This window comes from Spea bombifrons, chromosome 1, assembly GCF_027358695.1.
Source record: "Spea bombifrons isolate aSpeBom1 chromosome 1, aSpeBom1.2.pri, whole genome shotgun sequence".
NCBI classification, from domain to species: Eukaryota; Metazoa; Chordata; class Amphibia; order Anura; family Pelobatidae; genus Spea; species Spea bombifrons.
This window is the reverse complement of record NC_071087.1, coordinates 47856326-47996502: the sequence shown is the minus strand read 5'-3', so window position 1 is coordinate 47996502 and position 140177 is coordinate 47856326. Positions and strand designations below refer to the sequence as shown.

General features: G+C 40.2%; 4 protein-coding genes and 1 long non-coding RNA gene across 7 annotated transcripts in view; 1 reads left to right on the top strand and 4 right to left on the bottom strand.

Annotated features, from left to right (window-relative positions):
- The window catches only part of CISD2 (CDGSH iron sulfur domain 2), a 4851-nt gene extending 296 nt beyond the window's left edge, over positions 1–4555 (top strand). Inside the window, exons 2-3 of the mRNA XM_053461559.1 lie at positions 3228–3442; positions 3829–4555. Of these exons, the coding sequence (XP_053317534.1) occupies positions 3228–3442; positions 3829–3918 (305 nt within the window). The 3' untranslated portion in view covers positions 3919–4555. The remainder of the gene's footprint in view (positions 1–3227; positions 3443–3828) is intronic.
- Positions 4556–18934: 14379 nt separating this feature from the next.
- On the bottom strand, positions 18935–47663 carry SLC9B2 (solute carrier family 9 member B2). Of its 2 annotated transcripts, none has more exons than XM_053461541.1 (12): positions 47374–47663; positions 42456–42588; positions 41153–41330; positions 40441–40611; positions 36798–36940; positions 36402–36529; positions 33936–34111; positions 28134–28240; positions 22509–22658; positions 21467–21575; positions 20145–20281; positions 18935–19313 (listed from the first exon to the last, which is right to left on the bottom strand). In XM_053461541.1, exons 2-12 carry the CDS (start codon positions 42576–42578, stop codon positions 19092–19094), a joined length of 1644 nt encoding a protein of 547 aa, XP_053317516.1. In that variant the 5' UTR covers positions 42579–42588; positions 47374–47663; the 3' UTR covers positions 18935–19091. The 2 variants fall into 2 exon arrangements, with proteins under 2 accessions (XP_053317516.1, XP_053317518.1); XM_053461543.1 differs by lacking the exon at positions 47374–47663 and adding an exon at positions 41707–41816 and having other exon boundaries at positions 42456–42586.
- LOC128486898 (uncharacterized) lies at positions 23732–24058 on the bottom strand. Its single transcript, XR_008353175.1, has 2 exons — positions 23901–24058; positions 23732–23857 (listed from the first exon to the last, which is right to left on the bottom strand). It is a non-coding gene; the product is annotated as an uncharacterized LOC128486898 (long non-coding RNA).
- A 4035-nt stretch (positions 47664–51698) lies between the features above and the next one.
- Positions 51699–59755, bottom strand: BDH2 (3-hydroxybutyrate dehydrogenase 2). 2 transcript variants are annotated; one of them, XM_053461554.1, is made up of 10 exons: positions 59681–59755; positions 58301–58379; positions 57121–57199; positions 55867–55963; positions 55269–55377; positions 54506–54566; positions 53618–53731; positions 52885–52943; positions 52699–52791; positions 51699–52028 (listed from the first exon to the last, which is right to left on the bottom strand). In XM_053461554.1, exons 2-10 carry the CDS (start codon positions 58370–58372, stop codon positions 51975–51977), a joined length of 738 nt encoding a protein of 245 aa, XP_053317529.1. In that variant the 5' UTR covers positions 58373–58379; positions 59681–59755; the 3' UTR covers positions 51699–51974. The 2 variants fall into 2 exon arrangements, with proteins under 2 accessions (XP_053317529.1, XP_053317528.1); XM_053461553.1 differs by having other exon boundaries at positions 59685–59714.
- A 9211-nt stretch (positions 59756–68966) lies between these two features.
- On the bottom strand, positions 68967–102563 carry CENPE (centromere protein E). Its single transcript, XM_053461542.1, has 56 exons — positions 102430–102563; positions 102199–102284; positions 100524–100613; positions 100267–100385; positions 99940–100059; positions 99201–99282; positions 98996–99063; positions 98838–98912; positions 98093–98144; positions 97915–98002; positions 97282–97411; positions 96525–96650; positions 96074–96229; positions 95771–95930; positions 95088–95250; positions 93388–93898; positions 92747–92806; positions 92495–92662; positions 91008–91091; positions 90330–90449; positions 90056–90190; positions 89473–89650; positions 89162–89316; positions 88671–88985; positions 88336–88584; positions 87724–88038; positions 87310–87453; positions 85816–86055; positions 85424–85576; positions 85190–85339; positions 84924–85085; positions 84121–84411; positions 83791–83926; positions 83554–83681; positions 83223–83465; positions 81260–81577; positions 80936–81088; positions 80358–80663; positions 79352–79672; positions 78967–79215; positions 78281–78595; positions 77444–77548; positions 77080–77352; positions 76174–76488; positions 75933–76097; positions 75260–75424; positions 74667–74882; positions 74358–74582; positions 73945–74154; positions 73465–73665; positions 72868–73071; positions 72630–72742; positions 71914–72011; positions 71589–71751; positions 71002–71501; positions 68967–69326 (listed from the first exon to the last, which is right to left on the bottom strand). Exons 1-56 carry the CDS (start codon positions 102483–102485, stop codon positions 69232–69234), a joined length of 10218 nt encoding a protein of 3405 aa, XP_053317517.1. The 5' UTR covers positions 102486–102563; the 3' UTR covers positions 68967–69231.
- Positions 102564–140177: the final 37614 nt, after the last annotated feature.

Genomic DNA, 140177 nt, shown 5'->3' with positions numbered 1-140177 from the left:
TGTAGTTTTCTGCGGCCGTGCAGGGAGGTATGTCCGGTGCCGTGTTACACAGACCGAGTTACATCTAGATATCTCCACCAGACATGTAACGGAAACATGGTAGCGATTGCCCTGGAAGACCTAAGTACGGTATTATCTCCATACGGTGGTGAGGGCCACAGGCTTCCTTCTTGGAACGCCAGCCCCTCACACAGGTGGCCAATTGTCCCGCCAGAACTGAAAATCTCACAGGTTCTGTAGCATTATATTAATATTCCCCTGTCCTTCTGTCTCATTCCCTCTGAACAACCCAATAGATTGTAAGTTTATAGGGTTAGGGCCCCATTCTCTTTCTCTATCTATATGTCTCAATGTGTCTTGTTGCACATTATTTTTTGTTACTTATTGTAACAGCACTTCATAATTTGCAGGGGGGCATATAAATTAATGTAATTCGTTGGGTTTTAGTTCGTCAGTTAAACATTTTTGATAACAATAACTAATAGGGACAGTTTACTGCCCTAATAATATTTATTAACTTAAATATGCAACATTGACATAATTTAATCTTTGGTAGGTACACTAAAACACAAAAAGAGGGCTAACGGTTAAATGTTCAAGCTGGAGTCTTTATGGTGTAAAATGCCCCATGTCATGAAGGGGTTAACTGCGGTAATGTACAAAGTGGCACAGCAATAAATTGTGTGTTTTAGGTCGTATCGGCCCAATAGGCATCCTTTAACTGCAGGCTGCTGGGGTAATATATCAGAATAAAAGCATGACTGGGGAAGAAAAAAAGAAGAAAAAAAAAAAAGCTCGCTCCTAGATCCAAAGCAAATTGGTCAACGCCATCTGTGTAGGACAGCAGTGACAGAATGTAAAATCTGCCTAAAGTGTGACTCTTCAAGTAAATGTCTGTGGAGATTTGATTTATGTACTGTTGTGTGTTTGCAGATTCCCTTATTATTAGGAAGCAGAGGACTTTCTGTAAATTGTGCGTTTTCTAATTTCACGGGGAGGAATAATCATGCAGATCCTGAGAATGGGAAATTAGAACGGCAGCTCCAATGGTATACGTATAAGGTAGTTTGTAATCCGTATATAAGCGGACTGTCAAATGGAGAATTCTGGAAAGTGACAGATTCATATTTTCTCAAGCTTCAAATCTGTCAGGGCAAGGATGTCTTGTAGAAGGAAGTCATTTTTTGTGTCTACATGCAGTCTTGCCCAAATGTGACCCTACTCTGTGCAGCTGTATAGAGGGATGGGACCCCCTACTCTGTGCAGCTGTATAGAGGGATGGGACCCCCTACTCTGTGCAGCTGTATAGAGGGATGGGACCCCCTACTCTGTGCAGCTGTATAGAGGGATGGGACCCCCTACTCTGTGCAGCTGTATAGAGGGATGCGACCCCCTACTCTGTGCAGCTGTATAGGGGGATGCGACCCCCTACTCTGTGCAGCTGTATAGGGGGATGCGACCCCCTACTCTGTGCAGCTGTATAGGGGGATGCGACCCCCTACTCTGTGCAGCTGTATAGGGGGATGCGACCCCCTACTCTGTGCAGCTGTTTAGAGGGATGCGGTCCCCTACTCTGTGCAGCTGTATACAGGGATGCGACCCCTACTCTGCAGCTGTATAGAGAGATGCGACCCCCGACCCCTACACTGTGCAGCTGTATATAGGGATGGGACCCCTTACTCTGTGCAGCTGTATAGAGGGATGGGACCCCCTACTCTGTGCAGCTGTATAGGGGGATGCGACCCCCTACTCTGTGAAGCTGTATAGGGGGATGCGACCCCCTACTCTGTGAAGCTGTATAGGGGATGCGACCCCCCTACTCTGTGAAGCTGTATAGGGGGATGCGATCCCCTACTCTGTGCAGCTGTATACAGGGATGCGACCCCTACTCTGTGCAGCTGTATAGAGGGATGCGACCCCCGACCCCTACTCTGTGCAGCTGTATATAGGGATGCGACCCCCTACACTGTGCAGCTGTATATAGGGATGCGACCCCCCTACTCTGTGCAGCTGTTTGGAGGGATGCGCCCCCCCTTCTCTGTGCAGCTGTTTGGAGGGATGCGACACCCCCCCTTACTCTGTGCAGCTGTATAGCACGACCTGCAATCCCCAGATGTGTGCATGACAAGGTCCCCTGCAGGTCAGTATTCTTCCTCTACTGACCCCTTGCCATGTCTCTTAACATTAAGAAAGTCATTACTCCAGAGGCTGGATGAAGGAAAACTATTCACTGACTATTTTATTCTGTTTAAAACACTGTTTAATTCTTTTTTGTGTATACTGTAAGTTATTGGGTATAATACACACAATTTTCTTCATTCTCAGGAGTCCTGAAAGTGTGGGGGCCGTGTTATACCGAAGTTTAAAAAAACAAAACAAAAATGTACCCGATTGCAACACTTTCAGTGCTTCGTTCCTCACGTCTGAGATTTTATGGTACAATATTCTATCTTTCACAAGACTCACCAAAAGTACAAAAAGAAAGTAATCATCGAGTCTTGGGGAGAAGTATTTTAAATTAATTAATCTGGAGGACCTCTACTGTTCTATGCATTTCTCCATTCTGACAACCTGTCAACAACTTTTTACTTTTTGCTCTGACAAAACATTAATTGTTCTCTCTAGCATGCAAAGCTGATAGATATTAGCAGCTCCGGCTTTCACACGTAGAAACAACACAAACGCTTTTTAAAAAGCTTTTTTTTCTTGTTTCTGTGGCAACAACTTCTCCAATCTGTGACCATGTGACAAGCGTCCCTTGAAAAATTACAAATGAGGCAAACTTCGATGTGATCAGAGTATTCTTTACGGGGAGGGTTGGGCATTCAGCAGAACTAGGGACTATGTTTCTGGCGCTGTAGTTACACAATTTTTTTAATTATACAGAGCAAGGCCCAGACGTTTGCTCCAGAAGTTGCCCAACGCCTTTCCCGCATCTCCCATTTCTCCATTAGGTTGAGTCATCTACTGATAAACTTGGTCTGCTCTCAGAGTTCTGTCATCCTAGTCCGAGCAATCCCCCCACTTGCCATGGGCCCCCAAATAGATTGTATGTGTGTTTTATGTTTATTTTTGTCTGTTGTGCCACAGAACTCACTAAAAATAATACGATTCCAGAAAATGTCTGTACATACTGATTGCATACTTATGAACAATGCTTAGATGTTAAGAGAAGGGAAATTAGCATTGCTGATACACTGAATCCTAATTAAATCTTTTTCTTTAAGTTTCAGAATGGTTGCGACTATTGCCGTTCCTTGGTGTCATGGCACTGCTTGGATACCTTGCAATTCGACCGTTCCTGACAAAAAAGAAGAAACAAAAAGACAGCTTGATTAACCTGAAAATTCAAAAAGAGAACCCAAAGGTGGTGAATGAGATAAATATAGAGGATCTGCATCTTGCTAAAGCTGCCTACTGTCGATGCTGGCGATCTAAAACTGTAAGTAGTTTATAACCTTTGAAGCCAACATTCCCAGACACCAGCCAGCAATTAGTCGTTCAAAAGATAGACTGTCATTTGCAGTTAGGAGCTTGAGGGGAATGGAACAGGTGACTAGTGACTGCCTGGCATGCATGGATTGACTTTGTGCATAACATTAGGGTTTCTTCGTTAAATGTAGAGTTGGTAGGAGAGTTTACAGGAGGGCTGTGAAGTTTGACTTTGCTCTCAACCCCTTGACTTTGCTATACATTATGAAGGCACGTGTTCAGTAAACCTTGGCTCTTGTGAAGAGCTTGGCTGACCCTGCACATGTATGATGAAGTTTTCAGTTATTCCGTTATGTCATGAAACTAAAATCATACATATTTTTTCTTTTTCTTAAGTTCCCAGTTTGTGATGGCTCTCATAACAAGCACAACGAGGTTGTGGGGGACAACGTGGGACCATTGATTTTAAAGAAGAAAGAAGTCTAATGCATCTCAAGTGGATTCATCTTAGAACCAGTGTTCCTGGCCATTGTGCAACACCAAGCTTGAATCAGTAGTGGTAGCACGTGTCCGGGCTTGGATGTTAATCACGAATGCAGGTCCTTGGTACATGTAAATGGCCTATTGGTACAATGAAAATACATTGTTGCGAAAAGTTTTTGTTTATCTCCAGTGTTACTCTATACCTGTGCCTTGATATGAGATGGTGGATCCCATCTTTGTTTGAATATTGCTGTCCCAGACCCCTAGTTTTATGTTTTTGAATTTGTATTGCTAGACCCTCACAGCTTTTGCCATAGTAGTAATTCATCTTGAACTAAAAGATGCCTCCTTTTCTCGACTCTGTGATATATTGTTCCATACGATGGGAACTAAGAACTAGAGACTTTATCTTTTTTAACACCTGTGTGTATTTTATGTATGTTTGCCAGGATTTCAGTGTCGCAAAGACTTGCATATAAAGTGTTCATATTCTTGATATACTGGTGAGAGATACAGGAACCAAATGATAAATGGACCAAGGACATCCGGGAACTTCTATATGGCAATGCTTTATAGGTTACTGATTAAAAAGAATATAGTATACATATTTGGAAATATTAAGTAAAGCTTTTTGATCTAATTCCCAATTTCGTTCTTTTATTTTTATAAACATACACAGATTTAGCGATTTCAGCGTAACTGCTCTTTATACAAAAATACAACTGTTCCCCGCAGGCTTCATAAAGTTTATGAAGAGAATGTACATTAAAGGTTTTACTTTTTTTGTTTACCCGCACATTTTATTCATAATTGCAAGTAATGTTGAGTAAACATGCCCACCTTCTGCATCATTAAGTGGTGTTACGCAGTAGCCTGGTCACCATCGTTTAGTGCTCCCATGGATTTAGCATTTTTGAATTTTTATGGGCCAGTATATAGTCAACTCTTATGCATCCCTCAACCTGGAATAATTACACTATCACTTATGTAAATAAAGTGTTAATATATTAAGACACACTTTTTATAATTGCCTTTTTATAATGCTGCTTTTTATGAGTAAAATTAAAAATGGTGATTAAAATGATTAACTGGCTAGGGGGCGTGTCCTGGAGCTCGACCAAGATGGCCGCAAGTTAAGTTGCTCCTGACTCACCCGCCGAGATTAACAGCTTTTCACAGCGATTCCGGACATTTTTTGGATCCCTTCTCGGCAGACAACGATGCCTAAACATCCCCCAAAAGATACATCGGCCGCGGTTGCTTCTTACTTTCGGAAGAAGGATTCCGCTCCACCACGTGCTTCCTGCGGCCCGGACCCTGGGGATGATGACTTAGACGCTCCCTGCACTAAAAAAGACATTGCAGAACTTACCGATCTTCTTCGTGCAGTTAAGCAGGACCTCCATCGTGACATCAAAGATGGTTTGGCGACCCTGACGTCGGAGGTACGAGATCTGCAGTCCCGCACTGCCGTACTCGAGCAACACCGTGTGGTGATGGCCGAGGAGCAACAGGCCTCTAGAGCGGACTGGGAAGGTACCCTGGCTAAATACCGGAGCCTACAGGAACAGGTTGAAGACCTGGACAACCGTTCGCGGCGTTGCAACATCAGGGTACGTAATGTGCCCGAAACGGCTCCCTTGCCTGACTTTATAGAAAGATACTTTCGCCTTCTACTACCTGAGGCCTCGGCCGAGGACCTCCATCTTGACAGGGTTCACCGGGCTCTTCGGCCTCGTCCTGCGCCGTCGGATAACCCGCGAGATATCATTTTAAAATGCCATCGTTACACAACCAAAGAAGCTATCTTTCGTGCGGTTCGCAATGTTTCGCCATCCTTAGATGGTATCACACCTCACCTCTACGCGGATGTTGCTCCATCTACGCTGCAGAAACGGAAAGTTCTCAAACCCATTACTGAGCTCCTTCGCTCTAACGGAATTAAATATCGATGGGGTTTCCCGTTCCGCCTTATTGCTTTCCACGGCTCCACTCAACATGTACTCCGGGACCCCTCAGATGGTCCGGACTTCCTGAAACACCTGGGTCTCTCGGTCACCCGCGAAGTTCTCCACCTGCAAACCCTGATGGATCCGCGTTCTCACCCCGGTCGGGCTACCTCACCCTTGCCACTGCTGGATGCGACTTCAGGGGATGTCGACAGCGCTGATGATCCTGCTCCTCCACTACTTTCTCAAAGGGACTGAGTGATGTTGCTCCTTACAGTCTATTCTGCTTCTTGGAGTTATATTGGCTTGTTACCCCTGTTGGGTCTCCTGTAGGGGTGCATATTGTTCCTGTGGGGTCTGCCGATCGCTCATGTTTTTTTTTTATTTATTTATTTTTCTTCTTATTATTATTATTATTTTTTTTTTTTTTTTTTTTTTTTTTTTTTTAATATGCCATACTATTTTGCTTTGACTTATGTCGTGGCACTCATGCCCCAAGAGGGGATGTCATAGAGGGGGGAGATGTACTCAGCGCACACGCTACACGCTGTTGCTTCCCGAGCTGTCGGCCCCACTCCACCCCTGTTCTCTCCTGCAGATCGCTTGCTATTATTGCGGGCAATCTTCTGGGGTCCTCTATTGTTGCTCCTGTGGGCTCCGCTATGGGTATACCAACCACTGCCCCACGCACTCACACTTACACAATATTGTTTTTTTTTTTTTTTTTGGCGGGGGGTCCATCCACGCTTCATACGGTCCCTGGTTCTTTTTGTCGTCGCCGTGCGTCCCTTGCCCCCTAGGGACCCGTGTCCCTTCGTCATACTGTGTCTGCTATTCGCACACACCTCCTTAGGAGGTGCAAAGGAGACCAAACATTAACAACGCATATGCCACCACACCACCATCCCCGGGGTTTTTTTTTTTTTTTTTTTTTTTTTTTTTTCCCTATATATATATATATACACTCATTCGCGATAGACCAAACATTAACAACGCATATGCCACCACACCACCATCCCCGGGGGTTTTTTTTTTTTTTTTTCCTATATATATATATACACTCATTCGCGATATGCTACACAAGTTGCTCTGCCTGATTTACTATACTGGTTATCATGTTGTTCTCTTCGTTTGTTCTCGGCGGGGGGTCCCATCTGGTCTCCCAGGTCCCCCTATAGCGCAGACCCACCGATATCGGTGGGAGTACTGCTCTTCGTTTCTGATCTCACATTATAAGCATTCCCATCTCCCTCCTGGGATTTGGGTGCTTATCCCGCGACTCATACGGTTCGCCCATATTTGTCGCCTTTGTTCTGAGATCGTCACCTGTCGCGCCTCGGTTGGTTCCCGTGGGCGGATCCCGCTCTCTTGTCCCTGTGATTTTAGTTCCCTACATTTTCCACTTTTTTCCTACTCACTCTTTCCCCTCGGTTCTTGAGGGCCTCTCTTGGACTCTTTCTTTCCCCCCTCCCCTCTTCCACCCCCCTTTTTTTTTTTTTTTTTTTTTTTTTACTTTTTCTTCTCTCATTTTGTATTTTTTTTTTGCAGGGGCCTCTCGTGACTTCTGCTTGACCTCGAATTACTCCTTTGTGGGGCTGGATGGCTGCGCTGGGGGCTTCTGGGGGGTCCGCACTTAAGGTAATCACTCACAACACACATGGCCTCAACTCTCCGCACAAACGTCTTAAAGCTATCAAAAACTATGTTGCACTTCGTGCGGATGTGGTCTTCTTGCAGGAGACCCACTTTAAACATGATCACGCTCCCAAATATTGGGGTAAACATTTCCTTCAACACTTTCATGCCACTCACCCCACAAAGCATAATGGGGTCACGATTCTCCTACACAAACGCCTAGACTTTCACCTCACTAGCTTGACCAAGGATCCGGTGGGTAGATACATCCGACTGTGCGGCACTTTGTCTGGTCGGGATGTATGCTTTCTTAATGTTTATGCACCCTCTCCCAACCTCTCGGGCTTCTATTCCCAGTTGGAAGCTCTGATTGATGTTCCCAGGTCTACTGGCCTGATTGTGGGAGGGGACTTTAACGCCACTCCTGACCCGTACTTGGACAGGTCGGACTTCCGTAGCACCACGACACCTCGGTCCTCCTATAAACCTCTTCAACTTTTCCTAAGACGCATGCATTTGTTTGATACCTGGCGCACGCTCCATCCCAGGGATAGGGATTACTCCTTCTACTCTAACCCACACAATAGCTACTCCCGTATTGATCATGTCTTTATCTCACAACCTCTGCTACCCTCTCTGCTGTCATCTCGCATCCACGAGATCACTTGGTCTGATCACGGGATAGTCGAGTGCTTATTTTCTGGCCTTTCTCCGCGACCCCCAACATGCACTTGGAAATTGAATGAATCCTTGTTGGTAGACCCGGTCATAGCTACCTCTGTGGCTGAGGCCCTGGAGGAATATTTCACCTTGAACTCCTCCCCTGAACTGGCTGTTGGGATGTTGTGGCAAGCGCATAAAGCCGTTATCCGTGGCACCCTCATTAAGTTAGCTTCCCGTAAGAAACGTGAGAGGCTCCGTCAGGAGCGCCTTTTACGAGCCGAGATACGCGACCTCGAACGCACACATAAATCTACGGGAGACCCCCAGGCCCTTCGCTCTCTGGTCATCAAGAAGGGCGAGCTCAATCTGATTCTATCGGCTGAGGTTTTGAAGGCCCTTAACTGGACGAACCAAAAATTTTTTGACAAGGGAAATAAACCTGATACCATGCTGGCGAGACGTCTCCGCCTCGCCACGAAGTCCCATGCTATTAGACATATTCACACCTCCTCCGGAAATACGTCCTCCCATCCTGATGTCATTTGTCAACAATTTACTAACTACTATACCTCCCTTTATGACGGTCATAAAACCTCTCATACGCCGCATGTTGTCCAGTGTACGCAGGAGTTCCTGAGGAATTCCCGGTTGCCGACCCTCTCTCCGGATGAGGTTCTATCGTTGTCCGCGGAGGTTACTCAAGAGGAGGTTGACTTGGCGCTCAGCACCATGAAAGGCGCCAAGGCACCCGGCCTTGACGGATTCACGGCATCTTACTATAAGCGGTATAAGCATATTTTGTCCCCTCATTTGACCACGTTATTTAATAGTTTTTTATCTGGCTCTCAGATTCCTGCTGAGATGCTTTCAGCCAAGATAGTTGTGATTCCTAAGGAAGGGAAGGACGCTTCCTTTTGCTCTAATTACCGTCCCATTTCCCTCATTAATGTGGACATTAAACTGTACGCCAAGGTTTTGGCGTTGCGCCTTGCCCCCTGTTTACCACGATTGATCCATCCTGACCAGGTGGGATTTGTGCTGGGTAGGGAGGCCCCTGACAACATTCGACGCACCCTGGGTGTCGTCCATGCTTCCCGGTTGGCCCGATCTCCAGCACTACTGCTCTCACTTGACGCAGAGAAGGCGTTCGATCGGGTTGATTGGGAATATCTGTGGGCGACGCTCGGGGCCTTTGGCTTTACTGGGGGTATATTGTCGGCTCTGCGAGGTCTCTATTCCTCCCCTAACGCAGTAGTGGACACCGGGGGGACCATGTCCTCTCCGTTCTCCATACGGAACGGTACGCGCCAGGGTTGTCCCCTCTCTCCCCTTTTATTTGCCCTCTGCATCGAACCGCTGGCTGCTTCTATTCGTTTGCATCCAGACATTAAGGGAGTGCAGGTGGGGGATTCCCAATACAAAGTTAGCCTCTTCGCTGACGATGTACTTCTTTCCATCACGTCCCCCCTGGTGTCTCTGCCCAACTTGTACGCCCTCCTCTCCCGCTTTTCAGACATATCGGGCTATAAGATTAATGCTTCAAAGTGTGAGGCGCTGAACATTTCTCTCCCGTCACATACTGTTAAACTATTAGACCTCAACTTTGATTTTAAGTGGCAACCCCACCGCCTCTGCTATTTGGGGGTCTTTTTAACTGCTCACCGCTCAGATCTATATGCCGCTAATTACCTTCCGTTGCTACAACGTTTAAAGGCTGACCTTCGTAGATGGATGCCCTATAACATATCTCTTCTTGGTAGGGTCTATAGTGTTAAGATGTCTCTCCTTCCTAAAATACTTTACCTTTTCCGCTCGCTCCCGGTCCCTTTGGTGTCCCGAGACCTGGACCTTTTCCAGGCGGAGATTTTCCGCTTTGTCTGGAGGGGGGCTAGACCAAGATGGAGAAGATCCCACCTTTATCGATCTCGAGCGTCGGGGGGCTTGGGGGTACCTCATTTGTTGTCTTATTTTCATGCTGCCCAATTAGCTCAGCTTACGCTGGTCCATCTCGGTGCCTTGGCCCCGAGGTGGGTCCCCCTTGAGGAAGCCATGTGTCACTTGCCGGACGTCTCGGAGGTCTGCTGGCTAGGAGGGGACGTACGTCCGAGCTGTTCAGGTAGCCCCACGTTGTCCTTTTCTCTCGCGTTATGGGATCGCCTCAAGATGCGGTATTCCTTGCTCCACACGCCGTCTGTTCTCACTCCTTTGTTTCGTAACCCGGCTTTCCCCGCCGGTTTGTCATGTGCGTCCTTCCTCTGGTGGCGATCTTGTGGTATAACTAAAGCTGGTCACATGTATCACAAGGGCAGTTTGCACACTCTACACACACTCACTACCGCCTTACAGATGCCCCCTACCGAAGCTTTTCATTTTCTCCAACTCCGTTCTTTCTTGACAGCGCTCAAGTTTCCCCGCACTTTGACACCTCTGTCTCCGTTTGAACGTTTGTGCTGGACGGGGGGGAGACAGCCGGGTGCGATCTCTCGGCTTTATACTCACCTTATTGCCTGCGCGTATTCTGATTCCCCTCCCCACTGTCGGCTGTGGGAGCGTGACCTGGAAGTCTCACTGACTCAGTCAGACTGGACGGAAATCTATGCTAACACTTTTTCGCTTACAGCTAACACTCTTATTAAAGAAGGTGCATTCAAGGTGGTTGGCAGGTGGTATCTTCACCCTTCCCGGATTGCCCAGATTTTCCCGGGTTCCAGCGATGGTTGCACGAGAGGTTGTGGAGAGAGGGGCTCCTATTTCCACATGTGGTGGACGTGTCCCCTAGTTACAGATCTGTGGTCATGGGTCTTCGACCTTCTTAGTGAGGTCGTTGGTGCTCGAATAGACCGGTGCCCTCTGACAGCCCTGCTTAATAAGAATCATCCTAACCCCCAACTCCCCTTACACACTCATCGGCTTATTCACAGAGTTTGTGCGGCGGCGAGACTCTCCCTAGCTAAAAACTGGAATACATGCATCCCTTCCCACACACAACTTTTGGCCAAAATTTGGCATATTATGCACATGGAAAAACTCACCGCATACATACATGACACTTCTGAGCGTTTTTTGAGGGTGTGGACCCCCTGGATGTCTTCTGCTTATGCCGATGGCTCTACAGGTAGGATGGCCGCTTTGTGAAATATTTCCGCGGCTAGTTGGCTCCGTTTCCATATCAATATATATACTTATTTTTTTTATTATTATTATATATATAACCTTTTTTTTTTTTTTTTTTTTTTTTTTTATCCCCCTTCCCTCTTCCTTTTTCTTTTCTTTTCTTGTCTTTTTCTCTTTCATGCCATCTCCCCTGTCTATCTTATACTACGGGTGGATTGGCCACTAGTCTTAGTGGCTGGTACTACTGTGTGGTCCTGCGGCCCCCGCCCCTGCGGTGGGCTTCCCAGCCACCTGCGCCGCCCCTATCCCACTGCTAGCCTCTTGGAGGCCTCGCCCACTAATACCAGGGATCTTGGCCCACGGGACCCCTTCTTCCTTATTGAGGTCTCTGTTCCTTAGGTGGTTTCTGCCTGTGCCGCCTTGTTTGTATTACCAGTATGGCTCGAGTGTCAACTATGTTCCCCTGTCGAGACCTATGTTTTCCACCTTTGCTCACTCGACTATTCTGGGACACATGGCCCATTTGGGCTTCTAATTCTGGTATTGTTTCTGCCGCATTTTGATTCCACATGTTTTATGCAGCAATTAATTCTCCATTGAAAAAATGAAAAAGACGCCAGGACACGGTCCTTGTTTTGTAATGCTTTATTTACATTTGTTTTGTCACATGCTGTGTCTGGCTGTCAATAAAAAAATTTCTTGAATCGTAAAAAAAATGATTAACTGGCTAAATTGGCTTTTTTTCACAAAATTTTTTTTGTAATTTTAGACAAAAAAAAACTACCAAGTAGACTTTGGAAGTGAGAGCTGCCTGAATTATATATCGGAAATGAAATATAATTTCTAGATTAGCTGATAGGATGGACGGTCCCCCCTTTTTATTTGGCAATCCCTGCAGCCATTGATAAAGGTCACCTCCTTCTCATGTCAGGAAGTTTAAGCACTTAGATATTTTTGGATAGAGATTAGTGGTATTCGTAAGTAGACAAGAGGAAACTAAAATGGGTCTGTGTTTAAAGTTAATATTTTGTACGTGTAGACTATGTAATAGAATGCCAGTTACCTAAATAAATATGCTGGAATCCCATAAAAGTTTGCCCTTTATAAATATACTGTACTAGCTAAATTGCTACAAATGTACTCATCAAAAGATAGTTGCAATTTGCATTCCTGCTAGGTCATACTGTACAGGCATACCCCGCTTTAATGACCTTCATTTCAGTTCAAGGACATTCATGATTAAGAATAAAGCATAACCATTCCCTTTGCCCCACGTCACTTGGTCTTCATGTATTGTGTAGGGCTGCAACTAATCGATTAGTTGGCAGATTATTTTTTCGTTTAATCGATTAAATTTTGTTTATATTAACGTGTCAATTAACCCTTTTATCTCTATCACAATGGCATTTCTCTTACTGCCTTCCAATTTTACTGACATAATAGTAAAAGCTACGAAAACCCAAACACAATATTTTTCAAACTAGGTTTTAATTCCTAAACAAGTTTTATTAGTAAATATGAATTCACATGTAAGCTATTTTTTCATATTTAATAAAAACTATGGTTGAGAAAAATGCATTTCTTGTTTTTATTTCCCAACCTGCCCCCCAGTAATGCACATCTGCCCCTAGATATGCTTTAAACCCCCCTATATGCCACTCTGCCTCCCTGATATACCTTATACCGATATGCATTATACCCCTATTTGCCACTGTGCCCCCTGATATGCCCTATACCTCCCTGATATGCCACTCCGCCCCCCCCCAGATATGCCTTATACCTCCTTATATGCCCCTGACCAGAGCCGGCCTTAGGTGTTCAGGCACCCAGTGCAGACTAGTTCTCTGGCACCCCCCTCGACAAAAAAGAAAGGGAATAAATCTAGTTTTAATTGCCGTATTTGCTCGATTATAAGACGATCCCGATTATAAGACGACCCCCCAAAATCTAAATATTAATTTAGGAAAAAACCAAAAAGCCTGAATATGAGACTACCCTATAGGAAAAAAAGTTTTACTAGTACATATTAATTCATGTAAACAATATTGTCATATTTAATAAAAGCTATGATTGAGAAAAATATATATTTTTTTTATTTCCTTTTATTTGCCAACCTGCCCCCCAGTTATGCACATCTGCCCCCAGGGTTGCCACTCTGCCCCCAGAAATGCCTTATACCCCCTATATGCCACTCTGCCCCATGATGTGCCTTTTAATCCCCTATATGCCAGAGTGGCATATAGGGGGTTAAAAGGCATATCATGGGGCAGAGTGGCATATAGGGGGGTTAAAAGGCATTTCTGGAGGTATATATATATATATAGATAGATAGATAGATAGATAGATAGATAGATAGATATAGATATATATAACTGCTAACAGCAATCACACTCCTATCAAGCTAAGGTACATGCTGGAACCTGGGGATGATACAGCCTCCCTATGCCATGCTACCACCACCCCCCTTACACATCCATACTAACACACACTCATTCACAAACATTTAAATACTCATTCATTCCATTAATCACACATACTCAAAAACCCTCCCCCACCCCCTTACCTGAACTGCAGATCTCTCACTCGAAGACTTCTGCAGGGGCCCGGCTGTGCGAGCAACTTCTCTGGCCCCGCCCCCAGAGGAAGGAGGGGGGAGGCAGAGTTATGTGACACTCTTCTAGCTTCCTGTTCTCCTGCTGCTCGCGACCAAAGCCCGGTAAGCAGCATGGCCCCAGCGGACATTTTGAGGTCTGATTAGAAGACGACCTCGATTATAAGACGAGGGGTATTTTTCAGAAAAAAACCTCGTCTTATAATCGAGCAAATACGGTAAGTGCAAACAAGCACAATAATATATAACTGGAAACACTGGTAACAATATTGTACCTTAAATATAGGAAAAAAGACATCTTACAGTGCAATCTTTGTATCGAAAACATTTCCCATTAAATATTGAAAAAATTGGACCCTAGGCAATTATTTTCATTTGTACCCCCTCCACACACCCTAGCATGCAATCACTCCCTCCACTCTCACACCAAAAAAAATTGCCACACTGACTGCACATTAGGGGAAGACTGTGAGAGGTAGTGCAGTCTTCCCTCCTGACTCTACTGTGACTTTGAAAGGTCCTCTCTCCTGGACTCATTTTGTCCCCTCATTCACTAAGCCACACCTCTTTTCCTTCCTCTCTGTAGTTCAGGTATAGATCAAATAAACAACACATGTAAACAATACTTGCGTGTATAGCATTGCAGGTATAGTCCAACAGATTAACACACAAACCCTGCTTTGCAGGTATAGATCAACTAGGGATCACATGCAAACTCAGCCCTGAATGTATAGATCAAATAAACACATTGAAACAGCACTGCAGGTATAGATCAACTAAATAAGATCAAAATAAAAACTAATTAAGACAAACCCTGTATTTGCAGTTATACATAAATAATGTATGGAAACATAGCATAGCAGATATAGATCAACAGAATAACTGGAACTCACATTTAAACTTTGCATTAAATGTATAGATCAAAAAACAAAATTACAGGCATAGAGCACAGGTTGCACACCCCAAAGCCAGCCCTGATGTCCACATAGAACTTGACCAGCACCCAGATTACACACACAAATTACAGCCCAGCCTGTGCCATCTTTGTCCCATAAACACCCTACCTGAGCCATCTTCGTCCTATAAACACCTTGCCTGTGTCATCTTTGTCCCATAAACACCCTGCCTGTGCCATCTTTGTCCCATAAACACCCTGCCTGTGCCATCTTTGTCCCCAAAGCTCAAACACCCTGCTTGTGCCATCTTTGCCTTCAAATCACTTAAACATCTATCATACGCACAAAACACTTATACAGTCACTCCTTCAATCTGTCATTTACACAATTCATTTACACAATTATTCATTCTCTTACTCATTCACACAAATCATTTACACATATTCATTAATGTATTCTCACCATTCGTCCACACATTAATTTATTCTCTCTTATTCACACAATTTATCCACATTTATACTCTCACTCATTCACGCGATTCATCCACACTGTGACATTCATGTAGGATTGGTGGTGGAAGGGAGGTATGTTTCTCCTAGATTCCTTTCCTATGTGAAGTAACACCAGAGTCTTCCACCTGCTAGGTGATTATTTTAGGTGAATGAGAGGGCGGATATAAAAGGGAAGCCAGGAGGGCAGGTAGCTCTCTGGCTGAGGACACAGAAAGTTGGCAGAGAGAAGCTCTCCAGCTGGTAGTGAGGGACATCCCTTGTATAGTAAGTGCCGGACAGGCAAGGTATTTCTTTTGTTGCTGTGTTGTTATATTTCTTTTGTCTTTGCAACCTTTCTAATAAACCTGACCCTGTGTCAGATAGCAAGAATTTACTGCTCTTTGCCTGGTTTGAATGAAGATGGGCACTTGTCCCTTGACCTCAGCGAGGGGTGATCCCAGACCTATCTCACAACACATTAATTCATTCATTATCTTCCTCATTCACACAATTCATACAGACATTAATTTATTTATTATCTCACGCTTTTACACAATTCATCCACACATTAATTCATTTATTCTCTCACACATTCACAAAATTCATCCACATACCAATTCATTCATCCTCACACATTCACACAAGTAATCCACACATAAATTCATTAATTCTCTTACTCATTCTCAATCTTTTTTCAAGATTCTTACAACCTCCCTTTCTTACTATCTACCCCCTCTCCTCCTTCTTACTATTTACCCCTCCCCCTTTTTACTATCAACCTCCTCTCCCCCTTCATACTATCTACTCCCCTTCTCACTATCTACCCCCTTCTTACTATCAACCCCCTCCTCTTACTATCAACCCCTCTCCCCCTTCTTACTATCTACCCCCTCCTTACTATCTACCCCCCCCTTGCAGTTCACGTACCCTGGGGAAGTCCTGTGGTGGGAACGCGAGGCATGTCTCTCTGTCCTGCCGCAGCGTGCGCAGCTTCACTGCTGAGCGTCGGAATAAGGCCGGCCCTGCCCCTGACACACCACTCTGCCCCCACATACTCCCTGGTGTCTAGTGGGGGCACCCGGTGAACCTCCGCTGCTGGCTGGTACTTTCGCTAGAGCTCCTATGACGCACGGGAAGGTCATGTGACGCCGGTGCTCCACCATAGAAGCCCTGCGGAAGTGAAGGGCAGTAGTGGAGGTTCACCGGGTGCCCCCACTAGACACCAGGGAGTATGGTGGGGGCAGAGTGGTGTTTCAGGGACATATAGGGAGGTATAAGGCATATCTGGGGGGGCAGAGTGGCATATCTGCCCTCCACTTTCACCAGTGCTTCTATGATCGAACACCGGAAAGTCATCCAGGTCTCCTGCAGAGCAGCGGTGGATCTGAATCTTAGTGTTATAGTCTGACCTCTATTTGAGGTCGGATTATAAAACGACGAGTATTTGTCAGAGCATTTGCTCTGGAAAAACCCTCATCTTATAGTCGATAAAATCATTTTAACTAATTGATTAGTTGTTGCAGACCTAGTTTTGTGATGAAAGTTATCGGAAAATTACACTGCAGTACATGCATTAATAAGTGAAAAAGGTAGTGCTTCACTTTAAGTACATTTTTGTTTTAAATACACGCTCTGGACCCATTGTGTACATTTAATGTAGGGTATGCCTGATTTATGTAGTTTTGTTAGTAGCTTCGCTAGATCAGAGTACAGATCAAACTGTTCCTTGAATTGCAGTAGCATTGTGCTCTCTGAAAGGTACACTTGGCAGTCGTCTGGTCGTAGGAGATCCTTCTGTGGATTCAGGATTTCCTTTCTTCTACAATTCTTTCATTTGTAAAGCTTGTGTCACTGAAAGCCAAGGGTTAATAATGAATATTGCAATCCCCCTCTCCCCACAGTAGCTGGTAGTGACATTCAACAAGTACCCTGCCTTTGGTATCCATGGAAAAAAAAGGTGTATGTAAAATTCAATTAGGGCAACTTCTTAGCCTTTTTTATTGTTTTAAATGATCTTATTGAAATTGCGGGACATAGCACATGGCAATACAACCAAGTGAGCATGTTCAAAGGTCAGCCGTGTTTTCTGTTTTTTTTTTTTTAGAACATGAATTTTTAGCCTTTTTTTATTACAAAATTAAGTATAAAACTACAAACTTCTGATCCACAAGCATATTTATCAGCATTATTAATATATCTGACACATATAGAAATGTGTCTACATGACAATGCATGGAAGAGATAATGGACAGAATGATCGATGCAGAGTCGTGGGGTCCGTCCTACACATTGGTCAAATCGACCCCTTAAAAATTTGTTTTTCTCTGATTAATTAAAGGTTGTTGGCAACAGAATGTTTGGAAAAACCTAAAAAACATTTTATATGTTAAAATCATAACTAGTCAAACTTATCTGTAAACATAAAAAAGCTCAAATGTAACTTACTCAGGTGCCTGTGAAGAGTACAATTTATATAATCACTAGAAGCTGTATTTTATTTTCTAGCAAAAAGCCCAAATTGCTCTACTGCTTTACCAGGAAAAAAATGAACTTCTCCTTCCACAAGGAATTCGTATCCAGAGTAAAAATAAAATATGGTTTTGTTTTGTTAAAGAGACTACATGCTGGGTAATAGGATAAAACAAGGAGAGCATTGACTCAAATGTAAGGTGCGTGGCCTATAAGCGGCCGGGCTGCATGGCAGTTTTGGGCATTGGGCAGGTGTTTTTTTCTTTTCTTTTTTATTTAGCCCTGCTGCGGGCAAACAGCAGGGTGAGGATCCAGATCCAGCGCTGCAGGGGACCTGGATCCTCCTCTCCGGCAGCCGTAGACGTCTGTGCAATGCAGACAACTCAGCTGCTGCCGGCACTTCCGCCGGGGCTTCTATGATGGAGCGTCGGCATAGAAGCCCCTGGCAGATGTGACGAGCAGCAGCAGAGGTGGTCTACGTGCATCACGCAGACGTACATTATCTGCCCCCACTAGGCAAGAGGGCTATCTGCTCTCGGTTTTGTAGCAGGGGGGCGACCAGCCCCCCAGACCTGCCAACCTATGTCACTTGTTGGCATTATATAAATAAGAGATAAATTATCTTTTTCTATGTCGGATCAACAAATGTGCTAATACAATAAAGAGCATTTAAATTATTGTAAATCGTAACACCATTACGTAGATTTATTTAGTTAGGTAAATGTTTGATCTCATCCCAGTTGACAAATATAAAGTCAATACTGCCTTCTAAACAATCGAATGCTTTAGCCTTTATCACGTAGAAGGCCTGTCTGTGCCATAAAGCTCTTAATGTCACATGGCTGCCTACAACAGCAGCCTCAAGACCTGCAGATAAAAGGAAGATCTATATAACTGTAAACAAAACAAAAGCATATTTTCTTCTGTGTTATTGTCATTCTACATCACTCAGTATTTTATATATATATATATATATATATATATATATATATATATAGTCACATGGGAAATCCCCATTCAAAGTAAATCATTGTTCTATTTTGGCGTGTGTGTGTACATTAATTAGTGTTAGATCGCTGACAAATACTTCCTTAATATCTCCCTTTGTCTAAAACCTTGTGATGTCTACAAACAAACTTGTTACAATTGAATATAACTTCATATTTTGTGTCCAAGGATGATCTCTGTCATTTAAACCAAATTCTCAATTTGTCCTTCGGCAAATATTCCTTATAGAAATGCATCTTTACAATGAAAATGTCTCTCTTCTATTTATATCCGTAGTCTCCAATAACAGTGTATTGATATTATAAGAGAAACCCTCCATAGCCAGCATGGATAGACACTCTCACACTATGCCAGATTCTCCTTCTCTGGCTGCCTCTTCTCTGCTGCTCTCATTAGCTTTCTGGAGCATCTTGGGTCCTGTAAGGCCAATTATAACTGCGCCTATCGGAGCAGTGATTAGAATCGAGAGAAATGCTACGGTGAGCACGTCCATCCCATAGCCTTCATATTGTACATTTTGTTTGCCCCGTGCTGTGTCCAGGGCCACAGATCCTATAGCAGCCTGTTTAAAACAAAAAGACATTGATCACATACTCTTCTTAACTAGTCTTTAGGATTGTAAACTTTAAAATCTTATACAGAACATAATGTTTCCTTATTTAAACATATAAAGACGTGCCCTCATTTGGTCAGTGGGTAGCGTGATGTGGATGTACAGTCAGGACATTCCTTACCATTAAAGAAAAGTAGGCAGCTGTTTGAGTGGCTGAGCTGGTAGGGGTGATGCCATGAGGCTGAATGATATTATGAAGCAACTGGATTCTGCAGTGGGCGGCTGGAAACATAGTTTGCACAGAAAAAACAGTATGGCCGGCCATGAATACAGTAGTAACCATACGCGATTCATTTTTTTTCCAAGTTGCCAATTGCAAACTAATGTCCATATCTGACCAGTGGGTCATTCCATGATTTTAAGTTTTGAGTAATGCTAATGGGAACTGCGTTCCCTCTCAGAGCGGCCTTAAAGGATTTAAGTGCTAGCTCATAACAGGCTACTTTAAAGAAAGTGAGATGGTAACGTGGTATCACAGAAGCCTAACAGAATTATGCCAAAAAGGACTTGATAATAGTAAATTCCATCATTCCTGCAGCCCAAGAACATTTGGGATTTATCAAGGAGAGTATGCCCCTTTTTAACTTCTAAAGCCATGGTAGTCATGAACCTCTTTTAAAGCTCAAAGCTTTTTGGAAAAAGGTACATATAGACACACTTACATTGACTTGCTAATAATGTGTTCTCAGTTGGGCTTGAGAACAGACAAAGTGTTTCAAAATGTTCAATTTTTTTTTCCATTTAAAATCTAGCACGCTTTATTACAGGTTTTTAAAGTACCTGGACAGTAGCTTTAGGGATCCAAGCCAGAGAGATAAATATTTTTTCCTTGAAATTAAATCCAGCGCAGGACACCATCACGTACGTAGACAATATTCGAATTACTAAGGCAACTGCAAGCGTAGCAACACAGAGCCCTGGGACAAAAAAAAAAAATTTAATATGAAACGGAATCAGCATTTATTGAAACTAAACATAACAATTGAGTAAGGCTCCAGACCAATGACACCTTTTGCTAGTATTCGCCAAGTACACACTGCTGAGATTTGGCAGACAAGATACAAAATACACTAATGCAGTTACAGATAAATATTCACATTTCTGGGTTTCACAGCTCTACTAAAATTCCCAGTCCCTAAGAATACAAATACATGAAATAATAATAAATATATAGTGCATGGAGCACTGCCCTACCTGGCTCCAAGCTGAGAATCAGCCTAACATGCCTGCTTTTCATACCTTCCCTAAAATAGCCGATGCTCCATATAGCAGCTTAGTGTAAGTTATGGAAACTTTGGTCCTGTTTGTTTCTGGCCATCATAGATAAAGTGAGTCATGGAGATGTTAATGCCTCTGATCCACAGCCACAAAAAGAACACAGACTAAAATATAATTTGTAATATATATGAATTTAACAGGGGGCTGTGTTGACAAAAGAGGCAAAGCATGGTTTGCTCAGATTTAAAGGTTTTGGGGTACTTTTTATGTTTTCCCTTGCAATTACTCATTATAGCCACAAGGGGTCTAGTATAATAGGGATTTTGAAACAGCATTAAAATTATGACTGGATCCTTTCTCAGCATCTTCTCTATTCAGTTCCTTTTGGTGAATGAATGTCAGACAGTATTCTCATAATGTATATTATATGTTGCCTGACAAATAATGTATTTTGGCCACACTGTTATTGTGCCATCTGGCCAGGGGATGCACTCCCCATATAATGATGTGTTCACCAATGTTTGCCATTGTACCCATGTAGATATGGGTATATGAATGTATGAAATATATGTTTTGTAATGTATGTGGGTCCCTTAGGTACTAAACACATCTTTGTAAATATATATGATGTCTGTCTGGAAACACACACGGACAATTAGTATTTCACTGCTCAACACTTTGTTTTAGAATTAGAATTAATATATGTTATCATCCAATTTGTGGGGGGGTGTGTTTACTAGATGTCTATTTACCAGTAAAAAAAAAAAAAAAGAAAAATGGGTCTGGTTTCTGACTTTTACATCCTGTTGCTGCTTAAGGTCTTGAGTATGCCCATAGGAAATACAAACACTGGTAATCCCAAGCATACCCCTGCCACAACTTACCAACTGTCTGCGGGTTTAGAGATGCAACAGATATTTCAGAGCCAATCAAACCAAATAGTAGAGGCTGAAAGATATACCAGCCGACTGCAACTATACGTTCAACAGCTTCCTGTAAACAAAAGTAAATTATTAATGGGGCTACAAAGCTACGTCTGATTAGTCAATCAAATCAGAAACATTTATTTTAATAAAACTGAAAAGACATTGAAATTAATTCATTGACTATTACTGTACTTTTGTGATTTGGGGTTTAACTGAAGGTTTCAGATTGTCCAGTTCCCCCTATGTTCTATATACCGTATTTATCGGCGTATAACACGCACTTTTTTAAACTAAAATATGAAGTTGAAACCCTACCTGCGTGTTATACGCCGATAAATCCTAGAGCTCCACAATCTTCCCCTGCACAGCTCTCTCGCGCGCCCTCTCTGATGCCGGGAGCCGGGTGATGACGTCACTCCGGCCCCGGCATCAGCACAAAAAGTAAAATGCTGGAAGATAAAGAGGACCCATACCAGATCTCCCAAACGGTAGGGAGTAATATATAAGTTTAATGTGTGTGTGTCTGAGTGTGTTTGTGTGTCTCTGAGTGTGTTTGTGTGTCTCTGAGTGTGTGTCTCTGAGTGTGTTTGTGTGTGTGTGTGTCTAAGTGTGTGTCTGGCTGCATGTGTGTCTGAGTGTGTGTGTCTTAGTGTGTGTGTGTGTCTTAGTGTGTGTGTGTCTTAGTGTGTGTGTGTGTCTTAGTGTGTGTGTGTCTCAGTGTGTGTGTGTCTCAGTGTGTGTGGTTTCCCAGATAGCAGTGATTCTGATGAAGTTTTTTTGTGCTTTTTCTTTATTCTTTATTTCTTTTATTACATTATAATAAATGTTATAATGTTACAAACATTATTCCAACATTAAGTTCATAGCTTCCAAGTTTAAATTTATTTTTTCTTACTCAAATTTCCTTGTTAAAATGGGGGTGCGTGTTATACACCAGTGCGTGTTATACGCCGATAAATACGGTAATAGAAACAAACCACCAGTGAGATGTCACAATCACCTTCTCAGTAGACCATGCGATGCCCGCGAGAAACGAGGTAACCAATGTGCACAGGCCTCCTGACCCTGGGAAGCCAAAGGCCAGACTGCTGAAAACTGCAAATATAGACAGGGCTAAAAGCAGGTAGGATCTCTTCCAATTCACATATTTCTAGAGGAAGGAAAGAGAAAACATTAATGCAAAGTTACTCTAGAAGAAACAGAAAACTATGGGGTACCGGCACTCTCAATGCAATATATTGACTTTTGTAAAGTTTACTCCATGTCAGGTGAAGAATCAAGCAGCAAAACAATACAGCGGAATGATGCAAAACACATAGGCTTCAAGAACCTTTTAAGGGAAACTAAGGTAAAATGCTTTGCTTATGCTTTTATGGCAGAATCAATTGCTTTTTTTGTTATGCTATTGTGTGCGACAACAATACAGGGATAATTAGGGGAACTGTATATGTGTCATGTGGTAAAGATCCCCCCTCCCCAAATAATTATAATGCCTTTACGTTTGTCCCTTCTTCATTTTCAGGTTATCTAATAGTTTTTTAATTCATAAGTTACATTTTACCAGAATTTCCAGATTGCTTATAGTTTGATATTATTAAGCCCCTTCAGGACACAGGATACAATAGTATACCTCCCAGCAGTGCCAGTCTTCACAGGACATTTTTGGGGGCACTTCCCTGGGTAATCAAAGCATTGACCAGTCTCTGATCTTCCCTGACTGGTCCCAGGAGATACAAAAAGCAATATTTGCCGCTCCCACATGCTCCACCGTGACACTAGTGTTGCACGTAAGGCAGGTTGGTGGCAATGCTCCATGCCCATTTTTGGGACCAGTCGTGCCCGCTTGAGGGGCCAGTCCCACCCTCTTCCTCCCGATTTGGTAATACTACATTGCAAAAGAAGTTACCTTAAGAAAGTAGAGGCTCGGGGAGATATCCCTGCAGATACAAAAAGGATCCGGCTATCTGATATTCTGGCATTCACTTTCTGCGAATGTTGTCAGCTGTGACAACATTGAACAGCAAAATAGAGACATTTTTAGGGCCTGTGCAAACCCTGCTGGAGTCTCTGATGATCCCTCTGCTACTGATCACACATGCTGTTATCAGGAAAGCAGGGCTGCAAAGCACACCGTGAGATCACAGTAAGAAGGGGAAGATGATGCTGATCCTGAACTAAATGGCACCACAGGCAAGAATACTTTTAGTGCCAACTATTTTTCCATTTTAGGTAGGATAATGTTTTCACAGAATTAGTGTGTGTTTACACAACTTCATTTATCAAGACCTATTTGTTCTTTGCCTTCTTGTTTTATCAAAACATTATTGTGACTCTTACTCCTGTAGAACACTGCGATGCACTCACATCCAGAAAACATTCCTAGAGGGACAACAGGGAAAGAAAATAAGGGCACTGGGATTCTGGTCCCAACAGCGCCCAAGGGCTGCCACCACTTTTGGCCTGTCAACATAGGAAGAATATGACACTGCCCTGCACACACATAGTTAAAAATTAAAAAAATAAACGAATTAATATTTAAAGGGACCCAGTAATGACATCACCAGGAGGTACCCTATAGTTACAAGAGAGATCCAATGGATCTACAAAGAAAGAAAAAAGTAAAAAAAAAAAAAAAAACCTGCTGCAGAAATGATAAAAAGAAACACTAGAGGACACTATACTACACAATACAGCGATTACTATATAGTGCACTGTAGTTTTGTAACTTAATGTTACTGTTGACATAAGCATAACAGACAATACAAATTTACCAAATGGAGGTCGGCACTATCTCTAGTGCACAGACAAAGTAAAGTACAAATACTGTACTTATTAAATTAAAAAAGTCATAATTTTGAAAGAAAAAAATAGGAGCACTTTATTATAGGCGTGATGAAAGTGTGTGTATGTTAGGGCGAGTGTGAGAATGTTTGTGTGTAAGTCCGAGCATGAATGTGCCTGTATAAGTATATGTGTATGGGCAGGCATTTGTAAGGGCAGTTTAAGTGTAAATGTTTCTACTGTTATTTGGGCTTAAAGGGATTAGAATGATTCACATGCTTTTTTAAATAATAGTGTCCTTCAAGATGCTGTGCTGCCAGTGTATTTACCATATACCAAGGATCTATAATCTGCACCATAATATGCTAATTATGTGGGTTAGGCAGCGTTTTTAAACGTTGGTAACTATGCCAATTCAATCTCAAATGCAAACTCCCAACAGTGATCCTTTGCCACAAGTTCCTTTTATCACTAAAGTATCTAGGATTCACAATTGAAATAAAAAGCTTAATCTTCAACAAACTCGTATTACATTACAAATGGATGCAATTTGTGAAGAACATTGGAAAATAAACCAAAATAATGGAGAGAAAGGTAGATTAAACTCTAGTAAATTATCGCTACTGGACATGTATGCAGAAAATATTTTCCCAAACGTATTAGTTTAAAATGTCTACTTGGTCCTATTCTCATACACATTTTTAAAATTCCAAATAGATAGGATGCCATCATGTGCCTTGGATTACTTTTAACATGTGAATAAAACGCTTAATGTTCAAAAGAATGTATAATTAAATATTTCAAGCTTTCCCACGTATGGGGGAGGGGGTTTGAGTAAGGTGTTTAAAGGGACAAGCACGGCTAAAAGTGTTGATTACAACACACATTAAATATTCTGTTTTTCTCAAACGTCAGAATATAATATTTGTGTTTGTTATGGCTTTTTTTTTTACAATAACAAGAAACCATATATTCTATCCAGGGGAAATAGCCACCCGGCTGGTATTTTACCAGCACAGTACTCAACGTTTTGTAGCCGCTGCTGGCATAAGTAAAATACCAGCAGTGCACAGCCAGTATTTCTTTGCAAATGCATATGCAGAGCCATGCCTTGGTGGGGGCCCAGGGTGCACCAAACCAAGGTGCTCTGAAAAGTAAGGGGCGCATTGAGCAGGGAGCTCAGCACGATAGGTGAAGTATGTGCTGGCTAAGTCTCCCTACCTTCTCCACGAACACTTCCACATTCCCTTTCTCCATTCCCGCAGGTCTGTTTCTTCTCTTGATTCTTCTTGTTTTTCTGTCTTTTTTCTTTGTCCACTTCTCTCTGGTACTTGGATCACTTCCTCAAAAAGGGCAAAGCGTCCATGTGGTGGATTGGGCTCAGCCCTTATATGGTCAACGTAGTTGATATGGGGGAGAAGTGAACAAATAAAAAAGAAAGAAGAACAAGAAGAGGCAAGAGAAGAAGCAGAGCTTTGAGAATGGAGACAGAGATACGGAAGCAGTTGGCAGAGAAGGTAGGGAGACTACGTAGGGTCTGCTCAGTCCTTCTTGCAATAGAAACTTGACAAACTTCACCATGGCCCCCAACTGTCCCGACCTCTTTCCCACTTTGCAGGGGTGGAGGAAGGGTGAGCAGAGAGTGGTACTCACCTCAGGTGCAACTGCGAGGGGGAGCACAGCCGCCTGATCAGCAGCTCCAGCCTGCAAGACTAGTTGGGCGATCACAGTCTCCCTCTAGTTGGCTCAACATTAGGGAGCGCGAGTTCTGTCACTTCAGTCTCGCTTTACTGCTCCCTAATCACTATGCGCCGGCAATGACCCCGTCACAGGATGAGGGAAGAAGGATGGAAAAAGATGGATGGAGGAAGAGGTAAGAGATGGGGAGAAAGGGGTGTAAGGGCAGTGTATGTGTATATGTGCGTGTAAAGGCAGGCGTGTGTAAGGGAAGTGTATGTGTATATGTGTGTGTAAAGGCAGGTGTGTGTAAGGGCAGTGTATATGTATATGTGTGTAAAGGCAGATAAGTGTAAGGGCAGTGTACGTGTATATGTGTGTGTGTGTGTGTGTGTGTAAGGGCAGTGTATGTGTATGTTTATGATCAGGTGTGTGTAAGGGCAGTGCACGTGTGTATGAGTATGTGTAAGGGCAGTGTATGTGTATATGTGTGTGTAAGGGCAGCGTATGTGTATATGTGTGTTTATGGACAGGTGTGTGTAAAGGCAGTGTGTAAGTGTCCTGGGAAGGAGGCTCTGCTGCTGTTGACTACTCTTCCAATGATACTCAGCCAGCAATTTGGTGGACACCTGGCTGGCTGAGAATCATTAGACTTGTAGTTCACAGCTAGCATCTGCAGCTTTACTGTTGACTGCACTTCCCATGATGCTCAGCCAAAATCATAGGAGCAGTATGTCTGGCTGAGCCTCATGTGAACTGTAGTTAACAGCGGATGATGTGACAGGTGTTAGTTGTGAATTACAACTCCCACAATGCCTAGTCATGTGGACACCTGGCTGGCTGAGCATCATAGGAATTCAGAGCTAACACCTGCAGCTTCATCTACTGTTAATTGCACTTCCCATGATGCTAAGTTCAATGTACTGGTTATTTTTAATATGCATGACTTTGCTGACAAAAAACGAAGTGTGTTTTAAGTGGCGATACAAGAGCAACATTGTAAAGTGCAATTGCTTGTTTTGGTGAGTTCCGCAAGAGTGATTTAAAAAATAAAAAAAGTGTCAAACATTTTTAAATGTTGAGAGGTATGCCTCACCCTTTTGTATGATCAAGTATGTCAGTTAAAAATACCAATTTCCAGCAAAATCTGTCTTAAATGAACTGGTCCAGACTGGGGACGACAAGACAGCCCTGGTACTTTTACACCAGCAACCGACAATGACATAAGCATAACTGACGGCTGTATGTGAGAAGCCCGCAGACTACATTTTTATGCTTACATAGTATCAGGCAAGGCATTTGCCTAGTGTGAAAGATCCAGGCTTGTTATTGCATTTAATATATTGATTTTTAGTGCCATCACATTAAACACCAATATAATTTTCGTTCTGCTCCAAATAAAATAATGCTACAAGGCGATAACAAATTTTAAGGCCGAAAAGACCAATTGCTTTGGCCTTTAGTGATGTGACTCCTAAATGAATACTTAACATTGTTCCTTTTACATTCTGCTATCTCCTTAGGTGTCAACACATCTCATTTAGTGCCAATGCCCACAGAATACTGGAGCAAAAACCCTGTTTTCCGCTTTCATTTTTGTTCTAAATAATTTTTGGCAATTTTGCAAAACACGATCCTGGTGTCCAAAACAAAGATAAACAAACAATTACAGTTAATTAAAAAAAAAGTAGAACAGGTTTTATTTCAAGAGTTCAGTAATTATTACTGTGGACAAATTTATTCATGACTGATTATCGATTTCCTTTGGGCTAAGGGAATTTGTAGTCCATAATATCAGTGAGTTTTCCCTGTCTGATTGCTTTGGATGTCACATCAAACATATGATATCAATTCTCAAAAACAAACTGCAAACAAGCTTATTCTTCTCATTATAAATGTCGTCTCAAAGGGTTTGTAGTTTAGTTGTTTTTTTAAAATCAAATCAAATAATATTTTGTGTTCTTTTTCTAATTCCATTAGGGAAGGTAGCAATTCTTATCTACAATGTGTTGATATATCTTAGACCTGTCTAAAGAGATAGTTTTATTGTACATACAAAATGTATCTCTCCAGTGTCACAGGATGCCCACCAAACAATGTAAATGTGCAGGACCTACTGATGTGTGTGTAAGGGTGTGATCAGAAAATGAGACAAAAGGAAATTTACCTGATCTTTGCTTGGGAAATAACGAAGAAAAAATCCAAAAGCAAGCCCAGCTGCAATACCAACCACCACTTCCAACACTCCCCTGACAATACTGTTAATGGTGGAGCCTATAAAAACATAATGGAATTTACATTTAAGCTATGCAAACTTATGAAAACACATACACGTGCATTTTCACTTACATTTAACTCGTATACACACTCATCTGCAGAAGAGTCAGGTTGACGAGAGTTGAAAAATACAAGGAACTCATGGATTCATTAATCTATGAGTTGCCTGCAAATCGAAAATAAGTTCCAACACAAATTTTTCACCTTGCATCCCCAGGGGTATATACTATACATTATGCAGGGCAAGCTCAGCATGCCATCCCCCTACTGTCAAAGTAGCATTAATAATGAAAACTTCAGAAATAAGAAAAAATACACTTAACAGTCCACAGTGGATGATTAGACACAGAACACAAGTGATGACTCGTTTCAGTATTTGCTGTCAAGGTTGTATTTTATATGCCTAAATTTGCTTAAAGCAGTCAATTAGTGGTAGAAAAGAGCACTCATTGAACAGTCTCCGGACCACATAATTTGCTTAGCTGGTGCTGGAGCTGACTGGAGGCAAGTATATCATGTGCAAGGAACTGTGTTCAACCCAACACATCTTCTGAATTGGAAATAGCTATGGGTGGGTGATGAAAGGCAAATGCGTATGCAGAAGCCCCTTTGTATTTACATGGAAGACACCATTAAAATGCATTGGGGCCAGGCCCGGACTGGCCATCGGGCACACCGGGCATTTGCCCGGTGGGCCGGGCCACGGCAGGGCCGCACTGACTTAGGGGCTGATGGAGCTGCAGCTCCAGGCCCCCACCCTACCTAAGGCCGCATTAACGCAGGGCATAAGGGGCACCTGCCCCTTAAGCCCGCCGCAACTGCGACCGGGTCCGCCACTCTAAGGGGCCGGGAAGTCCCCACCCAGGCCGGCCTTACGGGTCTGCGGCCGCACAGGGTTTAAATTAAAACATCGGGGGGTTTTTTTTAACTTTATTTAACATCCTCCATGTTAAATAAAGTTTTTTTAAGTTGAAAAAAAAAAACCCCGATGTTTTAATTTAAACCCTGTACGGCCGCAGACCCCTAAGGCCGGCCCTGGTGGGGGCTTCCCGGCCCCTTAGGGCAGGGCCGACCTTTAGGGTGTGCGACCACCCTCCAGGGGGCGGCGGCGGGGGGCGGTCCGCACTGGGTGCCGCCAACTTGCGGCACCCGGCACCCCTCCAGAGACGGACAGTAATGTCCGCCGCTGGAGGAGCAGGCTCGCAAGGGAGCGGTATCGGAGGTCTTTGACAGACCTCCGGTTCCCTTGAGTGATTTTAAGCCGGGTTCAACCCGGCTTAAAATCACTCAAGGGAGCCGGAGGTCTGTTAAAGACCTCCGATACCGCTCCCTTGTGATCCGTGCGGCAACAGCTGCTGTGCGCCGGGGTTTGTTGTCAGATCCCGGCGCACAGCACTGAAGCCGCGCCCACCGCTGTCCGTGCCCTCTGACCCGGAAGAAGACAGAGAAGACAGAAGAACTGAAGAAGAGGAAAAGAAGCTGAAAGAAGAAAGGAAAGGTAGGAAAGCATTAAGTGAGAGTGGATTGGTGTATATGTGTGTGGATTGGTATATGTGTGTGGATTGGTATATATGTGTGGATTGGTATACGTGTGGATTAGTGTATGTGTGGATTGGTATATACGTGTGGATTGATATACGTGTGGATTAGTGTATGTGTGGATTGGTATATGTGTGAGGATTGGTGTATATGTGTGGATTGGTATATATGTGTGGATTGGTATATGTGTGTGGATTGGTATATATGTGTGGATTGGTATATATGTGTGGATTGGTATACGTGTGGATTAGTGTATGTGTGGATTGGTATATATGTGTGGATTGGTATATGTGTGTGGATTGGTATATATGTGTGGATTGGTATATATGTGTGGATTGGTATATATGTGTGGATTGGTATATATGTGTGGATTGGTATATATGTGTGGATTGGTATATACATGTGGATTGATATACGTGTGGATTAGTGTATGTGTGGATTGGTATATGTGTGAGGATTGGTGTATATGTGTGGATTGGTATATATGTGTGGATTGGTATATATGTGTGGATTGGTATACGTGTGGATTGGTATACGTGTGGATTGGTATACGTGTGGATTGGTAAGTGTGTGAGAGTGATGGGTGTTATGCTGTACCATTTCCAATGTCTTTTTTCATGATCGAATTATGCTCTAAAAGTACATCATAACTCCCATCACTCTATACTGTTCCATACAGTGGCAGAGCTGGGAGACAGAGGCCTTGCACCCCCACCGCAGGACTCCTGAAAGGTAAGTGAACTTCAAAGTGGGAGAGGGTAGATAGTTAGGAGGGGGTAGTTGCTGCGGGCTTAAGGGGCTCTGCGTTAATGCGGCCATATAGTACCAGTCAGTCCGGTCCTGAGTGGGCCTATTTTAAGGTGGGGGCCTGGAGCTGCAGCTCCATCAGCCCCTAAGTCAATCCTGCCCTGCCACAGGCGCGGTCGCAGTTGCTGCTTGCTTCGGCAACAAGGTAAGTAGGTGCTACATATTGAGAAGTGGGGAAGGGGGTTACATAGTGAAAAGGGGCAGATAAGATGAAGAGAGGGGGTAGTGTGAATGCGTATGAGAATGAATGAATAAATGTGTGGATGAATTGTGTGAATGCGTATGACAATTAATTAATTCATGTGAGGATGAATTGCTTGAAGGATGAAGGGTGGGCTTTAACAATAAATAAATAAATAAATAAATATGGGCTGCTCAGGCTTAAATGCCCGGGCCTATTTTTTTTCCCAGTCCGGGCCTGATTGGGGCTATGAAGCTATCATATGTATTTAACTGCCTATGATGGTTGGAGTGTCCCTTTAAAACATCCTGATTAAATATGTAATGTCTGTTGTCATTGGTATTTTTATAAACATGCAATTTGGAGGGAAATAGGAATTACATAAGCATAATAACAGTAATGTGAGCTGCCTTCTCATAGCAGAATATGAACATTAATTTTAATACCACTCTTAAGACAACTATACCAGATCTATCCCACTGAAGAATAACCTTGCAAGGGGACTCTCTACCTCCACATTGCATCTTTCTCCTATACCAGTTGTTGACCAACTCGGGTTGACCCTTTTTCGTGGGTAAATGGGAAAAGCCGTACAGATCAACCTAAGTGAGACACAGTGGGATTTTTTTTTGCCTCACACATAAATGCTCACACAATAATAAAGCACAGGAGATGTCATACAAGTTGCTGTCTAACGTCTTCACAGGATCTTTCCAGACCACCTAGACACATGCTGGAGATGTGGCGCCTCTCTATGTTCCACATTTCATATCTGATGGCACTGCTCTCTTGTGGCCCTTTTTTGCTCTAAAACCCACTCCACTTTCCATATGTTTACAGATAATCCACTTGCTTTTCTTCTGCCCCCCCCACGATATTACCGCACCATACCACAATGCCAGTATCACAACATAAAAAGTCAATTATTAAACACCTATTATACAAAGCTAAGGTAATGATCCCCTTTCACTGGGGAGACACATAGCCTCCATCCTTTTGGAAATGATTGTTGAGGGAGGAACCCACTCAAGTAATAGAAGAGTTGTCTCTGAAAACAGAGGCCCACGTGGAGAGGTACACTGGCCTCAGTTTATTGTTTACCCCCAAATGCAATCTATATTGACCGCTTAGTGAATGGAGCTATTCTGTTTCACAATACCTTCTTCTGGGATCATAACTCCTTGATTTCCTCTCAACCCATCCCTCCTCCCCTCCCACTTATAACCCCCCTCACTCCATACATACCTGTTGATGGTCAGCTAGTGATCTATTATGCTTAACCCCTTAAGGACAATAGGGGTTTTTACTCGTAGTATATTGCGGGACAATGGCTCTTTTAACGTTTTTCAGTGTTACTGTTTAGATGTAATTTTCTTCTTTCTCATTTCATGCTCCCACACAAATTATATATTGTTTTTTCGAGGACAAACAGGGCTTTCTTTAGATACTATTCATTTTATCATATCATCTAATTTACTATAAAAAAAAATGATAAAATATGGGGATTTTTTGTTAAAAAATTACTTTTTCTCACTTTTTAAACAGAAAACTTTTACTTATCTGCAAAAACGAATGAAAAAACCTGCTAAATAGATTCTACTATTTGTCCTGAGTTTAGAAATACCCAATGTTTTTATGTTTTTTTGCTTTTTTCTGCACGTTATGGGGCAATAAGTACAGGTAGCGTTTTGCCATTTCAAAACCATTTTTTCCAAATCTGGTAATTCTTCCCCCCATGTGCCATTTCGGGTATCTTTGAAGCCGGATAATGCAATTTACCCCATCAAGTCATATATTTTTAAAAACTAGACACCCCAAGGCATCTGAAATGCTGGTATTTTAACCCTTTCCATGCACTAATTTTACCACCACCCTTAGTGAAACTTTATGGTAGTAATTTTTTTTTGTATTTTTTTCACACGTGTTGTACTTCAGGTATAAATCTATCGCTCCTGGTATATGTCCGTGTCAAACAACACCCCAATATGTGTTCAGTAACATCTCCTGAGCGCAGCGATACCCCCATGCATGGGTTTGTAGGGTTATTTGGGAAGTAAAATGCCGCCTTTGTGAGGTGTGTATTTTTTGCCATTTAGACATCTGCCCCATGTCCCATATTTGGGACATCTTTGAACCCGGCCAATTCAATTTACCCCATCAAATCATATATTTTTTAATACTAGACACCCTATGGGCATTTGTAATGCCAATATTTTAACTCTTTCCATGCTGGAATTTTTGTAAAGATAAAGAATTTTAGGACTTGCTTATTTTTTTTTTTTTTTTTTTTTTTTGGTGACAGTGGGGATTTTTACATGTTACCATATTTTTTTAATTTTTTTTTTAAACATTTTTGACCAATTTTTTTTTTTTTTTTTTTTTATTACTAATCACTCTCAATAGTGAGCTGGGCTCCATTGACCTTGCATGGTTGGATGCAGTACCTGCATTCAACCTGCAGGAGGAGCTCGAGAGTTCTCAAGAGGGTCTGGATAGACCCTCTGTGAACTAAGATCTATTGTTAATGCCATCCTGTGAATGACGGCAACGTCATTCACAGGATGGCACTTGTGGTTGCTCCTCTGAGCAATCACAAGGCGATCGGGGGGTTGTGTTGCTACATGCCTCGATACTGAGGCATGTCAGCAACACAGTTTATGCTTAGGAAGCGATTCCGATCGCTTCCTAAGCAGTTTTAGCCGGGCGCCGCCGCGATCTTTGATGATCGGTGCGGCGGCGGCCATTTTTCTTCCGGGGAGGGCTGCCAAGGGCTGCCCTCCCCGGATCCACGGTCAGCCTCACTTGTGAGGCTTCCGTGGATGCTGCAAAGCCGCCGATCGCGGCGAAAACGCCGCGATCGCGGCGATGCAGCTATTTAACGGCAGCCCGTACATGTACGGGCATTGTCGTTAACCCGTTGCACGGCAACCCCGTACATGTAGGGGGATTGTCGTTAAGGGGTTAATGAGTTATATCTTGTTTTGGTATTTGATTCATGTAAATGCTTACTGGGGATTTGGTTACATCATATACTGCTTAACCTATGCTGACAGTCTGTTGCATCAGACTTGGCCCTATTTTGCCTTCTGTATCTTCACCCTCAAGTTGCTACTTTCACAAAAATCAATAAGTCTGAGTAAATAACAAAATACTTAAAGAACTTACCTGTTGAAAAAGCCATTGCTAGACATGTATTGAATCCTGTTATTGCCAAGATATCATCGAAACTTCCAGCAGCCATTAGTAATGTAGGGATACCCTTCTCTACCCCAAATCCTTCTTTCTGCAAGATTAGCATAGAAGGGACCACAACAGCAGGAGATACGGCACCTAAGACAAAACTAACATAAGGATGCTTATTTAACAGTGTACAAAACTCTCTCTTGTGCTCGTAATCTCAGGGTCATTGAGTGAAGTAGAGTGCTAAAATATAATGTCATATTCCAACATTCCACTTCTACAAGCAATACACAGAGGGCACAAATATGATGGACAGGGTCACCATCAGAAATTTTGCCCCCCCTCAGAAATGGTATGCACCCCCTTCCCTAGATCAACACCATCAGGATTTTCTCTTCTACTTATCTTTTTTGGGGGCAAAGATGGCACAGGCAGGCTGTTTGGGGGCAAAGGGTTCACATGGAGACTGTTTTGGGGGCACTGGCAAACTGTGTGGTGGCAAAGATGGCAAGGCAATCTGGAGGCACTGACAAGCTGTTTGGGAATAAATATGACACAGGCAAGCTGTTTGGGACAAAGATGGTACAGACAAGCTGTTTTGGGGCAAGGATGGCACAGATAAGCCTCATGTTCAGAGCTAATGTTTCTCAAATACTAGATTGTAGTGCCACAGGCTATGTAATATTTAATAATATTCAATATGCTGGTGTCAAGTTGTAGCAAAGTTTGTGACATTGTTTGACTATTAATAGGAGGGAATTAAAAATGTGTTGCATTGAAAGGGTTAAATGGTTGTAACAAGAAATTATTAAGAGATGTAAAGAATACAAAAAGGGTTAAGCTGTCCATTGTTTTGTAACAAGTAATGTTTGAGGCCACTTAAAGCACAGAGATACAGTTTGGGGGCACAGACAAGCTTTTTGAGGGTAAATATGGCACACAAACTTACATCATCAGGAGGACACTGTCTTTAGAGTGCCAGGGCTGCCCTATGATTACCAGTCCGGCAATGGTGTATATATATAATAAGGCTGGCCAACAGAGGCTGTGTCACACACATTTCTTAGTGTGGTGCCAGTATGAGAAGAAAAAAAATGTAATGCAAATTGCTGCCTTTTATGCCAAAAAGAAGGTAAGCTGCTTGACCCCAAACCCTGGCTCAAACACCTCTTCTTGTTAAGGATTTTGGTTGTCACAAATGCTCACAAAGACTTTCTATATGATGTGTGTAAGTCCAGCCTTGTTTGTTAATTGTATAAAACTGAAGATGCCCTATTTTGCTATTATTCCCTACAAAAGTATTCATAATATGAAAATATTTTAGCCATGTTCATGATTTTAGCCATGTTCAAAGTAAAACAAGGGCACTAAATTTAGCTGGGTGCTCAATTTAGAGCAATCACGCTAAAAAAAACAGAAATTGGGAATAATCTGCGGTTGATTAACTAAATGTTGAAGTGGACTTGCTCTCCCTAAATATTTTTATTGATTGATAGGGCACAAAAATATTTTTAGATGGAAAACCATCATGCACGGCACGTGACTATTAGTAGTGTCATGTGTAAGACGTTTAGATATACTACTGTGTGTAGGGTTCCACTGTAGTGCAAGAGCGGCTACATTAGCTATTATTAGAGGACTCCGACACATTGTAGTTGAGCTGAAGCCTGCAGTATGTGAGATGTATAAAACAGGAGGCTTCGGAACTTGCATTACCTCACCATAGCTCTTCCCTGCACTCTTCTTCCTTGTTATCCTTCTGTCTCTTGCTCTGTTTCCAGAACTGGACAGAGAAAAATAGCATGAAAAAGGCCTAGGGAAGGTATGGACAAATGATCTAAATCCTGCAGCCCAACAGGCATTATATATATATATATATATATATATATATATATATATATATATATACGGTATATACTTACTAATTAATTAACTTCCACATGCTGCCTCCCTTGGGAGGTGGGGGGCAATCAATTCAAAACAATAATAATTTAAATCAATTTAAATAGATAACAATTGTATCTATCGGGTTTGTTTCAGAGGAGGTCAATTAGGGCCCATTTTGGGCTCACACGACAGAGTGTTATACTGTAACAGTTTTGATTTTAGAAGGGTTCTCTGGCTACTGACGAACTGGGATACACAGATCTTTAATAATTCATGATATGCATTCGTTACTTAAACAAACCAAATAAATGATAGCAAGTCCACGTGCAGCAATGAGGTAGACCTATTACCTGAATCATCTCACATAGTACAAAAGTAATGTAACTGGATAACAGTGAGCTATCTACAAAGAATTTCTAAGGTATATTCTTGCTTTCAGATAGTTCATTTGTTTTGTTTCATTGAGTGTACACTAGGTTTATGTCACATATTTTCCTCTTCCAAAATGAGATCAGAATGCATGTTAAAACTAAAATTAGAAAACTAAGGAAATATATATATTACCCCAACATAAATCCCCAAGTCAAGGGGAGGCCCATGAGGAAGTGAGAGAGAACAGCAGCAGAACAAGTCTCTATAGCACATGGTCCAAGGGACAGGCGCAGACACACAGCCTTCAGCTTCTTCAAAGCCTAAAATACAACATGGAAACACTGTATTGTTATTTTGTATTAACATATTTTCAGCCCACTTAGGTCTGGACCTACAATCCTATATTTTAGGATTTGAGATTTTATTCTAACAAGAGTAGGTAAGTTCTAAGGTTAGAATATACTTACCGCATATGCACAGAAATGAAACACAACCTGGAGAAGCCCTTATCATTTCTAAACAAATCTACCCAGAACATACTAAATTCATTTCTATCGCTGATACAATTCCAAAAAAAATACTTCTTACCATAGGATCCAGGCCAAGCCCAGCCCGTGCCAAGATGATGGCTAAAGCAATATTCCTTAAAGAAGCAGACCACTTATAATCAATCTTAACTTGTTCGGTGACCCAAGGGATATTTCTTATCAAAAAGCCAGCAATCAGCATGCCTGGAAAACATAAATATATTACCATAGTACATGAGAGTGTTGTTATAATCTGTTTACAGCCAATGCAAATCATCAGTTTCTGGGTACACCTGACTTATATTAAATAAATGAAATAAGTAGTAGAACTAATAGGAGCAGAATCTAACCCTGCTGTCTGCCAGGCGCCCGGAACTGCATGTCCCGGGCGTCGGGAGATACAAATTGCGCATTCCTGCGCTAAACCCCAAATATAGGCTGCACCCCCACTTTAAAGACTTAAAGTGGGGGGAAAAAGTGCGGCTTATATTCTGGCAAATATGGTATGTATTGTATTAAGCGCTGCATAAACTGTTGGCGCTATATAAATAAAAGATAATAACAATAATAATATTCCATCTGATTCAACCCTTGCATCGGTTCCTATGTTAATTAGATAACTTTTCGAAGGTATGCACTAACCCCTAATGCAGGGGTTCTCAAACTGCGGCCCTCCAGCTGCTGCAGGACTACATCTCCCATAATGCTCCTTCAGCTAAGGGGCTGGCTGAGGAGTATGGGAGATGTAGTCCTGCAGCAGCTGGAGGGCCGCAGTTTGAGAACCCCTGCCCTAATGGGTAGTAATATACAAGTAAAGGCACACACATTGCAATTCACTTAGTGTTTCAGATGCTTGTGTATACAGCATCACAGAATTATCAACTTATCAAACATGGGGCTTGATTAAAAGAGCCCTCTACAACCAAAAACTTCTGCTGAAAATGAAGATCACATTCTAAAATCTTAGTCCCAAATTGTTCAACGCCCAGGATAAAAAAATCAAAAACATGATCACAGTAGTGGGTGCTGATCTGCATCACTGTGCGTCTGATAACTTCCAGGTAAACGGAACCGATGACAGCGCAGGTTGTTGCCGGTTTACTTTTACTGTAGCCAATGTGGTACAGCCAGTAGCACAAGCACTTTTAGGTCTGCTGATGTGTCTCTTGATGACTCTGTACTGCTGTGTTAAATGATTCTATTTGTATTGCTTTTGCAGCTAATATTTATCAGGTGATATAGTTAAGGTTTAAAATAAATTACATTTATGTGACAAATATTGGGATGGAAGTGAACAATTATAATGTCAAGAAGCCACTCCTAATGAAGTGAGTGAATATATAGTGTGGCTCCGTCTGTGTCCAAGGTGCTCTGCTTGTCCAAGGTGTCCATTTCAGCTTCCTGTATTATTTTGTTTTTTTAGATGTATCTAAACATTTTTAAATAAAGGTGTTTTTTTTTTTTTTTACTGTCTGGAATGCATTGTGTCAAATACAATTCCAATAAGTCATGCTAACACTTAGCACACCCCACTGAATGCCATGGAGGCATGTTTTTTATTTATTTCATTTTTTGTGGTTCCAGTATAGATTCTGCAATCACATATTTCAATGTTTAGACAGAGAGATGAATATAAGCCGATGCATTTTCAACAACCTTTAAAACTAATTAAGGATTAAAGGGATCACTGAATCACTTGAAACTATGTTTCAACTTTAGGTATTATTACAACCAATGGAAGGAATGAACAGATTGTGATGGGGCAATGCAATGTGTTTTACAGCATTACCGTTTTTAAAGCTGTCATTGTCTGATGTTGTCTATCTAGGTTGTTTGTCTGGAGTATTTCCTCTCACTCTTCTGTATGTCTCTGTGTGGGCAATGAGCTTTGTTTTCATCTTTCACAATATATATATATATATATATATATATATATATATATCATAAATGCTCTGAAAAATGTCCCTTGGCTTAAATTCGAGGTCATCTTATAATAGAGGTATGACTACAAGACTTAGATCCAGATCCCCCACAGCGCTGCAGGGAACCTGGATCCTCCTCTCTGGCAGCCGCTGGACGTCTGCACGATGTGCACAGACAACCTCCACTGCTGCCGGCACTTCTGCCGGGGGCTTCTATGACGGACTCCACCATAGAAGCCCCGGCGGAAGTACCGGCTGGCAGCAGCAGAGGCTGTCTGCGCGCATCGCACAGACGTTCAGCGGCTGCCAGGGAGAAAGATCCCCCGCAGCACTGCAGGAGACTTGGATCCTCCTCTCTGGCAGCCGCTGAACGTCTGCCCGATGCATGCAGACAACCTCACCTGCTGCCGGCACTTCCGCCAGGGCATTAAGGTTTTGGTCCATTATTTTCCTTTCCTGCCCAGAGGGCTTTTTCTATTTGGAAATTAAATTTTGGTCACGGATTCTCTCTCTCACACTCTTGTCCACTCTCTCCCAATGTCTCTCTGCCCGGTCTCCTTTTCCACAGCTTCACTGCCTGTCCTGCCTCTTCTTTCTTCTTTCATTGTCCACTACACCCCGGTATAAGCTCTGTTAAGCAGGCCTCCTGGGGCACTTTTGCAAAAGAGCTTCCGCGAACTCTGGGGAGAGGCTGTCTCCATGAGGTGTGCTGTGTGTTGCCCTTTTTACAGTAGTATTCCAAAAAGCCTGGTTAACAGAGCTGATACCAAGGTGAGGCGGACAAAGGAAAAAGGCAGAAGAACGAAGACAGAATAACAAGAAGAGGCAAGAGAAGAAACAGATCCGAGGAAAAGGAGACAGGGACACGGAGGCGGCTGGCGGAGAGATTGAGAGAGAGTGAGACAGACCGTAAGTAAGAGTGAGTAAGAGTGTAAAAGCAACGAAATGCAAATGAAAATTCAACTCTCTCTGCTTTCTATTTATTTATTTTGTTGGGGTCCCTGCTTGTTTTAGGACCTTTAATTGGCAAATGTTGTTAAAATTAAAATTCCAAGTCCAAGTCTAGAAAAAAAAAAGCTCTGTGGGTCCTAGTGAGAATAGTAACTAATTGTGGACTATAGCAACCAGTGGAATATCCATGAACATTTAGAAATTTGCCACAATGAATATGGAGACCAAAAACATAGGGTACTGAAAATTTAAACATGCTGCAACCCATATATACATACCTTTTGTAACAAACATAAAATGATCAGGGTAATTTAATGAGACTTGCCATGAACAGGGAATACAAACTCAAACCATGGTAAAACAATGTTTATCTCTACAAGGAAATTTACAAACCTTAAAGTATGGATTTCATATAACATATATTTTCCTATTCCACAGGATGTTTGTAATATGAATCATATGGTGTTATGGAGATTCCTCCTGTGACCTTGGCATTAACCAGGGTCCTGATGGTTTCAACTAGCTGTGACAGTGAGGGAATACCCAGTCATAAACAAAACACAAAGCAGTGAAAAGGAAAATATATGAAGAAGAAGAAAAAAAAACTGTTTGTTTGTTTGTTGGTTCGGCTGGGATTTTTAAAACTGCAGAATAAATACCTAACACCTTAACATTTATATTAAGTAATAATTTTTGCCCTCATAAACATTAGTGCACATTAATTATTACAAGTATTACTATTAATATTATGAAGTATTTGCTACATGTAGAGAAACATATAAATCAGTTTTAGCAAAATATTCCATGTATATTGGCAAAGTTTAAACTTACCAAGGAGTGGAGGCAATGGAGGTAGAGTCGGTATCTTAATGAGACCTACAAGTTTGCCTCCGAAGATCGCACAGGAAAACAGGGAAATTATTCCAAACAGGTTTCCACCAGGAAGACACTCTGGACCAGTTATAGACCAGACAACGCCAAAAACTAGAACCCCCATGATGGCTGGTGAGAAAATAACATGACACGGAGGGTCAGTTCAATGACAGAATTGTATAATGTGCACCACGACAGCTCATTACAGAGGGAGCACTGTCTTTACTATAGGAGCACATATCATTAGTCTAAATATTGTGTTATAGTCCTGTGCAATATGAACTGCATTATAAGAACAGATCTCTGGTACCAGTAATAAACCAGCCAGCGCTTTGATGGCTTGCATGAAATTATGTTTGTGATAAACTAGATCAAATGTAACACAAAATGAAAAAATAAAGATATATTTTTTCATTAAGGAGTACCCTGTAGCTAAAAGAGACAGCTTTGGAGTCTGCAAAGGGGATGCTACAGTCATGTTACACTGCTGTTAAAGTACTTTAAGGAAAGTAGGGATTGACAGTAATGAAAAGGTGTTCTCTCCAGCAAATTCCAGATAAAAGCATGAATAGCATAATGTCAGAATTAATAATAGAACTTAGGTTTACCAAATCAAAGTTAAAGTTTTACACTGTGGCATATAGTCATAATTACACAAGTGGAGCTGTACCATGTGTGACAATCCGAGAGAGGAGTCCATAGGGAGGACAGGCACATAGGTTCTCCAGTTTCATGCAAGTAGTCGGTGAGGTACTAGCCTCTGTCGGCTGTGGTCCATTGCTTAACAGTGCACTTTCCTCTGTGGGGAAGCTTCCGTCTTGCACTTTGGGAGCTGCTAAAGGACCCTCCTAAAGAATAAACTATATATTAATTTAATCATTAACAATACTTAAAACATGTCTATAATGAAGCAAGACTGAATTAATGGCTCATATTAGCACACTAGGTATGCAGGTCCAGGGCTCTATTTTTCAATAATATTCACAGGGCTCAGTCCAAAAACATTTCCTTCAATAGGGTATTATCTGATTCTGACTAACCCGTCCTTGCATGGTTATCATTTTAGCTAGAAAGGCACAGCCCTTTAAACAATTATGCCAGTTCAGTACATGGGTGGAAATGGGGTTGGCTCCAATTTCGAGATATTGCTGTATTTATATATATATATATATATATATATATATTATCAGTGAAAATAGTCTAAAGTAGTCAGTAGTACTACACCTTTTTAAGGGACCAAATTCATACACAGAGATGTAGTCACTTAGTTTTCAAGACTTCAGATGTGTCTTCATACATGTGACTCTCCGTCTTACTCTATGAACATTGGTCCGCTAAAAAGGATCACAAACAGCATTTCACAATAAAGAGACAGCACAATGTTATCTTGTTCCACTTAAATAAGTAGCTAAGTCTGTATATTGGCAAAAATGAGTTTTGCAGTTTGTGGTAATACATTTTATTTGCATCACTGGACAAAGTTCCTACACTCTTCTGTATCTCCTCCAGCCTAAATGTCCCCTTTTGAGCGTGGTAAGTTAATGCTTGTATGTTGGCTAATGATTTCTTTTTATTCTTAGCAAAACAATTAGGCAACACTAAAAGTGAACTTTGCACAGTTGTTATCTTAAGAGATTCAATTCGGGGAAAAAAAATCAAATTAACGTGCCTTCTCTCTGTCCATGGTGCCATGTGGACTGAGCCGGTCGCGAAGATTACAGCAACCAGCAAGGTTCACAAAGAGATGTTGGAGCTTAAAGACTATTTAATGGACCCTAATTTACGGCATACAAAGAGGAAACACTCCAGTTACAAAACAGAATGCTTGCAGATAAATGCTTTATTGCAGTTTTCCTCAACCCTCTGCTCAAGGCAAATTTTGACACCTAAATCCTAAACTGTTAGGTGTGCCTTGAGGAGGGGGTTGAGGAGCACCGCTCTCTACTGCACAACAAAACTACTCTTACAATTACCTTAAGAATGTGTCCCGAGACATCTCCATCAGCCTGCATATGATCAGACTGCTGGCTTTCAGAGATATTGTCTTTGTCCTGCCCTAAATCATCTTTTCCATTACCTATTTCTTTGGTCTCCATTGTTGTTTATCTAAGAAAATGGGAAAAAACAGTAAGTACATATATATATATATATATCCAGTGTAAACCTTAACTGCCAGTTGAAAACAACTATATTAAGAAAATATACATATAACTTTGAAGGGGACAGTCGGTCAGCGGCAGGAAAATGCTGATTGGAGGTGAGTGTATAACGTGAAGGGAGCGCATACAGCGTGGATTTGGGGAAAAGAGCAAATTGCATTTGGGGGAACCTGCAGAATCCTCCCATGCATTTGCAAAATGAACCACGTGAAAAAAAGGACCCAACATCACATGCATTCAAGTCCCTTTAAACATTGGACTCTTCAGATATGATTACATAAAGGAATGGACTATACAAACTATAAATTGATCATTAGGTACGCATCATAACTAAATCGAAGCATATTTTAAATTATATATATATATATATATATATATATTTTTTTTTTTTATTAATTATTTTTTAAGACAAATATTTAGATTTTTTCTTTTATCCAGAAAAACAACCAAAAAATTACAGATCAATGCAATAAAATGACAGTATTATTCCGTTGCTAAGCTAGATGCTTGATCTAGTTGCTATCAGGCACAAATACTGAGACATTTTTAAAGTCTTCAGGCAATTCATTTACCTCCCATATTGTTTCCCCCTATATGGTGTATAAACGAGTTGTTACGGGCAGTTGCTTCGCCTAGATTTTCTGGGTAGGTTTGTACAGACGTGGGGTTGTGTTACGCTGCTCACTTATCCAATCGAGTGTGAAAAAACCACACCCTGATTGCAACACCTATACAGGGGAGTGTTTCTGTTGTATGGCTTTTTCTGAAATATAACCATGAATATGGGCCACTAGGCCTTGGAACTATTATTCAGCGTTCATTCCTCAACATGGAAAAAGAACATTGGCGAGATGAGGCTGGCTGAGCGAAAACTTAAAAACAGATTGAGAACGTATGGTAATATTTGCTACCTCTGGCTTCTCTGTTTGCTTATATATATATATATATATATATATATATATATTATGGCCACAACTCATCTGATAAATATGTTGCTCAATCATCATGTGTTCATTATAGAAAAAAAATAAAATCATCAAAATTATTTTATTCTCCAAATGTGAAGCCTTTGGGGTTGCCATTAAACGTTGTGCTCCTAGTCTCCTCGGATGAGTTGAAAATCACAGCAACTTGGAAGTTGGTCTCTGACTAAACTAGCGCAGCTAAAGTTGGAGTAATGGAGGTATCAGAATTTGGGAAGTGCTTCACATGGCAAAGATTCATTAGCGGGTTCTTGTCAAGTACCTGCTGACTTCTACCAATGGTTTGATTGAGCATTACCCAATTTAATGCATACATTTGTAGATATGTACTGGTTTGTTAAAGGCAATGATGCGGTTGGACCGTCATTTCCGTTCCATGTTGATTTACCCTCACTGTTTTTATACTGCTTATAATATAACAATCTATTATTCAGTGCTAACAGCCATGGCTGCCAAAAAGTTTCAAGAATATTTGCCTGAACTTTGGTCGGTTGCTATCATAGAACGTTATGATTTCATAACGTGCCTTTTTAACAAAAAGCATATGCCGGGAACTTTCCAGATTGCATCATAATCATAAGCAGGCCCGGACTGGCCATCGGGCACACCGGGCATTTGCCCGGTGGGCCGGTCCACGGCAGGGCCGCATTGACATAGGGGCTGATGGAGCTGCAGCTCCAGGCCCCTACCCTACCAACTGCGACCGGGTCCGCCACTCTAAGGGGCCGGGAAGTCCCCACCAAGGCCGGCCTTACGGGTCTGCGGCCGCACAGGGCTTAAATTAAAACATCGGGGTTTTTTTTTCTACTTTATTTAACATGGAGGCTTTTAAATAAAGTTGGAAAAAAAAAACCCCGATGTTTTAATTTAAACCCTTTGCGGCCGCAGACCCGTAAGGACGGCCCTGGTGGGGGCTTCCCGGCCCCTTAGGGCAGGGCCGACCTTTGGGGTGTGCGAGCGCACAGGGCGCCACACTCCAGGGGGCGGCCGCTCATCAGGGGGTGCCAACTTGCGGCACCCGGCACCCCTCCAGAGACGGACAGTAATGTCCGCCGCTGGAGGAGCAGGCTCGCAAGGGAACGGTATCGGAGGTCTTTAACAGACCTCCGGTTCCCTTGAGTGATTTTAAGCCGGGTTCAACCCGGCTTAAAATCACTCAAGGGAGCCGGAGGTCTGTTAAAGACCTCCGATACCGCTCCCTTGTGATCCGCGCGGCAACAGCTGTTGTACGCCGGGGTTTGTTTTCAGGTCCCGGCGCACAACACTGAAGCCGCGCCCACCGCTGTCCGTGCCCTCTGACCCGGAAGAAGACAGAGAAGACAGAAGAACTGAAGAAGAGGAAAAGAAGCTGAAAGAAGAAAGGAAAGGTAGGAAAGCATTAAGTGAGAGTGGATTGGTATGTGTGTGGATCAGTATATATGTGTGGATTGGTATATATGTGTGGATTGGTATATATGTGTGGATTGGTATATATGTGTGGATTGGTGTATGTGTGTGGATTGGTGTATACGTGTGGATTGGTGTATACGTGTGGATTGGTGTATGTGTGTGGATTGGTGTATGTGTGTGGATTGGTGTATGTGTGTGGATTGGTGTATGTGTGTGGATTGGTACATGTGTGTGGATTGGTATATATGTGTGGATTGGTATATACGTGTGGATTGGTGTGTATGTGTGTGGATTGGTGTATGTGTGTGGATTGGTGTATGTGTGTGGATTGGTATGTGTGTGTGGATTGGTGTATACGTGTGGATTGGTATGTGTGTGTGGATTGGTGTATACGTGTGGATTGGTATGTGTGTGTGGATTGGTGTATACGTGTGGATTGGTGTATACGTGTGGATTGGTATATGTGTGTGGATTGGTATATGTGTGTGGATTGGTATATGTTTGTGGATTGGTATATATGTGTGGATTGGTATATGTGTGTTGATTGGTAAGTGTGTGAGAGTGATGGGTGTTATGCTGTACCATTTCCAATGTATTTTTCATTATATAATTATGCTCTAAAAGTACATCATAACTCCCATCACTCTATACTGTTCCATACAGTGGCAGAGCTGGGAAGCAGAGGCCTTGCACCCCCACCGCAGGACTCCTGAAAGGTAAGTGAACTTCAAAGAGGGAGAGGGTAGATAGTTAGGAGGGGGTAGTTGCGGCGGGCTTAAGGGGCTCTGCGTTAATGCGGCCATGTAGGACCAGTCAGTCCAGTCCTGACTGGGCCTATTTTAAGGTGGGGGCCTGGAGCTGCAGCTCCATCAGCCCCTAAGTCAATCCTGCCCTGGCACAGGCGCGGTCGCAGTTGCTGCTTGCTCCGGCAACAAGGTAAGTAGGGTGAGGGAGGGGGGTGCAGTGAAAAGGGGCAGAGGGGGGTTAGATAGTGAGAAAGGGGGAGGGGATAGATAGAGGCGGTACATATTGAGAAGTGGGGAAGGGGGTTACATACTGAGAAGGGGCAGATAAGATGAAGAGAGGGGGTAGTGTGAATGCGAATGAGAATGAATGAATAAATGTGTGGAGGAGTTGTGTGAATGCGTATGACAATGAATTTATGTGAGGATGAATTGCTTGATTTGTGAGACTGCATTAATGAATGTGTTAATGATTTGTCTGAATGATTAAATGCAAAGGTGGTACATGAAGGGTGGGCTGTAACAATAAATAAATAAATAAATAAATATGGGCTGCTCAGGCTTAAATGCCCGGGCCTATTTTTTGTCCCAGTCCGGGCCTGATCATAAGTGACCACAACCAAATATGAAATGTCCTGAGCATATAACAACACATTAACTAGTTTTATAACTATTAAATAAACTGGGAGAGGTAGGAAGATTTGGGGTCTGCACTTTAAAGAGGAAGATCGGAGGAGTAAAGATGAATAAAGAGATTCAAATTTCTGAAGAATACAGGGAAAACTGGATTGCTATTTCATCAAACACTTTGCTCAGGATGATGGCCATTTAAACACAGGTACTCAAAGCCCCCATAAAATAAAAAGCAAAAAAGTAACAAATTTGGGTGATTTGTGGACAGCTCCAAGCATGCATGGATCATACTCCTGAATGTGTGTTCTGTAATTGTAACTATGTTATATCACCTTACATCAGAAACTTGTTTTCTTTATCAAAGTGTAGCAAAAATTTCCAAGGAATTTGATCAAAAGAATACAAATTATGTGTCACTAAAGAATACAAATCATATGTCACTAAAGTTTACAGACATTATAGCCTGCAGTACCTTTCACACCCAAAAAAAATATAATTTAAATATATATATATATATATATATATATATACACATACACAAACACAAAATGCACAGTCTTTGTGAATAATATAAATATGATATATATATATATATATATACATATATATCTATATATACATATATATATATATATATTATATGTGAATAATATGATATAATATATATATCCGGTATATAATACACACACAATGCTTCAGTTGTTTGTTTAAGTAAAGTGAATAATGTTTCTTGTTTCTACGTACATTACTGTAACGCCAGCAGTTTAACAGTAATTAGCCAGACGCTGCCGTGGAAACGAAAGCATCTTAACTAAACACAAGGCGACGGGGCCCACGGGCCATCCAATGTACTCGCACCACTTCCCGCCCCCCGGGTAATTTAGGAAGCGACCGGCAGCTCACATGCGCTTACATGAGGTGACGAGATGAACCCCCATCCGCGGCCTTAAATAGACGCATAGCACTGCTCCGTGACACACTTACCGTGCACACAACACCCGCTCGGGTTCGCGGCGGACGCTCAGACCCTGAAATCCTCTCTCTGGTATTTGCGAGAGATGTCTAGAGCTGCGCGTGTCCTTGGGAGGGTGACTCAGACTCGGAGCGACTGTCAATAATAGCCCGATGGAGAACGAGCATCATATTATTTGCATAGGGGGAGGGAGGGACCTACACCAGAATGTATGCTTTCATATGAGGTAACCCCGCGCTTCTTGTGTGAAATAATGATAACGGTGCACCTTCTGCTCTGCATGGCCGGGCATGAGGGAGGAGATGATCTAAGATGGGGGATGTCTCCAGTGTCCTGTGTGTGACTGGGAAAGGGGTAGTTGCTACTGTCTGGCCTGCTGGATAAATATAGCAACAGTGCTTTTGGCTAACCAATGTAATCCGAATTAACATAATGGATTTAGGTGGCAGGGAATAAAATGTTTGTATTTAGTAGAAAAAAATATAAGAAAATACATAGTCTTTAGTTCCATGTACTATCTTATACATTGCATAGAGCTGCACATAAAGGTTACAGTCCTGGAGCGCTTATTATTGTAAACACCCAGTTGCTATATATATATATATATATATATATATATATGCATTTCCACTATATATATATATATATATATATATATATATATATATATGTATATATATATATATATGTATATGTATATATATATATATATATGTATATATATATATATATGTATATGTATATATATATATATACATATATATATATATATATATGTATATATATATATATATATATATATATATATATATATATACATATATAGTGGAAATGCATATCTTGAACGTGTCACTGTTCAGGCGGTGCAGTCCCTCTTTAGGAGCCAAATCCCTCTCTGCCTCTCTTTCCTCCACTTATGTCCCTTTTTCTAGGAGCTCAAAGTGTTGGCAAGATATGAGGGTATCGCGGCTTTCTACATCCACTAAAGTCGCAGTAATGTTTCAACAAAGAAAATATAGCAGACGCAACCAACTACCAACAGAAAATGTCTTGGTGGAGCCATGGCCCCTGGCTGATGAACGCAGACATTGTGTTGCGTTAGTGGTTTGGACACAATGTAACACAAACAAACCAGAACAAGCTGGCTGCAGCTTGTGGGGCCACTTATTCATGTTCCTGTCTGTATGAACGTCCTTCCAGATACCAATATTCACAGGTGTCTAAGGCTGTGAACGGTATGTGGCATTTGCCTGGCGGCCCAAATGGCTTGTACGCCTGTTGGATTGTCTTGAACAAACACCCATTGGAGCCGTAAACCCCATATCCTTGCATTATTACATGATTATGATTCAGACAGAGGTCATTTCTGATTTATGAGTATGTACAACGTTGCTACCTTTACACTTGGCCTGTCGAGATACTATTAGAGTTTCTTTGACAAGTTCATGGTTTAACTTAGTCAATTGGGTTCTCCACATTGTTACTGTATACTATTGCCTATAATATAGGAATATATTTGGACCTTACTTGAATTTGAGTTGACAGGTCACCTGATAGTGTGAAGCCCACCTGCATATATGGCAGCTGTGAACATTTCAGTTTCTTCAATTTACTATTCATTAGGGCCATCCCTAGCAAATTTCTGAATAATTGATAATTCAGTGGGTGAGGGGACAAAGAATTCTCAGTGATTTAAGTACGTATTATACAGGTCACCCAAGTTACTTGCAGCAAACCTTTAGCTTTCATAATGTATGGTGAAGTAAATAAACTGAACCTGCAACTCTCCCTTTAGCGAATAGACCCATCTAGTCCCAAGAATCTGGTTTCCTAAAGACAGCTGGCACCTAATGTGTAGTTGACACTCAGATGTTTAAAAATGGAGAGGATGTGAAAAGCCTGCATGGGCAAAATCTTTCCTGGCAGCCCCTCTGCAGCATAACATGGAGCCTCAGGCTCCCCGCAATCGCCACTACTCAATGGGCCCAACTGGTGCACGGAAGGGAACGCAGGGGATGCCGACCAGGGTTAGGCCTAGAGCAGCACCAGAGATAAATACAGTATTGTCTCACATCCCTTTCACCCACAGCCTACAGTCCTAATATTTATTTAACGCTTTGTTCCATTCAGTTGATAAGGTTTCACACTCAGCTTGGCCTTCAGCGAGTACTAAACAATATAACGTTTGAAAATTTAAATTCTTCTAATGTCCTTGTCAGCTTTTGTATAACCAATCATATTTAACAAAAGCAAATATATTTATTTCACAGAAAATATTTAATCTATAGATCTGACCTAGAGAAAAGGAATTCTAAAATGTAAGAAAAAGCTTTCTTATACCTGTAAGGAGTTAAACAGTCTATTCAAAAGTTTCTATGATAGACCTACAGCGTTATATAATCCAGCTTAACACTAATAATATGTAAACAAATATCCCTTGTTGCTCTACTGGAATCTTTTAGCATTTTTGTGCTTATGTATAAACACACATGGTCACTTTTAAGAAAAAGTCCCATGGAAAAAGTTTTCTTTCTGTATTACATTGACACAGTAATGTAGTTTAGCCCAATCTTTACTAGATACAATATTTTTGTTAACTTGTTGTTAATGCGATTTTTGTTATGGTCACACATGGTCACATATGGTCTCTAGATTTATCTATAACAAGGGGACATCCTCTACGGCTGGAGGAAAGAAGGTTTCTACACCAGCACAGACGGGGGTTCTTTACAGTAAGAGCTGTGAGACTATGGAACTCTCTGCCAGAGGAAGTGGTAATGGTAAACTCAATAAAAGAGTTTAAAAGGAGCCTGGACGTGTTTCTTGAAAGCAATAATATTACAAGTTATGGATAGTAGATTAATAGGGACAGAACGTTGATCCAGGGATTTATTCTGATTGCCATATTTGGAGTCGGGAAGGAATTTTCCCCCTGGTATGGGGCAATTGGCATCTGCTTCATAAGGGTTTTTTGCCTTCCTCTGGATCAACACAGTAGGGACACAATATGTATATAGGTTGAACTTGATGGACTTTGGTCTTTTTTCAACCTTATGAACTATGTTACTATGTTACTATGTTACTAGATTTAACACATTTTTTCGTATTTTTGCTTTAATTACATTTAGATGATAACCTTGCACTTAAATATATAGGTTTCCTTAATCTAGTTGTGTTTCGGAACACATTAAGCTATTCATAGAAACCGAGTCTCATATAATAATATGTTGTGATAACCCCCCCAAATGGAAATGTAAGTTTGAGCACATATCACTAATTAGTAGGACATAATGGCAGCTTCCACTCTTCTGGGAAGGCTTTCTACAAGATTTTGGAGTGTTTCTGTAGGAATTTCTGCCCATTCATCCAGTAGAGCATTTGTGAGGTCAGGCACTGATGTTGGATGAGACAGTCTGCCCACAATCTCCGTTCCAGTTCATCCCAAATGTGTTAGATGGGGTTGAGGTCACGTCTCTGTATGGGCCAGGCAAGTTTTTCCACACCAAACTCATCCAGCCATGTCTTTATGGACCCTTTGTGCACTGGGGCACGGTTGTGCTGGAATAGAAAAGGACCTTTCCCAAACTGTTCCCACAAAGTTGGAAGCATAGCATTGTCCAAAATGTCCCCGTATGCTGAAGGGTAGGCCAAGTGTACTAATGCTTTTTTCCAAATGGTGTATATATAATATATGTGGTGGCAAGATTTGCTGGATCATTGCAAATTGGGTTATTTTGTTATTTTTGCCCATAACTTTTCATTGCAGTAGCAAAACTGGATGAAATTTTGGATTGTTATTTTTGCCCATAACTTTTCATTGCAGTAGCAAAACTGGATGAAATTTTGGATTTAAGTATGCATTCACAATGTCTTTTACTCTCCAGTGTTGCATGTAAATCAGAGAACAGCAACAGTATTGTCATTAGCCAAACTCATGAGTTAAATCCAGAATATTGAATACCTATTGATGGCAGCCATCCCCTGCAGCCTAGATACAGCCATGCTTGACACAATCTGCTGGGTTCTAGTGCCTACCAATAGCGGATCCCCAAAGAGGCATGCTCCGGGAGAAGGAATAAAGAGGTAAGTCTTAACACCTGGACTTACTTATCTCCCTATCTTCCAGGAGGTGGTGGTGTCATGCAACGTCGCCTTGCATGACCCCCGCAGGGGAAGCTGCATCAAACACAGGGTGAGGCTTTGCGAGGTCTCTGCTTACGCGTCATTTCTGACATCCTTAGGCTTGGATTCACTTTTGGGTACCCACAGAAGATTTGATGTGATCAGTATCTCACACATTATCATCATAACACAGTTTATTTACCTATATTCCATATGAGCCTGAGAAATCAACTTTATTTTTTTCTGTTAGTATCCTATTAAAAGTTGGTACAGATTAAAAGTCAAGTGGAAAGTGGCCTGCCAAATTTAAGAAAACTGTTGGGAATGAATAAAGATGCTCTTTATTGACGTTTATGTGTTTTGTTGGCAGGAATCCATCACAAGTTGAGCAGTACAGCACAATCTCTATAAAAACATATTTGGTTCCAGTGCTTCAGCTCATCGGGAGGTCTATGCTGGGTCAGAAATCAGCATCAATTGCAGGTGTAATTTATAGGCTCCAGCCTCCATCAATGATGTGTTCATTACCTGTGATATATGCCGACTGGGAAAAAAATAAAATGCATTCACTATACACTTCATCCATTACATTAAAGGAACATTTTAATTATTTGTTTTCTGTGTTAGTCCATTACTTTTTAACACTTCTAATCTTACATACCATTATTTATGCATAGAAACAATGTAGCAGAAAATATAATGTGTACACGGACATTTGCAGTTATCTCACTAGCACAAACAAAAGTTGCATATATGTTTACCTTTTCGCTATAAATTTATCAGAAACGTAACCAGCACAATATAAAGGTAACATTTTCACTCTGAGCTAAAACAGACCATATCATCCACTCTAAAACTTAGCGGTAGTTAAAAATCTCCCTAACATGTCACTTTAAGTCCAAATTTGTGACTGTGCAAGCAACCTAACTTATCCTGTTTTCCAATTCCAGTGCTTACACATTATATCTGATCACAAGTTATGCACATTAAACAAATTAAGGAACTAATCTTGTAACTGGAATCATATAATAACTTCCATGACCGTAATTCCACTGCTGTGTATTCCCAACTTCTCTTTTCCCACGAACCCCATAAAATACATATCTAATTTTACTAAAGTAAGACAACATACTCATTGGAAGAAACATGTCAGGATTCCTCTCTTAATTCAGTGATTAGCAGAGTTTAATACATACATCACATAAGCTACTTACTTCATCAGATGCCAGGTAGACACAGAGGTAGGCTACTTCTTCTGCTGTAGCCATTCTACCAGTCTTTTGTCTTGCCAAAAAGTCCTTTAAAGCCTATTGATATCACAGGTTAAAGGCACAATGCAAACATCTATATACAGAAAGACAACAAATGAACACATATTCATTTTATACTTCCTTTCCTACCTGTTCTGGGTTTGGTCTGGCTTGGATCCTTTCTCTTAACGATGGTGTATCCACAGTGCCTGCACAGAAGTTTTATTTCAATGTCCATATATAAATGCCATTTTTACACTGTTAATGAACAAGCTGCGACTTGATAGGAAGGCCAAATAAAAATCTCATATGTAATGTGGCAGACTTGGGTTCTAAATTTTATCTCTTCTGCTCCTTTGTGATTCACCAAGGGCTGATTATCATTCCAAGATATGTGTGCTCAGGTAATAATTTGGCACTCTGACTTTTGAAGGCACCAGGTAAATGTCTAAGGAGGTTGTGCTCGATCAGCACAGTCCTACATAGTCCAAATGGGCTGGTAGGGAAGATCAGAGATCTCCCCTGTAACCAGTCCACTGAGTTGTCGCAGAAGGGCTGTCGCTTCTGCTCCAAGACCTGTTGCCTGTGGAGATGACACATTACTAGGTAACCACCCCTAGTACCTGTAATATAAACATTACAAAATATAGCACTTTTGCATTTATGAATGTATCTAACAGGTGCCCACAATCAACAAAACTAAGTGCAGACATACTCTATCCTATAACTAACAAAGGGGGCAATTACAGAATAGATTCATCTAGAGCTGAAGTTTCAAACGGAGGAGCAAAATTGTAGAGAAACAAACAAACTCCAAGTGGTTTCCATCACATTCTAGCAGTTCAGCTATCAAGTTAGTAATCTGGTCCTCATACATACTCACCAGGACATATACAGTTGCAGCGTATCCCTTGTTCAATAAAGTCTGCAGCAACAGATTTGGTCAAACCAATCACTGCAGCCTTGGAAGTGCTGTACACACATCTGTTCACAACTCCTGCAATGAAACACATACTTTTAAAAATAAGGGGAAAAAGCATACTTTGAAATGACAAGGTTTGCTAATCTAATCACAAATGACATCATATATTACAATTGTCAGATGAAGTGCAGGCAGATGAAGTGCAGGCACCCGCTTCTTTTTCTTATTAAAGTGCAAATACATTGATCGGTCCATGCCGACTTTCTGCTTATTTAGATAAAGTTTGTTTGAAAGCACCTTTAGAAACTGTACCTGAGTCTGTACATCCGTTTGCTCCACAGAGGTATATGGTGGGTACACATTTTAAATACTTGCAACTTCATGTTGTGTTCCAACACTTATACACTATAATGCCTTTTTATTTAAAGCCATAAAAAAACTAAAAAGGGTACTCCGTTGTTCTATGGATGAGGCAAAGTAGCCATGGTGTCCATATGAAGACATCACTGGGGCCATTGGGATATTTACTAAAATGTCTACATTAAAGCTTGTTGCTGATCATATTGCTGTTGGCTGATTACAAATTTTTTCTTGTGTCTGATTAACATTAATGCCAGTCTACCTATACCATTGTATAAATGTGTTTTGCCTACATAAGACTATAATTCTGGATTTTCTGATGATCTGGAGACCAATACATTTCCTTAGTACTGGAGTCTGTACTTAAATCTTTAATATCACACTATAACAAGTTAGAACAAAATATGTTTATGACTAGGGTATATGCTTTATCATTTCCTTCCATCAACAAAAAGTGAACCATGCTGTCATTTTACTTAGCAGTTCTACCTTTAATGCTAGATGCCACTGAAGACATATTGATGATGTTTCCAGATTTTTGGGCAAGCATCTGTAAAACATAAGAACCAAAAGCAATTAATAGTGTATTAGGCAAACCTGCTTTTCTTCATGGCAAGAACATCTTCCGTACCTGAAAGCTTTCAAACTGTGCACAAGCATGTCACCCGCAGCATCCACACATGGCGTTAAATTCCCCACTTATGGAGGCTGCCACCAGAAAATGGGACTTTATTATTGTTTCACTCACCAAATAATCAAACCACTACCTTTTTATAATACAGGGCAATCATGTGTATAAAATATAGCATTGTATACTCATATACATTTTACTGGTTCCACGACTTCACACTACAGGCCGTTTGTTTTATATACTGACTGCCTGATATGGCTGTGACTTTACAAGACATAGGTTCACAGACTCGTTTAAAAGAGACACTTATAAATCCCACAGACACACTCCAAAATCTTGTGGAAAGCCTTCCCAGAAGCGTGGAAGCTGTTATAGCTGCAAAGGAGGAACAAATTACATATTAATGCCCATGTGTTTAGAATGTGATGTCTGAATCAAAGTGCCTGTTGGTGTAATGGTCAGGTGCCCCAATACTTTTGTCCATATAACGTAAACCAAAATTATCTGTATGGGGAAAATGTGATTCATATATCTGACATCTATAATTATAAAGGTACTGCAGAAATACTGTTGCAATAAAGCCAAATAAGTTCCGTAACCATGAATTTCAAGAAAAATTACCTTAGGCAGGAAGGTTTTGATCATGAGATACATGCTACGAACATTAAGATTCATGGTGAAGTCCCAATCTTTTTCTTCACAATCCAAGATAGTCCCGTGATGGACAAATCTACAATATTAAATATATTGTATTGAGTATTTGCATTTAACCAAGTCGAAACAATTTGTATATTTTGTATATATTTTGTATATATTTTCACATATATTTTAAGTTTAGCTCATATAGTTTAGCTCACATATATTTTAAGTTTAGCTCATCAAGCTTTGTGAACAAGATGCTCAACAGATAAGTAAATATAAGTGAATGCAGAATTCTAAATCTCCAAATCTGTTCTACACTGAGGTCATAGTTTGCTAAAACAAATATAAAACAAAGCTTTGGTGAATGAAGACAGGAATTCAAGTTCTAAGATTTTTTGCATGTTTTCTATCATGCAGAAAAAAAACACTCATCTGTAGTGGGAAACCTGGTATTAAGCCCTGTAGTACTGGATGCTATAATAAACAAAATCAAGATCATAACTGTGTGCTTTGGAGATTTTGTAGAAAAGAGTATGTGATGGTCAGTCTAATATTGTATAAAGACAGGTCTACTCACCCAGCTACATTAAATAAGACATCAATTCGATCAATCTCTTGGCACAGCTTTTCAATCTGTTCCTTCTTGGTGACATCCAACACCCTTGTTCGTATACCTAGACCACATAAACAAAAGAGTAGGTGGCACGGAGATACTCTTCTGTTCCCTGGACAGAGACACTATATTCTGCCTGTGTCCCACCCTTAGACAAATCTTGCCGCCGCGTATGGCGCTCATGAAATGTGGGTGGGAAAACTGATATTCTGGTGTGTAGCCAGTTTCATATATTGAGATACCAAGTCAATACATGAGTAGATCATGGATAATCCTTTGCAGCCTAGGATTTAGTAAATGTATTTGTTTGTCGTGGCGGTTAATAAAAAAATGTGATAGAGAGAGTAAGGGAGAGAGTCAATAAGAGAGAATAGGACCCCCTTGTGAACTATTCAGTTGTTTCCCAGTTGAATAGAACTACAATTACCTTCCAGAACTACAATGTAGAATCAATATAGAGAGACAATTAAGATACACAAACCTGTTGTACCAGTAACATTTCTTTATACAACCTGAAAGAGTACTGGATGTAGTAAAAAGAATTGGGTGTGTTAAAAGAAAGTGACAGTAGATGGCATCAAAGACCCATTAAAAAAATAAAAGCAGAACCAACTATTGGTTTGACCACTAATAGTGAGCATAGTGGGAAGGTTACTAGAAACTCGCTGCATAGACTGTACCACCTGATAAGATGCTCACCATGCTAAAGTGGTTAACCAGCGTCTTATCAGACTTTCTCCTTCGTAGACCACTTTCAAAAACTACCCTGAAAACTCAGGGAAGATTACAACCTTTCTTCCTAACGCTCAGCCAACATCCTAATCGACCAATAACCTCTACAGATCGTCCTGACGTGACCAACTCATCCCCATCCAAGCAGTCCTCTCTTTCTGTTTCACCTCCCCTCAACCACAGACTAGATTGTAAACTCGCAAGAACAGGGCCCTCTTCTCCTTTTGTACCAGTTTTTTTTTATTGTGTATGATTTCAATTTATTTCTTTGATTGTAACAGTGCTACATAATCTGCTGGTGCCATGTAAATAAATGTATTGTAGTGATAAAACAAAAATGTTAACAAATTAAGAAAAATAAAAAATGTATGCAAGAGGTGTGCTGGGGCATGAAAAGGATATATCTGTACAGGTAGGGAAACCAGAAAGGTGACGCAGGATATAACCCAATAGTCTTGCACTGATGGAGCCCAAGATGGAAAGTACCTTGGTATGATTCCAGTTCCTTCAGTTTCACGTCATTGGTATCTGTTGCAATGACCTGCGCTCCTTCCTTAGCAAAGGCCTGAAGAAGCAAAACATATTTACCAGCCATATACTGTGTTATATGCCGAATGCTTTCCATAATAACCATATATGCAGAGCAAAAGGAGTGGCTGCTCTGGGTTACCATTTCGTTTCGATCCCACAGCAGCTGTCCGTTGGACCCCTTCTATAGCTTCCAGGGGCATGATAAGGCCGCACATTATAATCAAGGTGGAGGTATTTGTAGCCACTGGCACATACCTCTCCAAAAGTATTACTTTGTATTCTATACATCACCCTGCATGTTGTAGCATGCAGAACTATGGCATCATATCCTGGAGCCTTGCATCAGGAGGCATACAGAATGTGAGGAATTGCAAATGGTGAGCTCTAGGCTACATAAAAATGAATTTCCATAGTGCTGGGCTAGGGGGTCCTAGAGGAGGCTTGTCCATGGCATCACTATTACTATAGGCCCACTCCTATTTTAATGTTTGCATGGATTAATTGCATCAATTAATTTTTCTACATGCAAATCAGTGTAGACATTCTTTAGAAAAACATACTTCTCTGATTTCGCTCCTCCCACAGCTGTCTCTACTGAAAGCAGACTGCATAACTCCCCAAACACTTCTTGCACATGCTCAGTAACACTCCAGTTCTAATCAGTTGGATCTGAGCTCCCGATTAAAGCGGAAACAGCCAGTCACACTATCTGAACACTGATGTTTTGCTAACATCCATGCAATTGGCTGCTGCTTTGATGGCCTCAGTGGGAGCGCTACTGAGCATGTGCAGAAAACACATGTGCTCTAAAATGGTTTCATTGTAGTTTGTAGGTAATAAATATGGCATTCACATGTCACATTAATGAAATTAATGGAACATATGGATATTACAAAAGTCTGATGGTTTTCAAGGCACCGTCAAGTATTCCTGCAGATGTGGAGATGCCTTCACTGGTATTCCAAAAGCTCAAACAATCTTCCATGGTGCTCAGACCACCTAGCTCCATGTAAATTATATATGAGACAGTACAAGTTATCAAAGTTTGCTTATAACTGGTTCTTACTCTTTACAAGAGGCATAAACGTAATTTTAGAGATATATAATAAAACAGTAAACTATTTTTCATTCATACAATAGCAGCAGCTCGTCCGATTCCCTGAGCAGCAGCAGACAGCAAAATGACTTTTCCATCTAGTCGCCCCATGTTAAACCTATAAAAAACATTAAGAATATGTTAATTTGTATCTAACGGGTACCATGCTCCATTTGTCAAATCCACTTCATAAGGTTACCTGCTATAGTAAGAAAGATTACCGAGCCTTATGGAACTCCCAGCAACCAGATAAATCTCTGATACTGCATTAATAAAATGACATTTCTCCTTAGGTCTCGCACGAGTCACATCAGGGGATTATAATTATATATATATTAAATGTAGCTCTGATGCAAAGTTTCAACCAATAAAATGTTCCAATCAGAATGGTTTATTAAAGTGATCACATTTTATCCATAGCCCCCCCCCACTGACAATGCTTCTATCTTCCATATTGAAACAATGGGAGAGCTGGAGCATGCCGCCAAATTCTAAACATTGCTTATTAATGCCTAACATTTTGTTTTATGGATGGCATAAACACGACATGCTTTGCAAATCTGAGCTAGCGGAATTTCAGTTAATGCTGCGATGTGCAAAGGTTAACAGGATTAAGCATTTTCGTGGCAAGTTCCCTGGTTTTTATACCCACTCAGGGCCGTGTTTAAGGCGAGCCAAAACGGGCAGCTGTCTTGGGCTCAGGTTTATTGTAGGGGCCCACTTGACAGCTTTAGTGAATCCTTTAGTGAATAAATCTCTCTGTGTTGCAGTCTGCACATTGTTCCTGACTGTGATTAACCGCAATATCCTTCAGGCTGTCAGCTTCTTACAGCTGAAAAAAGGCCAAAGAGGTTTATTTATTAAACCAGGGGTTTTCAGAGATTAAGAATGTTCTCTCACGCATTTATCGACGCGTTATGAGACCCACTCTGCTAAGTATCCACTGTAAAGTTTTTTTTGCTTGCTTAAAACGAACTCTTTTGATAACTTTAGGAGTAGAAAAAGTCCGTAGCAACATCAACAACACAAAAATGACATTTGCACATCAGAAGTAGCCCAAAAAGTAGCAATTTATCTCAATCATACCGATAGCACAACCTGGACCTTATGTTTTACTCCCCAAAACTTTAACGCACTTGTCAGAAAATATTCATTATTAATCAATTCCACGAACATTTTAGAATCAAGCTAATTATGGCATTATGACAGCTGAGTAACCATTTAGGGATGGCGAATAAAGTGTGCAACCATACAATACTCCCTGCGGCGTTGTCCAGAAAGCAAAACCTGTTTTCAGCCTCTGTGTGCAGTCTATAAGATGTAAAGCTTTTCTCTTAGGTCCCTTCACCCCCTTACTCATAAAAGTTATGTGCAGCTTTGGTAATTTTGTAGATTTTGCAAGCGAGAACCCATACATACCTACAGCAGATTGTAGCAACTCAAGAAATGCATCTACTTGCTGATCTTTGTGCAATCAGGAGTCATGTGACCAAATCAAGGAAGTGTGAGCTCTAGTAGAGTTAGAAGCCTCAGCAGTTCAGTTAGGGAAAGTCATACTGCCACCTAGCGCCTGACTGATCCCTGCAAGCCAATACTCAAAGAAGACGCAGCACTGAACATCCCACAGAGGTGTCTTTAGTACTTGAAGACAAAAGTGTGGAGGCATCTCCTAAAACCTGCTAACTTCTGCACAGGGCTGTTTACATAAAATATTCATCCATGAGTATGTCCTATGCAATGTTTACAGGGGCCGCTTTAATGTTTAGGAGTTTAATCTACAGTTTTTATGAAAAGGGATACTATATTGGTATCAGTAGAAGCTCATCCTGACCTACCCCACATCATCTGAGGGGTCCTTAGACTATTGGGGGCCAAAAGCAACTGCTTGGCCTGCTGATAGTCTTGCTTGGGTTCATCACCTCCACTGCTGCAATGTAGCGTAAAATAAACCAAGTCTCAACCTTAATTTTGCTTCCCCTGAGAACATCATGAAGTACCCATCTTTTGTCTAATTCCAAAGGCTTAACTGACAGGGTCACTCTGTATAAAGTTAAGAACCCCTGGCAGAGACACTTGCTATAAGGGAAGGCCCAGGGGCATTGTTAGATTACAAAAAGATCCAGGGGCTAATGTCCATTAGTTTCCAGACACTTTCTCCCAGAACTAGTTGAGTTTGAGGATATTATATATAGAGCTGAAACAACGAATCGATAAAATCGATAATAATCGATAACGGAAATCATCGATAACGATTTCCGTTATCGATTAATCGAGTGATCAATTCGTTGTTGGAGCACTCGGCTCCTTTTACTTACCTCCGCGAGCGTTCCCCGCTTCTGCTACACGCTCTGCAGTCTCCGCCTTCTTTTAGCTACGTGACGGATGTGACGCGTTCCGGAGGTAAGTATTCTTCATGTCTATGTGCACGGATCGCACAGAGCGAATCGCTCTGTGCGAATGGAGCCACTCGCACAGAGCGGTTCGCTCTGTGCGAGTGGCTCCACTCGCACAGAGCGGTTCGCTCTGTGCGAGTGGCTCCATTCGCACAGAGCGGTTCGCTCTGTGCGAGTGGCTCCTTTCGCACAGAGCGGTTCGCTCTGTGCGAGTGGCTCCATTCGCACAGAGCGGTTCGCTCTGTGCGAGTGGCTCCATTCGCACAGAGCGGTTCGCTCTGTGCGAGTGGCTCCATTCGCACAGAGCGGTTCGCTCTGTGCGAGTGGCTCCATTCGCACAGAGCGGTTCGCTCTGTGCGAGTGGCTCCATTCGCACAGAGCGGTTCGCTCTGTGCGAGTGGCTCCATTCGCACAGAGCGGTTCGCTCTGTGCGAGTGGCTCCATTCGCACAGAGCGGTTCGCTCTGTGCGAGTGGCTCCATTCGCACAGAGCGGTTCGTGAGTGTGGGTGCAGGGCAGAGTGGGGGTGGGGGTGCAGGGCAGAGTGGGGGTGGGGGTGCAGGGCAGAGTGGGGGTGGGGGGTGCAGGGCAGGAGACTGGGTGCAGGGCAGAGTGGGGGTGGGGATGCAGGGTGTGAGTGTGGGTGCAGAGCAGAGCGGGATGCTGGGTGCAAAGTGCCAGTGCTGGGTGCAAAGTGCCAGGGCTGGGTGCAAAGTGCTGGGTGCAAAGTGCCAGGGCTGGGTGCAAAGTGCAAAGTGCTGGTGCAAAGTGCTGAATGCTGGGTGCAAAGTGCTGGATGCAAAGTGCCAGGGCTGGGGCAAAGTGCTGGGTGCAAAGTGCTGGGTGCAAAGTGCCAGGGCTGGGTGCAAAGTGCTGGGTGCAAAGTGCTGGGTGCAAAGTGCAAAGTGCTGGGGCAAAGTTTCTTGAACAGTAATAGTCCACCTCTTTTCAGAATGTTTGGGGTTATTTTGTTTCATAAATATTGTGTTTGGGTTCTTGTACTTTGAAAATATTGTTTTTTATTACATCATAACAAAATAAGAATGTTAATGTAAATTTTAAGTTGTTTTTTAACATCCAGTTCATTAAATTCTTTTAAATAAACGAAAAATTTGCATATTGTTTTTTTTTATCCGATTAATCGATTAATCGAAAAAATAATCGGCCGATTAATCGATTATTAAAATAATCGTTAGTTGCAGCCCTAATTATATATGTATGTATATAAATGTATGTAGAAAGCTGGGTATAGGTAAAGTGCTCCGTGTATACCACCAAGCCCTTTGGCTGCAAAAGCTGCTACAGTTACTTTGGGGAAAAGTCGACTTGCAGGTGAAGAATTTGCAAAAATCAATATTCATAAAATAACCATTACTGTAATTTATACAAATATGCCAGAAGCGGAGACCAACGCAACAAAATCCAAAATTACCTTGTGATGGATCTGAATGTTACTGCTAATTTTTCTGAGATATTTAACCAAAATTATCCTCTCAAGAAATCAGGATGTACATAAAGCTAAAGTGTGTTTTTTTTTTTTTTTTAAGAAAAAGCTAGATAGAAGAATTTTTTTTTTGCATCATCACAACCCTTATTCACCTAACACTACAGTGGTGAATATGGTGTTGGATTCAGCAAACAGAGCCCCGTAGTCATAGAGTTAAGTAAAAGGCAGTGAGTGGGCACATGGTTAATGGTGATCGTCTGTATGAGGACAAAATGTTATAAAATAAATAAAAAAGGATTTACAGAAGCAGACATTTCAATACACAGCACAGAAATCCAATAACAAATTGCAAAAACCATTAATATTTATGAAAATGGCCTTCTATTACAGTAATTGATACAAATATACTAAAAGTCAATACATATTACCAAAAATACCAATAAAATAACTCCCAATTACCTTGGAATGGAATCAAATGTTACCACCAATTTCTCTGAACTAAAACTATTAATCTGAAACGATCCCCTCAAAGACATCTCAGTAACATTTAAAATACAAATCAAACACAACCCCGGAAGAACAATGAAATAGCGTCATTCCCCTGTATTGTTTAGCTCTAGGAATGCAGAGCTGAATTGATGATGTGAGGATGTGTTAATCAGGCATAAGATATAAAATTAGCTTTAAAACCAAGCTCTGGCTAAATTACTTTGTAATAAGCAAATCCTTAACCTAATTAAAAAGATGCTAGACTTTAAGCAGTGGGTGGCTAATCCCCCCCCTTGTACTACATTGTATTCTATGGAACCACGAAAGGTCTTGATGTGTGTTGTTGGATCACTTTTAAAACCGACCGCGTAAGCAGCAGGTTTCAATCTGTATATACTAAAGCTCAAAGTTACGCAGAAAGTAACTTTCACACAAAACGGCACCATCTGAACTGTATGCTTTAAAAGCATGGCTCGGTAATACAAGATTGCAAGGTTGTAAGAGTGCTCAATTCTTGGCCTATTGTTTACTTTCATTTGCAATAAGTAGAAAGTCAGACGCCCCCGCTATATGCATCAGAGGAGTAACCTTCTGCATCCTTGTAGCTTCTTCCTGTATTTATCGAAGGAAAATCATACATGCTTAGAAGAAAATACAATCTAGTTTAGCCATCTGTTGTCATAATGGTTATACCCCATCCCAAGAAGAACCTGCAGAAAAACAGAGTATTTGGTTAATATTTATCCCAAAAGATAGGCTTAAATCTGGACTTAATTGACAGGGCTGCTTTAATAGTTAAAACTAAAAAACATGTTTGATGAAGGCAATTATCAATTTTGAAGTACAGACACTCATCATTTATGATGACCGAGCGCCCGCTTTGTTTTCTCTACCTTGTAAATGTATGGGTGGATTCAGCAGAATCCTCTTATGCATTTGCATCATTCTCCATCCCTCTCAGCTCCTTGCCTTGCAAGATTAGTTTATCTGCTCCCACGTGCCTGCTGTATCTATGAGCTCTAGGAGGTCTGAGACTCCCGGCATGCACAGAAAGAGCTCCCATAGATTTCCAATGAACACACTAATGCCGCTTATCGTGAAGACAGCATTAGACACATCACGTAAAAAACAAACAAAAATGGAAATTTTTACTCACCGTAAATTCCTTTTTCCTTAATACAGTGGCAGTACGCTGGGTAATGTTCTTTTCTCGGGACAAGATCTAAAGACAAAACAAACAATTAAGTGCCCCGGAACCCCTCCTCCTTACCCATAAAAACCAGGGCGAAACCGGAGGAAGACAGTAAGTAACAAGACAGACACCAAATAGCTTGCCAAACATAATTTATTATATAAGGGAGGGAAACTGGTACTGCCACTGTATTAAGGAAAAAGGAATTTACGGTGAGTAAAAATTTCCATTTTTCCCAACATACAGTGGCAGTACGCTGGGATGTAGCAAGATCCCAGAAATGGGGGGGCCATATCAGGAGACCACCGCCTGGAGCACCTTACGCCCAAAATCCGCCGCAGAGGAGGAAAAGATGTCTAGCCGATAATGGTGCACGAAAGTGGAAAACGAGGACCAGGTAGCAGCCCTACAAATGTCCTCAGGAGAAGCCGCAGCTTTTTCAGCCCAGGAGGCCGCCATAGCCCGAGTAGAATGTGCCCTGATGGGCCATTGTAGAGCGAGACCACTAGCGTGGTAAGCCATGCGGATGGCGTCCACCAGCCAACGAGAAATAGAAGCTTTAGAAACTGCTGACCCGGCCGACCGTCCAAAGTATTTGATGAATAGCTGGTCTGAAGAACGGATGGAGGAGGTACGAGCAATATAAATTTCCAAAGCTCTCTTGACATCTAACGTGTGCCAAATCAATTCATCCGGAGAGGAAGGACACGGAAAAAAAGTAGGAAGGACCAAGGGCTGACAAATACTGGACCGGGAAATGACCTTAGGAAGAAAAGAAGGCTTAACATGGAGAACAACTTTATCTTCATGAAAAATCGTAAACTCCGGAGAGGATGAAAGCGCCTGGATTTCCCCAACTCTCCTAGCCGATGTAATAGCCACTAAAAAAACTGTTTTCAGCGACAGAAACTTCATGGATACCTCCTCCAGAGGTTCAAATGGAGCTGAACACAATGCTCGAAGTACAATGGCAAGATCCCACGATGGAAACAAGGACCTCCTAGGAGGACGGCGAATAGTAGCGGCCTTAAAAAAACGTCTAATAAGCATGTGAGAGGCCAGATCTGAAAGAAAAAAATGACTAAGGGCCGAGATCTGCCCTTTAAGGGTCGAGACACTAAGGCCCAAAGTCAAACCTTCCTGTAAGAAAGAAATGACGGAATTGATGGCAGGAGGAAAAATGGGAATGTGCCTAGTGGTGCACCATCGAAGGAACTTGGTCCATACCCGAAAATAAATCTTGGACGTCGAACTCCGGACAGAAGTTAACAGAAAGTCTGCGACGTCCTCGTCCAAACCCTGGTCACTCAAGATCAGCCTTGCAACAGCCAGGCTGTCAAACGGAACATCTGAAGAAGTTCCAGGCGAAGGTCGATGTTCTCGAGAAGATGTGGAGAAATCGGAAGCTCCCAAAAGGTGATGGTCAACTGCCGGAGGAGGACAAACCAACCCCTGTTGGGCCAGTATGGAAGGATGGCCAAGACCCTGGCTTTGTCGTGTCGGATTTTCAGCAGAACTCGAGGAATCAATGCCACCGGCGGGAAGATGTAGGCTAACCGGAAATTCCACACCATGGAAAGACCGTCCAAAAATTGCGGAAGATCCCATCGGTTGAGGGACGCGAATACCGGGACCTTGCGGTTCTTGCGAGTCGCCATCAAATCCACTTCCGGAAGACCGAAGCGTGACACCAGAGTGGAGAAGGTTTGAGGGGTCAAAGACCATTCTGTCTGTGACCATCTTGCTCTGCTTAAATCGTCCGCGATTAAATTGTAGCGACCTCTGATGTGCGTCGCCGAAATGTCCGTCAAATGAAGTTGGGCCCACTCCATAATAACTGCGCACAGGATCTGAAGACTCCGGATCCGCGTGCCGCCCTGCTTGTTGATATATGCGACGGCCGCTGCGTTGTCTGATTGGATCTTGACAGCTTGACCCTCTATCAACGATCTGAAGGCCAGGAGAGCCTGAAGAATTGCTTTTAGCTCTCGGAAATTTGAAGAGCGGACAGCATCTACTGGAGCCCAATCTCCTCTTCGAAAAAGGGAGCCCACATGGGCTCCCCATCCTCGGGCGGAGGCATCCGTGGTGATAATAATCCAATTTCTGGGACGGAAAGAGAGTCCTCTGGCGAGATGGGACGACTGCTTCCACCAATTCAACTGGGAGAGAACCTGGCTGCTTATAGCGAAGGACGTTTCCAGATCTTCTTCTTGCCTGGACCAGTTCGAGAGGATCTGCCATTGCAAGGGACGAAGTTGACACCTTGCCCAAGGAACCGCCGGGATGGCAGAGGTGAGAAGACCCAGAATGCTCATAGCCTTCCTGACAGAGCAAATTGGATTTCTTTGCAGCGACGAGATCTCTTGTTTTATCTTGAGGCGCTTGGAACGCGGAAGATAAACGCAAAGGGACATTGAGTCCACCAAAAACCCCAGAAAAAGCGTCCTGGAAGAGGGAATGAGGCAAGATTTTTTCTTGTTGATTAACCATCCGTGGATTTCCAGAAACTTCATAGTAACGGAAAGGTCTGACAAAAGTTTCTCCCGGGAGGCCGCCATGATCAGCCAATCGTCCAGGTAAGGAATTATCGAGATACCTTGTTCTCTGAGATGAGCCGTCAACGGACAAAGGATCTTTGTAAAAACTCTTGGGGCTGATGCCAGACCGAAAGGAAGGGCCTTGAACTGGAAATGATGCACCCTGTGATTGACGCGCAAAGCAAACCTCAGAAACTTTCTGGACGCTTCGGCAATCGGTACATGAAGATAAGCGTCTTTCAGGTCTAAGGTGACCATCAAATCTCCCTTCTTTAGCACCTGAGTGACTGAGGTGATACTCTCCATCCGGAAATGCTGGTAGGGGATACAGCGGTTTACTGACTTCAGGTCTAGAACCGGACGAAAGGAGCCATCCGGCTTTGGTACCAGAAACAACCGGGAATACACTCCTTGAAATCTTTGGTGAACGGGAACCGTCTCTATCACCGCTTTTCCCAGAAGCTTCATGCTTTCGGAAAAGAGAGACAAATTTTTTCGTTCTAAAGGGTAGGACGAAATCAGGAAGTGGTGGACCGGAGGCCGAAAGAACTCTATCCTGTAACCTTCCGAAATAATTTGACGAACCCACGGATTTTGTGTGGTCTGTTCCCAGGATAGGCTGAAGTGACGAAGACGTCCTCCCACCTTGCAGTCAGAACTTTCTTTTATCCTGCTTTTTCGGCCGATCTTGGAATTTTTTATCTCCAAATGGCCCACGAAAATTCTGAGATCTGGAGGATTGGAAGACGGGTCTCGGGTTCCTATAAGGATATCTACGGTTCCACCTTGGCCTTCGATCCTGAGGCAAAGCTCTTTTAGTATCCGAAATCTGTTTAATAAGATCCTCCAACGGAGCACCAAACAACTTCTTACCCTCTAAAGGTAAGTCACAAAGCGCAGACTTAGAAGCTGAATCCGCCGTCCAGGACCGTAACCAAATGGCCCTGCGTGATACAGATGACAAGGCCATGTTCTTGGCTGATAGCTTAAGAGACTCCTGAGCTGAATCCACAAAAAAATCGTTGGAAAGCCTTAAATTCTTCAACAGTTTATTAATCTCTGAATCAGCATCCTCCGCAAGACGATCCTGCAAAAGTTGAAGCCACATGTGCTGGGCCCTAGCCACTGCAGCACTAGACACTGCCACCTTGCATTGAGCTCCTGCCGCCTGGAACACCCGCCTGCAAGAAGTCTCCGCTCTCCTGTCCATAGGGTCTTTAAGCCCGGACACTACACCGATGGGGAGAGTAGTCTTTTTGGAGAGCTGGGCCACCTGTACGTCCACTTTGGGGGGATCTTCCCAAGAATATTCCCCCTGAAGCCTGAACAACTGCTTAAAGCGTTTAGAAATGAAGGCTCTTTTTTCAGGGTGCTTCCATTCCCTGGCGATAAGGTCATCCACTTTAGGGAGTACCGGAAAACCTTTAACCTTCCCCACATCTCCTACTAGGAGCATACGAGTCACCTCCTTGGTGAACTTACGGAGATCCTGGGAGGGGAAAACCATCTCTTCCTCTGAACTATCACTAGAAGAACTAGAGGACCGGGAGACCTCACCCGAGGAAAGGTCTGAATGAGATGAAGACCTGGATCTCTTGCGTTTGTGCGTGGAATCCAACTTGACTCTCTCCTGAGATTGAGCTGCCGAGAATTGAAATGCCTCAAAAGTTTGCGCTAAATTTTCCTGGAACCACCCGAGGAAGGATTGAAGGTCTTTGCGCTTTTCAGCAGCAAGCTGTTCAGCAGAGCAGGCATTGCACACCTTTTTCCTGCAGCCATCAGGCAGTGGAGTAGCACATTCAGCACAAGACAAATGCTTAGCTTTGGAAGTGGCCTTTTTGGGAGCGGAAGGAGGTCTTTTATCCTTATCCGGATTCTCTGACGGTAACGGACTAGACATCTGATGAAAAATAAAGATATTTTATATTAAAAGTTTTTTTTTTTTTTTTTTTTTTTTTTTTTTAGGAGGGAAGAGGATAGGAAAGAGTCAAGATAAAGAAAATATCTTACCCTAACCTCCTCTGAACCGTGTGGGGGGGCTGGTGACACGGCTGCACTGTACTGACGAAAGCTCCAGCAGTCAGACAGGCAAAGCGCTTAAATGCAATTTTTAAAATTGCCGCCCTCCGGAAGATCCGATTCGCGCATGCTCAGTAGCGCGATCGGATCTTCAGTGGAACGCAACGACACCCGGGCGTGCGTTCCACCCAAACTGCGCATGCTCCCACTTCCTTGCTCAGATAAGGAAGACGCCATTACATCCTCCGTAACGCGGACCGCTACGGAGGGAAGCCTCTCTCTGCTCACCACCCGGGGAGCAATCGGAGGCAACGAAGACCCCCAGGCAGCAACCCGTGTGCCTCACCAGCTGCCGAACTCCTGTCCGGATAGATGAAACACCCGTCCAGACCGACGAAAGACCTGTCCGTCCCTGCAAGGGACAAGAAAAGAACTGTCTTCCTCCGGTTTCGCCCTGGTTTTATGGGTAAGGAGGAGGGGTTCCGGGGCACTTAATTGTTTGTTTTGTCTTTAGATCTTGTCCCGAGAAAAGAACATTACCCAGCGTACTGCCACTGTATGTTGGGAAAAAAAACACTGCATCAATCTCACCAACACATAAGAAATAATTAACTGGACACTAATCAAAAAGACGTATTGCACTTTATTAACAAAGACAGACATAAAAACATGTTAACATAATCCATGTGCACTGGTGTCATAGTGATCTTATGTTTCTTGAGTAATAAATAAAATTAAATTCTAGTTTTTAGTATACCATTTCTTATTTCCAAAATACAGTGATTTTGCTGTGCTAAAGAGAAAAAACATAAAAACATTCAGAAACTATAAAAACATATATAACTTTGGAGATTTACAAGGCATAAAGCAATAGGGTTTTAATAGAAATATTTAGGAAGTTTTACATTCATTGGTTGTGGGTTTTTTCGGCGCAAACCACCATTCATCATTCTGACTTGTTGGAGCTGCAGCTTCGTTGTTTAAATCTGCAAAGAAACAGCAACAATTTATATGAAACTTTCTATTTAAAAAACCCCAAAAACTAAACACAAAATTCGAAATGTTTAAGAACCAACATGTGTTGACAGCACTCCAGCTAACAGAGCAGCCTCGGAAATTGCCAGGAGACTGGTAAATTTACTGCGTACGTAGCTATGCGTCTCAAGAGAAAGGTGGGACGGAGTTTAAAATCAGCAACAGATGGGAGAAAAAGGAAGAAATTAAGCTATAGGGAAAAAGATCACAAACACAGATCATATTCAACATCTGGAACACAAGACAACATTCACTCACAGAAGCGGTTATTAGGAACCAACAAATGTATCACTTCTGCTCCATACTTCCATTGTGGAATAAGCTTTTCTGCATAGGCTCAATGTAATCATTGGCACGCAGCTTTAGGTTACTTTAATGGACAAGTAAATATGGAAGCACCTGATGCAGACACTCAGATTTAAGACTGAGCACTTTGGATTTTGATTTGTCCGGTGCCTTTAAACGGAATTTTTTTCAGCGTAGTACTAAAAAGGCCAGTTTGAGTGAAAACTTAGAAGATCAGAGCTAAAAAAATCATGACTATTTTCAACATAGGCCTTAAAATTTTGTCTCATTTAAATCCTTCCCCAGCTGCCTCTACTTCCATTGTAACCAGTGGGAGCTTAGCACCCATTAAAACCAACGGCAACACCAGCAGCCTATCACGTGTATATGGCCCATGCGGATATTTTGCTAGCGTACATTGAATTGGCTGCTGCTACTCACATGGACCGCCTGTGTGCGCAAGATGTTTACATACTAACGTTTTCAATTCACCATCGATCTCATTTTCTCTCTCCTATTTTACGTTCATGAGAGGGCTAGAACCTTCTGGCCTGGTGGCAGGTATGGCTAAGTGCCTACACACTAAAACAAGCATGCTCAATAACCCTTACATCAGCCAGGGCCTCTTTAGATGTCCTTGCATCTGTGCTTTTAACACGCAGGATCCAGTAATGTAGAGTTATGTGACCTCATTGCTCACCTGCCTCAGAGTGTTGGCTGGTCCAACTCAGACCAGCCCTGTCCGAAGTGCTTTGCCCTTGAAGCCATTCCACTCTTGGTCTCCTGATCTGGTTTGCATTTGTAAAGCCTTATATACCTTCATGAAGCATGTCTGAAGGCTTGCACACTATACTGATTTAAAGGGGAACTGTTGTCATAACAGTTTTTAGTATAAATTAAACCAGCTAGAACTTGTGCTTGTTTTTCAGTCAACACAATTGTTTGGGAAAAGGGTGACCATATGTCGCAGGACCAACATGACAGGTAAAGGAACGACACACAAAGGACAACTGATGAAGACTGACAGGGGAATAAGAAACTGAAACCTGTCTCCATAGTATATGAAGGCAGGCAGGCAGAAGCTCACTGGGGTTTGTGCATTAGAAATCACGGTAGACTTCTGGATTAGTGAACGCACCACCAGCCATTTAGTGTAAGTTTGTGAGCCCCAGTAGTCTTCACATCTTATGTCTGATTAACAAGCAACATGCATGAAAACATCCATGCCTCACATAAAATGAGCCCAGCTCCATGATGTGAGGCATATATTTAATGGTTCTGAAGGTTAAGACCAACAAACAATCATTTAAAAGAAATACAGATCAAAATTAGCCAACTTACCTGGAAAATCACCTAGCTTGGAATTGTCGAAAAACTGTGTTGGACAATATGGTAGTGACTTGGACCTCACATCGAAGAATTTACTTTTAGGGGAATCTAAAGTTTGTTGCAAGTTCTGCTTTTTGGATGGCGATACAGTCAAATTGCTGAGTAATGGGCCATCAAGCTTAACAGGGGACTTTCTACGTACGGCAGACTTCTTTGGAGAAACCGTGGGCATACTGAGCCTTTCAGCCTTGCACGGGGATAGCGCAACAGGTTTCATTATCTGCGCCTTGCATGGAGACCCTCCTCGCTTTCTGCTCAGTCCGGTTCTGCCCGGAGACGTCACATAGAAGTGAAGAATCTCAGACTTGGTTGGAGAAACGGGAGGGGGTCTTTGTGCCTCAGCCACACTGGATGATGACGACATTCCTAATGACTGATGTGAAATGCTTGATCGGGACACTGCTGCTTCAGATACTTTGCCTTTTTGTTTATCTTCATGATCTGATGTGTTTCTTTAAAAAGGACAAAAAAAATTTTTTACTTAAAAGAAAAAGGAATTAAAAACAAAAAACCAAAAACATCTTACATTTCAGCCTTACCTTGACATTTGAAGATATTTTTTCTTATACTGCGCAAGCTCCTTTTCCAGTGCCGCCTTTTCCGACCGAAGAACCAGCAAGGCTGTGCTCTGGACTATGCCGCTTCCACCACCACATGTTACTGGAAACTGGGAGGAACTGGGGGCGATTTTCTCGATACAAACTATTTGGAAACAAAATGAAAGAAAAAGGAAATCTACGGGTGATCTCAGTTTATGAAACATTTTATTCAGCACATCATGTTTACAAATGATAAGGTCATATATTCTCTTTTAGGAGTTTTACGCTTAAAATCACAACGCACATCTCATGTTTTTAAACCTACCCGTAGCATCGCCTTCATTTTGCATTCTTCTTAATTTTTCCTTTAATTTCCGCAAACATTCTTCTTTATCGTCAACGCAAGCCTTTAATGATGCAATTCTACAATACACACAAGGACCAATTGTGATTAACCACATGGGATTTCTACAGGGTGTTCACAGGAGCCCTGCTCTTTCAACTCTGACACTTTACTATACATTATGAAAGACCAAGTTTTTTCACCAAGAATGGCTGGCCCTGCATAATAAAATTGGTCATGGTGTCACCGATATAACCATGTACTCTAAAGGGCCAATCAAGCCTTTATTTACAAGATAAGCTCGTTGGGGTTGATTTTTTTGTAATATTTACTGTGGGGGGGAGGGGGGTAGATTACAACTCTCCTGTAAATGACTGCTATGTTGAAGAAACGACCAAATGCACCCATATATACATATAAAAGTAGGTTACGGGGGTCAAAACGAACAAAACACCCCACCACTACTAGTATTACTAGACTTATATTGCTAATACAGCTCATGGAAGGCAATGGCATCCAAGGAGAAAGCCAAAAATGTAGCTGCTAGCACACAGCAACAAACATTAGCCTTTAGTCAATATTAATTTGGAAGCGGTCGTCACTGGACATGAGCGATCAAGGCAATGGTGGCTCCATTACCGACGATTGCACCAACAGTCACCAACGCCTGTTCTTTTCAGTGATGGGTTTGCACTTACTCTTTGTCCATTGATTTTGTCAGTTTCATTTTTTCCATCTCTATCTTCACAACTTGTGTTTTGAGGTCATCTATTTCCTCTTGGTATGGTTTTGCACCTTTGGAAACTTTATCCTAAAGAAAATGCATCAACGTGAATCACTCCAGCCAGGGCACCATAGGTTTACTACCATGGGAAATATTCATTTGCGCCCATAGTTAAACACACACAATAAATTGAAGGCTTTATAAACACATACGTGTAGATTTTTGATCTCCTTTAGTGCGGCCTGAAGATTGTTTTCTTGTTCAGCCATCTTCGCCTGCATCTTTGACAGTTCTGCTTCAGCTGGGTGTGATAACAGTTTGCTCTGCAGCAAGGATGCAGTTTCTCCTTTTTGTCTGGCATACACTTTGGCCGAGTCCAGCTCACCTTCCAGTGCTTGTATTCTGGACTGCATTTTCTATGAGGCATTGAGAGAGAAAAAAGTTATACGAAAGAAAAATGCAAGTTGCCAAGCAGTTAACAATACAGTAACCACATGCACAAAAATACAAAAAGGAACTTAATTGTGCTTTATGGAGCAGGGGAACAGGTGTATCATGAATCCAGGCTACACATTTTTAGTTTCAAAATGGACAAAAAAAGACCAGATGTGGCGTGCAAGTAATTCTAGTGTAAAGTTGCAGCACTATGCCATAGTTTGCCATGGTGAGAAAAAAAAAGGCTTCTAAAAACTTTGCACCATAATCACTTCTTACACACAATCTCCTATGCATCTCAGAAATTAAATATACTAGCTTTTAATTAGCTAATTTTCAATTTGAGATAAGATTTACCATTAAATAGGAATTACCTTTAACTGAGCATGTACACCCTTCAATTGTTCTTGAAGCCTTGCATTTTCTTCGTCTATAGCATTCATGTTTGCACTGGGAGCAAGTTGCTGTACTCTTTTCAGCAGCTCTGTATTCTTATCTTTTGTTTCTTGGATTTCTTTTTCAAATTGTTTAATGTATAACTTAACCTCACGGTTTATCTTTGACTGAACAACAGCCTGTAACGCCAGAAAATAAAGCAGTTATATGCAGGGTTTCATTCCAGCAAAGTGTGTGCTTTTTTTTTTATTTTTTTTTTATTTCCATATGCAAATTCTGCTCTCCCAACTAAAGAATAGCACAGATCAGAGCTCCAAAAAGTAGGCAATTGTACCAAATACAGCAGATAACGGCTAATCTAGGCCTTCCATGCGCACATAGCAAATGTCCTCTGGCTCATAAGAGGTTTACATGGCCATCGACTGAAAAACGCGCATAAAAGAAAAATTACACTTTACCTTAAGCTTCTTCGTCATTAGTTGCAGAAGTCCGGAAAGTCTCTTATTTTCCTGTTGAACACCATCATTTAGTTTTTGGGGGTCAAAGTGCAGGCCCTTGAACTCATCTAGCCAATGATGGAAATCCTTCTTAGATTTCACTTCTTCTTGAAGTTTCTCTCCCACACTTGTTAGAATGGTCTGAACCTCTGATAAATCATCTTCAACAAGCTGTACAAAACCAATGAAATTTATTATATGTATATATATTTTTTTTTTAAAGCATGGAAACACAAACTTCAGTAATCACTCGACTCCAAAGTAAACCTCTCGTCTAACTATCAACAGGAGAATCTGGTGGAGTTAAGAACTCCAAGGGAAATCTTAAAAGACAAGGGGAAATAAGGCTTATGACATTTGCTCATGATTAATACCTTTGTGAGGTTGCACTTCCTGTCAATTTGCTTCTTTAAGAATTCAAGTTGACAGAACTTAAATTTCTCTGCTGCGGATTCTGACCATTTTGTGCCATTTTGCTCCAGGCTCTGGATCTGAAGTTTGAGTTCATCATTTCTCTTCTGCTCTGCAATCAACTCATGTTCATAGACCTTTATTAAGCTGTACTGCTCTTCTTTGACTGCAGCATTTCTGTATATAATCTGCAAAGGAAAGCCCCAAAAGCAATTAGTGCCCTATTACACCACCACTGTATCGTTTATACCACGTACACAGGCCATACATACCTGAAACTTGTTAAGAAGAGTTATCAGCTGAACGTTCAGTTTCTGATGCTCAGTCTGTAAATTCCCAAATGACCTGGACTGTGCCGATGATAGAACTTCCTTTACCTGACACATCATCTGTTTGTACAACTCTGTCTCAGTTTGAAGCTCACTAGAGAGGTTGGTGAGCAAACTGTGATGATCACTATATCCACTGGAGATTTTCACCATGAGATCCTGTTTGTGAAGAAAAACAAACGCTTATAAATCTAGGACATTCTGTTAGAGCAGTGCTGTTCTTCACTTAGTCTTCCCGTTGGGTGAGTGTGGCATGGTCTATCCCAAGTAGAGCCGCTTTTGACCTCAATAACAGCAGTATAGGTCTGATGTTATTGGAAGTGTGCAGCCAATGTACTACATCGGACATCAGGGTTGGCTAACCCACACCATGGGAGATCAGGAAAGATTCTGATGTAGATGGATTGAAATAGTTCTGAAAATGTATTGGGCGTGTTTCAAAATACCACTACTTAACCCTTTTTAAATTATTACATTGGCAAGAGTTATGAAAGAAAACCACAGCTCGTCACAAGTCACTTTCAGAGCAGTAATACCATTAATTTTTCATTCTGGTTTTCCAAGGTGTTTGTGCATTCAGCAACTTCATCTTCTTCTTGCAAAGGTTCACTGGGCTTTAAATTCAAAAGTAAAATCTCTTCCTTCTTCTGATCAAGCTCATCGCAAAGCTGAACATTCTTCAGTTTTTCATTTTTGACCTCCTAAAAATACATGCGTACACAGAAGAAAATTAAATCATGTACGGCAAGTCAGACTACACAAAACTAAATTGTTTAAAAACACATTTTCATTATAAAATAAATACAAAAACATTATCTCCTCTATACTAATGGGGTAGGCAGTCTTATGCAGATACAAGAACAAGAAATAATTAGGCAACCTGAGTTCTATATCAAAATACACAACCAAGTGGACCTAAAGTGTCAAAATACCCCCCCCCCAAAAAAAAGGGATCAATGAAGGGAGCTTTCAAAGATTGCCACTCTATGGATAATTAGAATACACCGTTACTCAATAATTGCAATTCATTAACAGTTTCTAACAAAGACACTTACAAAAGCTGCACAAATAAAACAATTAACATTAATAAATAGAATATTAAACACATAGCAAGACTGATAATTTGATGTAAAGCCATATAAAACAAAAGTGATGTAATGTTTAGTAAGTGCCAACTTTCTTTCGCTTATCAACGAACCACAAACATACCTCCTCTAGCTCCTGAGTCTTTAGCTCTAAAGCGGACACCTGCAGTAACAGCTGTTCGATCTTATTTGCTTTTGCTCCAAGAGTCTCGTTAATCTCGTCATTTTTTTGCTTGATAGTCTGAAGTTCCAGCTTACATTTACTCAACTCCTCCAGCAGCTGTGCGGACTAATGAAAAGTTCCAGGTGAATCTCAGAAGTTACACAGTGCGAACAAACAGTTTACGGATTCTTAAAATACTTACTTCAGTCTCCTGGGCCTGAAGATCATTATAAATATTTTCCTTTTCACTTCTCACTCTCTGAAGAAGTTGTTGGAACTGCTCCTGGTCCTGATAGAGAGAGGAGATTTTCAGCTCTTGTTCCAGTACAGTCTTTTGGAGCTGATTTTTTTCATCCTCCATGTTCTGAACTGTAGCGTCTCGACTCTCCATCTTCTCCTTCAGTTGGTCTATTTCAGTAACCAGTTCTTCCAAGCGGCTGCTTTCTTTGGTTTGCAGCACTTGGAGGACATCGTGTTGATTTTTCAGTGTCTCTAGATCGATTCTTAACTTCTCGGCCTGTATAACAACAGAACCCAAAACAATAATCAGACATCTAATTTTTCTTTTCTGGAGTGCAATAGCACAATCAAGATGAAAGCACACATTCAGATCCAAAATAGTGCACCATGAAACCAATACTCCTTATTAAACAGGCCTAATATAGTATTGCATGCGCCAAAAGCCATGACTTCTACAGAACTTATCTGGAAAGAGTTATTTAAAGAGTAGAATTTACACGATTGAGTGAAATATTAAGAACATTTCAAGGAATATTAATTTTTATACGGCTTTCATTCGCATACTGACCACTACTTCTCAGATATAGCCAGACATATCCTAGAGGAATGCACTCCACAAAGCCCGCGTTGATATGACCTAACTCCCTGTATTTGCATTAAGTAATGCCACTCACTGAGCTACTCCTGCAAGGTGGTATGAGCTGAATATAAACTATGAAGGACAAGCACACTGGGGCCGGCCATTCCTCACATATAACAGTATCACAGTGTTGAAATAGTTTGGCTGTTCTGTAAAATCACAAGCTATTGTATACATGCCTGAATTGTTCAGTACACACAATGACAACATTGCCAACTGGAAACGTACCTCTTCTTGTAAAGTTTCCTTTGAAAGCAGCAGCTGATCCCTCTCCTCTGTGACGGTTTGAATGTCTTCTGTAAGATCTCGAGCTTTCTTGGAAGCTTCTTCTTTCTCCCGTTTCACATGCTCCAGCTCCAGTTCTTTGCCTCGTAGAGTTTGGTTAAGCTGCTCCACGTTGGAAGTCAGTCGTTCCAGCGACTCATTAAGGACCTCTCTGTCGCCAAGACCTTCACTCATAATGGTTTCATGGTCGCGTAGTTCCTTTTCTAGAGAAGATATCTTTGAAGATGCACACAGACAAAAATCAATAAACATAAAAAAACAAGTTCACAAATGCAGTAGGTACACAGTAAGGTATTCTATTACATACATTTTCTTGTAATGAAGAAATCTGATTTGTCAGCTGCTCTTCTCTTTTCTTCTGTTGTTGTAATTCTTCTTGAGCTCTTCTGAGGTCATCCTGGGTCTCTACAGACTATAGAAATATAATCACAATAGGGTAATGTTATAGAGCTTTTCTAAGGTTCTACATTAACAATGCACATTTCTGTAGACAAGATGCTATCAAAATAAAGTATGTAAAAACATTCAAAAACATGTGGAAAGCTCAAACGCTGGATAATCGTAAGCTAGGCTTTGGTGAATAAAATGGTTGACGCAAATCATGGGAACCATGGCTGGTGGGACTGGAAACTCTGTTGGCGAACCCCATGTATAAAACATTACTCTACGTTTCACAGTATGTAGGAGTATGCGGTGTGTAATGCATACCCTGATACAATCCAACTGATTTCCTACCCTCACTCCCTATTAGTTGTCCTTGACATTCGAACTGGTAAAAAAAAAAATCTAACTTGCGTGAAAGATTATTAATTCATCAGTCTGTGCAGAAACGAAAGCGCTACGCGACTCAGCGGTTTTGTTTGGTGCACAGAACCGTGTTAGGTCACCTTGACTTTGTGGATAGGAATAAATGAAAGCCCAAAACTCGAAAGTTGCATGAACAATAGAGTCAGCACAACTATTTTAGTTGGTGATGCTGCAAATTGTGAATTCCAACTGTACAAAGTATAGCATACACCCCATTGAGACACCGAAAGGAGGGAAATGACGGAAAGCTATGCTTTGTTTTGTTTGTTTTTCTGCAATGTCAGACAAGAAATTAAAATTGCCTTTTGTTTTCTGAAGGCCTATTCAAGATTCTTACCATATCAATGTTCTCTTTCAGGTCTTCTTTCAGCTGGTCCCTCTCTGAAGTTAATTTCTCCTGTGTTATTTTCAGCTCATTTCTCTCGTTAGAAAGAGTTTCAGTTAGTTGCTGAAGATCATGAAGTTTTTCCTCCGTCTCTGCTTTTTCCTGCTGGAGAGTCTGTAACGAAGCCCCTGTGTCCTTCAAACTCTCTGTTAGTTGTTCTATTTCATCTTTAAGTCGCTGCTGGGATTGCTCAAGCTGCTGCTTCTCATGAACCATTTGCTGCTCTTCGGCAGCCTTCTTCTCTAGTTCATGTTTAAATTGCATAACCTGCAAAAAAAGGTACATTTTGAACAAGATCATGGAACCTAATGGGGGTTATAAGAGAGTCATGGTTATACCACCACTTGAACTTTACACAAATCAACCAATGCATTTGAGTTAGACAAATCAAATCAGCTGAAAGGGACTTCTGAAGTTTTCAAATGCGTATGTGACTCTACATCTAAACTCTATGAATGCTTATTCACTAATATGCAGGACAGACCTCTTTAGGGTTGTGTTAGCTAGTATCGGTGGTACAGAAAAGAAATATGGCTGCTTTGGAGGCTGAAAATACAAATGCCAGCCAGCACATGAAAAACTAGTAATTTGTTCTGGTGTTAATTTTCTTTCCAATTTCTTAAATAAAGTGTTCTTACCAACTCGACATTCTCTTTTAGTTCTTCTTTCAGCTGGTCCCTCTCAGATTTCAAGTTCTCCTGAGTCATCTTCAGTTCATCACCCTCCTGAGCCAGGGTTTCCATTTTCATTTCGAGATCAGCGAGCTTTTGCAGTGCCTCGGCTTTCTCTTGCTGCAGAGACAGTAATGTGGCTTCTGTATCCTTCATACTACCCGTTAATCGTTCCACTTCATCCTTGAATTTGTGGGCATGTTGGATATCCCCATTCTCCTGATGCACAAAAGGTTATTAATTATATAAACAAAATATTATATTGAACAGATACTATAAAGAGGAAAAAAATAATCCAGATTTTATGTTTTTGCATTTGCGTTAAAGACCATGGCAAACTAAAATTTAGAACTCTTACCATCTCATTTTGCTCTTTTAGGCTTTCTTTCAGTTGATCCCTCTCCAAGAGCAAGTTCTCCTGTGCAATTTTCAGGTCCTCTCTCTCCTGATAGAGGGCGTCTGTCTGCTGCTGAAGATCCAAAAGTTTTTGCTCCGTCTCAACTTTTTCCTGTTTGAGAGTCTGTAATGTGAGCTCTGCGTTCTTTAAACTCTCCATTACTTGCTCCATTTCCTCTTTTTGTCTCTCCTGTGATTCCTTAAGCTCCTGCTTCTCTCTGAAAATGTGCTGCTCTTCAGCAATCTTCTTCTGCAGTTCATCTTTCATTTGGATAATCTAAAATACATAATAGAAAACAAACATAATGGAATATCTTATTTACACTTGGTTAACAAATAAAATTAGTGTGATCGTGTGCCAAATAAAAACTCTGGTCCAATACCACCATAACACTTCCAATTCCAACTAATTTAATGCTTTGAAGTCTTAGCAAGGCCAGGTCATTTGCAATAATTTCTGCATCCTTCTGTTTAAAAGCTCACTTTAACAACGGAAAACTTTTTTTGGCAGAAGTTCAGCTTTTCATTGGCCGTTGGCTTGAGATGAACAAACGGTTAAACATGTATTTCAAAATTACTATTTTAACCTCATGCTGACGAGTCCCATGAAGGACGAAACAGCTGTCCATGAGTGGTGATCTGGCTATTGTACCTCTTCCCAAGTTTTGTCTAAAGGCTGTCTTGTACAGCGGGCAATTACTTTCAAGGGATCCATGTATAAAGTGGATATAGAGGCAAAGGTGATAATTGTTAACCTTATTTGCATGTGCCTACCCAGAATCCCTTGTGGTTGTGAAAGCACCATGAGATTTCTGAGGGAAAAACAAGCCATCTGGCTTGTCTGGTGTCTGTAGATGAGTGTTTAATAATACTTCTACTACCCATTAAATTTAAGTGGAAGGGTTTCCATCACCTTTTACCCACCATAACGTATGTAATACTATTTTAACCATAATTGTTACCGTTTCAATGTTCTCATGCAGCTGCTCCTTCAGCTGGTCTCTCTCTGATTCCAGACCAAACAGTGTGATTTTCAGGTCATCTTTCTCCTGAGTAGCAGCTTCCATTTGCTGTTGCAAACTTTGGAGTTCTCTTTGGGCCTCATGCTTTTCTCTTTCTAGAGACTCAAGAGCAGACTGTGTGTCATGCAGAGTCTTGGAAAGGGTCTCCATTTCACCTTGTAACAGAGTCTGAGTTTCCTCAAGCGCCCCCTTCTCACAAACAAGCTGTAGCTGTGCTGTTGTCTTTTCCTCCATTAAACAGTCAACCTACAATACATTTATACACGTTACAAAGCATCCCGCTGGGGAGCAGCTAAATGACAAGTCTCGTTTTAAAACTCCAATAATGTCTTCATTGATTTGGATGCATTAAAAATAATGCAAATGGACCCAACATGGCACAAAAAAAGAATAAAAAGGTCCATTCCATTCAGTCGCTCAAAATCCAAAGTGTAATAAGGACAAATTAAAAACTGTCACCTGAAATATAGATTCACTAAAGCCGTAGGATGTACGGAGAGATACCGGTAGCCATTTACCTTGTCATCTGAGGACACCTCAGAATTAGTTGCAGTTTCATTTTGGTGTGTTGTAGATGAATTGTGAACGGTCTCCCCCCTCAGATCATCAAACACTTGCTTTCGGTCTAACTCTTCACAGGATACAGATTCAACATTTTCTACTTCAGAACCCTAAAAAAAAAAAAAAAAAAAAAAAAAAAAAAGCGTTGGGGATAAATGTGATTAATATACATAACTACATGTAACGAATTCTACTACTCAAGTACTTAAAAATTAGACCATGTCTATTAACAACTGCAATAGTAAGGCAAGCTATAGAAAGAGTCAAAATGTTCTACTTACACACTTAGTAATGTGTTTCATGCTTTCTCTTAGATTAACATTTTCACTCAATAGACTTTCCAGCTTGCTCTGTATTTCTTCTTTGTGTAATTTGACGTTTTCCAGCTCATGGTGAAGAAGGCTCAGTTTGCTTAGAAGTTCCACCTTCTCTTGTTCCGCAGATTCCAATAACTCCTGGCTGCACTGAAGACTCTCCTCCAGAAGTCTGATTTCAGAGGCCGCGCTTTCGTTGTGCTCCCCATCACGAGAGCTTCGCCGAGCAAGAACAGGCTTTTCATCACCGTATTCAGACGCAGAGGCGTCTTTCTCATTCAGTTCCTGTAAAATCACATTCAACTGTTTTTAGAGATTCAATTTCATGTAAAGCCTTACGGTAACTGTGGCCTTGGCCCTATATTACATATACATACACAATATATCTATATATATATATACACACACACACATCTATATCTATATCTACATATACACTTGTGCTCAAACGTTTGCATAGCCTTGTGAAATGTTGTTAGCCATCATGTGGATGCACTGAACAGGCTAGATACTGAGCCAAGGGGAGCAGAGAAGAACTGTCAACAGATCTGCGTAACAAGGTAATGGAACTTTATAAAGAGCGAAAGGAATTTAAAAAAAGATATCCAAAGCCTTTAAAATGCCAGTCAGTCCTGTCTAATCACTTATTAAGAAGTAGAAAATTCAGGGATCTTTGATACCAAGTCAAGGTCAGGAAGGCCAAGAGAGATTTCAGTCATAACTGCCAGAAGAATTGTTTGGGATACAAAGAAACCCACAGGTAACCTCAGGAAAAATACAGGTGTGGTTGTTTCAAGGAGCACAATACTACGATACTTGAACAAAAATGAGCTCAATGGTCAAGTTGCCAGAAAAATGAGCCTTTACTGCAACAATGCCACAAAAAAGCCCTGTTACAATATGCCAGACAACACCTTGACACACCTCACAGCTTCTGGCACATTGTAATTGGGAGTGGTGAGACCAAAACAGAGCTTTATGGTCACAAACATAAGCGCCATGTTTGGAGAGGGGTCAACAAGGCCTATAGCGCAAAGAATACCATCCCCACTGTGAAGCATGATGGTGGCTTAGTGATGTTTGGGGGGGGCTCTAAAGGCACAGGGAATCTTGTGAAAACTGATGGCAAGATGAATGCAGCATGTTATTGGGAAACACTGGCAGACAAGTCTTCCACATGAAAGCTGCGCATAGGACACTCTTGGACTTCTCAGCATGACAATTATCCTAAGCACAAGGCCAAGTTGACCCTCCAGTGGTAACAGCTGTGGCCATCACAGTCTCCTGACCTTAATATCATCGAGCCACTCTGGGGAGATCTCAAACATGTGGTTCATGCAAAACTACCAAAGATTTGCATGACCTGGAGGCATTTTGCAATGACGAATGGGCAGCTATACCACCTGCATGAATTTGGAGCCTCATAGACAACTATTACAAAAGACTGCATGTCGTATTAAGGGTATCCAGACTTTTGAACAGGGGTCATTTCATTTTTTTTTTCTTTGTCGCCACCATTTTGCAGAAGTTCACGGGAGGTTACTTCTGTTAAAAAGGCAAAGCCTCTGTACACATGCTCTACTCCGGGGGGAAAATATATGGCCAGGAGGTCATGTCCTTGTCCCATTGTCCAAGAAGAAGTGAACAAAACACTTTTTGGTGCAGTGGACAAAGACAAAAGAGAGAAGACAGAACAGGAAGACGCAAAAGAAGCAGAACTGCGTGGCACAGAGACAGGGACACTAAAGCAGGGAAGGTAAGGAGACATTTAGAGAAAACATGAGTGACAACAAATTGTTTCCAAATGTGAAGAGCCCCCTCGATTTATGTCCGAAACAAATGGGCCAGAAAACAAAATAAACTACTTCATATAAGATTGAGTTTTAGAAAAAGCACCACAATACAACAAATAATCCATCATGCTTCTTACATGTTCATATTCCTCTAGGTCTTTCATCTTCTGATTTAGCTCTGTGTTAAGATCATCAATAACCTTTTGAAGTTCTTCTTTTTCTTGGGAAAATAAACACAACTGGTCCTTTAGTTGATCAAGTTTTTCATTAAGAAGATTGCGCTCAGCTTGAGTCTCCTCTAGGCTTTTCTTTATATCCCACATACTTTCTTCGGTTTCTTGAGCGTATTTTCCCTCTGTCTGCAGCTCCTGATCTTTTGCCTACATAAATAATCAGGTTAGCCCCACAAAAGCAGCGCTCTAGAATACACACGAAAACAAAAAAGTCACCACATGCTCTACTGTTTACCTGTCTGCACGACACAGGTCCTTTGCCGAGAGTTCCATTAGTTGTCAAAGAATCCAAAGTAAAAAGCAGCTGGTCCCGCTCTTCGGTCACCTGTTCAAGTTTCTCCGATATCTTTTCATATTTGGATTCTGGAAATAAAGCAAAACAATCTTTAAGAAGTCAAATCCCACCATCTCCTTCGCTAAAACCAAGCTTCACTGATCTCTAAAATGAATAAAAACATTTGAGGCCACTTACCAGTTTCCTTGAGTGTTTCAAAAATGCTATCCAGTTTAAGTTTTTGTTCTTCCACCTTTTTATGTTCTTCTTCCACTTGACACTTAAGATGGTTTCGCTCAGCCTTCTCAACCTCAAGTAGCGCAATCAGCTCTTCCTATAAAAATAAAATTACAGGGAAAAAAAAAAAAGTTAGTGTCTGTTCACAATATTACTACAATAATTTGGTACAAAAAGCTAGATGTCTTTCAGTAGCAACAATGTTATCATATACAAATGCTTTGATTTGACTTAGATTTTTCTTCTATTCACTTACTTTGCATTTTGTTATAGTAGTAACACCAAACCAACCTGTGCTGTTCTCCTTTCCTCTTCCGTCTGCGTGTCCTTTTCTTCTTGCAGTCCCTTTATTGTATGTTCCTCATAAAACACAGATGTGGGGCGGCCCTCGGGGGAGGACATTTTCTGCTCAGCCTCTTGTTGTGCCTGTACCAGAGCCAGCTCTGTTGTGGTCATGCGTTGCTGAAGAAGTTCCATCTTGTTTATTAGACTCTGATGTGCGGTTTCGAGGGAACATTTTTCATCGTGAAGCTCCTGATACTTGGCTTCTGTTTCCTGAAGCTTTTCTGCTAATGCTGGCACCTGCAAACACAAATATGGATTTCCACAATTACAGTGGGGTATATACTGCAATATTAAAAATAAACTTATAATTTATACGTGCATGTGTGATTTTATATAGGATAGACATTCTTTTTCATTTCATGTCAAGTTGTAATTAAGTTCTTTAGTGTTGGAAACAATTAATCTGCTACACCTTCTGAATGCTAAAAGGGAACACAAACACACTGTTTCATGTATTTATGATTTATGTATGATTTTTTCCCCTGCCCTAGCAAAAATTTGAGTTCAGCAACTACTGAACATTTCAAGTCTATCCTATGCAAACTGTCCCAGGGTTCACGGACTTCACTTCCAGAAATCCAACCTCGAAAGGGCCTTAAAAAGGTTTCTCCATCAGTTAAAATTCACCTGTCATTACCAGGAATCCAAAACCTGCTCTAGAAAAAGCCATTAGCTCTCAAATCAAAGCAGATCTTTTCTTCTATGCATATTGAGTTTCTATCGTAAAGAGTACTAGATTCCAAACTCACCAGAAGGCTTTCTGCGCTTTTCTCTTGAACATCCTGCTCTGCTGTAAGTCTAGAAACAAGCTCTTCCAGCTCTGTTTTTTGATCTGTTATGTTCTGAAGCTCAACTAGAAGGGAGTCTCTCTCACAAGTCAGCACATTCATCTTTTCTTGCAAATCGAAGGCCTTTTAAGAGGAAAACATAATTACTCCACGTAAACACAATTTACAACATTAAACTGATTAGAGCAGTGCTTTCTTCTTGGCATGTGCCCTGCACACAAACTTACTCTAAGTTCCAGGTCCCTCTGAGGATTTTTACAATGGTCATCAGAGACCATATTTTGTTCATTTGCTTGATGCTTCAAGTCATCCAACATCTGTTTTTTATTTTTCAGCTCCTCTAGAGCACCTCTTAATTCCTCCTGCGTTTCAATGGACTAAAACAAAAATAAATTACAATTAAAAACTAAAACTAATGAGCATGCTATCAAGAGATATTTTTGGGTTGACGAAAAGCCTACCATTTCAATGCTTTCCTGAAGATCAAGTTTTAGTTGGTCCCGTTCCGCTCTTACAGTCTTCAATATTTCCTGTAATTCCTCCCCGTCATGAGTGGTTGCCAGTAACTGCTCTTGAAGTTCCTGGATTTTAACATCTTCACACTGGTGCTCGGTCTGTCAAGGTAGATAATGCATAAAATAAAATTATATGTTTTGCAGGTAACAATTGTCATTTGACAAACATACTGGAGCGTGCAATTAATGTTTTGTCCAAGTAGAACCGCACCTGTTGTGTGCAAGATTGCATCCTAAAGTTATATCTCCTCTTTCAACAAAAGACCACCATTGTATCACTAATCTCTAGTTCACACAGCATGAGCCGCTATCCCTGTAAACTCATGTTTCAGGTTTACCTCATTTCTCTCAGAGGAGATGGATATCAGTTGCTCCTCAAGGGTGAAGATCTTTTGTCCAGCCATAGCAGCCTCTTGCTGCGCCTCTGCCAGAGCTTGCTCAGCTGTGGTCATACGCTCCTGGAGAAGCTCCATCTCACAGACTAGGTCCTGATGGGCTTTTTCAAGCACAAGCTTTTCATCATAAAGTTCCTGGAACTTCAATTCATTTTCATTCAGCTTTGTTGTTAAGGCTGAAATCTGGAAAAAGCAGATGTACAAGAGTTTTGAGAGTGCAAGAGTTGCAGACAAAAGCAACGTAACTTTTAAGGGGTCTTCATTTAATCTGAACAGCTGCAACTACAGCTCTAAAAACTACCAATTGCAGAAAGAAAAGCTACATTTGCAAATGTGATGTCCATTGTTCCCATACTATATGCCGTGTATCCTATAATCCTTATTTCTTAAATTATTATTAGTAGTAGTATTGGAAGTCATCCTATTCTTTATAAGTCAGCTTTGTTTTCAAAGCAAGCTTTACCGTGTTGAACAGCCGAGACAGTATAAAAAGTACTAATTTTATTCGGTACAGTGGGGTTCCACAAACCCTGGGTGCATGGTCACCATGGCAACTAGAAACCACTTCCTGGCACCCAGGTTATTACAGGACAAGGGGGTAAAACTGGCCTACCATGAACGAGGCACTCTATGCTTTCCTATGGGAACGCGGTGAAGAGAGCACCGTGAGGTGCCCAGAATGGTCACATTACGGATTCGCAATGGCAGAATATAGAGACCTGCCACGCTCCTTGCTACTGTGTATGCGTGTGTGTGTGTGTGTGTGTGTGTGTGGGGGGGGGGGGTGATGTATGTGTATACTGTAGTGTCAGTCAGTGTGTACATGTATAGTGCTGGAGTCAGTCTGAGTGTGTCTACATGCTTTATCTATAGTGCTAGAGTCAGTATGTCTACAGTATTGTAGTGCTAGTGTCAGTGTGTATGTGTCCATAGTGTTTAGTGTGGGTGTTTATATATGTATAGTGTTAGTCAGTCAGTCGGTGTGTATATGTTGCTGGATTGTGTGCACATGTGTATAAGAATGTAGTGTTTGTGTGTGTTTTGTTTATGTTACAGTATGGCTTTAGTACGAGCGTGTCTATTAGTGTATGGCGTTAGGATGTGTGTAGAATCCTTTAACTGCAGATCAGGGGGTGATATGAAAATAAACATATGATTGGGGAAGAAAAGAAAAGTTTGCTCAAATTCTTTGGCTGGCTCCTAGCTCCAATCCAAATTTGTTGACCCATGCAGTCAAGTCATGAGAGAATCACAAAGGAGAGAGAGCACAGATCATTTTATTTGCCCTAGCAAGCTTCGTATATACTCAGGCCTCCTATGAACACTGAGAAACACCAACGCACCAAATTCCATTAGAGAATACAGGCACAAGGTGAAAGGCAATAAGAAAACTCAATGAGTTAATTATACAATATATTGTTGTAAATCTTTACAAACCTCTTCTTCCATGTTGGATTCGAGACCTTGCAGTGGAATACTATTGGCAGTGGCTTCTATTTGCTTTCTTAATTCATTCACAAGCTGTTTCTGTTGTTTTAGTTCTTCCTGGGTGGACCTTAACTCGTCCTGTGTTTCAATGGACTGATATGCGAAAATATAGAAAAATTAGGCAAATTATATTTTGGAAGTAAAATATTTCTGTATTAATTACAGTCTACTGTTGACTGCAGAGATAAAAAGGGCTGTAAAAAAACGTTTACAGTGACAAAAGATGTTACCATTTAACAAACAACATGGCTAACATGACAAGTCATAAGACTCAAGAATATTAGAACAGGCAGGGTAAATTCAAGGGTTTTGATATATATAAAAACAAACACCACAACACCTAATAGGTAGCTTGATATTTACCAGTTCAATATTTTCATTTAGATCTTGTTTAAGGTCATCTCTCTCCGCTTTAAGTTCTCCTAATGTGACTTGAAGATCATGCCTTTGCTGGACACCAATTTCCAATTCCTTCTGAATACTTTGGAGTTGTTCAGAAATTTCAAACTTCTCTGCTTGTACGGCATCCAGGGATGCTTGAGCGTCCTTTAAACTGTTCTGGAGCTGTTCAATCTCAGAAAACAATTTACTTTGATGTTCTTCAAATTCTTGTTTTTCTCTATTAAACTCCGACTGTTTATTAGCTTGCTCTTGGAGAAGGTCAGCAAGTGATGACAACTTAAACAAAAACAAACAAACCGATGTTATGACTCAAATACCATTATTTCAAAGTTACTAAAACCAAAAGAGCTTTCAATTATAATAAAATAAAGTATACTTGTCCAGTTACAAAGTAGATTAACAAACACACCGGAACATTAGGAAGAGCACATGTTTATAAAAGAGACATCTCTTGCAACATTTCAATCTATAGTATAGAATACTACTTTACATTATATATCATTACATCATAGTGAGCCTGGTCTGCTTTCAAGACACACAACATATTGGCCAAACTCCTAAATATATACTTACTTGCTCTTTGTAACTGTCCCTCTCTGTTTCTATAGCCCTTTGGATCTCATCCTTTTCCTTTATAAGGCCTGTGACTTCATCCAAACTCAGAAGTGGAAAGATGACTTCACTGCCCTTTTCTTCTTTGGTTGGTTGGGTGCTCTTCAGCTGCTCGTCTCTGAGAACAGCCTGCTTAGCATCAGAAAGCTCCTGAAGCAGATGTTCTTTTTCACCGACTGTTCGGCCAAGTTCTTCATTAGCGGAAGACAACTAGAAGGGCATGAACAGAAATATATATCTACTTCTCTATACACACATATACAAATAAACACATACACTGAAACACATGTACATACCTTTCCTTCCACAGCAGTGACCGTGCATTTGAGTTGCTCCACTTCTTTAAGTAAACATTCAGCTTCACTTTGCTTACGTCCAATTTCCTCAGCTGCAAGCAGGAATTTTTCTTCAAGTTCCTGGTGCAGTTTTTTCAGTTCAAAGTACTGCTCTTCAGCCTGATGAAACTTTGATTGTTCAAGAGTCACTTCATCAGTCAATTTATTAATCTGCTCCATTTGCTCTTGCAGCTTTATCTCCTGGTCGCGGACTGTACTTGCAGATTGTTCTTGCTCATTCTTTAATAATTGTAACTCTTCTGAGGTCTGGCATAACTAGTAAAAGGCAACGGATTAGATAAATGGATCTACTTTCCATCAAATCAAGTGCAACAGAAACAACGTAAAGAATTAACATTTTGGAGCTCGTTTATTTATTTTTTTTTAAAACCCTAACTGTATTAAAATGTATAATTAAAGCTGGTCATTTAAAAGTACACTTAAAGGAGTACCTCTTGTTTCAGATGTTCAATCTCACTTGGTAAAGATTTGTAAACTGACAAGCATTCTACTTCCTTCTCTAAAATACTTTTTTCTTCTTGTAGTTTGTTCAGTTGTTTGGAGTAGTTAGCAACCTCCTTCTCCAATTCCACACGAGAAAGCAGGTCTGGAAATATAATAATAATAATAATAATCTGGGATTGCAGTATTAAGAACAACAATTTCAAAAGAGGGAGTTTAATTTGTCAACTGGGGAAAAATACACACTACATATGGGAAACTTTATGCAACCAGATAAAGCAGCCACATCAAAATGCCAAACCTTTAGGTACTCTTCCAGCCATTAGACCATTTAGTTGGTTAATTTCGCTATATGCACACTGCAGCTCTTTTTGCAAATCTCCTTGCATTTGTTTGTATTTTGTTTTTTCTGCTTCCAACTGCTTCTCATACATAGAAGCATCCTTTTCCCTTTGCTCAGAACGACTTGACACCTGCTCCTGTTTATAATAAAAAAGTAAAAAAAAATAAATACAATTATGAGGTTTGGGATCCTAGGAAGGAGAATGAAAGCTATTCCTAGAGAGGTGGATATGGACATTGCACTAAATCTTATAGTATTTGAATGTAGACTATAGATTAGACTATTCATAAAAGCGAAATAAGAACCCGATGTACAATTAACTCTCTCTTCTAGCTCATCACAAGCATTTAACATGTACCTTACAACTTTTGGCACACCTCAGGGATTTATTTATGGCATTAAATGCGCTTACATCTCCTGTATAGGCAAACTAGACAGCTATTTGTAAATGTTACAGTATTTCCCCAAAGTAATCGCATTTAAAGTTACACAGTAGTGGTAAAAATTAAACAAATATTTCATAAAGATGGTGTATACAAACCATTTTCTCCTTTAGCTCTAAATTTTCACTTCTAAGGAAGGCAGATTCTTTCTGTGCATCACGGGTTACGGCTTCAGCATCAGAAAGGGATTGCTTTAACTGGAACACTTCTTCACACAGCTTCTCGCCGTCACCCTGAAAATTAGAAGCACATTTGCTTTACCTGGAGACGTCCTAGAGGGCACTATAAAGTGCAATTGATGTTGATGGGGGTCACATTGCATGTCTTTAGGGAGCATATTAAGATATCTCGGACTAATGAGGTAGACCTTACCACAGAGGCAATAAAATCTAGGTTCCGGACTTTGTTCTGCAGGTTATCAGCATGTTTCCTTAATTCAAGCAGTTGCAGCTCTTTATCTTCTAAAAGTTTTGACTTACTCGCCAATTCAGTCTGCAATGTTTAACACAAATGCCACTTATTACTTTTTTTTTTTTTTTTTAAACATTAAGGGCCATGCATCATATCTTGTTCAACGATTGAAATACTTAAATCCTTTAACTGAAAACATACATTTAAAATTTTTTTAAATACCATGGGTTGGACATACAAGGCTAGATCTAAAGATACGATGCTGATATAATTTTCAAACAGCAAGTAATGTGCAAACTGATAAATGTGACAAACCAGAACATTATCATACATTTAGTATTTAGATTGAGAATTCTCATTTCAAACCTGCAAATGTATCATGACCCTACCAGAAATTCCGGTATGGCCACACCATAAATAAGGATCATATTAATCAATGTTACATATACATTACATTATTATATACATTAAATAATATATTATATTTCTCAGAATATAAACCAAGGCAGACAATACACATCCGCTCTTTAAAAATATAAAAAGATAAAAGTATCAGCTAGGTTTCCAGCACATATTTTAAACGCCTTTTAGAGCATGTTAATGAATATGAGAACATTACCAGACACCGAAGACTCTCACCTCAAGCTCTTGGTTGACCACCTCTACATTCTTTTTCCTCTCAACTACCTCCTTTAAGCAGTTAATTTCGTGGATTAAGTTTGCCTGGAACGCAATTAAGCAATAGTGCAGGGGAGAATTAGCAAGCATTTATAGTGATTAAAAAGCCATCACCAAAAGAGCAAGGAACCTCCAAAACAAAGATAAAAGAATTAGCGTTGGTGCGATTAGGAGCCATCCAATTAAAACGTGCCTCATTCTTGTACACACACGTGCACGGTCGCAGATAATAAAACTGGTGTATTTGATAAGCATCTATATATTGTGATTTTAAGACGGGTGAATTACAGCCCTACTTAGTCAATCAAGATCAGGTTAATAAGAAGGATTATCGAACAGAAACGTAATGAACTGTTTCAGAGCAGAACCCATTAAGAGACAAACACAGTTAAACAACCCAAAGCAGAATTTTAAATGCAAGCATTTAAAAGGGAAAACCAGACAGCCATATTGAAAAACCATCATGCTCTTAGCAGATCACAGTAGTCGAGCGTCAGTCAATTAAATCGGACCCGAATAAATATGGTGTGCAAGGAAACTATTTTCTAAGAATCCAGCGGCTGCCATATAACCGTTTCCTGACTAAAACCCATACATTCTATATCTCAACCAGTCAAAACCAAGTTTATGAAATGGGACAGTTGTGGTTTCAATTCCTTAACTTTCACTATGAAGGTCCAACCCCAGTGGGCTTGTGCTGCAGGAAAAAAACTGTTAGCCCTGGTAACCGCATTTAAATACGCATTGTGGAGCGCCGTTCTTGTTAGTGGCATTTATCACTGTTGACAAACGTATAGCGAACAGAGTAAGTCAAACCCACATCTGTCTAATTCTACACAAATAAATTCATCCTATTCATTCACAAATGTTATTTTCAAACACACCAGGCTTTCTACATAGCAGTGTTTTTGTTTCTTGTAGAATTTACAGAATGTTGAATTTTGGTCAGATATCCCTTTAAAAGCTTGGATCTAGGAGCCAGCCAAAAAAGTTAGAAGCCAGTTCGATTTCCCCCCCCCCATTATGTCTTTATTTTCATGTACCCAACCTGGCTCCAGGGATTTGTCGAGGCTTACCATAAAAAAAAACAAAAAAACAGGCTAACACCATGCTGTAACAAACACCTTACATGCTAACACACACACATATACACACTGACTGAACCTGGTGCTACAATACAGTAGATATTTATATATATGTAGCACACAAACACACTAATACAGTATACACACACTCCAGCACTATAAACACAGACACTATAATACACACACACACTACTCCCTCTTTCACCTGCCACGCCTCTTACACACATAACCATGATCCATAATCCTTATGATTTTCAGATTTTTATAACATGTTATAATTTACATCTCCAAACATTTACGTATTTTTTCAGCCTGCAACACGTTTAGCATCGGACGTCAATGAACTATGTGAATTGTTCTTACCTCGTGCTCTTTCTGGATTTCCTTCTCTAAACTTTCAAACTCATTTGTTTCATTCTTTTCCTTAAGCTGCTGCTCCAACTCTTTAATCTCCCTTTTTAGGCCTTCATTATTCAGTACAAGGGCGTCAAGGTTATTGCGCATGATAGCCAGTTCCTCAAGAGCATCTCCCTGCGGAAAGTCAGCGTAAGCATCAAACTTACACAACAATACGCCAACACAACAATAAGCCAACACAACTTGCTTGTTGCTTACCTTCTCATTCATGAGAGCTTCACAAAGCTGAACACTCTCTAAGAAGTCTTCTGCATGAGCCTGAAAAAGAAATAAGGTAGAGCTTTATTAAACCAATGAACAGAGCACTGGAGTTGCCAAACCTGCCCCCTAAAAAGGTTCCCCCCCACTATATATTTGCCTTAGGTGAGACAATGAACTTGGTGTTTTATGTACTCTCACTGTATTTACAATTAACAGCAGCCAAACCCTGGCATGTTTCTTATGTAAAAGGGGCGGCAGCCCGTTACGAAAAGGATGGTTAAGATTAATAGCTTCATCAGCCGTCACCCGTTTGGTGGACAAAAAGCTAGGTAATCAAGCACATGTGCAACTCAAAAACAACAACACTTAGAGGTCTCTGCAGTACACAACAACCATTACCCCCTTAAAGATTCAGCTTTGTATGGCGAGGCCAAGTATTCTCACGACTTTACTAAAAGACAACCAGAGAGGCTGCGCTAATAATGGAGTAGATACCTCTGGTTTAATCAAAACAGTCTTAGCAGTTGGCCGTTGGAGAGAACCATGGTAAAGAGGGACAGAAGAAAAAGTTACTGTGATGGGGTGTCTCCATAGAGCGTGTGCACGTATTTTTAGTGTAAAATGTTAGGTTTACTTACATTTTTTTCGTCTTGCTGTTTGCTTTGACTCTTAAGGTGTTCAATTATTTCTTCTAAATCTAATACTTTTTGCTCTAGCATCAGCATTTGCTCCTGACAGACACTATGATCAGCGTTTGGAGGTTTTTCGAGATTTACTTGTACTTCAAAGTTGTTTTGAGGAGCGTGATCTGGCTCTGTTTTTTGAATGTCATTCCTAGCATATCCCATTGCCTCAGTGTCATCCAAACCTTCACCCTGTTTCTTAATGGACTCGGCATTCTCACTCCTGGACTTAAGTTGGTCTTCCAAACTCGTAATTTTGAGTTCAAAGCCCGCAACAAGTTTGATTTTCTCATCTTCATGCGATTGCAGGAGCTGCTGCAGCTTTGAATTCTCATCTCTTAACAACTCTCTCTCTTTAGCATCGGACTCGTGTTCGTCATTAATTTTTTTCAACTGGCTCTCCAGGTCTGCAATTTTCTGCTCCATCTCTTTAGATTTCTGAAGTAAGGACCCCTTACATTGGTCACTGTATCAAAGGGGGTTTGAAAAATATCAGGTTACTAGCAAAATTGAAAGAAGTTACATATATGACAGTGATTTATCACAGAGTAGAAAAGCAAGTAATTATTTGTCTATGTCTAATCTATATTATGACAGGAGCCAGCTTTTTGTAATTTCCTAATCATGTTTTTATTTTCCTGGTGCCCAAGGTTTGTTGAGTTTTGCCATACCCCAACATACATTTATACACTCCAACACCATACAGTAACCGACACTAACATGTTATGCTCACATACTACAGTAACACATACACTAATATTCTATGTACTAATATACTAATACAATATGGAATTAGCATGAGTGTGTGTGTGTAACAAACACCACTATACATGCTAGCACCATATGCATACACATGCACACTGGCTAACACTATACATATATAAGATTTACACACGGACACTATACGTATACACACTGACTCCAGCACTATTCATATACACACCAAGTCCAACACTATGGTATACATAAACAGACACTACTACCCCCCCCAGCTCACGGAGACCAGCCATGCCGCTGCGTATCTTCTGCCATCATAAATCCGGTACGCTATGTTTCCCTGCAGGGGTGCGGTGAGACGAGCACCTTCTATACCATGCCCCCTAAGGAAAGCATAGAGTATATGATCCATGATGGCAGCCCTGCAAAACCCTGGGCACCAGGAAGTGGTTTCTCTTTGCCATGGTGAGATATATATATCATTGTAACAAGGATCCTCAAAATTAGTCAGTCCTTGAATCAATGGAAGACTAAGGGATCTTAATATGTATAGCTTGGAGAAGAGAACAGAGATGGGATGCAATAGAAACATTTAATACTTCAAGGGAGTTTATTTGCACAGACCTAAAAAAGAACAAAATCCCAACGTAAGAAAGTTTTACTTTCCTGAAAGGGTGGCAGATGAATGGAACAGCCAATACAGTGAAGGAATTTAAACATGCATGGTATAGGCATAAATCTATCCTGAATCTAAGATGCGACCAAGGACTGATTCGTCTTAGCCTATACACCAGAAAACAGGCAGATTAGATGGGCCAACTGGTTCTTATCTGCCATCAAACTCTATATTTTGAGTGCACAGGGTTCAAAACATAAAAATGTAGAAAGCTATTAATACTATTTTAATAATGTTGTAGTGAGGTAATGACGATCTATACCTGCCAGGACTTTGCCCATCAGAACCAAAATCTATCATAGAATGACAGTGTGCGGGCTTCTCTCTCCAAGTGACTTTGCTTGTAAGATTCCAGTCTGTCTCTGGTCCTAATTCATCAAGCGCTCGGATTGGATCATCAAAATCTGAAAACTCAGTACAAACAGCTGGGGAAAGAAGAAATAGCATAGTAGGTTATTACCGATTTTATGATGTACGTAACAGAAAAAGAAACAAGACACTCCAAAGTTGGACCAATATGCTAAATACCTATGGAATTTTAAATATTTCTTGCTGTCAAAGCCAACTCCATCTTGAAAAAACAGTTGAGCAACATACATAATGTACATTTTTTACCATACTTGAACAGTTAATTACCAAAGGTACATAAAGCCTATCCCTTTCCATTGTTTTCAGAGACTATGACTTGATTGTGAACTAAGGTGTAGCACCACAAACTTTCATTGCACTACAGATTTCAAACACAAAAGCGCTCTAGATAGGCATGTTGCTATGTATGCAGTGCACTGCAGCGTCGCCTATTTGGCGGACTATGTTCCACAAAGACGTTGGTATTCCCAGGAGTATGCAGGTTTTGCCAGTACGTGCCAAAGAAATCAGAAATATGGTTTAGACAACGTAGATGGAAGAATGGTTTACATTTGATTTTAAAATACCAGTACTTACAATCATCTATCTCTGTAAGTAACGTCAAGTCTGAAAACTTTGCTCTCTTGTTAGAAGCAGTGGTCATCTTTGATGGAATCTCAAAATTGGGAAAGTTGCTAGAACCAAAACTATTTATGGTTTTTCCAGGAGCCCATGTGACACGTCTTTTTCGTTTTGCCTAGATTGAATTGGTAAGAAAGGATGTGAAAGTAAAGTAGTAAAAATTTAAGAGAATAAACATTTTATTAATAAAAAAAAAGGTGCCCGAAATTACTCCATCTAATAAATACAAATTCCATTAATACAAGAAGCGAAGTTTACCCGTAGTTCTTGCTCAGATTCTTGGGAAGAAGCAACAACAATGTTTGTCAGGTTCCATATTCGATTTTCGCTCTCATTTTTAAGTAGTTTAATTTCATCCAGAAGTTGAGAACGTTCTTCTTTTGCCATCGCTTGGGCTCGTGACTCAGATGATGCCTAAATAAAACAAATTTATCATACAAAGTATATTCAAAATAACATGAATACTTTCTGGAAATATACAGAGAAAAGGTTTACACGCGTTCACATGATTCACTTCATATTTTGGTATTCAGCATACCATAGAGGACATTTCATTTAATATTCTAGCATATATTTTTTTAGGAACAAAAATGTTTGTATAAACATACAAAATTCTTTATCACGTCCCAAGTCACATGTTTGAGCCAGTAAAATATAGATGAATTTACTGCCTCCTATATCATTCAATGAAAATTATAGATTTGTTTACCTCTAAATCTTCAAGTTGTTTTTTTAAATCCATAATCTCTTTTCTATATCGCTTCAGTAGCGCCTGGTCATCCAAAACCTCATTGACATGCGGAGTATTCCTCACATGCTTTGCAGTACTTGCAAACTGAAGAAGCAAAGGACATCAGTTAGAGCACAAGGATATTTCTACAGTAGTAACTGCATACTTTTCATGTTACCATACATTTAGTCAATTGATCACACATTCATTATATAGACACACATCACAGACAGTTTAAAACTTCACTATATCAGAATTCCAACGGGCCAAAAGTTTACATGCACCAAGCTGACCGTCTTTAAATAGTTGGGAAGATTCCAGAAATTGGTGTAATGACTTTTTAGATTGTGGATCCCCCTTAGTCTTTTTTCAACCTTACGAACTCTGTTACTATGTTAGAAGCTATTTCCAAAGAACTGCAGGTACCACAATATACTAACACCTTTATGCAAATATAAAAAGCGTGGGACCACACAGAGTTCATCATTCAGGAACTTTGGTCTGAGAGGTTCAACTTAACCCAAAGACAGCAAAGGAGCTGGTAAATTAATTCAACCATTAAGAGTCCTGCATCGTGAGGTTTACAGGTTATCACAGTACAAAAACCTAGCCTTTTGGAGGATGTTCTCTGGTGAGATGAAACAAATATTAAGCTGTTCAGCCATTATGATCAGCGATATGTATGATGGACAGAGTGAGGCGGAGAACACCTCCAAACCGTGAAGCAACAATTTACCTGTAGAGTGCTCAGAGTTTCATCAAACGAAACTGGTGTAACTGTGCAAATTATCAATGTCCTTGCATTTCCACCCAATGAATTCTGAAGAATTCGAGTTAATTTGCTGTCTCTGTAGTTTATAAACCCACTGCAAACAACAAAAAAAAAAACCTGGTTAGTGCTTTCTGAACACCTCCTCACCCACACACATAAAAGGTCACACTGAACTAGCCAGATCACATTATTTATTAAGACATTAGATGAGTTATGAAGAGCAATTTTGTTGCACATCCACCGCATTGCAATACGAGGAATAACTTATTCGTTGACATGGTAAGAATCAATTTGCACCTTGTATTAACACCCCAGTATTTATATACAAATTAATGATTTAATGACATTTTAAATATTGCCTCCAGATATACTAAATCTGTACAAGAATAAGACATCTTACATTTCCAAAACTCTAACATGAGCTCAATGTCTTTAAAACCCAAAATCACAGAGAATGCAGCATTTAAAATGTGAGTTTCATACACACACAAAAAAAAAAAATACTGTTTTATATAGTAATAAAGTAAAGATTTGTTGCAGTGTACGGAACTATATTTTGCACAACCATATAAAGTCAGAAAACACCACTACACTCACCCAGCTTGCCCGTCACTGAGTTTCTTAATGACTTGGCCAAGAATAAACAAGCTTCGGTTGATGTTGCACCCTTCTTTTAACCTTACGCCTGAAAGGAAAAAACAAATAGAATATGAGCTTCACTATGAGAATACAGTCAATTTGTTTGCTTAGTAGTCAAACTACAAAAACCTGTTACCTTCAGCACCAGTCTGGCTTGCTCTTTCACTGCCCGCCAGGTCGACCAGATTCTGCCAACAGAGAATCAGGTGAGATTAAAATACATTAACAAAAGGTTAGCAAATTCTCCAATAGAAGGGAATCTGTAAAGGTCGGTGTTAATAATCACATCTCAGATTTTGTGCCTCAAGCAGCACTTTTATCTATACTTCCTATTCACCATAGCACATTCAGCTTAGAATTGAACCAGCAAAAAATTGCAGAATTAGGATTACTACCATGCACAGGTAGCCACCGACATTATACATACACTCACACTGACTATGGCATTATACATATGCACACAGTGACACTACACGATACACAAACGCTATACATGTATTCACAAACACACTGACCCTGGTGCTAGCACAAAAACACTAACCCTTCTACCCCCCTCTTACGTCCTCAAGCCTGTCTCTCGGTGTAGGGTGCTGTGCACAAAACCCTTCCCAAAATTATGTAATCACTTAAAAGTTTACCTCAATCTGACAAACACCCTTAGAAATTTAAAAAAATAAAATAAAAAAAAAACTCTTAAAGGTTTGTGTGTTTTATGTAATTAAACCTTTGGAACAAAAAAAAAAGGGATCTGCTTAGCTAACATAGTAAAGTGTGCATTTAAAGCTTTGTCTAAGTTCATCAAACTAGTACAACTGTATAAAATCAGCAAACCTAAAACTAGAATAAGGTTCAGAGAACTATAAATACTACAAGTTAATTACCAGGTGAGACACCATAACAGCTCCTTCACAGTTCTCTGAATTTCCAGGATCATTTCTTTCTCTGCTTTCAATAATCTTTACATAAAAAAGAAAAAAATGTATTTAAGCATTGGGTGTCAAAAAAGGACTTTAAAATGAAAAAGCTTTTGAATTCTTACCATCCGAAAAATAGTATGAGAACGACTACTGTGCTCATTCATTTTGGTCACACCATAATGGCGATTCTCTGCGGAGGAGAATAATAATGTTGTGACTTTCGTTGTGGAGCTGCTTTTTGCATAAATTAACAATCTAAAAGGAAATTCATTGAGGAGTCAGGGATACTGACAGTTAAGACTTAGAGGGACAAAAAGAAATCCTTACTTTCTCCCTTTTTTATCCATTGGATCACATGATCAGGAATAGTCACAAGTTCCTCTGTCAGGTCAGCAACATATACAGTCCTCTGAAAAAAAATACAAGTAGCAATCAAAACCGGTTAAACCTTTTCATCTACAACAACGTCCCCTGAAGAGTTGTCGTGTGACAATATGTCGCTGCTACAGAAACAATTATATCTGCGTTGCTTTTATGTGAATAAACCTTCAAAGAGAGACTATATCTTTTGTCGAAACAGCACCTTATGTGGATACAGGTCAAACACAAGCTCTGCAAAACAAGTTAGTAATTGCAATATTTGCCACAATAAGCCCTTTTTAATGACACCAAGTGACAAGCTTGGAGCTTTTCATCCCTTCCTATACCCAAAAACCCAAGAGCTTTGTTCATTGAACAACAATTCATGTTTCATGCATCCTCATAAAATCATACATTGTTATTTCAAGGACAGATAAGCTTTTAATACCATGTTTAGTATGAATATTATATTTACTAATAAAAAAAGACTAATGTGTGTATGATTTTGCTATAATTGTCACTAAAGAAGTTGGGTGGAACAAAATCCATTACTAAAGAATGTCCAGAGTTTGGAAGCGCCCGGGGTATTTCACTAGAAGCATTCAGACCCTTGCCATGCAGCCATTTGGCCACCAATCTCTGCCAAAGTTCGCAATTATTAATTTGTGTTTTCCTCCTGCAACTCCATCAAGTTTTGTTGACTTACATTGATGTCTTCTCGAACTTCTAAGGGTTTCTTTTTTCTGTCATCGCACAAGAGGTCCGTCACAGTTTCATTATAAATTTCCATATAGGAAACACGCAAGAGAAACTCTCTAGTTGGTATCTGCGGGGACAACATACAAGCAATGAGCCAATGTGAGAAGCAAATGAAGGGGGAAATATAACCCATTTACTGTTAAAAGGAATACATTACATGCATTATGTCAGATATTTTTGGAACAAATACAGATATCTTGAATCTAGATATTCCAAAGTGACCAAGATCTAAATAGTCATAAAATTAGACACTTTTTTGCCATTTAATACCCACCTCCTGGATTATTTTAAAAACATCCTGGACTGCCTGCGGAATTACTCCTAAAGAACTTGGCGTACCCATCATAGTGTACGTCTTCCCGGAGGATGTCTGCCCATACGCGAATATCGTTCCTTTAAAAAAAAAAAAACATAGAAATAGTACTCTTGGCATGTGAACTAGCAAATATTCCTAATGCTTTGTAACGTAAAAGACATGGTAATTAATCTAAAAATGAAAAAGTCCAACAGCAGAAACACGTGAATACATACCATTGTAGCCCTGTAAGACCGATCGGATAATAGGGACTGCAGTCTCCTGGTAAACTTGACTAGTTGTTTCATTAGAATGAAACACACGATCTAGTAGAAAGAAGTTATTATTATTAATTGTATTATATAGCACCATCAAATTCCGTAGCGCTGTCCAACGGGTGTATTTGTGTGTAGTTATACATTTATAAACCGCATTTTCAACATCTTAGTATACAATAATTCTGAGGTATAGCGTCTTTTGAGCATTGCTTTAAGTAGTGTAGGGTACTTTAACAATTGATGGGTATTGTAGGTGAAATAAAAACTTAAACGGCACTGAAAAATGAAGCATATACAAAAACACTGCAAAAAGCAAACTGGTAACAATATTTGATCTATACATTTGCGTACAAACCTTTACCACTCTTATCTGCGTACAATACATGTATATGCTGGCAAATGGATTGGCAAGTTTCTCTACCTTGGCTCATAAAATGTATTTCCGGTATGTACGCATTGCGGCTGCACATCTACGTTACATTTATAGAGATTACGCACCGCGAATATTAATTATTAACAAAGAATACGGCAATAAGATTAACAAGCATACTGGTACAGGAGGATGAGGGGAGTACTTCTCTTCCAGGCTTACAATATATACCTGGCTAAATGGAGGTAAGAAAAGAAGGGGTAATATCATCAAAACTTTTCACGCAGTACTGCCAAGACAATGGATACCAAAATGATACACTATTACCCAGAGCTACCTTTGCAAATGGGAGGAAACATACAGAGTGCTTTATCGATTACATTCCACCCCCCCGGCTATCATTCTATTTTATTTGTTGACCTTATTTGTATGCACCTACCCAGAATCCCTTGTGGTTGTGGCAGCACCATGAGATTACTGAGAGAAAAACAAGCCTTCTGGCTTTTCTCGTGTCTACTACCCCCTTAATTTTTAGTGGAAGGGTTTTCCCATCACCTCTACCCACCATAACTTTTGTTATTGGTATTCCTTGATAATTCATATAGATAGATATTGTCAACGCTGTGAATGTATGCCAGACGTTAATTTTATGGGAGATTGTATATACTTGGAGGCCAATAATGTACATGCAGAAGGCGCATGATGTCATGATACAACTATTGTAACTTTTACAGTTAATACTCACCGCCCACCTATAGTAATAGCATTACAGAGCCCACCGGCACACACCTCGAAGAACTTACTTTGGGCTCCATTCACATACACTCAAGCAATCCATAACCCCTCAGCCATTAAGGGCAGGCTGCGAAAGTTAAACCGAGGGGTAACACTAGTCAAAAAAAGACTAGTTATGGAGTGGCTCAAACACATACTTAGTAGGCACAAGTTACAACCACACCACAGATTATTTTACATCGTAATTGCGGTTCTCAGACTGTCATTAGAATGCGCATTCCATACACTTATAGATCACAAATATAGAATGAAAGCTTTGGCGGTCGGCATATTACTCCATAGGTAGGCCTGATGATTTGGCTTGCAGATATACAGGTTATTTTCCTCCTAAAAGCACCCCCAGCGTCATTTTCTCCTATCAGGTGCACATTAAATGGTATATTTTCCCTTCCATTACTTAATGCAGAACTGGTTATATTTTGTCTGTTAAGAATGAGAGACTGGTTACGCAGACTAAATACTACTCACCAAAATTGAAAGATTTTGCCCCATCAACTTGAGAAATAGTGGATTTCCCAGACTTCCACAGCAGATTCACTTGGTCCCCTTGCTCCCTGTTTTAACGGAAAACGGAGTAAATTGCTACAATTCGCCTTTTGCCATTACCGACCCCATCATCCGCTACAATAACAATGTTCAGCCGCCTCAGATAAACCAACAACAGGACACTAATAGCATTTAGTTAACATATTTTGTTACCTCTGTATAAGGGGTCGGATCCTCACACACACTTTAACTGCGTCGCCCTCCGACATTTTCGGGCTGGTGGTGGCGGCGGCAGTCACTGCCCCCCCAACACACTTCCCTCAATAGGTCCGGGCGGCGACAGCCTGTCCCTTTCACTAGATTTGAATTTCCCTCACAGTGTCCGTTCATTGGTTCGTCAGGCATTAACGTCACAGCTCCTGTCGGACGCATCCATTAATAATTTAAACTACTGCGTTTCATTGTGTAGAAAACAACTGGATGGTTGCAGTGGCGCACTTTAGTATTTTTTTTTATTTTTCCACACTAAACTATTATCAACAAAAAATATCCTTGCCCAATTGCTTGACTAAATCAGTCTCCCTCCGAACACCAATAGTGGATTCGTCCACGGAGGACAGCTACAGGCCGCTAGATGGATCAAACTGGTCGAGCGCGCTTTTTGTTAGCCTGTCAGTTCTTCTTTATTTATTGATTCTATACGTTCCTATTTAACCTCTTCAGCGCCGGGGGTTTTAGTACCCCAAATACCGTACAGGGGTTTTTTTGCCATGTGGATTTAAATAAGATTCCCCTTTTCAGTGTTTCATGAAGTGTTCGGGGAATGCAATGTTAGGGTTTTTCTTAATAATAATTTTTATTTATTTATTTTTGCACTACTAGTGAAATATGGATAGAGATCCCTTTACGGGGCTTTGGTACTTTATGTACATGTTATGACATCATTGAGCACACTGTATTGTTTATATATTTTTTATTTCTTATTTTTATTTATATTTTATTAAAAGAAACCCTTTTTTAAACTTTTTTCCCTTTGTGGGAAGAGAGAGAAATGTTTCTCACTCTTCCCTCAGATCTCCCGTGCACTGATGTCACTGTGATCAGCAAGCAAAGCTTCATAGTCTTGCATTGCTGATTGGAATGTGTGCAATCGACCAGCAGGGGGAGCAACCTAAATCTAGACAGACCCTGATGGGCATTTCGCGTCTTCCAGTGCATTTCTTATGTAAGGCACACTAAACTCTAATACAAGCAATTGGTCAGCAGGAAGCCAGCAATGGCCTTTACTTAAATGTTCTCTTTTAATTAAAAAATATATATTATCGCGCAGTGATAAATTTGTACCGACTAGGTAATAACATATCAGTGAGATAAAAACCCTGCGGGAACGCACCACCACTGGAAAAGGATCTAAGAGATAAACTTTGGAGCTTGCTTTTTATTAACTCTGCTTCCTCATCTTCTGGTCTTAAATTAGATTGTAATAGCCACGCAAAGCAGATTTTCCTCAGTGTCAGGGTTACTATCAATTGTCATCTATTCCCAAGTAGTGCAATATTCCCTGAGATTATTTGTATTAGATATGTGTATCTGTAAGCATATTCTTTGTAAATACTACTAACACAAAATTGTGTACAGGTGATAAATTCTGTGTAAAAACTGGTACAAAAGAAATTAAAGTACCATATTTGCTTGAATATAGGACAAGACCCCTCGTTTTATAATCGAGGTTGTCTTATAATCGGACTCCAAATAGAGGTTGGACTACAAGACTAAGATCCAAATCGGCAGCAGTGGAGGTTGCCAGAGAGGAGGATCCCCCACAGCGCTGCAGGGGACCTGTATCGTCCTTTCCGGCAGCCGAGAGGCGTCTGCGCGATGCTCGCAGACCATTTCCGCTGCTACCCAACACTTCCGCAGGGGCTTCTATGACGGTAAATTGGGGGGGCATATAGGAGGGTATAAAGCATATCAGGGAGGCAGAGAGGCAAATAGGGGGCTATAAGACATATCAGGGAGGCAGAGTGGCAAATAGGGTATTCGGCATATCTGGGGGCAGAGTGGCATATAGGGTGTATAAGGCATATCTGGGAAGCAGAGTTGCAAATAGGGGGTGTCATGGCACTGCATGAGTAACTTGGGCTTGGCACTGAATGGGTTAAGAGATTTATTTGTTGACACCTTTCCCTTTGGAGCCAGAATCCAATATAAAAAGTGATTACCCCATGCTAGGTATTGCTACCTTTGACAGGAAGGGATGAAGAGTGAAGGGCCAGACATCCTGGCTACATCTCCCTGAGATGTTCAAACTGGACCAGTCTGACTTGGGCTGGCCCTCCCGCAAGCAGCCTTATGAGGAGAGGCTTTAAGTAAGGTGTGTTTGTTAGAGTCAGCGTGTGTGGTAGAGGGAGTGTTTGTGTGTTTGCATTAGTGTGTGTGTTATTGTGTACGTGTAAGTGTACATGTTAACCCCTTTAATCCCACGGGTTTTTGCCATTTTTGCGCTATGTTGGTTCAGTGAATATTCTCTTTTGCTGTGAATAGTGTACCCATGTAAACTATATATTGTTCTTTTCAAGGAGTGATAGAGATTTCTTTTGATACCATAGTTAGAAGATTAGCTGAAAATTTAGAATGAGAAATTTAGTAAAAACTAGCGAAAAATACAAAAAAACACCTAATTTTTTTTATAACTTTTCCCTCTGAATCCTCACAAAATTAGGTAAAGTGATGGAAAATCCCCTACAAGTTTATCAATTTAGGTGTCATGATTTCAGTAATACCTTATTTTATATAGATTTTCCATACTTTTCCAGCATTTATAGGGAACATACTATAAGGTGTACATTATTCATAGAGTTTTTAGGCTTATGGCTTAACAGGTTTGGGGGTTGTGAACGGGGGCAGGAGGGTTATACTGGGTAGATGTTGTGTTAGGGCAATGGGATGTAAGGTATTTTCTTCTTTTTTTATTATTATATATATACTTTTACATTTTTTTAAATTTTTTGTATTTTTTACCTTTTTTTTCTCCTTTTCGTTTTCAGCATGGGAAGAGGATGAGAAACATGGTTTCTCACTCTCCTCCCTGCGATCCCCTGCACCGATCACACTGTAAACTCTATACAAGTCCCCACAGACTTGGGAATTAAAGGTTGGGATGTCTACATGTACCTGTTTATCAATGTTTTATGTTAATGAAGTTCTGTGGATATATGAGTCTATGTTTTACAACAATAAACTGTTAATTCCAGCTGTACTCAATTCAAGGTAGTTGTGTCTACATATTGGGTACACATAGCAGGGTTCCAAGGTCTGCATGCTGACTGGTGCTGGAAGTGATTTCGGGGACAACAGGAGGATACATGTGGGTGATCTCTGGGAGTTACTACAGCTTTCTTGGTGAACCCGATACACCGGCGATGCTGGCTTCTGCTGTCAGGGGGAGTCCAGGCTGTCAAATAACAGCCTGATCTCCCGTGTAGGGCAGGATGTACCGGTACGTCCGTAGGGGATTCTTGGGATTTTTTTTGGATGTACCGGTACGTCCATAGGGGACTGAAGGGGTTAAAATAAGTGTGTTTTAGTTGTGTGGTGGGGGGGGCACTCAGCTTAACTTGTACCTTGGGCCAGAAAGTGCCAGGCCTTTTCTGACTTGCTGGTTCCTACATGTTAAAATAATTGTCACTTTAATAGATATATAAAAGGGTATAGAGATATATAACATATGTAGTCAAGTAAATCATTCTACCTATAGAATTGATATGGTAGTACAAAAATCTGTATCACTACTTTTCAGTGCTCTGTGGATGCATATTGGAGTTTTCTGCTTGAACTTCAAAATGAAATGTATTTCCTTTGAAATTCACCTTCTCTGAGAGACTTCCTTCATGTCATAAGGAATCCCCATAGACTTGCTGACAATCTGAATCTTCCATCCTGACAATTAGTATACTAGCTGGCCACTGCTCCTTTAATTAGGGACAATGTAAGATCTCTAGTATCAGATGTGCAAACATTTGAAGTGCTATTTTAAATGCTGTTTGGAGCTACACTGGAGTTGGATTGGAGGTGGACATTATACCTACCAGAAAGTTTAATTTTAAGTATCTGTTTAGTTTGTTACCCCCAGAATGCAGACACACCTTTTCTTGCTATATACAGTTCCCCTGATATGGTGCAAAATAGTGATTTCAATTTTTTTTCTGCTGTTGCTGATTAAGGCAAAATAGGGGATCCTTACACATTTTTACAGCTAATTTAACCTAATTCAATCTAATTGTTCAATTACTTTTATTTAAATTGGCTGCCCAGAGGTTTGATTAGTCGTGCTGTGATTCTTAAAACAGTGGTTGCTGCGTTGAGTTATGTTTTCTATGTGTGCATTTAATCTGTTATTGTTTAGCACTGGGAGATATGCTCTGTGAGTTTAACCACTTGCATTTCTTTCTTAAAATTTTCATTTAGGACAGCTCATTGAATTGTAGACTTGTGCATTGTAAGCAAAATCAATTTAGATGAAAATTTTATTTTTGTGCTGCGACAACGAATTTCGTTTGCTGCCTGTTCAGTTTGGATGAACGTTGAGGCCTTTTTTTGATTTGTAAAGAAATTCAGGCGGATAGGGGCATTTCAAAAGGGAGAGGTCCCTGACATCTTCTGGACTCACCTTTCCCTTACAGCATATCTAGGTAGAGATCCAGATTCGATTTTGCATTGCAGGACCTCCACCAACAGCAACAGCTGCACTACAACAATGAATACACGCATTCAGCTGCATGCTACAGGACTAAATGTCTCCCAAATTGGACCATTTTGATGAAATACATGGTACATACAGGCACTGACAGACTGACACGTCCAGCCATATGGTACACACTGAACTTATTAGACATAAACAACAAGAACTGACCACCTTAGAATAAGGAAAGAGATAGATGAGCAGCAGTAAGGCATGTGACCAGGTGCTGGTAGATAGCGACATGCAGCCTCTTGGTGCAGAACTAAATATTAGAAGGAATAACAATTGATCCCATAGCAAGGCATGATATCAAATGGTGCAGCAACAGAGGTATGGCAGGCAAGGGCAGACAGACACATAAAGCTACTTGGTGCAGGATGGAATTTCTCCAATATTCCAAAAATGTAAATAAATGATCCCTCTTCTTTTGGATTAACAGCAATTAACAGATATGGGAAAGCTGAACTTGATGGTCTTAATTCAGCCTACGTAACTATGTAACAGTAAGGAGATTGAGCTACAGTGTCATAGCAGGGCGCAGGCCAAGCATAGGCAGAAAGACACATCTAGATACTTGGTAGAGGAGTGAATTTCCCCAATATTAGAAAAAATAAAAGAACTGACTACACCAGAGTAAGGAAAGAGACAGACTAGCAGCAGCAGCAGTAGCAGCAGTAAAGCCCGTGGCCTCTACAGACACAAACAAATAGGCACATGCAGCCCCTTGACTGAATTTCCTCAATTTTCAAAAAAATAAAGGAATTGATCACCTCAGAGTAACTGCCCGATTGGCCCCTGAAGCAAGGATTGGTTCACACCAGAACTGGTAAGATGTCCTAAAACCATACCCAGGCTCAATTCCTTATGACACAAATTGCACCTTGCAGTTTGCCCATCTCCCACACTCTCAAACTAATCCCACCGTTCACTAAGGCACTGTACACCAGATGAGGTAGTAGTGGTACTTTGATGGGGTTGTTGGTAGTGGTGCCAGTGCATAAAGTGGAACCAGTATTATAGCAATGCTGCTTCTGTATTTCTAACAAATAAATTACTAGAAGATGTGTTGCTTGACTCCTCTGCCTCCGGCTCATAATCTAGTCGATGACCATATCCTTTTCCACTTGTGCGCAAAGTGGAGTAAGACCCACTTCTGCTACAAGGGTTGACATTCCCTTCTCTTTCTTTCTTTTGGCCCAAATGTATATCTGCTGCTACCATCTGACAGTGCCTGCCCAACTTTACTCTGGGGAGGTAGAAACATGCCAGTGATTGCACCAGATTGCTTGGATACTGACAAGCAATCTTCGCCTTTGTTCCGACCAAGGCACCAGAACATGAGTCTTTGGTAGTGATTAAGATTGCACCTAGCGTTAGTAGGTTGGGTGGAGAATATTTTACCACTACCACAGCCAGGATGCTTGCTAGTACTGCTGCTCCTGCTGCTAGTAGTATTTCTGTCTCCAGGCTACTTTTTCATACATGCCTGCCGCTGTCTCGCAGATATCTTAAAAGCGATTGTAGCTGGTGCTAAATATGGATAAAAGTCCCCTACCCTTCCTAATTTTCCACCAATATTTTCTGATTTATTATCAGTGCTGTCCAAAATTAGGAAGATTTGCATGTAGTGTAAATTTGCAAATTAAACCCAATTCAGGAACAATATTTCAAGAACTGAAACATACTGTGTGCGTGCACAGTCCCCTACCCTGCCTTACCGAAATTCACCAATGTTAATGATTTATTGTTTTGTGTTCTTCAAAAATAAGAGGTTTTGCTGGTAGTGTAAATGTGAAACAGTTTTAAGCCAAATTTAGTTGTCTTAAGGCTGTCTTGTAGAGCGGGCAATTACTTTCAAGGGATCTGTGTATAAAGTGTATATAGAGGCAACGGTGATAATTGTTAACCTTATTTGCATGCGCCTACCCAGAATCCCTTGTGGTTGTGGCAGCACAGGGAGATTTCTGAGGGAAAAACAAGCCTTTTGGTTTGTCTGGTGTCTGTAGATGAGTGTTTAATAATACTTCTACTACCCATTAAATTTAAGCGGAAGGTTTTCCAATTCCATCACGTTTCCCCACCATAACTTATGTAATGGTAAACCCAATTCAGGAACAGTATTTAACTAAAACACACTGTGTGAATGCACTGTCCCATGCTCTGTATAATTTGTCACCAATATTAATAATTTGTTGTTTTGTGTTCTCCAGAAATAAAAGGTTTTGCTGGTAGTAAGGTGCTCAACTACTACTGTCTTTTGACTTGATCTTCACTAGATAATGCTCCCTGTTACATATCTTCTTTCCCACTCTCCCCCCATTGCCTCATAACTTATTATGCAACTTCTGTACTCCTTCCTTTTTAATACGTTATATATAAAACGAATTGAATAAATGCTACCTGTTCTTGATTTTGAATCTTTGCCAGAATATCAATGAAACTCCTGAACACTGGTCATTTACCAATCTTCAAATTTTGAAAATTTCAAATTGAAACTAGCACTTTTTTACTGTTGCACTTTATGAGCATAGAAACCTTGATTTACCATGCATCAGAACTATAGTATTTTGCATCTACTACTCCTGATTTTATATGTACATCTGCCCACCCCCTACATCTACATTTACTGAAAGCTATGTCATGAACCTTCTTTTCTGCCGTTTGCATTACGACTGAGGCAAGAATATTGTATCCCCCACTATACTTTTACAGAGGTTATTTTGAGGAAAGTAGATAAATAAATTGCTGCAGCACCCAGATTGTATCCACAGGATTTGCCCAGCACCCATAATGAACACGTAGGACTTGTCCAGCACCTAGATTGCACACATAGGACTTGCCTCAGAACCCAGATTGAATCCACAGGACTTGCCCAGCACCCAGATTGCTTTCTTAAGACTTGCCCAGCACCCAGATTGCACCCACAGTGATCTCCTCTCAGTCAGGGCTCTGCCTTCGTGCACCTGCGCTCCTCACGGTCACTGGAGTCTAAGCGATGGGAGGTCATGTGACGCCTGATTATGCCTGAAGCATAATTCATGACAGACATTTTCACAGCTGCTGGACCCAGCAGATGACACTGAAATGAAATGTTTTTATTTAAAACAATGAGTGATTCATTCTATACCGTTTAGGCCCAAAACAGTAACAGCACCCTTACAAATGCTTGCCCTTTCATAAACACACATTCACGCTGCCCTTATACATAAACATCCGGGCTTACATCCTGCAGTGCCCGCAAGTCTCCGCCTGCTCAAGAAAGCACATGTACAGGCCCGTATGAAGTTTGCCAATGAACATCTGACTCATTCAGAGGAGCACTGGGTGAAAGTGTTGTGGTCAGATGAGACCAAAATCAAGCTATTTGGCATCAACTCAACTCGCTGTGTTTGGAGGAGTAGGAATGCTGCCTATGGTCCCAGTAAAATGCAAATCAATTTATAACTTATTTGAAATGCGTTATTCTGGATTTTTGGTTGTTTTTCTGCCTCTCACTGTTTAAATAAACCTACCATTAAAATTACAGACTGATCATGTCTTTGTGGGAAAATGTACAAAAGCAGCAGGGGATTAAATCATTTTTTCCTTCACTATATATATATATATATATATATATATATATATATATATATATATATATACCTGTTTTCAATCTTGTATCTAGCAATTGTACCTCTCTGTGGCCTCACTTATAGTAACTCCTCTTTATTGTAAAGTGCTATGTATATCTGTTATAAATATATACATAGATACATGTATGTAATCGGACGAGAACTACCTTATGTCAGCAAGCTAGTTCAGATCTCAAAATAACATAACACCTACAGTGGCAGTCTATCAAATCAAAGACAAAGCAGAGCATATACATGGGCAACACTGGGAAAGATTTATTAGCCTCAGCCAACATCCACGATCGAGAGTTCACTCACACACAATAAACGGGCACGATGACATAGTCCCACGTTCCAGTAGAGCTTTAAAAACTGCGTAACAGATCTTTTATTACTCTGAACAGGGCAGTGATGGCACAACAGTATTTTCCAACTAATTGGAAAATAGACCAATGTCCACAAGCTCTATACATGAGTTCGCACTGTTAGATCTGTGTGCAGCTAAGAACAATAGCATATGTTAGCATATGTGCGGCGATAGTACAGTACCAGGCTGAAGTGCAAGGAGGAAGCCAAAAAGATAAGGCAGAACAGAAAAGCAAAAAGAATAGCTGCGTGAGTAATAAGTAGCCATTAAAAACCAATTCCAATCACCATGTACTGTATGCATTGTCTTTTTCATTCAGCACTGACATGGAGATAACTAGAACACAGAAATGAAAATATATTTTTCCCATAACCACAGTATGGAGAACATTTCTGCAGAACTATCCACTGTGGCCTCTGATATATTCTGCAGGATTACAAGTGTGTGTTCCCATCTGCAGAGGGCAGCATATCGTTTAAATTTATTTTTATTACATTCCCTATATTACCAACATCTTTCTAAGAACCTGTGAAGTAACCCACAGTCATTTCTATTTTATTAACCCTGAACAAGTTTAATTTAAAATAAATGTCAATGTTTCCCCACTAATGTAAAACGAGTCTTTGCTGGGATTTTATCTCTAAGACTATTTAACATACCTTCAGGGGTGGCACAGTAAGCCAGCGCTAGAGAACTCAAGCTTCCTGCTATTTTAGACCGAACCCCATAACACCACCAGCTAATTCATGATATGATGGGAATTATAGTTACCAAACAATTGCTTTCTCATAAGGTGATCCTGCGTAACATAACTATAAAGTATATACCCAGTGGTTTGTGATATAGGTGAACATTTCAGCTCCGTAATATCACTGTGAATTATGAAGGGCATACTTTAAGTTCACAGGAGTTGGCTCTTTACTATGAAGCTGACATTTTTAAATCTCCTGCAGACTCCCAGGTTAGTGGATATGCCCTTACCAGCAGTAGCCTATCTGTCGGGGGTGTCAAGCAGTGAGGCTGCACCAGGGGGCACGTAGCTGGAGCCAGAGCCGGACTAGCCAACTGGGAGATTTCCTGTTAGGCTCCGTCCCCCGATGAGCAGGGCCGGTAGGGGAGATCTCCCTCTAACCGGCCCAACAAGGGAGCGCAATTGATGGCACTTTAGGCCCAATAGAGTTATAGCAATGCATAGAGTATCACACATATACCGGTACTACCTTTACAAATTCCTTACACAGTTGCCCCAACATACAAACACTTTCCAAACACACTCTCTCCTATTTCTAAAAATCTCTCTCTTTTCTTCTGATCACTCCCCTTTCTCATTAGTTCTCCTCTTTCTGCCAATCTTTCCTCTTTCTCTCTCTCTTTTTTTTCTCCACCTCTCCCTTTTATTTCCCCCCTGAAACAGGTGTCTTTTATATTTTTGTTGGAAACGGTGAAGGCGGGAGGAGTAGTAATTGGTCATGTCTTAGCGGGTCATGTGACTAGTTCTTATATATTACACCAAAGAGCAACAGTGTTCTGTCATACGATTTTCATGGGCAGAAGGTGAGCCAGGAGCACAAATTCATCTTTGCATGCGTGCTCAGTATGGAGGAAAAGTTCTCTCATAGAGTCATCTATAAGTGGATTGAAAAGTTTGAAAATGGCCATACCGGTGTGATGGATGCAGAGCACTCTTGATGTTCAGCTACAGCCACGACCACGAGGAAAGAAGAAAGAACCCTGGAACTGTTAAAAAGGTTGCAGGAAAGCCGAATGTGAGTGTTGGATCTGCCTATGCCCTGATGAGAGAGAGAGGGATAGAGAGAGGGGGAGAGATACCTTTTCTAGGCTACTACTACATTTTATAAAAAGTATGTGGATTCCGGCAGATAATTTAAAAAAGTACCCAAGGCAATATTCAAGGAAACCTCGGCAGGAATGAAATCTTATTTTTTGTCCAACTCTGCTGGGGAAAATTACCTCTCACAGAAACAAAATGCAGAGAAATGAAGAGATTTAAAACTGAAATAATATCAGACAAACCATAGCAGTTACAAAAAAATGACAGTAATGAAGCAATCCATGGAACAAAACAAGGTAATATACAGAGGTTGGATTGAAATAAAATATTATATCAAAAACTAAAAGAAAATGTTATATTAAAAGCTATTAAAATATAAATATAGTACCCCATAAAAGCAACATGGGTGATTGCATGGATGATTCTACAGAATCCCCATATGCTCATGTCCTTTCCCCACCCTAAATTATTTGCTGTAAGGTATTCAACCGAGCACACATCTAACCAGTGGCAGTAACTGGGTGATGGGTGGTCTTATGAGGCTACATTTGAATATTAATTTAGCCTGAATATAAGACTACCCTATAGGGAAAAAGTTTTACTAGTAAATATTTATTCACAAATAAACTATTTTTTCATATTTAATAAAAACTATGATTGAGAAAAAATATTTTTTTGTTTTTATGTCCTTTTATTTGCCACTCTGCCCCAGTTATGCACATCTGCCCCCAAGATATGCCTTATAACCCCTTATATGCCACTCTGCCCCCGAAATGCCTTATACCCCCCTATATGTCACTATGCCTCCCTAATAAGCCACTCTGCCCGAGATATGCCTTTTAACCCCTTATTTGCCACTGCCCCCAAATCTGCCTTATACACACATATATATATATATGCCACTCTGCCTCCCTGACATGCCTTTTAACTTCCTATATGCCACTCTGCAATCCAGAAAACCATTATACCCCCCCATGCCACTCTTACCCCCTCAATTTACCAGCACTGCGGGGGATCTGGATCTTAGTCTTGTAGTCAGACCTCTATTTGAGGTCTGATTATAAGACGATCTTGAATAAAAGACGAGGGATATTTTTCAGAGCATCTTTCAGAGCGTCTTATAATCAAGCAAATACGGTTTATGTCTAAGGGCCTGAGGGATCTTAATCTAATGTAAGCAATCACAGAATGTAAACCAGAGCACAGCGGAGTTGGGTTTTATAGGGTGAACACAGATACATGAGATACATAATTGGAAAAAGTTATGGCACTTGGTGGCCAAATCCAGGCAAATAGTGAATGAAATAGCAGCAAAAAAAAAGATAATGCACTCTATGAACATCAACTAGCCTTCCCCAATGTACTGTACATTCACTAAAAGAGAATGTAGAGGAGACTATTGACAGGGGCACAGAAATAAGTCAGACAGCAAATCCTTAAATGTCTAAAGCTATTTTAACTCTAACAAGGAAGAGCTGTCAATATCTATTCAAATTAGCACCATCCTTTCCTCTCCAAAATTCAATGGGGCACTGAAATGATCTACACAGAAAAAGTGACCATTTAAAAAAAGGATGCAGTTACCAACCCTTGCTTCCTTGCCAGCACTCCCTGCACCTTCAAAAGTAGCCACCAAAGGTTCTAATAAGTTTGTGAATCACAGGTGCACTCTTAGACATGTATGCCATGTTCATTTTCCTGATAGGTTACAGATGGTTCACAAATTACCTATTAAGCGAGTAAATTAATAAATATATTGGTATATATTAGCCCTTCAAATTCTTTTCCTGCATTTACCAAATTATGACATACTTTCTGGAAGTTTTCCTTCCACAACCGCAATACTTTTCCATAATGATATCCTTAATTTTCATTATAAAACCATCAACTAGTCTAAAAATCAAAATGTTGCACTAAATTGGATGTTCATATACTGTATTATATTGTTTAGATTTTACTCACATCATGCTATTCAAATCATGCTATTAGTTAAACTATTTGCAAATAAATTAACCATTTGGATATTTAGAACATCATTCTTGAGTCAGCCCCATATTCTTTTCACAAAGACGAACACGAAGACGAAGTGTAGATGAACGTGAAGATGAACGCGAAGACTTGCCCGGCGTAGTAGAGCTACTATTGGCCACGGTGTGGCTGATTATAGGCTCTCTAGAGTTAGAAAGACAGTATGTGAGGCATATAGAGCACTTACTGATAATTTCTTCTATTTCCTTTCCCATTCCAGGCAAAAACAAAATATTTTGTTTGCAGTTTTCAATGCCTAGGTGGATGTATGCGTGACAGAATTTCAGGACGAAGGTTTGAGGGAATGACAATTTTCTTGCGTTTAAAAATTATTCCATGTAGGTATGAAAGTTCATCTCCGTGATTCTAGATTTTGAAAATGTTTTGGTGGCATTTATTTCTGTCATCAGGCCATTTTGTGTAATGTCCTTTAATGTTTGGAGTCCCTTTCAGTCTGAGCTTTCATTTCTTCTGTCTTTGAGTCACTGACAGGACGACTGCTATATACAATGTGCAGTTGTATGTCCATACCTTCATTAAGGCTTGAGCCTTGGTCAGAAAATCACAGAGTGTCTACAATTTTAATGTCTTTGACAGTTTGGTCCGTGATAATGAAGTTATACCTCTGGAGCCGTAGAAAGATTCTTTGTAGCCTTGAAGGGCATGATGAAATAGGTTTATGCATAATGGACTCTAAGGCTTTATGGCTGCTTTCCACGAGGATATGGTGGTCATAGATATACAGTATTGATGAAAACGCATACAGCCAAACAGTATGGCAAAAAGCTCTTTTTCGATTTGCCATGTAGTTATTTTGACTTTCGGTGAGTGATTTTGATGCATACAATATCCATCTTGTAACAATATCTCTCTAATTCGATACATGGAAGCATCAGCCTGTAGTTTTAGTTATTTTTGAGGATCAACAAATGCTAATACTGGCTCACACGTGATCAGCTCTTTTAATTTGGTGAAAGCTTTGTCTTGCTGTGTCTCCCAAACAAATTTCCATGATTCATGTAGAAGCTGTCACAACCATGAGGTGACATCAGAGAGGTGGGGTGCAAATTTTGAGAGGTAGTTGATCATCCCTAGTATTGTCTCAAGTTCACCTTTGTCTTTTGGTGGCTCCATGTTTCTCACAGCAGTGACTTTGAGGAGATGCCCAAAGTAACTGACTTCTGTGGCGCAAATGATGCACAGCTTGACACCCCTTCCTCTGGAACGTTGTAACATAGCAGCAAGGTTTTGATCATGCTCTGCCTTGGTTTTCCCATAGATGAGGGTGCCATCAACTATAGCTGTTACACCATCTAAACCGTCATAAGTTTCATCTATTTTCTACTGGAATCCATCTTCAGCAGATATGATCCCGAAAGGAAGACTTTCAATCTGTATCGCCCAAAGGCTGTGTTGAAAATAGTGAGTTTAGAGGATGGAGATCTCTTGGGTCTAGGCATACCTGTAGTTTGTCTTACGTGGCTTAACTATGGAGTTAACCCAGTAGGCTCTGTAACTTTAATGATGACATCTTGAGTTCTTCTTTAAGGTGGCAGCGTAATGCTAGAGGGATGCGTCTCCGCAGGTGTACTACTGGGAATGTCCGTGGGTTTAAATGTATGGTACACTCACTAGGGAATGAACTGATTCCTTTGAAGACGTCTGCAATTTTTTCCATGGTTGACAAATTACTTGGAGGGCTTGTGACAGAGAGTACCAGTCTGATGAGGCCAAAGTCTATGCTTCTTTTTAGACCCATGACGGGAAGTGACCTTGTGTCAACGATGTAGAATATTTGGAACATCTGAGTGTCTTTGTACTGGCATTTGTCTTTAAAGCCTGAGGCTCAATCTGATTGATTGGAACATACATATGCAAATATTATTAGATTATAGGTGTGGATGGGCTAAATCTTGTTTTGGTTTCGTTTTATTTTTTGGATTGCCCCTCACCCTGGGCTGTAGATGAGGACATTGTGAACCTCACAGGTTGCTCCTTTTAACCCCCCATCTCATTGGGAATGAGATGGAGCCACAGGATGGAGTATGTAACTCTGATATTATTATCATTATTAAAAATGAACCTCCCCATCCTTCTGGGAATGGGTTGGAGGGAGGTATAAATGAGGACTACATCCATAAAGCTTATTTTATTACCCTACCACACACTTTAACAAGGTGGCTCATTTGTATGCAGGGGGATCCAAGGTGAAATCAGCCACTTGCAACTAAGTTCCAAATCGTGATTGTCATTGATAACTGAGTTGAGAGTGAGTTTTTGCAAGAGCACAAGCAAGTGAGACGCACACTTTTTTTGTTAGATTATTAGTACTCAAAGTTAAGTGAATAGATCCATTTGTGTTAAAACTAACAGTAATACTTACATTTAGATCTGTGTACGTTTTTCATTACAGCATTGAGGCTTTGTATGCACATTCATAAACTATTCTTCAGATTATATTGAAATAACATATTATAATATTATTATGTCATTGATTACATTTACTATTGTTTTTTGCTCTTTAATCCACGGTGGTTCCGTTGATGACTAATTTCTAGCTAAATAAATGAAGAGCATGTTTCCATTTGGGGTTTTTCCAGAATGCAGAGAAGCTAATAAATATACAGATTAAACAATTGGAACTGGAGCTGGAATGAGAACCCTTTTATCTGTGATTCACAGCGTGTATGCTATTAAGAGCTCAGGAAGTAGCTTACCTATCCACATGAGACCCAGCGTGATCGCGATTATACAAAATGTAGTCAAGCATCTTCTCACCAAGAAATATGACTTTGTAAAAAAGAATGCATTCCTATCCAGAGTAAAGCTTGCACAGGCTTTGAGCTACACACTATTGTCTTTTAGGATGCATCTATTAGTCAGTCAACCTCTATCTGTTTTAGGCCCTAATACATTGCAAAAATAACAAAATGCATCTGTATTTGCAGCAATATCCTAGCCCCTTAGTTTTTAAAGGCCTGCTTAGAAAGATGACGCACATCTGTAGCGAACACTGGGAAAAGGAATTTATTGCTCCATGTTAAAAATCTTTCTCCAATTTCGTTACTGTTCTTCTTTCACAAAAGTATTTTCACGAATTGAGAGCATATATCTCTAAATATGCACAAGCTATAGTTAGTCAATAATTCTAAATATTGAATAAATTATCCAGCTAATATTATTCTAATGTATTCTACTTACTTCTCTCTTGTATACCAATATAGTTGCTAATTGAAGTTATTCCACCTAAGACTTTGGATCCTTCTGGATAATTAAAATGGAACTACAGCTGTCAGTTTTTAGTAAGTACCGGTATATTTATTTCTTTCAACTATCTGTTACTTTTTTGCTTTTTTTTTATTTGCCAGTTACCGTAAATATTCTGGAGATATTTGGTGCAAAAGTTCACCTTATAGAAGATGAAACCAGCCTTTTTTTAATATTGGTTATCTTCTTTTTCCTCACTCGCTCTTCAAAGGCTACCTGAACCAATAATCAGCCACATAAAAATAAGGACATTTTTAATTAACAGGGAGTAATAAATACCGTATTTCCCCATGTATAAGAAGCACCTTTTTTTTAGAAAAATGTGGGGTCTAAAAATTGGGTGCGTCTTATACAGTAGTGGTAGATTTTTTTTTTTTTTTACAATTTTTTTACTAGAAAAGGGAACGGAAAGGGGACCTGCTGCTTACCTGTTTTGCTCAGCAGCGTCTCTTGATCCATGACTCCGCTCAGTTCCTGTTCCTGCTCGAGTAACGCAGAGGGAAACAGCGCCCCCGCGGAAGTCTGCGAGCGGCACCAGAAGATCTACAGTTCAGGTAATGTGCGGGAGTAAATGAATGAATGTGTGTGTGTGATAGCATAGATCCATGTGTAGGGGGCACAGGGAGGCTGAAAGTGATGTGCATGTACTGGCTGCCTGAGCATGATAGGAGTGCGATTGCTAACAATTGCTAGCAGCTAACATCAATCACACGCATATCATGCCCAGGCAGCCAGTACAATAACTTTATGTAATATATTTTTTAAAAATTTTGGCCCCCAAAATTAAGGTGTGTCTTATACAAGGGAGCGTCTTATACTTGGGGAAATATGGGTATGTAGATCCTGAGAAAAAATGTAAGCTATCTTTTCTAATTAAAGACATACAAAGTATTTTTTCATATATTGATTATGTTATGTAAACACCATTAGATATTGCCTATGCATTTAGTGTATTGAGCTGTACAATGTAGGATTTCAGAGAACAGGGAGATCCTCTTTAACACTGAGACATTTTATTGTTGTCCAAAGACCTATGATATCACTATAGACAGTATCATAAGACCTTAGTACGTTTATGTCGTAGATTGGGCTAAGAATACAGTGACAAACAAATGCACATAAGTAATGTGCAGCTGTCACAATTGTATTATTTGACAGCTAAAATAATTTGAAATGGGGAAATGGCATAATATGTTAAAAGGTTATCTTAAGATGAAAACAATAATACAAAAATAACTGGGGGTTCCACAAATAATTGTCTATAACATATAACTGTTTTAACAGTCCACCACATTTAAGGTATTTGCAATAGTGGGAATGCATTTATAATTTCTGTGATCTTGTGAATAGGAAATGATGATGAAACCTAAAAACCCCAAACTAGTATAACCTAAAACTTGTTTTAATTTGTAACTAATACCTAAAAGAAGAATTGGGAATGAGTTCATATGAGAGCATTATATACTTAAAAAAGCATTTTTTTTAAATACATAATCAAACAATGTTGTTAATATAATATTAATACAACACGAAAATAGCATTTTATTCTGCATTAATGTTAATTTCAGGTTACCAAACTACTTTAGTTCATCAAGTGAATTGGGTTTTATCTTTGTATCGCACGAGGACTCATATTTCTAATTATTACAGCGATTAGAACAATATTCTCATTTCCCGCAGAGTTTCTAAGAATTACAGATCATTTAAATATTATTGAATCATACGCTTTATGCATAATGCAAGAATGAACAGCGCCTTCCTAATTACATACCAGCAGATATGAGGACATCAGTTATGTTCATGTCACATTTTTTTGGTAAAGATTTTTTTTTTAAATTCAGATTGCAATGTCAAAGTGCAGCCATTGTACTGGAATTAAAATTACGTATTGCAGATTCACCTGAATTTACATGCATTTGAGGTATGATGCCTCTAAATCCACATAGGCTTCAAAATGGATGACAATTGTTCCTTTTATAATTATTTTGGCTCTTTGTGGAACACGAAAGTATTCATCAGGCAGTAGATGATTACTGTATTAGTAAATTCGATAACCACACAAAGGAATTAAATATGTATGTGTTATTTATTATTATGATGGTAATTTAATCTTTTTTGATTTGACAGGATACAATACAGACTTCCAAGACAGATGGAAGTTGACAGCTTGCCATTTGAAAGGGTCCTCTGTGCACGCCCAATTTCCTCTAACATACAAACCCTTTTGCTAATTGTTTTCATACTAAGGCACAAAATTTGTTTAATTAACAGGCACAAAGTATACGGATACAAAAGGTTAAACAAATATGCTTTTAGATATTTATTATAAAATTTAGAAATACATTATTATCACAACATCTCTGAGATAGGATATGACGGTAGCAGCTGCTGTAAAATGTCACCATCTGTATATCTTCTATGGTAAACTGGAAGCACCATGGCAGCTGATTCTCCAGAGCTCTGCTCTTCTGACCTGTATGCTCCAAAGCTCTTAGAAGAGGCCAGTTTCCTTTAATGCTTGCTACTTGCTTTCAAGAATTCGTTTTACAATAAATATTTTACTTTCATTGATGTAATCAATTTCATATCATTTTCCAGATCATGGTAATTTTAGTGAATAGTTTTTCCTTCAGAATGCTTCCATTATAGAATCATTGTGTAGTCATCCCAGGCCCATGGCTACTAAGGCTTCTGGTGAAGAGTTGTACCCTGTTAGGACCACAGCTCACTTACACATCTATCAGACTCACTGTAATACACACTCACTCTATTACACACACACTTACCTTCTCTGGAGCCTGTCTTCGTGGCTGTTCATATAGTGTGCAATTGAGCACCTCCGAGTGCTGTTACATTTAAAGAGGATTTAAATACTCGAATGGAAGTATCGCTGACATTTCTGGGGGATGCCCTTCGTAGGAAGGGACTTGTGATGTCTGTACACACCCTTATTGAGTCTCCTGCCACATTACCCAGCTGACTGATCAAACACATCTAAGTGTAAAAAAAAAAGTGGGTGGTTTGAGGGAGTCTGTAAAATAAACAAATAGAGAGAAGGAGGAAAGAAGGAGTCAAAGAAAAGGGGGGTGAGACGAAAGCTCAAAACAAAAAGAGAGAATGAGAGAGAAAGAAGGGGTGATAAGTGAAATAGAAGGAAATAAAGGGTGGTGCGGAGAAAGAGATGGGCAGAGAGAAAAAGAGGGAGAAACAAAGAGGGAGAGAGAGAGAGGGGTAAGAGAGAAAAAAGAGGGAGTGGAAGCAGAAATGGAGTAAAATGAGAAATGTAGTAGAAGGAAAAAATAAAGAGGACAAGAGAGAGAAAGAGTGAAAGGAAAGAGGGTAGAGAAAGAGGGAAAGAAGTTGGAAGAAAAAAGCACGCATTACTTATTACCTGCATCTATGTCTCTGCATCTGTTCTGCAGATTAAGGACTTCAATAAAATGTTACAAGAGTTAGTTGACTGTCAGGGTTTAACCCTGCCAGCCTGGATTATGCGATAATTATACATTGTTGTGTCTACCTGCAATCACTAGTGGTCACCCTTCCCTCTCAAGAGAACCCATTTCTAATTACTTGGGACAGCTGAGCCACATTACCTGAGTATAGCCCTGCTCTTATATGCCTGCTCTGCCCTTCTGTCTGGGTATTTGCATTGATGTGTATTCAGCTTGGCTGTTTCTCTGCTTCCTGGTCTTGCTCTGTTCCTAGCTGTTGGATACCCATTTTGATGCAGCTTGTCCTGACCTTGATCTTGGCTTCTGATTTGGCTTTTGTGATCTAATGGTGCTTGTGACTGAACTCTCCATCACTGGGACCACTGGAGAGGCCTGACTGCCAGCCTCCTCTCTATTGACTATGGGCCCTGGGTTTGTAAAGACTTCTGTGGCTTCCTCAAGCAGTATGTCATCTCACCACTGGCTGAGGGGATTATCTTTAGCAGACAGCGAGGATCTGCCAGCAGGGAGTGACCGCCATTGATTTAATTTAATATCAGACCCTCCATCCCATGGTGCATTATTATGTTGCCCCCCAAGTTCCACTACTACAGACATTTACCCCGGCCATCCCTGGAACTGGTTTTGGCCAGCAATAGATAGTGGAGGTTGGGACCCTATTGTATTGTTAATCCCGTTATTGCCCTTGTTGTCTCTGGGAGGCAGATTAAGGGGGCGGTTTGTATCCCAATATCTTGTTATGTTAATGTGTGTTTTTCTGGATATATCCAGCCCTGTGTGTGAGAAATAAATCAGCCTTTGTTTGGTTTTACCCTACACTGAGTCTCGGCTGGTGACTGGGGAACCGGGGAAAGTGTGTGGTGTCCCACAAGTCAGCAGAGGTAGTCGGTCGGACTAGCCAGATCCGTGACAGTGCTGACCTGGCTTGTCCTGACCTTGCTCTCGGCTTCAAATTTGGCTTTTGCTCCTGTGATCGCCTGGTATTGACCTGGCTTGCCTGACTACATGTGCCCTGTCTGACGGCTGTCTGACGTGTGCCTTACCGTGAGTCCAGTGATCTGCCATGAGTCCAGTGACCTGTTTGTGGTCTTCCAGCCTTGTGCTCTGCCAGAGAACCGTGGTCCCCTATCTGAAGTCCGTATCCTGCCATGGTGCATCTGCGTTATTGCTAGTCCTTTTTCTCTTGTTCTGCCAGCACACTCCACTGTTATTTGTATATACATACCTACAGCCTCTTGTGTTTTTTTTGCCTGTCTGTACCTACCTACCAGTTATGATTCAACATGTGATGCAGACAGAGCCCTTGGTATCCCCTGCAACTGGGCTCCTACCCGACCTGCTTGCCCAGGTCCTGGCATTTACTGTTGCATGACATCCAAGAAAATGTAACAAGGGTATATTGACTTTGTTGGATGACATCCAAGAAAATAAGGGGCAGGTTCCAAGTGAAAACAAGGAATTAATTAATGTAGGTAAGGATATTATAAAGAAAGAACGAGAGAGGGAGATAGAGGGGAGGGAGGAAGAGAGAGAAGGAAGGGAGGAAGATAAAGTGTGAAGGGAGAAGTAAGAGAAAAAGGTGATGGAGAAAGAGAATAAGGGAGAAAGTGAACAGGGAGAAGAGACGAGGAGGTGAGAACAGAGATCTGGGCACATAGGCTAGTAGAGAAGACATTTTTCCCATTAATTTATCATGCTTACCCTCTATCCTACTCTAATGTTTTCTTTCAAGCAACAATTTTATCAAACTGCAAACATTTTTCTGTGAACTGAAAGTTAATTAAACTAATCCTTGGATGAGCCTTGTATTAGCCGTCAGTTTGATTGAAATTTAAAACCATTAAACTGACTTGCTTCCTAATTTATGAGAAAATATCCAAGGATATATTTAGCTTGTAGCCAGCTGAAACAAATATGCATGCCTAGGCAAAAATATGCTCTTGCATGGGACAGAAATCCTCTTTATAATAGTTATTCTAGATTATACTAAATGAATTTATAGTGCTCAAACACTATTATTTGTGACTTTATAAAAACAAGTTTTATAAAAACAGCTTCAAATTTATAACACCCCATTGTAGCAGCTTAACACGCTTACAGTTCAAGTTAAACATGAACAAATCTATTTAAATTGGAAGACGTGTCTCCTGCATGCTTTTTACGCATTGTGACTATATAATCTGATTTGACAGGATTAAAGAAAGACATAAAATAAACTGATTTGTTTTATGGAAAAGCCAAAAACTTCAGCAGGCATGCCAGATGATTATCAATATTTTGCACTTGTCCACTGATATAGCAAATTTCTTCATGTTCATAGTATGTAAAAAAATGTATCACAACAGCGATGCACATTGTTCCCTCTTACCTACATATGTTAGTTTTCTGAACTGTTTTTTTTTAACTTAAACGTAAAATACTATAAATCAGTGGACCAATATTTGGTACCCACCTGAAAAAAATCTATATAATACCTTATAATAACATTTTTGTAAACAGAATCTTGTGATATTTCCTTTATATCTTGACTACAATAATGCACAGTAGTGTATTCATGTCAGACAATGCACTAGGCATGTCCATGGGCAGTACCCCTGTACCTACCTCCACAGCTGTCTTGTACTGATTTTAATTCTAAGAATGTCATATCCTGGCAATGGATGCAAATCCAATCTAATTCAACCATGACTTTTGAACCCACTGAGATTACTTTGTTGCTTGTATTGCTCCATGGTGTAAATAGCTTGGTTAGGGAGACCTGACACCCCCTAGGCCATAGACCGTTATCGACAGATCATAGTACGTCACTGATATTTAGGCTGCATCACTTTTTAAGTTGGTATACATTTGAGCTTTTCGAAAGGACCTTTCTGCTACTGAAATCAGACTGCCTTATAAGTGTATTAGCATTATAGAATTTCATTTTACAAATAATACAAAGTTTAAGCATTCTGTAGGTTTTCTAATTTGTCACAGGTAAACTAAAGTTAGGGTGCCTAAAAAAATCCTGTGTTTTCACCTAGGTACTCCAACTATATTCCTAGATGAGAAAAACATAGGGTCGACCCACAATCAGCGTTTTTGTTGCATGTTCTCCTTTTGTCACAGCTAGAGCTTTGACTCATTGAAGCAATTCTTTTTCAAACCTATATTCATAAACTCACCAATCCGGTCAATATTATTGCCATTTTTTAAATCTAAATTAAAACCCTGGTATACTCATAGAAGCAAAGATGAAATAACATAACACTGTATAAAGGGAGTGGAATAAGCTCATATTTAATTGGTTAGGGGATACCACTGCGCACATTGTTGAATCCTTTTGTTGTATGTTAGTTTTGTTTTGTTTATTTTTAGGACACTTATCTGATGAAATAATACCGTAATTAGATAATAGATCTGGTATTTTGTACTAACCAACCAGTTTCACTGCTGTTCCATTCAACGCACTGGTAATAAAAAGCTGCTAAAGATGCCAAAGGAACACTCTTGGCAAGAGATGGAGATAAATGTGCCCTCTACCTGGTTTTCATGAAACCTTTTCTTATTGGTTTCATTTATTTAATGTTTTATTCTGTTCATACTGTGAATACTCAGTGTACTAAGCATATTATGCTAACGACATGCAAATTACAGTTAAAGCATCTTCTGATGCTAATGTGGTTATGAAAGCTTCATTCCATTTGAAGGTCCAAGTAATTCTAATGTGTAAAATGGCTTCTTAGTAATGTCTTATATCTTTCATTTAATTAAAGTACATCATACTGCAGAAGCCACTAAACCACTATGGCAATTGTTCATAAAACAGTATTAAGCGATTTCAAAATAAGCAGAATGTTATTCACAATGTTATAATGAACTCAGAAGTACCAGTAGGGTGATGGTGTGTCATACCTCTGCCCCTTGTACAACCCCCTTACAGACCTCACCAATCCCACAACGGCAGGGGCAACCACCTACAGTTTTTACGAGGAGTAAAAGTCCACAACTCATCCACCACCTCCTGGGGATGGGTATAACTGGTAAAACCACACTACTCACCCCCCAGGGTATGTACATGGCTGTCCAGGGGTGTGACCTACCACAGTTGTCCGGCATCACCACAACAACCACTAAACATCCTGCCCTTCCTCTAATTAAAGGTCATTTAACAACCTATATAAACCCACTCCTGCTCAAAGTCAGTGCTTGCTGATTGTGAAGCTGCTAGTGTGTTAAGTGTGTTGCATGTGTGCAATCTGTTTAGGGGTACTGACAAGCTATTGGGGACAAGGGTGGCTCAGACAAGTGGTTTGGGCTCTAAGTTGGCATCAATAAGCTGGGGGCAAAGGTATCATTCATAAGATATTTGGGAGCAAAACTGCACAGTGGGACATGCTGCTTGGTGAAGTTGGGGGCTCCGAGGACCATGAGTGAGTGAAACCAGACTACAAGAAAAAGTGGCTTGTAAGACATACATTACAGGAATATATGGCCCTAAATAATGTCTGTTTACTAATTTTTCACAATGTATTCAGCCATAAATGTCTCTGAGGCTTATTGCTCTTTGAAGATAATATTGTAAGTTTTATGGATAGTCTACAAGAAGTTATACCATAAAACCGATGTCTATTAATTGCATCCCTTGAGTACCTGTTAACATATTTTTGTATTACAAATAAGCTTGAAATCATTCAGCTTTTACAGAAATAATAGTGATTTTTATGGTAGGCAGATAGTATGACAAAATGTTTCTATAATAGTGAATGATCTATTATATCTGTCAATGCAGAAAAATTACTGGAGCTAAACAATGTCAGACATGCATCGGTAAATATTTCTTCTAAATAAGTGGGCTTGTAGACAAAAAGTAAATAATGTTGCTTTGTATGTTTTATTTCCTACCATTCCATAATTTATATCTACCTGCACCATCTGTTAAATTGGTGCTCCAAACGGTCCATTTTAACAACAAAAGTGAACATATATTTAATTTAGCTTGAAGTTAAATTGTGCTTTGAAGTTTACATTGTAACGGATATTAATGAAAGTACCCCCCAGTCCAATAGTTAACGAGGGTGCTGATTGCAGGGCAGATGGTCCACCAGGTGATCTATTTTATCATTTCAAGTTTCTAGATGCAGTGGGTATTTGGGTCTTTTATACACTATATAACCAAAAGTATGTGAACACCAATTTTAATTACTGAGTTTAGGTGTTTTTAACAGGTGTATCCAAGCACATAGGCATGCTATCCCCATAGACAAACATAGGCAATAGAATGGGTTGTACTGAGTGTATGTGAGCATCTATGTGTGTATGCATGTCTCTGAGCATGGATGTGTATGTGAATTTGTGTATGAGCATGGATGTGTGTGTGAGCATGGATGTGTAAAACGATGGGGAAAAGATGCCAAAGTATAATAATGAATACGAGTAGAGATAGGGAGAAAGGAATGAGATAATGAAAGGGAAGAGATATAGGAACAGAGGGGAGGGATAGAATAGAAAACAAGATTGAGCTAAAGAGGAGGAGAGATATGAGATGGGGACATGGGGATTTACATTTCCTTTCACATTCCCACCATATTTGGTGATCAAACGTGGAGATCATCTGTATGCATGCATGCTTGGAACAGCAGTTCCAAGGTCCATATTGCTGTGGAAATGAAATCTATATTTTATAAATATGCTGGAACTTTTTTTTCTGTTTTGTTGAAACTAGATGGTTCCCCCGATGGTGGCATCACTGAAGAATTATGTTTACATGTTACCACATTTTTATTTATTTAAACTATTTTTCTTTTTTTTTTTATTTGTTTAATATATTTAAAAACTGCAGCAGGTTTCGGTGGCCAAGGCATTACAGCAACACCATTTGGGAGAAGATCTTAAACATAGAGAAGGTTTGTTTACTGGGCAGTTAAATTGTTGAATAGATTGCCACCTGATGTAATTTTGGAGAATTTAATACGTTTTTCCACATCCACAGATGAATTAAATACAGGGTTATCACAAGTAAAAGTAGATAAGGTAATGTTAATTCAGGGTGAGTCCAACTTTCCCTTTGAAATGACATTACTCAATTTTTTTGCCTTTTTTTCTGGATCAACTAATTTAGGTTTATAGAATGATTGAACAATGATGGACTTTTGTCTTTTTCAGTCTAATTAACTATGTACCTATATAACTTAGTACCAGTGTTTTGAGTAGGCTGTGACCAATTTCCTTGTTTCAGGGTTTTAGTCTTATGTATTTATTTTGGCATTTTGTAATAGAGTTGTTAGGTGGCGAAAGGGGGTTAAATAATTATGTAAAATCAAGTGCTTGGCCTTTTTTTCTGTAACTAGTGAACAGTGAAGCAAACTTAATCTTCGTTAATCTCAAACATTCTGTGAAATTTAAGGTGACTCAAATGTTCCTGCCGCACTTGCTTTTGCAACCAAGCACAGGTGTTACATGCACATTCCGCGTCCTTCTGCAATACATTCTCCGTTATGAATTACTGAGGTGATGTTGGTCTTCAGTGTTCTTTTTCACAAACAGAATTAGTCACATAAAATATATATACTGTAAAAGTGATACAGGGAATTAGATGGCATCTCGCATTAGACAGTAAGCTCAAATCGTTAAACAGAAAATCCAATGCCCCAGGGAAGAAATACAACATCTACATCAGTAGAGATACCTCATAAAAGTCAACAATTTGAAAGCCCTATTTCTGGCCTCCTTTTACTTATTTATGATAAAAATGTTGCTTTGTAATGTGATAGAATGGCACAATTTCTTAATCGTTATTTGCTAGGTAACCATGGCAATTGGCTCCCTTTTCTCACTTTCATCTTATCAGAATTATTCTTCACCTGTCAACCCATTTAAGTCACTTTATACACAAGAGTATGGCTACATCTAAGGTTAGATGAAGCTTTTCTTGAGAATCTTATTTACATCGGAAAGTGAAAAGTGTCAATTAAGGAGCCCGACTTTAAGATTAATGGTTTTCATCTGTTTTTTTTCCATATCTTTGTATTTTTTGTTGTTTGAAGCATTTAGGTAGATCCTGACAGCTATTTCTATTTAATTTTTTATATATGTTTTTTTTTTAATCAATATGTACTGAAGAGTGCTTATATCTTTATTAAATTTGCTAAATAATACAAGTAAAATGTTTTCCTGACTTGACAACATTGTAACATCTACTGGTATAATTTCAAGTCATAAATCATGCTTCCCTATTGTTTCTTCATGATTTTGTCTCTTTCATTATAAAATAAACAATCTGTTTTTTTTTTCTGTTGCCACATGTTTAGAACTGGAGCAGAATAAAGAGTGTGGAAGGGAGTGATGCTGTAATTGGAACATTTTAATGAAGTCACATTATATACAATTTACCTGACAGCATTCATCTGAAAAGAAGATAATAATGGATCAAGGACTATAAACAAACCAATTGATTCTTGAACAATGGACAAGCAATACATGTAGAAATGCCTGCATTTGTTTAAAAAATCTGCTTTGTTTTCTTATGTGAATTAAGCATCATAAAGTAAGGGATGCTGTCTGTTAACCCTTTCTTTATTGAGGGTATTTTTACCATTTTACATGGTTTCTTTAACCATGATTCTACTTTTTATTTTCATAGTTTTTAGTTTAGATAAAAAGATACATTTTCACATGCATGACCGCCTTTTGATTTTCTTATGTACCCCTGTTTTTGGGCCACCCCCCATCATACTTATAAGTGTGGCTGAGGGTGATGGGAGTGGTCCAGAGAGTCGTCAACCCATAAAAAAAAAGAAAATGTTTATAAAATGTGAGTGTAGGGTATTTTTCTCTGATTAGTTTTTGTGATATATTTTATTAATATTATTTGCAGATGGGGGTGTGGCTGGCTGTGGCATAATGTCGGATCCCCTGCATTACAGCAGTGTGCCAGCCAGCCAGCTGATCTATAACTGGCTAGTGTCTGTTGGTGCACATGGGGTAGCGCATGAAATGTTTTCAACAAGAAAATACTAGGAAATACATGTGCCCAGCCAGCAAAATCGCTACTAACACAAAATGTTTGTTTCATTTTTGCCATGTTTATTTTCAGTGACTGAATTTCACGGCCAAAGAGGTGCAGCAGCACAGTAGTAGTAGTAGGGCACTGGACCTTGACAGGCAGACATTGGCAGATGTTAGGCACATGCAGCCCTGTGAAATACTAATTTCCTCAGTATTATATATTATAATGTCTGGCTTTGTCACCAATATTTGTTTATCAATGAAGAAATGGCTTGAAATGGTACCAAAACATCTTGTAATGGTGGCTACACATGATGACGAATAGACAAATCGTCAAATTTGTTTTTGTCAGTTTCGATGGAAATTGTACTCGTATGAACGCACAAAATTTTTTACAATTTATTGTATGAAAACAAAAGCATAAGTCTACTAATTAGAAATTTAATGGCGCCAAAATGGCTTGTAATGGTGGCTACACCTGGCAATGTATCCAACGAATCCAAACACATTTTTGGCACTTTTGCAATTTGTTTTTGTTAATTTAGTTGGAGATCGCCTTGGTTTTTTTTTTATTCGTACGAATGCACGAAATATGCAATTTTGTTAAAAATAAAAAGTCTAGAAAATACAGCAAAATGGTGTGCCATGATGTATACCTAAGTAGTATATGATAATATAAAAATTCAAAATTTAATACATTTAATAGTAGCAGTCTATCAGAACTGGGATCGGTTCTGGTCCCAAATGCTACATTTCACAGTAATGTAAAATTGTGTAATAGATTTTACAGATTAAAATAGACAATATACATGTAGATGGAGCAGCATCCCCAATCGTTCAATTTTTAACACAATACCAATACACTAAACTATTGGTTTAAGCTGATAGGTTCAGTATGCCTTAGACTCAGAAAGTGCTCAAGATAGGGGAAGTGATTAACTATATAGGTTTTGCCATCTAATTTGGTAATACGGTTCCTCTCTTTTAAACAAGATCATATATTAGAATAAAAAGTGAGTAGTGCGAAATTTTTTTTATAAATAATATAAAATACAATTATAATCCCTCCCGCTCACCCCCCCCTACGCCATTTATGGGCTTGAATAAGCCCCACCAAACGTAAGGGTCCAATTTGCCTGTTATATATATATATATACAATTATTTTGATGAACTACACTATGATGTTTTTTTCTTTTCTTTCTGTTCTATGATTGAATGTTACATACTTTACATACATGTTACATACTTTACATACATTTCCTTGAAGCTACATTGAATTGGTATTATTTGCATTATTTATACTCACTTGGTGTGAGGGGCACGGTCACCTATATATGTTTTTGAAGATGATATATTGTGTACCCGATTTTACTGCCTGTTAAGCAAAAATAAATACATAGATAGTCTTAAAAAGAAAATCCCAAAATGACCCTAGTGTGTCTAGCTGATGATGATGATGCCCCGCCAGCTAAGTGCCTTAGGCAACCACCTAATCTTACTACATAGTAGGCTTGACTTGATTTATTGATGCCAAGAAAACAAAAAGTACAGATCTCTTGAACATGCATTTCATATTTTATGGAAGCTCAAAATCAATTAAGTAACATTTAAATTAGTTATTATGTACAAAGGGGTGTAGCATATCCATATTTTCAGTTATATAGTTAATATAGTCATAAAATATAAAATATATTCTACATGGTTAAAAATTATTGGTCAGTTTTGTAACACTTTTTTTCTTTCTTCACAAACACAAGGCTGCCTGAATTTTCTGCATTGAAACAGGATTGTTGACTTTAATTTGGTCCACATATCTTATCTGTTTAGATTTAGTAGTCTGTAGGCATTCAATTGCCATGGCAACACACATCTTTTGGGCCCTTTTGAGAAAGTAACTATGCAAAAGTTTAAATCCGATATATACTTGAACCGAAAGCTTAGGGAAAAAAATTAGTATATTTAGCTAGGAGTCTGGCGCTCAAAATAAATATACCATAACTACATATGCAGCTACATCTGTTTTTAACTTCATCAAATCCTATAAGATTTTGTTGCTAAAAGCCTAAAATAGTGTATACTGATTAGAAAATGTGCAAAAATAAAGCTAGTATACAGTTATTTTTTCTTATAACCAACAATGATTTTTGTTGTAATACGGTTGATATTTCTTATTACTGTAACCGTACTATTTCATAGGCTAGCGCCCAAGGCTCATCCGTAACTGTGTTACATTCTATTACATTTAAGATAACATTTCTATAACCTCGTACTAGTGTAACATTTGGCCCATGTAAAGTCCTGCTATCAGAACACTGAGTCACTCGAATGGTGATCTTTCGTTTCCTCGCTTCTGTGATGCTTCCTTCTCTGGGGCACTAAACATTTTGATTTAAAGATAGATTGACAAAGCAAACCACAACAATGTCCCTATGGGAGTTGGCATGTTGACGTTCGGGAGTCAGATGCTTGTGTCACCTTTGCCACAGCTGTATTGCGTAGAATAAAATAATAATAATCCATCACCTAAAGAACATTAATGTGACTGTTATGTTTCTGTGGCTGAATTCTCTAGAATGTGTTCTTAGAAACATTGGTCTTAAGGACAGCGCTTAAGCTTTATTTAATAAGCAAGTGCTACTTTGGAAATAGATTAGAGCTATAGCTGTATTAATGAGCAGTTGTAAGGGGATAATTGCATGTAACACAGAATACTATTGGTTAAAAAGGAGTACTTTTCATAAGTATCCTCCTTAAGGAAATAAAATAGGATATTTATTTCTATAATGCCCCCAAAAATATATTATTCACCATGTAGGTAAAGTGACAGGATGAAACATCTCAATTCTGCATTATGAAATCCAACTCTGGTTTCCCCAGCAAGATGAACTGGGTTGGCCCTGCATAGTAAATAGTTAACTACTGGATTTACATCTCACCAACTTAACCATGCATTATGGAGGTATAATGTATACTAATAGTAGTGGGCACGTTAATGTGTTCATTGGTGTTAAAAGATTAAAGGTTAAATAATGATAGAAGCCTCATGTTCTCTAAATAAGCAACGTCACATCTATATTACTGATTATATATATATATATATATAATATTTATGGGAGCTGGGATAAGAAGGAGGATTTTGCATTACTAAATTTTATGTATTTTAGGTTGGCATGGGGAATATTCCTGCTAATTTCTATACTACTTAAAGATAGAGGAATTCCCATTTTTGATGGTATAGCTTTGTAGACAGTAGGGTACCTAGTATTAGCTAGCTAGTGTAAGGTGATCAGTGTCTTGGGGAAACTTACCTAAAGTTTTCCATAAATGTCCTTGCTTACTTGCTCCATCTGTGTCCACAGACTGCCATTTCATTAGTTTTCACAGAGCTCGAGAGTCACCTCTACCAGCCAGACTACAGACTAAATGTAGTAGTAACATCCTCCAATGATGTCAAGTGCCTCTTGAGTGAAGCGGCCAAAATAAGATCACCATTTGCAATATGTGTCACTTGTGCTTATGCAATGACATCACACACTAAATTGTGTGAAACATCATTGTTGCAGTGTTCAGATCTCCAAGAGGCTTCCAGGTCACTGGGGAAGAGGCTGGTAGATAACTATTTGTGTTAATGATGCAGGAAAATAGAATTAAAGTTTTAAAAGAACTTAAAATAACGCATTAAATACCGTATGTATTACTTGTAGCACCTCTGTTATTCCAAAATATAGTTATGGGGGAATGTTTAGGCAGTCTGGGAAGTATTTCCAACCAGTAATTAACTCCCACTAAGCTGGCAGGGTGACAAGAGGGAAGATCTTGGCTCTTACGTTAGTAAATATAGAAGCTTAACATTTTGGACAAACTTGACTTGTACATAACTCTAATGTAATTGACCTTTAGTGAATGGACCCCACAAAGAATAATCACCATTGTAATTTTATTGTTAAAAAATAATAGCTCTAAAAAAAATGACCATAAAAATGTAAAGTACATTTAATGGACACTTTCTTTCAAAATGCCTATGCTTGAAGGTGGTGCTATCTTCATTTGCATGGTGGGCTTCTCACATTTCTTTCTGTATAAATAGTAAATTGGGATGCAAGAGCCCACCAGCACCACATTAATTTAAACATGTTATATATACATTATGTGCATGAAATCAATGAGAAGGTGCTATGAAACTGACATCATAAAGCTGGAATTTATACTTGATAATAGTATATATATATAGTGTTATAAATGGTACATTTTCAAGCTGGTCAAAAGTGGTAAGTGGTGTCCCTCAGGGTTCTGTTCTGGGACCAATTTTATTTAACATATTTATAAATGACCTGGCAGGAGGCATTGAAAGTCATGTTTCTGTGTTTGCAGATGACACTAAACTAGGTAAAGTTATACAGGGCGAGCAGGATATTACAGTGCTGCAGAGGGATCTAGATAGACTGGGGGACTGGGCACTCAAATGGCAGATGAAATTCAATGTAGACAAATGTAAAGTTATGCACTTCGGGGTAGCGAATGCACAAGCAACCTACACCCTAAACGGTAGTGAATTAGGGGTAATGACAAATGATAAACCACAAAAACAGAGATCCAAATTCCACGTGTGAAGTGTAAAAGGTGTAAATAGCAATAATTAAATAGATACTCCCCAAGATAGCAGCTTCCAAAAAACACTCTTCCTCAAGATTGTTGTTGTAATGACAAATGAGAAAGATTTGGGAATTGTTATAGACAACAAACTAGGCAACAATGTGCAGTGTCAGTCTGCGGTTGCTAAGGCCAGTAAGGTATTGTCGTGTATAAAAAGGGGCATCAAGTCGCGGAATAAAGATATAATTTTGCCTCTGTATAAATCAATGGTAAGGCCGCACCTTGAATATGCTGTGCAATTTTGGGCACCTTTTCTAAAGAAGGATATCATAGCACTAGAAAGGGTGCAGAGGCGGACTACAAAATTAATAAAAGGAATGGAGCACTATAGTTATGAAGAAAGGTTAACTAATTTAAATCTGTTTAGTTTAGAAAAACGTCGCCTCAGAGGGGATATGATAACGTTATATAAATATATTCGGGGCCAATACAAACCATTGTGTGGAAATCTGTTCATAAACAGGACTATGCATAGGACACGTGGTCATGCGTTTAGACTGGAAGAAAGGAGATTTAGACTAAAGCAGAGGAAAGGGTTTTTTACAGTAAGGACAATAAGGATGTGGAATTCTCTGCCTGCAGAGGTAGTTTTATCAGAGTCTGTACAGACGTTTAAACTGCAACTGGATGGATACCTGGAAAAACATAATGTTCGGGGATATAATCTTTAATTATGGGGAAACAGCTTATTCATCCAAGGAGGAATCTGACTGCCGTTTTGGGGTCAAGAAGGAATTGTTTTCCCTGGTTAGTGCAAAATTGAAAAGAGCGAAGCCGGGGTTTTTTGCCTTCTTTTGGATCAACAGCAACAAATTAACAGATATAGGAAAGGCTGAACTTGATGGACGCATGTCTTTTTTCAGCCTATGTAACTATGTAACTATGTAACTATGTAATGAGCAGTGGGAATGGCTAGGTTGCCTTGGGCATGAAAGGGAGATTGGTCTATGTGACAAAACTCTAGTATTTTACTTGTGTATGTGTAATACACTCTGTAATCAGATTTGTTCCTATAATTATATTTGCATTTTTACTCCATAAAAAGACAAAGGGCAAATCCATTGAGAAATACAGAAGCGGAAAAATACACAAAGCTGGATACAAGTAACTTTTATAATGCTTGTTAAGCCTTTGAGTGTCAGAAGAAGGATTTCACCTCTCTCTAAAAATGAAATGGTTAATATTATCAGCTATAGCACACTTTGCTTTTGTTATTTGCTATTTTTGCTGTCTAATTTTAGAATATATTTTAATTGCATTTGTGCTGGGTTATTTAATTTAGGATTTGATATCATGTCCATGGATACCATGACAGTCATTTTAGTGAATAATTTTCCTTTGTATTAGTCTTCCAGTCTTGATAGAAGCAGAGAGGGAATAATAGCGGTAAGAATAGAACTCGTACATAGGAATCTTCAGAGAATAATGGAACAGTGTTCATTGTGACATATCGTTTACCCTGAATTACTCATTATTTTCCTTTTGTTTAGCAAAAACTTCTCTTGCATGTGGTCTTGTTTTAAACCACAGTTTATATTGTTTTATAAACATTTTAAATTATAGAAAGTTGAGATCAAGGAAAGTTTTTAATACATCCCTTATTTTTGGTAATCTAGGAGGTTTATATATTTGTTAGTTATTTCCAGATTTCCTAAATGGGTTTAAGTTTAGTGTTATTGAAATGGTCATGACATATATATGACAAAAGTACAACTGTTGTGTACTGTGCTGAGCCATGAGCCTTAGCATAGCTCAGTGCATTTATTTAATCCTACTAGAGCGTGTGCTTTATTGGTTGTCGGTCAGTGTAGTAGTGTAAACTTTGAGTAGTAGAGACACAACTGTTTACTGAAAAGTTGCATGTGCAATGCCTGTTCTGAAACTAAACTGGCATTACACATGTGCAACGTGCGCAGGATTTTGATAGAAGCAAAAGCATATTCTTGTCTGAGGGGGCAGCAACAGGAAGCCAATTGCCCTATTGAACAATCACGCTTCCTGTAGTACCACTGCTCTATGGGCAGGTTAAAGGGGAACTCCCTAAAAAGTCCTTTAACGCTATGGAGTTAATTGCTGAGTTAATTACTTCCATTCGATGTCACACATCCTTAAAATGCTGAGTACTGGGCAGGTAGGGTTCATGACCCCACCCCTTTTGTAGCTCCACAGCCATTGACCCACAACTATTAACGGTATATTTTTTGGGAAAAGGCAAATCTATGGGCAGGGCAGCCATCAGAAATCTTGGGACACAGTAGAGCCTGCGCCCCCATGTCCCTCCCATCAGCTGGCCCCATGTCCTTTCCTTTGTCCTGCCCATTGCCATATGCACATTCCACTAATAACCCTGTCTTATGATCCTCCCATAAGTATACCTTATGGGAGCAAGAGTGAGTCTAGGTGCAGTATTTTGCAGTATTTAACTAACAAGGATAGATATTTATCACTCAGATACCCACTCACTCTAACAGCATACCCTTGAATATGCACACACATTATTTTTCCTGCTCCACTTCCTATGCTCCACTAACCCTAGGCATACCTCTGACACTCCAACACAATTTGTTGACACAAACATTAAAGACAACACCAAATAGTGACACTCACCCACACACTCATACTATTATACACATACACCAATCAACCATATGTGGTCAACATTATGACTTCCTGTCTAATAGTATGTAGGTCCCCCTTTTGCTGCCAAAACAGCCCTGACCCATTGAGGCATGGACCCCAACAGACTTCTGAAGGTGTACTGTGGCATCTAGCACCAAGATGTTAGCAGCAGATCCTATAAGTCATGTAAGTTGCCAGGTGGGGCCTCCATGGATGCATCCTGGTACCATGTGTTCTCCAGGTAAGAGATGCACAGGCACCCGGCTATCCACGTGATGTAAAAAAAAATGTAATTCATCAGACCAGGCCACCTTCTTCCATTGCTCCTTGGACCTGGGTCTTTTGCTCACGTGCCCATTGTAGGTGCTTTTGGCAGTGCATAGGTGTCAGCATGGGCACCCTTACTGGTATGTGGCTACACAGAACCATAAACAACAAACTATCTGAACCAGCATTAACTTTTTCAGCAATTTGAACGACAGTAGACAGTTTATTGGATTTGTCCACATGGGCCAGCCTTCTCCCCCCCACTTACATCAATGAGTCTTGGCCTTGGCAGTTTTAGAGATGCTCTGACCCAGTCGTCTAGCCATCACAATTAAGCCCTTGTCAAAGCTGCTCAGATCCTTAGGCTTGCCAATTTATCCTGCTTCTAACACATCAACTTAGAGGATGAAATGTTCACTTGCTACCTAATATATCCCACCCACTGACAGGTGCCATGATAACAAAAATATCAGTGTTATCAGGATTAATGAGAATTAATTAAATATATCTGTTCATTGTGTTAAAATGAATTCACATACAGATACTTAATTTTATGCTGAGCGTGCAAAGTAAATGGCTTAATCAGACTGTGAAATCAAATGTGAAATCCCAAGTGCATTAATTACAATAAAAAAGCAAAAGAAAGGAAAAGTAATTAGTTTCTTTGTCTCAGAATTTGCTGTAGATTATACCTTACGTTATAGGTTGCGATGACCTTCGCTGTCTGTTCTGTTTTACAGGAACCACGGGGGTTCAAGAACACACACACGAACTGTACAGTTCTTATGTATAATATAAAGGAGAAAGGAAAATAAAATCAACCTTAAGACAACCAGGTAAAAATAAAAATCCAAAATCAAAAGATTACGCAGTGAAATATGGATAGCGTGAAAATACCTGGGAAGTTTAGTAATGTGTTGACCCCAGACTCTTTAAATATTAAATATTAACCACTTAATAACCCATCAAATATTGTGTTGAAGTGGCTTAATGAGGGAGACAACCAAGTTAATCTAGTAATTATGCAGATATCTCTACATTGGAGTAGCACGTGATGGAGTAATTCTTAAACATTTTTCCATTCACCATGAGTACGGCCCATGTTAATTTGGGCATTGAGCTGGTAGGGGTCATTACCACAAGGTTATACTGTATATTATGTAAACAAGCATGCTCATGCAGCATGGGGGAGCAAGAAATACCCTTCTCCTAGGCAGCTAAATACCTCAGGGCCAGCCTTGACCAGGAGACTCTGAAAAACAAAAAAGAGCAACAGTTAAACCCCAAGAGGCTGAGCTAAGGTTACAGCTATATCTGTTGGAAGTCTTCTGCAGGGTGGGCTCTGTGTTCATGCACACAAATACACAGTCCTCTATATCACTGAATGCAATAGTTTGTCACTTCCATGAGCACAGCAGATGAGCATGAATGAGAGAGGATCCCACTGAGCAGATATTTTTGTAACTTTGTATCTCTATGCTCTCAACAGCTGATAGCACATAAATGAAAAGTAGCATATTGACTGGCACGCTTTCACCATATACTATTTTAGGCAATACTCCCCAGTTTTTTAATTATACAAATAAATCGTAGTGCCCAAGACAATTTCTTTACACTTCTCACAACGTGCTGTTCTTTAGTTGTAGTCTAATAACCACTCTAAACAACTGAATCATCCACATGATGAGAAATTTGGTTCGGAAACCTTAATCCCGTCTATGGATTTCTTTAAACTGTTCACTTGAATGTACAGAACAGAGTGTTACTTGTTATGGCTGAAGAAACAAACACAGACCCAATTCTTAGAATCCTAGCCAATATACAAAGACATAAGTTAGTAGACCGTGGCAACAAATAACATGGATATTAACTCTTAGTATTGCACAATTTCTAACTATATTTAAAATAACACTTGGTTTATTCATTTGGCAGTAGCTGTTTTTCAGAAATTTACAAATGACCTTTTACCATGCTGTTTTCCCCCATGGTTAGTTTCAGTATTGTAATGTTTTATCCTCGACTCTTAGTCATTGTGCCCTTATTAAAGCAGTAAGTGCAAATCAATAACCTTGAGAAATCACTATAGATCTTATATTGTCCATTAAATGCAACACAAAGAGTTGAATAAATTGTGGTCATTTTCATGCTTGCCCTGCTTGTTAAATTTTAATTTTCTGTTATAATAGATGTAGTTCGGGAGAATAATTTTTCAGTTCCTGTGAGCTATGCAGTCACAGGGGCCAATGATCTGATATATAATAAATATTTTACTGTATATTTAAATTGTTTTGTGCGTGTAACATTTAACTAGAGCTCCATTATAATTCACACACTGTGCACGGGACTAGTTTCATCTTACAGGTACAGCTGGATCCCAGGGGCACAGGTACAGCTGGATCCCAGGGCCCCAGCCATTTCAAGGATCCTTGATCTTAGTGGTCTTGTCAGGAGCTGGGAGTCTCATAGTCTCATGCACCATGAGACCATTTTTAAACCGGGACTCCTGCACTCTACTAGGATTTTGACAGGTGAAACAGAAGATAAGGAGGTTAAATATATGATGAGTAATCATGAGTAGTCCTGTCAAATGACTTTAGAAACAATTATGCTCGATAGTTGCACAGCTGATTTAGATGAAAGTCATCCAGGAACATTTCACATATTCAAAATACAAAAAAAGTGAAGCGCAAAATTCTAATTAAATATAAATGTTACACCTTCTGGTGAAGTGGTGCTGCAAAAACACAGGAACAAACTCCCCAAAATGTTCCAAATTAAATACAATCAAAACCACACAAGTGTCTGCGCACCCAAATAATAAGTGAGTAAATTATATGTGCAACACAAAAATAATATGTACAAAAATACCCTTCCAGCGAGAGTTCCCACACACAGTATCCAAAAGGTTCATATATAAAAGGAAGAGAAAAGAAAAAAAATTATGGTGTAGTATATCAAAGTACGTTTTTAAAAAAACGCTATTAAGCAGATCGGACCCTTACAATTTAAAGGGCATAAATATGCCCATACATAGAGTGTGATGATCTCCTTAGGAGCTTCTTTATCCCACACTGGTACTTGTAGATAAAGAAGGTAGGCAGCGGAGGGGAGTAGGTAAAAACGATAATTTTAATGTATAAAAGAAAGGCAAACTTGTTGTCCTCCGTTTCAGAT

Excerpts from the sequence above, each read along its gene's own strand:
- SLC9B2 (XM_053461541.1), bottom strand. The coding sequence starts at position 42,578 with ATGGAGACCAAAGAAATAGGTAATGGAAAAGATGATTTAGGGCAGGAC. Across the intron at positions 36,530-36,797 it reads GGCTTGGCCTGGATCCTATG|GCTTTGAAGAAGCTGAAGGC; the intron begins GTAAGAAGTATT and ends GTTGTATTTTAG. Across the intron at positions 34,112-36,401 it reads ACTTGGGGATTTATGTTGGG|TTTTGTCTTAGGTGCCGTAT; the intron begins GTAATATATATA and ends TCCTTATGTTAG.
- CENPE (XM_053461542.1), bottom strand. The coding sequence starts at position 102,485 with ATGTCGGAGGGCGACGCAGTTAAAGTGTGTGTGAGGATCCGACCCCTT. Across the intron at positions 99,283-99,939 it reads AAGTTCGAGAAGACATCAAT|AGGACTGTATATGTTGCTGA; the intron begins GTAAGTCAACAA and ends ATTTTTTTTCAG. Across the intron at positions 75,425-75,932 it reads AGACTCAGGAGCTAGAGGAG|GAGGTCAAAAATGAAAAACT; the intron begins GTATGTTTGTGG and ends ATGTATTTTTAG.
- BDH2 (XM_053461553.1), bottom strand. The coding sequence starts at position 59,713 with ATGCATTTCTTGAGTTGCTACAATCTGCT. Across the intron at positions 53,732-54,505 it reads AGTGGCATCTAGCATTAAAG|GAGTTGTGAACAGATGTGTG; the intron begins GTAGAACTGCTA and ends GTTTCATTGCAG. Across the intron at positions 52,792-52,884 it reads CCAGACCAAACCCAGAACAG|GCTTTAAAGGACTTTTTGGC; the intron begins GTAGGAAAGGAA and ends TGATATCAATAG.